The sequence below is a fragment of the Dipteris shenzhenensis genome, chromosome 4, assembly GCF_047967505.1.
Source record: "Dipteris shenzhenensis isolate YYH24624 ecotype China chromosome 4, Dip_SZ_1.0, whole genome shotgun sequence".
NCBI classification, from domain to species: Eukaryota; Viridiplantae; Streptophyta; class Polypodiopsida; order Gleicheniales; family Dipteridaceae; genus Dipteris; species Dipteris shenzhenensis.
Window position 1 is genome coordinate 4,041,713 of NC_141599.1, and position 144,179 is coordinate 4,185,891.

The 144,179-nt window shown below is 42.2% G+C and overlaps 1 protein-coding gene across 4 annotated transcripts; it reads right to left on the reverse strand.

The window, feature by feature from the left end:
* Window positions 1-36,093: 36,093 nt before the first annotated feature.
* Window positions 36,094-81,225, reverse strand: LOC147902351 (E3 SUMO-protein ligase SIZ1-like). 4 transcript variants are annotated; one of them, XM_087373426.1, is made up of 17 exons: window positions 80,960-81,225; window positions 80,393-80,473; window positions 80,063-80,126; window positions 79,615-79,693; window positions 76,027-76,186; window positions 75,473-75,600; window positions 69,535-69,603; window positions 53,441-53,534; window positions 53,149-53,224; window positions 52,987-53,060; window positions 52,745-52,852; window positions 52,488-52,649; window positions 52,225-52,329; window positions 51,567-51,647; window positions 50,131-51,430; window positions 49,727-49,976; window positions 36,094-36,111 (listed from the first exon to the last, which is right to left on the reverse strand). In XM_087373426.1, the coding sequence occupies exons 1-16, from the start codon at window positions 81,041-81,043 to the stop codon at window positions 49,825-49,827; spliced, it is 2,817 nt and encodes a 938-aa protein (XP_087229552.1). In that variant the 5' UTR covers window positions 81,044-81,225; the 3' UTR covers window positions 36,094-36,111; window positions 49,727-49,824. The 4 variants fall into 4 exon arrangements, with proteins under 4 accessions (XP_087229552.1, XP_087229554.1, XP_087229553.1 ...); XM_087373428.1 differs by lacking the exon at window positions 36,094-36,111 and adding an exon at window positions 49,514-49,589 and having other exon boundaries at window positions 52,987-53,030; XM_087373427.1 differs by lacking the exon at window positions 36,094-36,111 and adding an exon at window positions 49,514-49,589 and having other exon boundaries at window positions 51,567-51,641.
* Window positions 81,226-144,179: the final 62,954 nt, after the last annotated feature.

Below are 144,179 nucleotides of genomic sequence, written 5' to 3' on the forward strand. Positions count from 1 at the left end.
CAACATTGGTATTGGCACCAATCTTAAGGGCACCAGATTGGGACTTGATATTTCATGTCCACATAGATGCCTTGAAGTTTGCAATAGGGTGCATATTGAGGCAACCAGGCGAGTATAATTTGGATTATCTGGTTTGTTTTGCAAGTCACCAACTTAACAAAGTTGAGATGAATTATACAAGCATAGAGCAAGAAGGCCTAGAGATGGTTTATGATGTAAATAAGATTTGCCACTACTTGTTGGCAAACAAATTTGTATTTTTTGTAGACCACCAGGTACTTTTATATCTAATGAACAAGCCACACATGACAGGGTACATCATGCGGTGGATGTTAATATTATTGAAATATGATTTCACCATTACTATTTGCAAGGGCAAGACCCACATCTTAGCAGATCATATGTCTCGGATTCCTAACAGAGACCCACCAATTAACATTGATGATGATCTTTCAGATGCTCCATTATTCCTCATTGATTTAATACTTGAATGGACAGAGGCGATTGGTCTTCTTGGCCAACGGGTTTCTGCAACATAATGCCCTTAAAAAGAAAAAGACATGAAAAGTCATCAAAGATGTAGCACCATACAATTGATTGCCGAATAGCTACACCGAATGGGGAAATATGGTATTACACATCAGTGTGTCCGAGAGGATGAGTATCTGTGTTAGAGGAAGCACATTTTGGGATAGTAGATGTTCATTTTGAAGGTGAAATCATTGCCTGCAAGGTATTATAAGTAGGGCTATGGTGGACCACTCTTTTTGTGGATGAGGCTAAAATTGTTAAACACTATGACCCTTGTCAAAGAGCAGCTACACCTCAATAGAAGGACTATATGCCCCTCACTGATGTACTTGTTCCTAATCAACCTTTTGAAAAATGGGATATTGATTTTGTTGGTTCTATAAGTCTAGCAACCAAAGGACACAAATGTGGTATATAATTGTCCGATGGACTACTTTACCAAGTGTGCTGAAGCTAAGGCAACATAAAATGTCGATGCTAGGGTAGGGAAGATGGAGAACACCAATTAAGCATATATATCAAGGTGGAAGGATATGTTGGAGGTTTGCATAAGTTTAATGAAGATGACAATTGTGGGTTTGTTGTTGTGAGATTCCCATATATATATATATATATAAACCCTAAAATTAAAACACATCATAAAATCCCCAAAAGTTTTAACATGAATGCATAGGAAAAAACCATCAAAGGAAATTACACCTCATTTTGAATGTCCATGTTTTGAAATAAGAACTAGGAAATGGCATAAAATTTAATGCTGCGCTAGTCAAACACATTGTTAACTATCTTCAAAGTTGCAAGAGGAATAAAATTCACACTATAAATGCACTTCTCTACACGTTAGCCGATCTTTTCACCATTTAAGGTAAAGTTAAAGAACTCTGACATGCCATCCTCTATGACCAATAGGTGTTGTCCCACATCCCTTAGAGTCCACTGCAATGTGATAGTGACATTCTCGACATCTCCCTGGTCAACCTTAATAGACAAACCTATGCTTGTATTGACTTCATCGTTAGAGTCAAAGGGAAGCCACCGGCCATTTGTTTTCTTCCAGTGCATGTACTGAAAAGATAAATACAAAAATTTGGCATGATATATGGTACCTAACAACCACATTGTCCCTACATGCATGACATTGAAACATATCACCCTTTTGTTCACCTAATCTGGTTACCCAATTCATCGCAAGTAAATCTTAAAGAGCATTTCATCTACATGCTTGCACTACCACATAGTTTTTGTTCTATGCATATGTATATTCTGGACACAAGAAGTAAAAATATGTAGAGGCATAAACCAAGATAAGCTTGACCATTTGGATCCAAATGTGAACTTCATGGCCATGCCCACATGCTTTGCAATCTTGTCCTTGTATCATTGCAATGTCCTTGAGTCCACCATTTTGCAATCCATGTCTTGAAGTTGTGGTGGTGCAATGATTTGCAGACAGCCATAGCTTGATGATGTCCTCATAGTGATGTATGTTGCATTATACCAATACACATTCTTCTTTTGCAAGGAGGCTGACTTCTCCCTAGCATGCATTTGCCTACCTAAATCCTCATGAATCGTAGTAAACTTGCATGTGAGTGACTCAACTGGTTCCCACTCCTCGAAGTCCGATTGGAAAACATCTACCATGAATAAGAGCTCTTATAGACCAAACACAAAATTTCCAAATGGACTCATTACACTTATAGGTGAAAAAGGTATGTAGATAGAAAGACTCATAGTGTGATGATATCCTATATTGATTGAATGATGGAGGCGGCCACATATCTTTTTCCATGTAGATGTGTTGCACCTTTGCAAGCCATCCTTTCTTCCCAAACTTGAACTTCAAGATGCAGCCCTTCCACTCATGCAAGATATCACCTCTCTTGCTCTTGGGAAGATTATGTGGACCTTTGGCCAATCCTTTCATGAATATCTAGTAATTCAAGCTATAGGTGCAAGGGATCCACTCATCCAATGCATTTTTGGTGTTATAAAGAAAAAGAGGTCACATCATTGCATTCTCTTATAGCCCTATTCCTCACCATACTTGTAAAGTTCACAACAAAAAGAATGGGACTCCTACAAAGGGCAGTGTAGCTTGGAGGGAGAGAGCATATCCAATAGAGGTAGAGGGAAGAGAGAGAGTGAGAGGTAGAGAAGGGAGAGAGCAGATCCAACATAGGTAGAGGAGAGGGAGAGGGTAGAGAGGGAGAGGGAAGAGAGAGAGAGAGAGAGAGAGAGAGAGAGAGAGAGAGAGAGGGGGGGGGGTAGGTAGGAAAGAGCAACTGCTACAAAGAGAGAGACAAAGGAGATGCTGAAGAGGATTTCTGCTATAGCATCTCATTTCTCACTTTGGATAAGCACAATTGATCTTTCCACGACATGGCCAATAATCACAACCAAGATCTCCGCAAAGCTAGTTTGCATCCACAAACACCCCAAAAGCAAAACACATGCATAGCATGGTCGCACTCAAGATAAGTCATCCACTTTAACTATTGTGGCTATCAGTACCACAGTTTTGACCCTGTGCATTAGCAAGCTATTTCTTGATTCCTTTCTGCCTCATCTCGAGGGTGCAGATGTTCTCCTGTAGCACCTCCACTTGCTCACTCACTGCAACAACTCTATCTAATGCTATTTTAGTTGCTCTTGGACCTACTAAAATTGTGTAGGAGCTTCTCTGTAGACATCTCTTAAGAGATCCACTCTTTGTTGGGTTTTAGATAGGATGGAGGATTGCTTGTCATAGCCATGGTAAGCTATTGCAGAGCCCTAGTGCAATGTGATTCCATGGACTTGTAAATTGTCCTTCCAAACTTTCACATTCTCATTGTCTCCTCCACTATGCTTACTCTCTGCCAGATCTATGTCCTTGCTTGACTTGAAGCTCTCTTGCAGCTCTTGCATCAATGCTCTAGTTTTTGCATTCTCCCTTTTTAGCTCTCTATCATCTTATCTTTATCGATGCTCCTTGTGTTCTGCAATTTGTAGAGCTATTGGTAAAGAGTCTCCTTGTTGGCTCTCTGATCTTCAAGAAAATTTTTCATATCTGCTAGCTCTTGCACCACTTTGTTCCCATCCATTCTAACGTCATCAAGCTACTAATGCAGCAACTTGATGCACTTCTCTGCTTCTTCTCTTCTATGCTTATCCATATTGGCCATTTTTTTAGTGGCCTCATCTTGCTCTCGTGCTTGCAAGGCCTTTGATTTTGCCTCCTCCACCTTGGATCCTGCACCCTCCTTAAGCATTCTCTTGCATTGCGCTATTTTTGCTACATCTGTGGCTCTCATATGTAGAAAATTTGTCTTCCTATCATATTGCTCAAAGGTTGATTTGAGGGAAGTCCCCATCCGGTGCATAACAACTCCGATTGACTGAGATGATAATTTGGATTTGTCATCCTTGCAATTCTTCAAGCTAGTCATCATGCTCTTGGAGATCGCTTTTGGCTTACTGAGCTTTGGAACATAGAGTACATCTTTTACCAATCCTTTTATACCATTGAAATTGTTCATAGGGACAATGCCTTTCCCTTGAATTAGATTCAATGTGTTATCTACAGTATATAATGTACATAACATTCTTCGGTCCTTCTAATGGTTTCATCTCTGTGAACCATTCCTGATGCTTTGTCATATGAGATGATGCACCATTATCTATGTACCAGGGACCTTCATCTACTTGATCAGCTTGATATCTGCATTCCTCTTGTGAATTGCAATCAATGTCAAGATACACTATTACCATTCTTGATGCTTTGTCATATGAGATGATGCACCACTCTCTATGTACCAGGGATTGAGTAGGGATCTTGATCTACTTGATCAACTTGATAGCTGCATTCCTCTTTTGAATTGCAATTAATGTCAAGATACATTGTTTTAGTCTTTTGCATATCCTCACTTTGCAAGATACATATTCTGAGGTTCATTGGCATAATGACTATGACTTGAATGTCCACCGTGATGATTTCCTCTTCCATGGAAATTCTATTGATCACTACTAGATTGACCTCCTTGGTCACACTACTTCTTGTGGAAATATCTTTCATAGTTTCCAAACTTATGATAGTAGTTGCATTAAATGTTTGACACATTGGTGTATGCATTCTCTCTTCCTTGAAATCTCCCTCTGTTGGAATGATTTCCTCTTGGACTCTGATGCTGATGCTATTGTGGATGCAGATGCTAGTTTTGAGGCTAATAATCACCTCTTTGAGATGTTCTACCTTTGCCTCTGCCTTTACTCTATTTGAAGCTATGAATGCTTGATCATCAGAATGACCTTTGTGTGCTTGAATAGCCTGAGGCCTAAGTTCTTCACCAAGTAACACTAACTGTAATTCTTCCAATGTTGGAATAATAGTCCATTCAGGATGACTTGAACCATCCTTTGATTAAGTGAGCATGACCAGTTTCATTGCTGTTGTGGAAAATATGGTTGATTTGTTTTCTCAATGCAAGAATCTGGGATGTGGTCTTGGACTCATAAAGAGCTACAAACATATCCCATGCTTCTTTGGATGTCTTCACTGTGTTGAGCTATCCAAGCATGAATTCTATTTGATCTAATGATAGGCATATTTGTCTTTAATGTCCCATTCTTCCTATGCTTGAGAAATGTTAGGATCTACTACAGGTGTGGATACCATTAATGTAGGTGTAGACCCTGCTACTTGTGTTGCGACAATGGTGGGAGGTGTTGTTGACCCGTTAGATGGTCTAGGTGTAGACCCATCTACATACTCCCATTTGTCTTAAAGTACGATAATGGTCTCCATTTGGTATTTCCATGTGCCATAATTGGAGTTAAGTGCAAGGTAGCCTCCATCGACATAAGGGAACGTCATCTCCAATAGCACAAGCAGCTTCCACATATCAATGCTGGCCTCCACTCCACGATGCTCAAACTTCAAAACCCTACAATGATTCACGCCGTGGTTCAAGCGACCAAACAGAGCCCTTTAGTACAAAATGTCACAATAAAAATGTGAGGGACAAATTATACATAAGAAGTATTGTCGATGTCAAAACTATGAATTAGTAGCATTTACATCGACGGCTTCATCTTGAGCCAAGTCTTGTGCACCAAATATGTCTATCTCAAGGTTTACATATAATTGATCACCTACATCATCATCCCCTATTGTATGTCTACCTAACACTGGATCCTCTAGCTCATCAGCCTCTAGTTCTTCCTCTTTTCCCCAAAGTCGTGATCTCCACCTTCCTCCATTACAGTGTCATTATTGTCACCTTCTTCGTGGCCCATATCTCATCTTCATTCTCTTCCCTAGATCCATTGGCATCATTATTTGGATCTTCTGTCATTATCTTCTCTACGCCTATGTCCAAGCTCAACCCACAAGTAGCCAACGCCTCAGTTAGAACGTCAAAGGTAGCTATAATGCCACACCACAACATCTTGGCGACTCGCAAGCTAGCTACATGAGGCAAAATGGCCCCCATGGCTCAGCTTTAAGGATGCGTAGCAATGCAAGGATCTCACAACGCCAAGCATGACCTCTAAAGAGTGCCCACATAGCTTTGACACAATTATACAGCAACTTCTAGTAATTACATGGTAATGCCTGAGGTATCCTCAATGAACGAGGGCAATAGTCCCAACTCGGCTAACGGTGCCCCAATGACCTACAAGTAATGCCTTTCTCTATGCTCCACAGCCGACCTCCATAAATGACCAAGCATGTCAGGCATCTACTACAAGCTCTACAAAACACTAGAACTAGACAACTCCAACAACAGGACAGCTACGATGATGCCCCAATGAAATTTTCTAAGTTGATGGAACATGATGGAATCTTAAATGATTTGATGAAGCATAGTTGTGGGCTGCCTTGTCACGATGGTGGCATGTCATTTGAATGTGTTGTGGTGTTGGTCACCTAGGTCGATCAGGCCTCAGCTCACCACCTCTCACTGACCATTTGTTAACATGGAAAAGCCACACAAACTTTTGTCGGGGCAACCACGTACCATATAAGCACCTCTTGTTTGGAATGCCACTTATCTACTTTGATGATTGCTCACTAATAGCTATGCCTATGTATAGTTGGATTGAGACAGGGCTAAGAACATCTTGGACTGCAAGTCCATGTTCCACGTTTAGCTTGGTATTCCATTGCTCAGGATTTAATCCCAAACCTACTCCATCCAGTTCTGAGCATTATTCCTGTCAAACGAGCTCTATATCAATGAGATTGTGCTATTGCTCTACTACCAGAACTTACAAAGTTGATGTTGATAAGGCCGGCTCTTCCCTATTGCATTTTCATGTGCCATGCTGAGATCCATGATGGGATATCATGGAGGCTCTCTTGGATTATTGTCTAACGATTGAATGAGACAATATGAGAACCCGTGGATTCTACTATGTGATTACACTGCATTTGGACCTCCAGTTGTTAGCAGGATTGAAAAGCTTTTGAATAGCATGTAGACTTTTACGTGAACTTGTACTATAGCCCTCACGACCTCCACTGATATCTTATTGTCGAAGGTTACTCTCTGTCATATAAAAACCAGTAGACTTGCAAACCGTTCTGACTCTCTAGAAACACCCTTTCACCAGACAAGCTGGCCTCTGGCAACAAGCAAACGATCCTTCAGCATCGACTAACTTAGCAGCTAGGAATATTATTAGCTCAAGATGTCTACTGCCAACAAATGGAGGTGCACGGTTTGCCATTCGCTAGAAGGTGTGTAGTTTGAGAGAATATCCGAGGTCTGGTTGCCAAAGTGTGTGACAATGTCCCACACTGTTTTGCATAGAGCTAGGCTCCAGAGACCACTAGGAAGGCAATATTCACTTCAGCATCGAGGCTTCTTCTTTGCATGTAGAAAGTCATCACGTTAAGGCATCAAGATAGTCTAATTTATCTTCTAATTCCTTGATTGAGGAGTTTAGTCTGTTGAGAAAACTAAGCAAAAAGCTTAGTCGACTTACATAGGTGAACATCATTTTCACACAATGATGAATGTGGTCATAGGAGAACCTTCCCAAGGTTAAAAAACTAGAAATTGGCAATGCACTACAGGTAGTCCATATGATACCACGGGTAGATGAAAACTTTTCGATCAATAGAAGTACCACTACTGCTATCGAAAGCCATACGTACTAATAGTTAACTTGTTGGGAAATTGGACCACCATTACTAATAATGTTCTTGACAATAATGGGTCTAGTACCACCAATAATGGTAATATTGCCATCAGTAATAAACCTATTATTGGCATTAATGGTACTATTATTGATGGTAGAAATCTATTGGGGAATTTTTTATGCCTTGGATTTGAAAGGTAATTTCTTATCTTAAGCCTTGCCCTAGGACCTAGCTAGAGAGTGGTTCTTCATCCCTGCACTCCAAGGTAGGGGATACATGGGACGTGTTAGGAGTAGGTGCTTGGACCTCAAAGAGAGGTACTTTTTGGCACTTTTTAAATTTTCATGCCTTGATTGGCATGCAAATGTCATTGGTTGTTTAATAACATGACTACCTTCTTGAATTTATACAAATGGATGCAAGAAAAATGATTCTAAAAGATTCCCTCTACCAATAATTGCAAGTAAACTATACAAGATAGGCAAAGATCAAATCCTAAGATGTATTATGCTACATGAGATCAAATCCTAAGATGCATCGTGCTATCATAGGATGTCATCACATCAAGAAAAGCCCTCTTGGCACTAGATATTGGTGGCCAACACTTTGGAAGAATACCTATGACTATGTAAAGAGGTATGATGTATTCAGTGTAGAGAAACTAAGGCATTATTTACTCGACAATCCTTTTGTATTCTATGTGGATCATCAAGCATTGCTTTATCTTATCAACAAGACTATTATTCAAGGACGTCTTGTATGTTGGATGATTCTTCTTCAGATTTCAACTTTAAGATCATTCATAGACCCGGGAAAACCATGTAGGAGTTGATTGTTTATCCATATTACCTGCACTCGTCGAGGATACACAAGGGGTCATTACTGAATTGCCAGATGTTGAACTCTTTGCAGTGACTATTGCGAGCCTGAGTATGCTGAGTTGATGGATTATTTGTCTAAGGGCACATTTCCTGATACAATGTCTCGGAATAAGTGCAGACAACTTGAAGGCTTGGAAATACACTTTGATCCGTGGACATCTCTATCATTCGTGTACAGATAGATTTCTTCGCAGATGGGTTATGCCACACAAGCGAGCAGTTGTGTTGCAAGAAGCTCACTCGGATCCATCATAAGGACATTTCCAAGGGGAGTTAATTGCCAAAAAAGTCTTATAGGTAGGGTTATGTTGGGAAACCTTGTTCAAAGATGCTCAAACTAAGTGTATGCATTGTGACATCAGTGAATGCACTGGACGGTTATTGGCCAATCAATCTATGACATTACAACCTACTCGTCCATGGGAAGCCTTTCAGAGATGGGGCTTAGATTTTGTTGGTCCTTTCAAGCCTACCAGGTTTCATAGAATAAATACATCATTGTTGCCACCACTGACTATGCTACTAAGTGGGCAAAAGCTAAGGAACCCTGAGATAACTCGGCTCAGAACACTGCTAAGTTCATTTTTAAAAATACCATCTGCAAATAGGATGCCCTTTGCAGCTTGTCAGTGAATCATGCTACACATTTCCTTAATGATGTGGTATAGTTGCTTAAGACTGAATTCAAAATTATCCATACAATTTCCACCACACTTACTATCCTCATGGCAATGGGGAAGCCGAGTCAACAAATAAAACAGTTAAGCTCATCCTCACAAAGACAGTGCAATCGGCTAAGGGTGAATGGGATACTAAACTTCAACCCACTCCGTGGGCACATCGAACTACTTATAAGGCCACTACAAATCTTACACCTTTTTATATGGCCTTCGGTTTGGAAGCAATTGTTCCCTTAGAATTTATTGTTTTGAGTCTTTGTATTGCTACCGAGCATCACTTGGATAGGATGGAATTGTCTCTACCGGTTAGCTGAAGTCTTTCCCAATGGGACAATTCAACTTGAAGATTTGCAAGGGAATGTATTCTCTGAGTTGTATAATGGGAGTAAGACAAAAATGGAGAGCGTCAATGGACTAGAATCACAGTGTCCAGATGTGCAAATGGAACTTCAATGGAGACTGGCAAAATGTGAGCTATGCACCAAATCTCCAAATCAATAAGGGGCACTAGCCCAAAATACAATGCAGCAACTACTAGAGTACAGATAGGTCATTAGATGGGCTTCGCTCTGATATAAGTTTCAAAAGAAACAAAAAAGCGTCGGAAAGATATGGGCAGTTTACTGGACGGGGGTAAAAACTGTATGAAAAAGAAACAGTCACACACAAAGAGTCATAGAATTTTGATCTAAAATCTAATACAATATCTAAAGACATACGATGATGCTCCTTGAAAATAGCTTCACATTGATATAAGTTTTGTCCAAATCGGACCATCGAGCAAAAAGTTATGAGCAAAATACTGACAGGGGGTCAAACTATCATGAAAAACACCTACTCCTTCTACTGGTGCCGACTTGGGAGAATACTACCTCCATGCTTAGACTTCATCAACGATCCAAGTCCCATAGAGTCACCTAGGAGGGAAGGAAGAGATCCCTTTGTGACTTGACAACACTTTTGAGCACTTTGGAAGAGAAAACAATGGGAAAAGGGAAGAGACACTCAAGAGAGAGAACCTGAAGTGACCTTCATTACCAATAGAGTGAGACTCCACTCCAATGGAACTCAGAATACTACAAACACAAGGGAGAAGAAGAGGTTTCATACGTACAAGAGGGAGTGGAAGCTCCAAGACTACTCATAGAGAGAGAATAAACTAGAGAGAGATGGACTCAAGAGTCTACATGAAAGAATATCTACAAGAGAGAGAGAAGGCTCATGGAAGAGACTTGAGGAGACTAGAGCTATAGAAACATGAGGCCTAATGGTGGAAGAGATGATGAACAAGGGAGAGGAGGGCTCCTTTTATAGAGATTTTGTCACCCTCCTTCACCCATTTACAATTGCTGCCTATAGATTCCTTTCCCCATTAATCACATAAGCCCATATGTCACCATCCATGTCCTTTTTGGCTACTCTTGCCATGTGTCCCATCAAAAGATGCTCAAGACTTTTAAAATATTGAGAAAGTCAAGAGTCTCCCCACATGGAGCCCATAGAGACCCTCTCTTTTCCATATGTTCAGATCCTCTTTATTCCACATAGGAATTCTAGAAGGATTCCTCTTGACTCCACACTCCTCCACATGCCTTCCACACGCTTGGCATGTGGCCTCTCTTATATTATTGGAACACATGGACATGAGCCCACCTCTTTATATGACTCACTCTTCCTATTTTCTAAAAACCCCATAATATCCCATACACAAATAACTCTCACCCCATACCAAGGTATTTATCATTCATACACATGGTATGTACAATGATCCATTCCACTCATCCTTTCAATCCCATACAATATGTTAGAAAATAGAATTAAGTGAGAGCCGCTAGGCTATCACTTGATACTCAAACTCTTATCAAACATAGAAGAAAACAATACCAATGCCAAATAAAATATATCCATTTTTGGCATCACAGTATCTCTTGAATTAACTTCTAGAGCTAGAAACAATGGTTTTTCTAAGTTTATTAAACAAGGTTTACTTGTGTGTATTCAGTTTCAACATTTCAAAACATGTAAGTTCTCAATTGTCAAAACTGAAATGCATGTAATGTGCTCTCTAAAATAATGTTAAAGTAGAATATCAAATAGTTTTTGGCATTATGGCCATTAATAAATACATTAAATATCAGGCTTTGTAAATACATTAAAACTCAATCTTTGTAAGTACTATGATCAGTCCTATATATATTTTTGTTTAACTCATCTATTAAGCTTTGCAACATTAGCTTGATCAGCTAGCAATTGCACCCTTAACATTGCTATGTATGGCCTCTATCCCCGAAAATATCCACACAAATTTGTCTTTTATTAAGCATGGTTTTGGAATGTTATGTCATTCATGATGACCTAATAGAGGAAACATTTTTCTTTCCCATATTAGCCAAATAGTTACATTCTACACAACTCTATCTTGCATTGAACATGTTTTTCAATTGTCGTGCAATCTATCAATTGACACATAGATTGCACTATAGAGATAGGGTATAGGGTACCCTAGCCCCAACCCTTAGGGGTGAACATCTATATATTTTAGTTTCTTTAAGTATAACTTAGTGTGTAGTTAGTCATTTGGTATGCACTTCATTCTCTCTTCGCCCAATCCTGAAATATTATATCAGAGGGACTCATGCTCTATTTTGTGTATAGAGAGTGAAAGCCCTTGCTCTTATAAGGCACACACCCATCAAGAACAAGCCCTCCCCTTGAGGCATCTACATTCTTTGTTTGAGCTCACCTTGTAGAGCTCTTCCTTCTCACTTTGCAAGACACCAAGAAGTAGGCAGATAAAATGATGCAAAATAACCTACCTAGACCTATAGCAACACTATAAGCAACATTGAACATATAGATACAAGACAACAAGAAGCAGTTAAAAGAAAATGATGAAAAATAGCCTACCTAGACCTATAGAAATCTCTCTCAAGTGGACAAAAATTTTATCACTCAATAGAAGTGAATGGAATGTGCTCAACCAACCTCTCAACCTCTCACACTCTCTAACACATATTGTGATGCCTTAGTGGAAGGCAAGGGAGCTTTGATACCATGAACAAATACGGAGAGAGAAGAGGAGAAGAGAGGACACAACTAGAGAGCACACCACAAATGACTAATTGGATTTAGGGTTAGGGTTAGGGTTTTCAACCCTTTCCTTTTTAGCACTATTTTGGTTAGTGCTATGCACAATATCGAACAAGACGTTGAGATGAATCCTCAACAAGGTAGATAGTGGACAAGATATAAAACAGAAAGGCAAGTTGTTCTGGCCAATATATGTGCACTTCCTCAGTCATCGTCAACATTAACCTTTCCCAAGTACTATGCTGAGCTCCTCCATTTGATTGAGAAGCTCCTTTGTTTGATCAAGAAGCTCCTTTGAGAAGCTTCTTTGTTTGATTGAGAAGCTCCTTCTAGTAGTTGGTTTTAAATCCACGGTAATGTGGCATCTTTTACAAGTCTCCTAGAATCTTATTACGCAAGCAGTACGTCGGGTGAAACATACAATGTCACCAAGCGACCTCCAAATATCTAAGCCTGTCTGTAACAAAGAGATTGAGGTGCTACCCCTCTCTTGAGCATCAGGCAATGCTCCAGACCTACGCTTTGCTGAGCTTGAAAGAGCCACAACCGAAGTTGGCTCAAGCTAAAGAGCTTCCAAGTAAAGCTGAAACAACTGAGGTGTATCTGCCAGATCACCCTTTTCGAGCTATTTTGCATACAAACCAGAGAAACTTTACCTCAGACTTTCCTTCCCTTATGTGCCAACATGCGCTCTAGAGCTAAGACATCATCAAGTTCCTCAACTCTGGCTACACACAGAAGGCATATCCTCTGGTACATCCCCCGGAAAGATTTGAGAAGATTGACATTTTAAGTATTATGAATCCTTCAAAGATCTGGTAGCTTCAAGCATTAAGCTACATCACTGATCTGTTAACATACGATACAAATCCCTACAAAAGCATCCATCTCTTGTCCCAAAGCTGGCCAAAGAAAGTCTCCACTGCTTTCAATAAAGCATCAGTACATCGATGCCCTGCAAACTGCTTGTAACACCAGAGACGACCATGCATCTGAAGGAATCCATCTGTGAAAGTATAATGCAAATGCTGCTGTCCATCAGAAAACTGATCATAACGCCTTGCAGACTCCCCATCCTCAACATACAAGTCCTTCATTGCATCCAACTCAGGACTCAACGCTCACCACAAGTGCATCTGAAAAGTCATAAGTACGAATTTGTGCACTTGGGCATTGTTGACCTGGATGTGGTTCAAGTGACTGAGAGGTAGAAGGAGGAGTGGCACATCATTAAGATAAAGTTTTGCTGGGTATCAATGCATTATACCCTTGGCCACCACTGATGCCTGCACCAAGAACAGAAGATCCCCTAAGGTCTTACTTGTTGGATGAGGAAGCCTCTCTCATTCCTACGCCTCGTGTGCCACCTAGATTAAGTCAATGACTAGGACCAGCAGCTCCAAAAAGAAAAAATATCCATCGACGATCCAAGACAAGCTGGTCGAGTCATTTATGCTAGATCCTAAGTATCCCACCCACATTGACATGGATGAAGCTAAGCCAAGGTGAAATGTTGATCTCGAGTTAACCCACACTCGACTTGAGTTCCAAGAATCCAATTATCCAAGTTAGGGCTATGGGTAACCAAGCGAAGAGTTTTTGAGTGGCCAGGGTAGGTATCAGAAGGCCATGAGGGTGGTCTAGTGTGTGTCCATGGTTTGGAGAAGTTTTTAAGAAAAATTTAGGATGTAGGTTGTTAGAACCACCTGGAAGGGAAATCAAGTACTAGAAGTTATTTAAGTAGTGAGCCCAAGAAGAGCGAACATGCTTACTCATCATCTGTATTGTGTACAAGTGAGAGTAGGAGTCTTGTTGCTCAAAGAGAGTGTCCCGTCTCTTGATCCAAGGCATAAAGTTTCTAGTGCAGCTATGGCTATTTGTATTGCCTAAAGCCCCTTTTCTATAATACAAGTACAATTGTGCATATTCCAATTATTACATTTTCTTGCATACATGCTTGTTCACCATCTTCATATGGTTTTGCCCATGTTTAGTATTTTTGTTGATGATCAGTTCTAGATCTTGAAGCACAAGTTGGAATGGTTGCCAAGAAGTCATTGGATTCCAAGAAATGGCATCTTCCTACCAAGCACTATGCATTGAACTAGTATTTAAGTACAAGACACAATGGTTAACCAAGGGGTGAGGAAAAACAACGGTCAACAATTAGATGCTGACTAGATATTTTAAGGAGACTCAATTCCAATGACACCTTTGATAGGAAAGCTTTCGATTCACAATCAAGATTAGATTTTTCAGGAGGATTTCTATATTTTGCCCCTTAAGCATCATGATGTGGTTTTGGATTCCATCAACTTAGATATCTAAACTTTACCCATTAACTTAGATATGTAAACTTTATCCATAGGGGTAAAGTGCACCGGATTGTTACAAAGAAAAGAGGGGAGACGATCCCCATTGTATCACAATGTTTCCATTGGCAAACCAACTAAATCAAGAATTTTTGCGTACATGGTTTTAATTAAAGATAGAGAACCAAACATGCGTGTTGAGTTGAATGCCCCTGATAAATAGAAATTTATGTTACTTGAAAGGACAAGGGCAACAACACGTTGCTCTAGTTGGTCAAGTGCAAGCACCTAGAGATGTCACTCCTAAGTAAAAGAAGTGGGATACAATGGATGCCCAAGAATTATCTTTGATCTCACTAAATGTAAACAGGTTCATTATCCCTCATATTAGTTCCTACTGGACTGCTAAAGCCACTTGGGATATTTTGGAAAATATTTATCAAGATTGTAATGAGTCTAGAGTCACATTTTTGCACAAAAAGCTTGATAGCATGCACATGGATGAGGGTGACTCTATGCAGGATCATGTCACCAGAATTCAAGATTTGCATGAGCAACTCTTGAATATCGATGAGGTCATTCCAATTTATAGCTTATTTCCACTACTTTAAACTCCTTGTCAGAGTCTTATCTTTCTTTTATACATCACTTAACCTTTCAATGCGAGGATCTAAGTTGCCTCACTTTTCAAGAGTTAGTAGAACTCTTGTTATAGGAGGAGCAGACGTGAAAGAATATGGCTTCATGTTCTTGTAGTGTTGGGGAGGTCTATGGTCCAATTCTTGCCTAGCCGTCCCATAATCCTGATCCCCTGCCAAGTTAGCCCGCATCCAAGGCATCCTCTTCCCATTACACTGCATCTAGATCTAGTAGCAAAAGATCTCCATCCCCTGCTTTGTAGAAACTACACTGGAAATGGAAAAGAGTCTATTTGAAGAACTATATCCTGAGAGGCACCCCTCTGTGAAAACTGTCCAGCGTAGTTTCTACTCTGTGAATATTGTGTTGGAAATGGCAAAGAGTCTATTTGAAGAACTCGATCCTGAGAGGCACCCCTGTCCGTGAAAACTATCTAGAACAACAATGAGGGTTCCAGGTGGTGTCCCTCCCACCAGGAGTTTGGAATCACTGCCTCTATCTTGGCCGCCCTGGCCCTGGCTCCTCTGAAATAGTGCCTAGTCTCGATCCTCCTCCTCCAAGGGAAGTTGCCTCCAAGTCCCGAAGGAGCACACTGGGAAACTATTCCATTGTGCCCAATCGATATGTGTCCACTTCCCCAGCATGCATCCCTCTGGATCCTAGACCTCTAGGTGCCATAACAATTGGTGGCAGTCTGTCAAACTCCTCCCTACAAGTGGGGTCATGATAAGATCAAGTGACAAATGCTTCTAGCAGACTTAGAATAGGCTTTTGATCAAGGCAAAGCCCTTTCCCATGAGAGGAGAAGGTGAGAAAATCCATCTGAAAGAAGATTGCCACAGACCACCTATATGCGAGGTGTTCCAAAGTAACCCACGATGCATTAAGAGTTTCCAGGGCTCTGAACCTAGAGTGAGACCTCACACTATCAATTTGACTAGGAGGGATCTACTCTACATCTTTGGGTCAATGATGTCGAGGCCCTAGTGGAAAAATCATTGTTTGCCATACCACTCTATCTCTAGCATTATGGGAGCCATCTAAATCTACCCAAATGATGTTGCGTACCAAACGTCATAGTTTCTCGATGCAACCTCTGTGAAAACCCCAGCAAGATGCAATGTACCAAGCTCTGGCTAGAAGTACCTAGTTCACTATTGTTGCTAGGAGTACCTAGTTTACTACTAGGGCTCTACCTGCTAGAGAGAGCTTGCCTAAGCTCCAATAAAGAAGCTTGTACCATACACCGAGGAGGCTATTTACTGCTCTATGGAGATCTCCATGCCCATCGTGTTGTCTACCCTCGTGGAATCTAGTGGAAGCCTAGGGCTGCCCTCCAATCTCAAATCTCTTGAGCCTCATCAGTGGCTATAAGAAAGACCACCAATTTGGCCCAATCGATTTTGGCACCCACAACCGTAAAGTATATAGCCAAAGCCCTCCTGGCTGCATCCAAGCTATCTGCAGAACCCTCCGCATAAGGTGATGTGTCATCTACAAACTTCGAGTCTAGCAACTCCTCCGTCGAAGAGCGAGTCTCATCCTTGTGAGGCCCCAAGCCTGTGAGCATAAGAAGCAATCACCTGGGGGGACATCTCCCCCTACCTGGAACAGCAAGCTCTATTAGAACTTAGTGGTATACTCAAGAATCTCCTGGGGATCTAAGTGCATAGTGCCATTCGGCAGGCCTTGCAATCGCTATAATTGCATCCTCGAGACCAAAGGCCTATACACTTAAAGAAATGTTTGGTCATCCTATCACCCTGTTGTACCCAGTATGATCTAGAGGTGTGATAGGAGAACTCGGTCTGATGTATCGTGGAGGTCCAGGTGTGTGCACTCACCTGTGTGCCAACCACTGTGATCCCTAGTCCTTCTCTCTGAGTTGCTCAATGGAGGCCAAGTCCCATCTCAAAGCTCTCTCCCGTACCTACACTACCCAAACAAAAAATTGAGATTGCCTAGAAGTCCAAAGAACCTTGCCTCTCTCCAAGGGTCTCTTCTGCACATCATGAAGATAAAGTGTTCCTAGGTGCTCCTCTTCACCATCGGCATCTCTACATAGGACGCTCCTCCCAACTTGTCTTTTGCATGCTCTAGATTGTTGAAGTCCCCTCAAATGATCCCAGAGTCTACATCTGGAAGAATCTCCAAAAATCTAGGCTTTGCGGCCGACACATCAGAGCATAGACATGCCTATCTTGGAGTCCCAACAGTGATCCCCATCCATACTACCCTACCCATGATCAACTCTCCCTAGCCAAAAAGAATTGCCCTACCCATGATCCCCATGCATACTTCCCTACCCATGATCAACTCTCCCTGGCCAAAAACATCCGCTAACAACGCTTATGGCACCGAAATGTAGACTCCCCGCTCCTTCCTACTGCGGGGGACCACACCTCTGGCCCAGTCTTGGCAGAAGATGGTGGCATCAGCATATGTCTGCTGCTGAAAGCATATACTCCTGAATCTAAAGAAAGTCTGATGATCTAACAATAGCTATGTCTCACTCCCATATTTTTTTAATCATCATTTTTACTTTCCTGAGATCTTGTTTTTATAGACCACACATGTGTATTCTTCTATGTGAGTTCTTGTGACAAGACTTCACATGCTACCATGTGCACATCTTCATCGGCAGTTCAGAGTACTCTCTTTTCATGGTTGATCACTGTGCATTGCCATCTTCAGTATAGCACTTGTCGCCTTCAATCTGTCTATTTTTTGACATAAGAGCTCTCATCACCTTAAGTGCAATCCATGCACCTTTAGTGCAATTTGTCACCTTCAGCATGGCTCTATCACCTTCAGTGTGATCTACCATCTTCAATACGGTCTTGGTTTGCCATCTCCAACATGACCTATGTTTACCATCTTTAGTATGGTCTTTTGTTAGCATGGTCTCTCTCTTTGACATCTTCAACATGGCCATCGATCTTCAGTATCCATCATAGTCACATCCAGTAACAAGATGTTAAAAGCTAGTGCATGGGGTAGACATCCCGCTAGTGGAGTTACGAGTCAAATGACTATCTTACCAGATCACCCTCCACCTGGTATTAAATTACCAACATGCTGTACGAGATTGATGATGCTCCGAACATCCACAAGGGTTCTCCGTATTAGATCATTCTACTCCTAACACCTTCAATGGCCTTGGAGGTAAGCCTTGGTGTGTTAGGCTATGATGCTTAGTCAATGAGGACAGATCTAGATCACATAGTCTTGTGAGTGGGAAGTGATCTCAAAACCCAATGCATGAGTATCTAGTTTCTAGGGCTTTTGAGAGCTAAAAGATGGCTCCCATTTGGTAGAATTCTGAGTTGTTTAGAGCTAGATACAAGCCATTCAAGTTCTAGAGTTAATTGAGGCCTAGGCCCAAGATGAATTAATTGTGTGCATGGGTATAGGGGTCATGGAGCACAATTTTTAAGAGACTTAATTAAAGTATTCAAATAACTCCTAAAAACTATTCTAACATAAAGTAACAAATCAAAACCTATAATTAGGAAATGAAATATTTGAAATCGTTTTTCTCAGCTTTTCATAGGTTTTTCAACCTACGTTTGGTGCTTTCTCAGCTTTTTATAGCTTTCTAGTTTCACCCAAGGTCTATATAAAGTTTGGGCTCAATTCTAAGCATCACAATTGCTCTCTCTAAAAATTTGCACCCTCTCCCTACTACTCTCTTTTGCAAATTTTCCCTCTTCCTAGTTATCCTCCTACTATCCAACTTGATGAATTTTTAGAATTTTTGCTTTAGCCTACCTTTCTTCCTTTGCAGTTCCCAAGATGCGTCATGGGAAAAGTATTCTTCACGTATTTCACTTTTATCAATCACTACACTTTTTTTAATGCCTTTTTCCCTCGCATTCAGTTCTATCTTTCGTCTTTCAAGCTACCACAAAGTGATTTTCAGATTTTTTTCACTCATAGGACTTTATATAATTGATTTTATTTATATTGAACATGTTTCCTTCAATTTCCAAAGGTTCTAAGCTCATTTAGGTTCAAAAGGCTAACTGCATCTATTGTGGGCTGTGTGTTCCACAGTCCAAGGTTTCTAAACTAACCCTAACGGGTGGAATCTGTGTTTCTTGTGTTTCAAGGATAAGTGGGACCAAGACCATTTACGCAATGTTTTCCACTTGGTATTAGGTAGGGGGCTTCAACCAATGGTTACTTTCTTGGATGATTCTCACTCATATGTACATCTGAGTTCTAGTTGAAAAAGAATATCATTGTAATAGTCCTATGTTTCAGTCTTGATTTAGAACCCTAGATTTTCTAGAGGGGGCTATGTCCCAAGATCTATACTACCATTGTAGTGAGGCTAAGCATCATTCAATATATAAAAAAAGACAAGTGGGTTTACCCAATTGGGGAGTAGCCTCATTCTCACCCAATTCAATGTCGGTTTACTTGTCTCTATTTCTTTTATGTTCCTATTGTTATGTGGTATCAATGCATTTAAAGTAGTGGTATTTTTATGTGGAATTTATAAAAGTTCTAAAATTCTTAGTTTATAAAGTTATTCGACTGGAAATCACACCTCTTTATAAGCACGACTCTGACAAGTATCAAAGCCTGATCATTCTTGTTGAAGGACTTAGTACTACTTAGAATCCAGTCCTAGGTCATTATAGGATGTTGAGAGTTGTGGTGCCATGAGCACATGTAGAGCAAAGGTATGAGCAAAGGGCAAGCTGCCACATGGCATGGAGGAGATATCCCACATGTGAGCAAGCAAATGGATGTAAGTACCCTCACCTATAAAAGGGAGGTTCATTTGAAGTAATATCAATCAAGCACTTTGCACTATCTCAAGATTCTCTTTATGAGTCCAAGCTAATCTATCTTGGAACCTAATTGACTTGAGGTACATGTTATGAGCACTCTCTTCATCATGTTTCCACATAGGTTCCATCGACCTTAGAGTGCTCCATAGATCCTAAGGCACACATGTTTTGTCATGGTATCAGAGCATAGGTTTAGCTCTCCTAGTTTAGCTCATTAGTAATTCACTAGGATTGCTTCCATTCCTAGATTAGTTGTAGGCATGTCTTAGGAGCTCATGTTTTTCTCCTAGGTTAGTTTTAGTTTTAGATTAAGCACAAATTTCCGTCCCTTGAGAGATAAAATTTCCGTCCATCCATTTCATGAGAGATTCATTGTGAGCTTGAGTGTTCCTTATTCTGTGAGAACAAGAGAGCCCGAAGCTCTCCCTAACTCATCTTTGAGAGGTTCTGAGTAGAAAGAGAGCTCCAAAAGAGAGGTTCTCCAACAGAGCTTCAAGCTCCCTAAAGCAACTACCTCTCCTCGCAAGTCATCTGCCTCTCCAAACGACCTACAGGCGAACTCTGAGAGTGCTCTCAACGGAAGCAAGAATGGAAGAAGGAGAGAGAGAGAGACAAAGAGCCACACAAGTTTTGGTGGGTGCAGAACCACCCTAATCTTCTTTTTCATTCATTTATATATGTGTTTGAGTATTGTACATAACCGGGGTTAAGGCACAGTGACCTTTAACCCCCACAACCTCCCACTTAAAGGACAATGTGCCTTTAAGAGAGAACAACTAGTGAGCATACTATCCAATGCCCATCAATACACGACAATACTCAAACCGCTGACTAGGTAGACTCTTCGTCAGCATATCTGCAGGGTTATCATCTGTATGAACCTTGACAAGCTCTATGCGCTTGTCCTCAAGTACCTCCCTGATGAAATGGTACCTGACCTCAATGTGTTTGGTCTTTGCATGAAAGACTGGATTCCGTGCTAGCTGAATAGCACTCATGGAATCACTATGCAATGTCGCTACACCTGTATGAATCCCCAAATCTCCCACTAGCCGATCAAGCCATATAGCCTCCTTGCAACCCTCTATGGCTGCAACATACTCAGCCTCTGTGGTAGACAAAGCCACGCACTTCTGTGCACGAGACATCCACGACACTGCACCACCTGCAAAGGTGAACACATAACCAGAAGTGGATCTCCTACTATCCACATGCCCTGCATAGTCTGAATCTGTGTACCCAAGTACACGCATGTCTCCTTTACCAAAGCAAATGCACATCTCCTTGGTACCCTTCATGTACCTCATGATGCACTTAACTGCCTCCCAATGCCTCTTTCCTGGATTAGCCATATACCGGCTAACAACTCCCACTGCAAATGCAATGTCTGGTCTAGTAGCTATCATAGCATACATAAGACTCCCAACTGCTGATGCATAAGGAACCTTGGCCATCATGGGCCTTTCCTCATCTGATTTGGGACTATCTGTATGACTCAGTTTCACATATGGAGGCAATGGAGTACTCACTGCCTTCCCCCCCTCCATATTGAAACACTGCAATACTTTTGTAACATACTCTTTTTGTGAAAGCCAAAGGAGTTTCCTACTCCGATCACGCGTGATGCGCATACCAAGAATATGACCTGCAAGTCCCAAATCCTTCATATCAAAGGCCTCATGCAACTTGGCCTTTAATGCATCTAGCTCATAAGTATTCTTGCTAGCCAATAGCATATCATCCACATATAGTGCTAGGATTATTAGGCTATTATCCTTAGCCCTTTTAGTGTAGAGGCAGTGATCAATTTCACTCCTTCTAAAACCCTGGGACCGAATGAAAGCATCAAACTTCTGATACCATTCTCTAGGTGCTTGCTTAAGACCATAGAGACTCTTCTTCAGCTTGCAAACTAAATGCTCTTTGCCCTTTTCTTCAAAGCCTTCCGACTGCACCATGTAAATTTCCTCATGCAAATCCCCATGCAAGAAAGCTGTCTTGACATCCATTTGCATAAGATCCATATCCTCTACTGCCACTAGTCCAAGCATGCATCTAAGTGTGGTCATCTTCACAACCGGAGAGAATATCTCATCAAAGTCCACACCCTTCTCTTGCTTGAACCCTTTAGCAACCAAACGGGCCTTGTACCTAGGCACATCATCACCTGTGACCTTCATTTTGTAGACCCATTTACATGGCAATGCTTTCTTTCCATGTGGCAAAGAAACCAAGTCCCAAGTCTTATTCTTCATAAGTGAACTCATCTCTGATTGCATAGCATACTCCCACTTGCGTTGATCCTCACGCATCATAGCCTCTCTGTAGCAAGAAGGCTCCCCGCAATCAGTAAGCATCACATAGTCTACCCCTGGAACAAACCTATCAGGCGGTTTAGACACTCTAGATGATCTTCTCAAGGGCATTTCAGCTTGCTGTCCCACTTGCATATCAGCCACATTTGGCTCATCATTTCCACCAATAGATGATCCATCATCTACCCTTGATTGTATACCTGTGGGAGTACTTGGTTGTACCATTTCTTGCACATTTGGTGCATGGACAGCTTGCTGCCTATCAACATATGCAGGTGGATTCACATCCTGAAAAGTGATTCTCCTCATTTCCACATCCCTCATGGGTGCCTTATGCATCTTCTTCTCATTGAAGACCACATCATGGCTGCGTATGATCTTCTTTGCTTCTGGATCCCAGAGACGATAGCCCATCTCTCCACTTTCACCATAACCTAGAAAGATGCATTTCCTAGACTTAGGATCTAGCTTCTTTCGAAGCTCTTTTGGCACATGTGCATATGCCTCACACCCAAATATACGCAAATGAGAGTAAGAGGGCTTCTTGCCACTCCATGCCTCTTCAGGAATACCACCATCCAAACTCTTACTAGGTGATCTATTGATCACATGCACTGCAGTCTTCATTGCCTCAGCCCAAAAACCACCAGAAAGACTTGCATTGGAAAGCATGCATTGCAACCTTTCTTGAATGGTACGATTCATCTTTTCTGCAACTGGATTTTGCTCTGGAGTACGAGGGGATGTGAGCTTCCTCTTAATCCCACGTGTATCACAGAAATGCTGAAAGTCATGAGAGAGATACTCTCCACCATTGTCAGTCCGTAGGCATTTAAGCGTTCTACCTGACTGATTCTCAACCAAGGCCAGCCATTTCTGAAATACCTGGAACACATCACTCTTCCGAGCTATAGCATAAGCCCACACTTTCCTAGTTGCATCATCAATGAATGCCACATAGTATTCAGCCCCGCCTAATGACCGTGTAGGCATGGGACCACATACGTCTGAATGCACCAAATCAAGCATTTCAAACTCTTTCTTTCCCCTTCTTTTATGGGCTAATTTAGTCTGCTTCCCATAGAGACAGTGCTCACAAAATTCAAAATCAGAGAAACTCAAATGCGGTACATAACCCAAACGGCATAAGAGTTTCATTCCATTTTGGCTCATGTGCCCCAACCTGCAATGCCACAAAGAAGTGCTTGGCTGCTCGGTTATTGCAACAACATGATCAAATACCCCTGATACATGTAAGGGATATAAAGTCCCACACTTGGCACCCCTAGCCAAAAGCATAGAGCCCTTCTGAATTTTCCAACTCTGAAAGCCAAAAGTGGTGTGAAAACCAGCATCATCTAGCTGACCCACTGAAATAAGACTCTTGGTCAACTTAGGCACATGTCTCACATGTTTCAAAACAAATGCAGACCCATTTGCAAAAGAAAACTTTATGTCACCTGCTCCCACTATGTCTTATGCATAGTCATTTCCAAGATGCACACAACCTGTCTTTCCACTATCATAAGTGGAGAACCATTCCCTATGGGGAGTAACATGGAATGAAGCACCAGAATCCAAAATCCAATCCTGGGAATATGCATCATCTGAAGTGGTAAGCAACTCTGTAGATAAACTAGACATGATGAGAACATCATTGTCACTATCACATGTGACTGCATTGATCTCCTCGATCTTCACTTTTCCTTTGTCCTCCCTTGGACTCTCTTCCTTTTGATTTGCACCCCAATTCGCATTCTTTTTCTTATCCTTTTGCTCTCTTTTCAGCTTGTAGCAATCCTTTTTCATATGGCCCTTCTTGCCACAATGGTAACACTCAATGTTCCGTGCCCTGGATTTGCTACGAGACTTCCCTCTTTCTTGGGACTTCCCCCTGAACTGTGATCTGCCCCTTTGCACATTTAAGGCTGCATCCTGCTTGTTGCCATCCATAGACTTCCGTCTAATCTCCTCGGCCAACAAGCTACCCACAACATCATCAAATTTCAGTACTCCACCAGGTGCAGAGTTACTGACAGCTGTACGGAAGGTATCCCATGAGGATGGCAATGAACATAAGAGAAATATTGCCTTAGTCTCCGCATCAAAATTCATTTTCTGAGCCTGAAGCTGGCTGAAAATAATATTGAATTCATTCAAGTGAGAAGCAATGGAGACCCCTTCCTTCATCTGCAGCTCAAACAACCTCTTCATGAGGTAAACTTTATTAGAGGCAGTTTCCTTTTCATAAGTGGCACACAGTTTCTTCCACAAATCTTCAGTAGTCTGCTCATTTACTACTGTGAAATAAACTGACTCTGCAAGATGAAGTCTAATAGTAGACTTTGCTAATGCATCCAACTCATTCCAATCATCCTCAGACATATTTGCAGGCTTAGCTTCAATCCCTGCCAAGGGTTTAATCTGCTTCTTTTGAATAAGCACATCCCTTATTTGTTCTTTCCACAAAGAAAAGTTTGTCCCATCAAACTTTCTAATGCTGAAAAACTCCTTTTCAGACGTGGAAGAGGATGCCATGATGCAAATAAAGCAAAATCCCAAATGCGAGTACCTGCAAGAGAGAATCACACCAAATACCAAGTGACCCAAATGTGTATGCCACAATAGAGTGAAATATCACCAAAATTCAAAGCTCAAAGCATCAAAAGATGCATCTGACTCATGTGCATATACTATGCATCCATATGAGCAAATCTAGCCCAAAAGAAAATGCCAATAAGTGCCAAATGACTCAAGCATAAACACCGTCCACTGGCATATGCATCAATAATATCTCATCCAAGAGAGCATAGCACTATCAGTGCATCACCTGCAATGTTTCAAAGCTGTCCCTCAGCATAAAATAGCATCCATGTGCAAAGCGTCCATAAAAAATAGCATCCCACAAGGCAATTTGAGCCTATCAGCGCATCCAACAAGGACCGCAATGCATCCAAATGGCCTATAAATCATCCATTACAACACAATGCATACCACAAATGAGCGCACACTGCTCAAACTACAACCAGAGTGATCTGCATAAGGTATGCTCAAGAAATCATAGTCCCACGGTAATGAGCGCTACTGAAAATAGAACCTGAGATGCCTCAAAACATGGGCGCCATTGCATAATCGGAATCAGCAAGAAAATCTGCAAATATCTCTCTTCTGCCAGAACTCCAAAATCCCAACCGATGAGTGAGAAATGGGAGTCAACACTTATCCACTGCCATGTGGCATAAATCTAAGGTTTTAAAACCTTAGTATGAAAAATGCATAACAGAGAGACGAAATCGAATACACAGAGATCTATAACTCTGAAAATCCTCCACCGAATCGCGTAAGAACTGACAGGTAGGGGTTTTTGGGCGTCCGGAACGCAATGGGACAGACGGTTTTGGAAACCGTGGCCTCAATCACTGGGTCCAACACACGGACTGAAAAACGTTTTTGGAAACAGAGCTATCTGTAAACTCCACCGGAGTGCGAATGATGAGCAACATAGAAGTTTTAGGACCTCCTGAGTCCACCGGAACTGACAGATCTGCAAATGGTTGCTCCAAACTTGAGTTCCAACACCCGGGCAAAAAACGCAGGAACTGACACAGTGAGTCAGAAATCCACTGAAATGATCCCAGATTCAAGAATGAAGGTGTTTCCAAGCTCCTGAAGTAATGTGGACACCAAAAGCAAGCAATAGTTGCCTCTACAAGTCAATACGGAGTCTCTGTCATCGAACGGAACAGGGAAAAGCTCAAAAAACGACTTTTTCTTTCAAACCACTTAACAGGCTCTCAAAACCACTTCGTAAAGCCAAAGTGACTTTTCCAAAGGTTCCTCCAAGGTCTCTGCACACTCGGATGCAAGTAAAGTCACCCACAAAGCTTCCCACAAAGCTTCTCCTTCCTCCCACAGAGCTGCTGAGCTTCCAAGCATTCACGCACGCTCAGCTAGATCACCCGAGCTCTGATACCAGTTGAGAGTGCTCTCAACGGAAGCAAGAATGGAAGAAGGAGAGAGAGAGAGACAGAGAGCCACACAAGTTTTGGTGGGTGCAGAACCACCCTAATCTTCTTTTTCATTCATTTATATATGTGTTTGAGTATTGTACATAACCGGGGTTAAGGCACAGTGACCTTTAACCCCCACAAACTCTACAATGAAGGGCAGCCACGAACAGCCGCCATAAGCTCAAGCTTCAACCTTGCAGCAACTAGACTGGCAATGCTCCAGAGGGTCGCGACTCTAGCTTGGGCAAAATAGTAGCTACGGCAGCTGAGACAGGCCTCCTTACAACGAGCAAATTCTTCAACGCTTCTGTGTATCCAACAACCACTAGCATCCTCGTCATCCAGTAGCCTGTGATCAGTGGCTCCAACCTCCTAGCTCCAGTGAACCTGACCAGCAAGTGGCAGCAAAAGCCTCGCAAGCCAAAAAAGACCCGCCTGAGCAGCCCAGCAGCCAGCGCCAATAAGCTCCAAAGCTTGTGCTCCACCGTCTTCAACGTTGATCGACTAGCTACGGCCTCCACAGATGACTCGCCTCAGACGACTCTCCACGAGGGTGCTCTGCGACGTGCCAACACGATCGATCCTCTGCGAGCTGTCGTCGCTGCAATCTATCTGCACCTTCAAAGTCCTTATCTCTTGCAAGGTAAACCAAAAATTAACACGTGGCATTTTTGGAACCACCCCTAGTTACAGAAGTTGGTTAAGTTATTTGGTTGGCTAAGTTAAGATAACCTTGGTTAACAAGTGGATAAGATTAGTTCACCTTAATAGTGGTTAGGTTCAGTTGGACCATGGTAAAGTGAATGTAACCTTGGGTTTACCTAGTTGGGTCAAAAGTTTGCCACATCAGCATGCACAGTCAACAGTGCCTTCTAAGCACACAGCCTCTTGTTAAGCACAGTATGGAATTCAACATGTGAATCCCTGTGCCACATCATCAAAGGCCATCTTCTTCACAAAATCTTTGACAAGCCATAACTTGCAATCCAAGAAGAATTTGGACACGCTCCAAAAAGGAAAAGTGATCGTCTTCTCAAGCTCCACGTGCCTGTCATGTCAGAATCATTGTATGCAATTAGACACTGCCAATATTGAAAGAAATCAATTGGTAAGACCTTTGCAACAAATGAAAAAGCAACGCATGAATGCAAAAAGCATGCCAAAAGCACAAGTGCATGAGATGATCATAGCACAAAGCATGGCATCCACACATAAAGCATCAAGGCACATGGAAGAACAAAGCATCATGCATGAAGCGACACAAGGAAGAAGATTGCAGATTGAAGAACCAGCAGGTCAACTACGTGGAGTCATCATCAAGCCATGAGCATAATGACAGCAACAAAATGTATTGAGAAACAAAAACCTTGCCAACCTTGCCTATATGTTTGTAATCAAACTTGACCACCTGAGAGTAGCTATGAAAGCACCCAGGGGAGGTATTGACATGTAAAAGCCACACTTGACCACCTTGAGTAGCAATGCATGCACTAAGGGGAGGTGATGGATTTGTAACTCACATCTGACCACCTTGCAGTAGCCAAAGGATTATGGCACCAAGGGGAGGTGTTGAGAGTTGTGGTGCCATGAGCACATGTAGAGCAAAGGTATGAGCAAAGGGCAAGCTGCCACATGGCATGGAGGAGATATCCCACATGTGAGCAAGCAAATGGATGTAAGTACCCTCACCTATAAAAGGGAGGTTCATTTGAAGTAATATCAATCAAGCACTTTGCACTATCTCAAGATTCTCTTTATGAGTCCAAGCTAATCGATCTTGGAACCTAATTGACTTGAGGTACATGTCATGAGCACTCTCTTCATCATGTTTCCACATAGGTTCCATCCACCTTAGAGTGCTCCATAGATCCTGAGTCACACATGTTTTGTCATAGGAAAGCCCCTATGTGTGCATGATTGAGTCACATCTGTTTTTGGTCTTTCGTCATCATGGTGGCTACCAGAAATCTTAAAAGGAGGGGCAGCTAAGAAAGTAACCATGGCAGCCAAGGAGCCTATCACCACGAGCCCACAAAAGACTTCCAAGCATTCAAAGGCAATGGCAGATGTGGGCAAAGTTCCCTAGCATCCAGATTTGGAAAGAGATAAGGAAGTACAAGAACTCACACAATAAGTTGATTCCTTTAAGGCAGAATATGGAGGAAGATTAACAAAGGAGGTATGCAGACACGTCTTATATTTTTCAAGATTCAAGGATAGGTTCAGACCACAAAAGGCATGGGACAAAGGAGCATGATGAGAATCATGCCTCTAAGAATCAGCCCGGGAAGGAGGTAAGCATACAAAGTCCTTTTCCTTTTCTCAGTATGAAAAATATGTTACAGAATGGTAATGAAGATGAGGAAGGGGAATCTCAAGTTCAGAGAAGAAATAAATCTCTTCAAAAGACCCAAAAAAAAGAGAAAACACTAAGTTCAAGAGTCACCAGTATCATCAGACTCCGAGATAGAAGAAGACGCCACAAGAGCAAGCATGTAAATATCTCAGTGGCCACCGATTTTGTGACTCATAAGCTCAGCAAGTCTGATACTTTGTTCATCAGGTTTCTAAAGACCTAAAGTAAAACTCCATAGCAATATGTTTGCACTAGGTTTCCGAAAATGATTTAAAAAAATCAAGTATAATGTTTAAAAAAAATTCACGCTTTTGGTAGCCATGTAGAATAGATGTCTCTACAACTTTCAAGCTCCTTATGCTTCTTTTTCATCTCTACTGAATAATAGAGTATCATTTAATTAAAATATGCCAACAAATAAATTGTACTTTCTGGATTTTTTTGTGCGCCTCTTTATACAATGGAAAAGTATCAAATACTCATCGAGTTCCTTTAGCACCAGTAGATTGTCCCATCTTTTGCTCTTTTCCTTTTTGAAAGACAATTCAAACATTTGTGAGCCCCATCACATCGGATACTCAACCCTTCTCTCTTGTACTTGGTCTTGTGATGGTCCAATTGCTTTCTGTCTGATGCAAGATCTTGTGTTGATTTGAATCCAATGTAAAGTTTCTTTATCTTGGAAGTCCGTTCCAATGATACCTGTGCCGTTTTGTTTTGAAATCTGTTCAAATCTTTCATCATTCTCTCTCTTTTTCTCAAATTTTTTCACTAGATGAATACTTTCTTTCAAGGTATTTGGAATAAAACCCTTGATTTCATCACGAAGTTGCAGATTTCATCGATGGTAATTGCTTACATGTAACTAAAGTAAGGCTCTCATTACTATCAAGATAAGAGCAAGTATATATTGAAGTTTTGGATTATCCTACTACAAATACAAGTGGGGGATGGGCAGTATCATGCTGATTACTCTTATCAAATTTAGTTACATCAAGAGATTTTTGGATTGTCCTTTTAGGGAAGAAAAAGGGTAAAAGCCTGGACAACCTACAAATGATAAAGGGACGGCAAAAGTGAAAGCTGTCTTGGAAGTGGTTGAGGAATAAAGATGGTATACTTTTGATTTGCGAAGTTATCGGTAATCCAAACCCATGAACATTATCAGTAATTTGCAAAACGGCGAAGGAGGATCCTCCTATCTAAGACTATCGAGTGTTTCAACACTTCAATTAACAATGGCATTACATTTATCAATTTTCTTTATGCTATTATCTTTCTTTTTCAAGTCTCGTAGTAGACTCATGTTGTACGCATATGCATGGAAGTATTCTTGTTTATTAATTTAAGAAAAGAAGTCTTACAATGCAATATTCCTGTCTAACTTGTTGCTGAGTTGAGGGCAACTGGATTTTTAATGACGACGGAGGGAATGTAACAATGGCTCTGTCTCCCAGCCATATTTTTTATAATTATTTCTACTTTTTTGGGATCTCAATTTTACTAACCACACGTGTGTATTCTTCTATGTGAGTTCTTCTAACAAGACTTCACAACCCGATTGGGCATCATGTGCACATCTTCATTATTGGTTGTTCATAGTACTTTGCAAAAAAAGAGTACTCTCTTTTCATGACTGATCACCATGCATTTCTATCTCCAATATACCACTTGTCACCTTCAGTGTGACCCTTTCTGAACATCAGAGCTCTCTTCGCCTTAAGTGCTATCCATCGCCTTTAGTGCAATCTATTGCCTTCAGCACGACCAATCACCTTCAGCATGGATCACCTTCACTGTGATTTAACGTCTTTAGTAACTCTTTTAGGTTGAAAATGCTAACCGCTTTTGTGGGCTATGTGTTCCAAAGTCTAAGGTTTCTATACTAACCCTAACGAGTGGAATCTGAGTTTCCTTTGTTTCAGGGATAAGTGGGACCAAGACCATTTACACGGCTTTCTCCACCTGGTACCGGGCCAGGGACTTCCAATGGTTACTTTTGTGGATGATTCTCAGTCATATGTACATCTGAGTCCAAGTTTGAAAAGGAAGATCATTGTAATAGTCCTATATTTGAGTCTTGGTTTAGAACTTTGGATGTCCCAGAGCGGCTTTTGTCCAAAGATCTATACTACCATTGTAGTGAGGCTAAGCATCATTCAATCTAAGCTGAGTTTACCCAATTGGGGGGAGCGGCCTCATTCTCACCCAGTCGGGTGCCGGTGTACTTGTCTCTATCGCTTTTATTTTATTGTTGTTATGTGGTGTGAATGCATTTAAAGTTGTGGCATTTTTATGTGGAACTTATGAAAGCTCTAAAGTTCTAAGGTTGTTAAGTTTTTCGACTGAAAATCACGCTTCTGTGTAAGCACTACCCGACCTCCCCATCACTCCTCTCTGGAGCTCCTGGCAAAGGATCAAGTATTGTGGTTGTTGATGTGCACGATCATGAAGTCCATTGACATTTCAACTCACTATGTCCAGGTCATGTAGAAGAGGCTTGATGAAATAGAGCTCTCTTGTGAGGAGGAGCCTGCGTGGGTATATCTGACTTCTGGGACATTGAAGGGGGTCTAGATGGGGAGTAATCTGCATCTATGCACCGTCCAATCAAGGGCATAACAGTTTCCACACTAATCTTGGGGGCCCACTGCATCATGGACAACGCTACACATTGGTGTAAAGACCAATGCGTGACCTGTGAGTAGTGAATCTCTTGCCCAAGTCGGATACGCCTGTGGCGTACCCAATGTTAGGTCTCTCAAGTGAGAAATTAAGCTGGTAGTAGCCATGCTACCATGATTGAGCGAAATGGCCATCCCCTGCAAACGCCTTCACTCCTCCATCATGCTGTAAATCTACTCTTGCATCCTCCAATCGAACAAAGTAGGGGTCCATCTTTCTTTACGGGTTGTCGCATAGTCGAAACCCCAAAAAGATCGAGTGCGAGAACCAACCACTCCAATCGATCCCCCTTTGTGGTCTTGCAAAATTATAATCGTCACCTCCGAAGCAAGGGGGTAAGCATCCGGTACCTCTAGGTAGTTTCAAGGACCTATCCTCCAAAAGTCCCTAGGCAAGGGCTACCCAAGGTGAGGCACCGGTCCTGAGATCTGAGATGAGTTTGCTACAGAGGCCATCTGTGACGAGGTAGAGTCTTGTATAGGAGCAGACAACTGGCGCTGCACCATAGAGGCCGCAGCCTGAGAAAAAATGATGGGGTCTCTAATGGGCTCTTGCCTAAGGGCTTAGGATACGAGGCAAGGTGGGGGGTGAAGAAGTAGCCACTGACCCTGACTCATCAGGAGGGGGAGCCCCGAGAGGGAGGGGGAACAGTAAGGATAAGAAGAAGCCACTGACCCTGTCTCAGCGGGAGGAGGGTCTCACAACTCAACGGCTAGTGGTGAGGGTGATAGCAGCAAGAGGCGGGAGCAAGGGGAGGGGGGCCGTTGATAACTCGAGGGCCGATGGTGAGGGTGGTAGAGGTAGGAGGCAGGAGTTAGTTGTCGAGGGGAAGGGAAAACTGGTGCTTGACCCATCACGATCTTCAAGGGAGCGAAGGAACAGGTCATCGACTCTACAATCACTGGCACTACTAAATCCCTCTGTTCCTACTGTCCGGTCTGCTATTGGGGACCCTGGCTTGCTACAACCAAGGGAACTGTCTGGGCATCTGTTGGGGTCCCTGTCTCCAGGAGGCTCTCATTTCACCTCTTCCCACTTCCCCTTCAACTAGGGAGGAGCCTACTTCTCTTGCGACGACTAAGGAGTGGCCTCACTCTCTGTCCTCTTCCGCTCTGCTAGGTTTCTTCCACTTCACCCTACCCCTCCAAAAAGATTTACCCAAGGTATCTAGGACTCCATCCGCTCACGTAATCGTTGTTGCACTCCCTCTAGGCGCGTCTGTGGGGCGTCCCTGCCCTGCCCTCTCTTGCAATCCTTGCCTAGGTGTCACATCTGCCTACAATGTAAACACTGCCCTGGCATGCCTGAAACCTCCATCCTCTGTCTGAACTCTCCACTATCCAGTGTCTCCAGAAAGATATCCTCCAGGAGGATCTCCGAACACTCTACAATGAATCTAAGCTTGGGGACCCCATCGTCTATAACCAATGTCTCAATTGTCTGCTGAGGCAGCTCCAACACCATGCCAAAGGCTCTCCCAATGGAGTCAAGAATAGATCTGTACTCCTTGGGAAGCCCTGGAAATCGGAGTATCACACGGAAATGAGGGACGTGATGGGTCGACTCAAGTGAACCCATGGTACCAAGGGATAAGATAAGGGCCCAAAAGGATTGAGTTGCGCTCCACTAGTGATCAAGTAGTGTCAGGGGAACTCAACTGGAGAAGGAATACCCCTCTGTCATAGATGGTAACCTCCTAAATATGGTCTCCATCCAAAGCTAAGTTCGCCTGGATCTAATCACGAACGTGGCTCTTGGTTGGCGTGAGGCCAACTATCATGCCTACCGTTGCCCCGTCTTGTAGGGACTGTACAGCTTTCTTCACCTAATGTTTGTCTTCTAGAGAGAGGAACCTTAACGGCTTGGGAAGTCAGGGGTGTTGCCATGTGAACCCCTTTGGCCAGAGCAACGATAGATGTGTTCTTCACGAGAAACACAATGTCGTGCTGAGGAAAGAAAAGGAAAAGAGGAAAAAAGGAACCTGAATCCTCATTAAAAGCCGACTTTAAAAGGTTAGCAAAAACACAAGGGGCTCACAGCAAAAAGGAAGGCTCAAGCTTCTAGAAAACTCTACCAAAAGCGCCAAGAAGGAAAAAAAACCACAGCTCGCCAAGAAGCACTAGCCACGAGGTTGCTCCACAAGAAATGACAGTTCTAAAAGCCACCTATTGAAGCTTGCAAGGCTACTAAGATCCAAAAGAGCTTGGGGACAACTCCAAAGATTGAGCCCTCCGTAATGAGGCCAAAGAGAGCTCCTCCGAGGCACAGCTCAGAATCTAGTGCCTCTCATAAGCCAACCAAAGGAGCACTAGCCTAGAGAGAGGTCAAGCACAAGCCGTGAGCAAGCCTAAACTAGAACAGGCAAGGGCAAAGACTAGGAACTGCTCCTACCCTACATGACCTTCGAACCACCTGCGTAAGCAATGGCGACCTTCCTCAAGCTTCCTAACTCTTTAAGGGGATGAACGACCAACTACCAAGCTCTTGAGATGGCAAAACGGCCAGGCACAACTCCAAATGGGGTCTCAACAGACGCGACGGGCTAAGGAGCTGAGGGGAGGCCCTCATCCAACAAGGACGTGGTAGAATAAGCTACCCGTGGGGACGACAAAGCGACGAAAGGGAGCGGGAGAAGAAAATCAACAAGCAAAGGAAAAGGAGGGGGCGAGGGGGGCACACGGGGGAGACAGAGAGAGAGAAGGCGAGAGGGAAGCACAGCTTGATGAGCAAGGAGCAACCCTTGAGATATGATCCGAGTAATTACTTGTGCGATGATTTGCTTTTTTCTTTTTTCTTTTTTCTTTTATCTTTTGCGGGGGGCAAGGGGGGCTTCCCAAAGACTGTGACTAGTCTAGAGGAATTTGTTTGCATGCAGAAAGCTAACAATTAATGGATACAATGGTTATGTTTATTATATTAATTGTTGCAAGATTCAAGAGTGGTCTACTACCCTTGCACACGCATGTGCATGTGTGCGCTTGTGTGTGTGTAGATACCCATACATAAATACATACAAAAACACATGCACATGTGCGCGTAACGTGTCTCGGGAGCAAGGAAAGCTAAAATGAAAAGAGAGGGAGTGCCTTGAGTAAAAGGGAAAGAGGCATGGAAGATGCAGCCCCCTCCAATGGCACCGCACATCTTGGCACCATTTGGGGGGGGGCAATGCCCCTCTTGATAATAATTATCATACGATAGTGCCCTGATTAAGGTCAAGCTGAGCTTCCTAGTTCAGATGATGGGCTTGTGGCTTGCAGGAGAGAGCGTAACTTGGAACATACACACAAATGCACTTGGCTGGCGGTTGATCCCATGCATAGGTTAGTTATTGGGTATGTGATTGACATCCAATAGGTGGGAGTAATGCTGTAATAAGACTTTGGAAACTGAACTAGAAGGAGATTTTCAACGCAACTATATGTGTGAGCAACAAGCCTTCAAACTCATTATAAAAATTTACAGTGACATGAATACTTTTAAGATCCCGCAATTTTACATAATGAAATGCTAAAATACAATGGACAAAATGCCCATATGGTTGCCTGTCTGCTAAAACATTACATCAAATTGACCTCTAAAGTTCTTATGAAGCTTGGGGTATCGTAACTTTTTGCCAAATAAAGGCTCTGTCACAGGGACCCTTCATCTGTACCAAACTGACTTCTCAAAGCAGGAACAGGGATATGTTCACTACCAATGTATGTGAGTAGTGATGCGACTTCAGATGCCAGTAAGCTACCACTTCAACTTTACCTTTCTTTTATTCACACCCTCATTTGTGGTACATCTAACACTATCGTGGCCATTTTTAATGCCAAGTCATCATCTATCCCCGGTCTAATTACGGTAACCTTGGGCCAAAGGATCTGAATATATTCAACCACCATTAAATTTTTTCATTCACGCCTGTCGTAAGAGCACAGCTTAACACTGGAAAACTCATATTATATATGATAAATGACAACACATTCGCAATTTTCTTTTCTTTTCCTCTTGAATATTGAATTTCCATGCGGACCTCTTGCACAGTTCCACCCGTCTAGCTTGGCAGCCATGCGAGTCTAGTTTGTTTGCAAGGTCTATAAGACTGAACCATAGAACTAATGTCTCCATGTTTTAAAAACATACATAACGGCATACAACTCTTGTTCTTTGGGCAATTTCTTTAAGAGAGTAAGAGAGAAATCTTGCTGCTTTCAAAGTTAACAAAGCCTTTCCTCTTGATTTAACACCACTCCTACTGCATGCCCACTTGCATCCTTTTTAATAAAGGGCTTTTGAGAAGCATCCTTTTTAATAAAGGGCTTTTGAGAATCAACTATCTTTAAAACTGAAGCACTGGCTACTACCTTCTTTACAATATTAAAGCTTTCTTGATGATCTTCTCGCCATATAAAAAAGTATATTCTCGGATGTTAGCTCCATCATCGGTGTTGCTATCTAAGAGTAACCTCCATAAATCTATGCAAATCCCAAGAATGACCTCAAAGTGGTAACGCTCTTTGAAACTGGCCACTCTCATAATTTCAGCCACCTTTTAAGGATCCAATTCATCTCCATCTAGTGTTATTATATGGCCCAGATATCCCAACCTAGCCAGAAACGGTTTGATAATTTGCCTCCAAAGTGTTGAACAATGTTCTTAAATGCTTTATATTATCCTCAATATTCTTTTAAACTGAAATATCATCAATAAAATGTATTACAAAGTTGCCAATGTATGGCAGTAATAGATTATGCATCAACATGATGCAATACAAAAAACTCATAATGACCAAATCTGCTGTAGAATCAATTTTTATACACATCCTTGGCCCTTATTCTGATCTGATCAGATCAGAACTATGCATGCAAAGCATCTAACAAATCATATATTATTGCCATAGGAGATCTGTATTTAATAGTTAACTTTTTCAACCTTGATTAACAAGTTTAATACACATCCTTGGCCCTTATTCTAATCTGATCAGATCTATCTTACTGAAGATAAAAGAGTCCCATGCAAAGCATCTAACAAATCATATATTATTGCCATAGGATATCTGTATTTTATCGTTGACTTTATCACCCTTCAATAACTAATACATAGGATGAACGTATCATTTTTCTTCTTTTTCAGCCTACAGAAGAAGCAGGTCAATTATTGGGTTGAATCTACGCTGACTTCAGGTATTCTTACAGATGTCTATGTACTTGACCTTTTTAGTAAAATTCAATCTATAGAGCAGCAAATTTACAGATTTTGCCTTAAATATAAGGTCAATCTTACATTATATGTTTATATTGTGAGGTGATCCATATGGTAACCCATTCCTAAATCGATCAAAAAATTCAAGAAACATATGATTTGCTAATTTGGCAATCTTCCTATCTTGGATAGCCTTCAAGTCACATCGGTCCATCCTTTAGTGGCTCTACTGATATACTGCAAAACTTACCTGAAGTTTTTCGAACCTCAATACTCACGATTAAAGAACCTTGAAAAAGATCCTTCTAGTTTTAAAAATGGACGTTTTCGCAAAGTTGGTATATGTGTCTCTACCAATCAATGGCAAGATTCTTCCTAGAATGGCACACCATCCCAAGACTCTTAAAATCCAAACCCAAAACAAAAACTTTAATAGCAAAAGGGATAACAAAGCAAAAAACAAGAAAAAGAAATGAGAGAAAGATATACTGTCGTCTTCGGAACGCCTCGCAGGCCTATGAGACAAAGTACAATCCAAGGGCAACTCATACAAGCCACTGTGGGCTGAAGCAACGGGCTCGCTAGGGTCCTTGTCAAGTGCTATTCTAAATCCAAAACTCAAAACTACTACTCAAAATCAAAATCAAAATACATAGCCACGTGCCATGGTGGCTCTCCTATGAGCTGCAAAGATATCTCTTATCCGTGTCTGTCGGGTCACGTCTCTCGCTATGGCAAGGGGCGTGGTCTTCGTGATCCTTGTATCCAATGGGCCATGTGTGTGTGTGTGTGTGTGAGAGAGAGAGATAGTACGGTGTGTATGTGAGAGAGAGCTCCAGCTATGGCGACAATACCAGCCCCTAGCTGGCCCTGTTGGTGATCCCGACCTGTCCCTACTGCAGCCTACGGTCCGTTCATCCTCCTGCGCCTGCTCGCTGTTATCAGCCACCATTCCAGAGCACCATTTGGTCTCTTTTCCACTTCGTTTCAGCCTCCTGCAGCCCCCCGTTTGTGTGTGTGTGTGTTCCCTGCAGCTCTCCGTTTTTGTATCTGTGAGTGCGTGTGCAGCCTGTTTGTAGCCCTTACCTCTGCTCGTTGAAATTTCGTAACTTTTTCGCCATCCTGTCTGCCCTCTCCAGCCACCTTAAGCACCTCGTTACTGGTTTCCTCTCAGACCTTGTCCACGTTTCCACTGCATTGGATTCGCTGGTTGTGTGTAAGGCGTATCCCTGCAAGCTTTCTGTCGCAACAGGTTCCTATGTCCTCTTCTGTGTACGGCAGTATTCCAGCAAGCTTCTGTCGCAACAGGTCTCGTGCCCTTCTATACAAATCCTGTGCCCTGCTGCTATAGCGTCGCCGCCTTTTTCTGATTCGAATCTTCCTACTCAATCGACTAGCTTCAATGGCAGAAACAAATAAGTATTATGTCAAGAGAGCGCTCTCTCCAGAACCTAAAAGACAATCAAGGGAGACTCTGCCCCCCATAGCTCCTTCATCCAAAGATGCTTCCTATGTGTTTGACATGTTGAATGAGGAATTTCAACAAAGTAGAAGAGAATGGATAATACCTGCTCCGGAACGAACTTACAAAATGAAGTTGCCGTCTCTTGTGCATCCTCTGAAGAAGCTCTCTCAAACTGCAGTCATCATCTTCTTCCCAGGCAAAATACCCTTGGCTAATGATGTGGGACAATGGGTGAATTCCCTCCTAGGTGGATGCTATCTGGAAGGAGTCTATTTTGCCTCCCGAGGATTTTATGAAGTTCATCTCTTGGATGCCTTGACAAAACAAAAGATGCTGGAAATGTCTCCTTTATTTTTTGGTCATCAAATGGTGCACATCACGCCTTGGTCTCCTAATAAGGACTATCACAACCTCATCAAGCATCATTGCCCGGTATGGGTTGAAGTGGTTGATTTTCCAGATTACATGAGAACAGAGCTTCCTGGCTTAGCGATGACATTGGGACAAGTGATCTGTACCCCTCGTCCCACAGGTAATAAAAATCGTTTTTGCATCTTATGGGATACTGATAGACCAACCCCTCCTTCTATTGCAGTTGAGATTGAGGGTGTCAATTTGGGAAAGAAATATTTCACTTTGAAACGGGGCATTTTTGCTGGAGCTTGTTTCTTTGTTCCAAGAAAGAATATACATGATAATATCTCCAATACCCTCATCGCAATGGAATATGAAAAATATTCAGCTCAACATGTTTTGGTCATGCAGGTGGATGTGGTAAAGGCATTTGATACCATACAGTGGGATTATGTCTCTCAAATCATGTCTAAACTTGGTTTTGGGCCAAAGCTAGCTAATGTCATATATTGGCTTTACTCGGATTCCACTCCTCAATGCTTTCTAGGGAATCATTTGTCTGAGTCTTGGACTCTGGAACGATCAGTTCGACAGGGATGCCCTCTCAGTGCTTTGCTCTACGCTATTGCTTCACATCCTTTGCTTCTTTATATGGATCATCTGGTTGATACTGGACAGTTAGTGGGGCTTCAGATTCCTAGATCACCGCCTTTCATTGCACAGGCTTATGCAGATGATTCATTCTTCATGCCAAAGAATAGTCCTCTGGAGCTTTGCTTATTGATGGATACCCTTTCTGATTTTGGGTTGGCAGCTGGTCTAAAAATTAATTTTCAGAAATCAAAACTCTTGCCTCTCAAGCTTTGCGACTGGCATGCTATTCTTTGGCCCGGCCAGATTATTCATCCAGAAAACATAGTAAGACATTTGGGTTATCCAATTGGCTGGAAAATCAGAAATAAGCAACAAATGTCTTGGGTATTTAACAAAATTCAGGACAAATTAGAATATTGGAAGATCTCCACTTGGCCTTTGCATGTTCGGCTTCGAATTGTCTAGTCCATTGTTTTAGCTTATGTCCAGTTTTACCTTCCTTTATTACATTGGTCATCTCGAGATCTCTCTTCTTTTATGTCTCAAGCCATGGAGATTTTTTGGAAAACTAAGCTTCATAAAAAAGCTTTAAGGCTGCTCAAAATGGACCTGCTTTGCTCTCCAAGAATGCACGGTGGTTTGAATATTATAAACATCAAATTTCATGTGTTGGCAAGAAAGATCACTATGCTCAAGACTTTTTTTCAGCAAGAGCAGCCTTGGTCTATCATGTTGCCATTTTTATGTGGCCAGATGCGCACAAATGCTTATGGACATTGGCTAGTTGATCCATCGGAAGTAGTACTTGGCAAGCTTCAAGGTAAAATCCCTGGTTGTCCATTTTCTACTGCCTTGATTCAGGATTGGAAGAAAGTGCTCTCTCACATCAAATGGTCTCCCCATCCTGCTTCTATAGCTTCCTCGCTTCGAATGGAAAGCCTTCATTGGAGTGCTGTTTTTTACTCTCCTCTTGCTGTACAACAACCAATCAGAGCTTACAATCTCATGAAGTTGGGCATCCGGTTCATTGATGATGTGGTAGATACTCAGTGGCATATTCTCTCTTTTCCGACAGCATGCCAACACTACAATCTTGGGATGCATCATAGACCCATATGGAAAGCTATTGCAGATCTCTTACTCCCTTTGGTTCCGATTCCAACATTGGCAATAAGAGACAAGCTTCAAGATTGGCATCTTCAGTCCTCAAGTCCAGGATTATCCTCTCAGCCTTTGCATCTATTGACTTCCATACAGGCTTATCGATTGATATTACCTCCTCCATGGATTGCTCATCATGCAAATTATCTTTGGCATCTGAATAAGTCTTTAACTTGGTGGAAAGGAAAATTGAAATTGATATGGAAGTTGAAAAGGCCATTGAAGCAGCGACTCTTTCTCTGGAGATGTATTGTTGGTATTTTTCCAGTGGGAGTGAAATTAGCTCAAAGAAGGATTGCCTCTCCTCTTTGTCCAAGATGTCATCATACTCCTGAGAGTATTCAGCACTTATTGTGGTTTTGTTCATATTCCAGAGACCTTCTGGACAAGATCTCCTATTTTTTATCTCTCAGATTTCCTACACACAGGTTCTCGAGGTTTTTCTGGATGTTTGGCAGATTATCAGCTACTTTGTCACAGTATTCTCTTTTCTTCCATTGGACCAGATACTCGGCCTTATGGACCCTCTGGCTACAACGAAATCATGCATATCGGAATTCACCCCTTCAGCACCCTTATGAGTTCTTCCGGGCCTCATTGCGGCAGTCCTTATATGATGCCTTGCATGAGGAAGATTTGGATGTTTCTTGCATTCAGCTTTTCTTTTACTGTTTCTGATGGATAGGGCATTGGCTCTTTTCTCGAGCACTGCCCTGTTGTAAAATGGATGTTTCATAATATAATTTTCTTAGTTTCACAAAAAAAAAAGTGTGTGTGTGAGAGAGAGAGAGAGAACCGTGTGTGTGTGTGTGTGTGTGTGTTTTCTGAAAGGATCCAAAGAGAGTTCTAGTCTCAGGGTGTGAGAGAGAGATCCCGTGCTAGCCCTCGTGCTCCCATGCTGCAGCTGCTTGTTTCTCCCTCAGTTTGACGCCCTTGAGGTTCCGTTTGACGCCCGTTTTGTGTCCGTACGCTCTATCAGAAAATTTGGAATATATATATATATATTTTTTTTTTCGTACTGTAAAAAATCCGTACAATTTTGTCCGTACAGTCAAGAAAAATCCATACAATTTTGTCCGTACAATCGGAAAAATCAGTGCAGTTTTGCTGTCAGGGGAAAAAAATTTTGTATTGTCAAAAATCCATACGATTTTGTCCGTACATCCAGGAAAAGTCCGTACAGCCAGGAACCTGCTGTGCTTTCCTCCTTGTAAAGCGTTGCTGCTTCCAAGCCTTTTCCTTAACTCAAATGGCAGATTATTTCTATGAGAAAACCTTTCACAAAGACAAGTCCGTTTCCAACAAGAAACAAAAACAGGTGATGGATTCAGATGATTCCCTTCATGACTTTGCTGAGGCTCACCTCATTTATGAGGTTATGCATGAAGGGTTTAAAGACACCCGCAAAGGTTGGAAAGATCCACTTCCCACCACTGGCATTATGGTGGAAGTGGATGATATTTTTGATCCAGTTAACGAGTATGCAAAGCATGCCATTATAATTTTCTTCCCACGACGGATGCCAACTACAGCAGATGTTGGGAATTGGTTGACTCGAACCCTAAGTGGTTCTTATGTCAAAAAAGTTCATTATGCAACGAGGGGCTTTTTTGAGATCATCATGGCTGATGAGGAGCACCATCGGGTTTTCCTGAAGCACTCTCCGCTAGCAGATGGTCCATGTCCTGCCCTGGTCTCCCACCCGGGATTATCAGGCATTGATTCGGCATCGTTGCCATGTTTGGGTAGAAGTTGTGGATTTTCCTCAATGCTTGTCTTCTCTTCTACCTAAAATTGCAGCTTCCCTCGGTAAGGTGGTATGTCCACCGCGACCCAATGGAAATTCGAATAGCTTCTGCATTTTGTGGAATACGGATCATCCTACTCCAGCTTCATATTCGGTTACTATGAATAATGTTTCCATGGGGAGTGCCTTTTACAAGCTCAAGTGGGGGCTGTTTGCAGGTGCTTGCTTTGAATGCAAGTAATTTGGGCACACGGCTTCACAATGCCCTTCCCGAGCTCCACGGATGCCACTGCAAGCTGAAATGGTTCAGCCTTTGAATAAGAATGCAAATGTCTCTTCTATGGTAAAAAACAAAGGGGTCAAAAAGTTTTTCTCTGTTCAAGACAAAGGCAAAGCCCCGACTGTCTCAAATGGTAATGCTTCTTTTCCTGTGCCTTTGTCCTCTCCACCTCAGGGGAAGGGGGAATAAATTTTGATTGATGGATGGCAAACTCCTCGCAAAGTGATCTCCCCCAGGCGACCTTTGCCTTCTCGGACTTGGAGTGGTGCATCCTCTCATGGGAAAACACCTGCTGAAAACTCTGGTGTTGGCTTAACCTGGGCTGCTGTGACTGCAAATCGGACCTTGTTTCCTGAAGAAGAAGTTGCTGCACTTTTGTCCTCTCCTCAGGCTGATGCTTCACCCCAGGGTAGAGGCCCAAACATTGAGGTGGAAATGCAGATGTAGACAGCCCATTAGTTGCTGTACATACCTGTCCCATAACTGTAAATATGCTTGATCATCTGAAGTGTGTTACTCTCAATGTACAAGGAATGTGTGATGGTCGCAAATGGAAACTGGTCTGGATGTATATCAAGCAATTGCAGCGTGATATAGTTGCTTTGCAAGAGCATAATCAGCATATGTATGCTGGTCAAATAGGCCATTTTGCTGGTTATGATATCTTCTATGCTGGAGAGCAGTCCTTTTCTGGTGTGGCTTTTTTGGTAAAGCACGACCTTCAAACTGTTGTGGCTCTCAATGATCGCCATGGTAGATGGATTATTGTTCAATGTCTTGTTCAAGGGAAAATTTTTAAATTTGCATCGGTTTATGCCCCCCAATCTTCTCGTGATAGAGCTTTGATTTGGGCTGCCATGCATACTTATCCATGGCGACAACATGCCTTCATTTGTGGTGACTTTAATAATGCCCCTCAATCAGGTGACAACACCTCAGACCACACTCAGATGTTGGCTTCTGAAACACAGGCATGGTCTAATTTTTTGCTTCAATTGCGCCTAGTTGATCTTTGGAAGAAATTACAGCCCATGCTTCTGGGCTATACCTTTCAGCATAATGCTCAATCTTCTTATCGGACACGCTTGGACAGATGGTATCAGATTGATCTACAGCATTGTGATGCCTTTACTTGTCAAATTTGGGTTGATCATGCTTTCACACATTCGGATCATGCTCCTCTTTGGTTGAGGCTTTCCTTACTCGGATGCAAGCAGTTATTCGAGATTATGGCAAATCCTATATGCAAGCCACAAGGGAGACTGTAGCACATGCCAAATTTACTTATCAGAGTTTGACTGAGCTTGCTCATCTTCGCCCTTTGTCTTCAGAGGAAAGCATGCTCTTATGTCAGGCTCAATTCTCTCTTCAATCCAATGATCGCAGAAAGCTTGCTAAATGTAAAATTCGATCCAGACAATGGGCATTTTTGGATAAAGGCTGCTCTTCCAAGCAATTTTTTAAGAGTTTACACTACAAAAGACAGGCTGCCAATATCTGTCGAATCCGGATGCCTGATGGTTCTTGGTCAACATCTCGTTCAGAGCTTGCTGATTTGTGTGTGCAGGACTTCTCCACTCATTTTAGGCATGTGGATACTCTTTCTCCTCGGGTCGTGTCTGCACGTCAGCTTCTTTTGCAACATATTCATCCAATTCTATCTGATGCTCAGGCTTTCGAACTTGAACATCCCTTCACTGAAAGGGAATTGTCTGATGCACTGAGATCCTGTGGCCAATGGAAATCTCCAAGATGGGATGGTCTCACTGTTGAATTTTTTCTTGCATTCTAGGATCTTCTTAAATTCACCTTGCTGCAAATGGTAAATATAGCATGGCAAAATCCGCAGATGCCTGTGTCATGGAAAAAGAGTCTTCTCAAGCTGATTCCAAAAAAGCAACTATGTGATTCACTTGGTGATTCGAGGCCAATCACGCTCATGCCAGTCATTTACAAGATCATTGCCAAAATTGTGGTTGATCGGATTAAAGATTATTTGCATGATGGGTTACATCCCTCCCAATATGGCTTTGTTCCACGTCGCCATATCATAGATAACATTGCCAATGCTTATATTGGGACTGAATATGCCAAATACACGCAACAGGATGTTCTACTCTTACAGGTAGATATTGCAAAAGCCTTTGACACAGTTCAATGGGATTTCATCTCGCAAACTATGCGAGCTTTGGCTGGAAGATTGTACTTTGACTTCTCCAAGGTCCTCTTCTCGTCCTTTGGGGCTATCTCAGATTACTATACCTGCATTGTATAAAATCCTTTTGCCTCAACCTTGGGTTTCAGAGAGAGGTGATTCTGTTTGGCGAATGCATCGCCCAGCCAAGTGGTGAAGGAAAAGATTACAGCAACTTTGGGCCTATAAAGTACCACTTCGGCAACAGGTTTTCTTTTGGCGAGTTCTTTTGGGAGTGTTACCATCTGGACAGCTATTAGCTCATCGACGCATTGCTCCTGCACTTTGCTACAGATGTTCTGCTTCTTTGGAGACTGCGCCTCACTTGTTTTGGCATTGTCCGTGCTCTCGTGAGTTTTTTGATATGCTTCGACAACGCCTGCGAGCGAGATTCCCATCTGTTCCGTTTGGGAAGTTCTTCTGACTATTTGGATTTCATCCATCCAAACCGGAGTTTCATTTTTTCTTCGTTTGGGTTCGCTACTGGGCAATATGGACTTTATGGACATATAGGAATTGTAAAGTCTTTGGTGATCCTACTTTCTCTCTGTTTGGCTTTTTTAGGCATTCTCTGCAGCAATCTTTCTTTGATTGCTTGCAAACCCGCTGCATAGATCATGAGGTATTTTTGGCATATACCTTATTTTGAGGTTGCTACTCATATAATATAATCAATCAAAGATTTCACCCCAAAAAGAATGTGTGTGTGCGCGCGCGCCTGTGTGTGTGTGTACGTGTGTAGAGAGAGAGCGGGAGAGAGAGAGAGTAAAGTTAGGTTAAACATCAAAAACAAAAGAAACACTAACGCTAATACAAGGAAACAAAAATAAAACAAACCCAAGAACTGAAAAGGAAACGGACTTTGAAATTCCCCACTTTGGATTTAGATTCTATGTTCAAGGATCCTAAACATACCCAAAGCCGATGTTCCAAAGATGTAATGACTACAATGTAGGACAAAGTAAAGTTTCTTCATTACTTTTCTTGTATTATAGCCCATTCGAGAAAGTGATAGGATTACATTACTAAATTGAGAGATAAATGCCCTCTTCCTTGTGCAAAAATAAGTGATATTGGGAACCAATATCACTCCATATAGCCATATTAGAGATGTTTGAATCAATGCAAGGCATTACTATAGATATCAACTTCTAAACCTAAAGAAGATTGAGTAATTCTAAGATTCAAGAAACTACAAAGGCTTGTTAACAAAACTCTCACCGATAAATTCCTCCACCGAAAGAATTTGGATCTTTGTACATAAAATCTTTAAAGTTTGGAACATCCAAAACAAATTAATTATCTATAAATCTCCTAACCTGAGTAAGTTTAATTTTTACGAGTGTCACAAGAGGTAAACTCATAAATAGAAATAGAACTTCGCTAAGAAAACAACACGATTAGTAAATCAAGGTCTTGCTTTTTAGATTTTACGAGAAATGGATCAAGTCTCACATGTATCAGCACCTTCATGATAAGATACCCATACACTCACCTTCATATGATAGGAATGGAGCTTTTCCCATAGCCTATTAAAGATTGGGAAGAAGAATGTGGTGCAAATTATCATAGGCAAAAAAATACAATTACAAGGTCATGGGTAATATGGTTATGTGAGGTGCATGACCATTGTTTCGAATCCTTGTCCTTGCCACTCCCTATGATTTGATGATGGAGGATCTCTAAAAACTCCTTGGGTAAGCAAGGTTGTTCCTCCTAGTAGATCAATCATAGGCTTCAGCATCCAAAAACCTCTTAAGCTCGCTATTTGTCATATAGAGTTAAGGGGGATCTCTGGATGCCCACTTTGTACATGTATTTCTTGTTATCTCTAAGTATGTGCCACCATATTTTGACCTTTCAGTTTCAACCAATCAAAATCCAAAACAGTCTAAGAAAAGGGCAATGCAAGGATGAATTATGGCACGTCTGAGAAGTATGTGAAAGGCTCGATTGGCAGGACTCTTGCATCAAGGGAGTCCAATGTATTTGACAATGTCTTCGACATGATGCTATTGGTATCAAGCCCACCATCAAGTACTTCTTCATAGTACTTTTTCCCTTCCATGCGCTTCCGGTATGAGTTCACAAGCAAACCTGTAATAACAGCTATGCTAGGATGCACAGCCCTTCCTTGAAACAAGCATACTATAATTGAGAACCGTTTTGGACTTTGAGCTTTGAGAACCCACATATGAGAAAGGACATACGATGAGTTTAATAAATAAATCCATGCCTCATCAAATCACTCGATGTTAAATGGATGGTCACTAAACCAACTGTGCGCCCCTCATATGAAGAGGACAACAGGTTAGTGGACCTGGGTAGGTGGATTACCTAGAAGTGGAGAGCAGGCTGGTCGCCATGTCTGCATTATCTGGAGATGCATCTGGAACTGTACTGAACAAACACTCTGCGCGGTAATGAGGGAAGGCTGGGGGGCAGCACATCAGGGCTGCGTGGAAGCATGGAAGCAGACCAAGGGAGAACTACAAGGGCCTATTAAAAGGCCTACCAGTAGGATAGGAGCAGGTACAGGTAGGAGGCAGCAAACAAGCTGGTTGGGGTCAGCATCAGCCCCAATCATGGCAGCAGAAAGCTTAATTTTGGTGCAAGAACGCTCACTCAATGTTGAAATTGCTACCATCGTTGTTTATAGCAATAATGATTTACATGGCCAATAGATACCAGATCCTAAATTTTGGTGAGACAGGCAAGCTCGACGGGATCACCTTTCCTCCAACTTATGCTAACCCCTAGGGCGAGCCCAGTCTAGTGAAGGGAGATGTGCGGGTAATCTTGGAGCAGAAGAGGGAAGGGAATGTTTCCAAACTTTAGGGTTTTTTTGAAATGCGTTTTTTTGGAGGGTCAAAAAATTAAAAATGTATTTCATTGGAACTAATGGAGGATTTCATCTCTGGTTCCCACTGTACTATGAGGCTACTAGTATTGTCTCTTTAGAGATAGCTTCAGACTGCTCCCCCACTTCCTTTCCTATCCAGATCAGAGATGCTTAGCCGCCTTCATGCATAAGGCAATTAGGCATTCAGAGTGCCTACTCAAAATACAAAGACAGGAACAGAGGACGCAGGCAAGCCCATCTCTGAGCATGATCACAGAGTTCTTCTAGCCAGATCGCACATATTCCACGGGTAGTTGGCGAGATAGAGATCCAGAGCTAGGCTCTAGCGACAAACCCAACACAGGAAGGACGCACAGATCATGCTTGGAGACATCCCTTCCATGCTTAGGCCCGGGGCGCGACCTACATGACCTATAGGAGTTACCATGTCCCTTGTCAGACGCAGAGACGCAGCCAAGAGGACACGCCGGACCACTAGGCACCTCCAGTATCTGCTATATATACTGGACCAGACTTGATATTGGATTTGATTTGACATGATGATGATGATGATGATGATGATGTACATGATGTTGACGTTAGGACTATGTAGTATTGATGCTTCTTATAACTATGTAACATTTAGCATCTAGCATGGGTGGGATGCTCGTTCCAGTAGCTCCACCCTTTCAGCTTGTATCAGGTTTCTTATAGTCTCATGGACCCATCAGTCTTCCGAAGATTTTAATAAACTTTCATTCTTTCCCCTATGTAAAGGGGAGGCCTTTTGCACACTCAACCAGCCATGGAAGCTATCCAAAGGAACCGCAGACTGCAAGAGTGTTTGAGGACATAGCTCCCAGTAAATCTCAGCGATGCAATCATCCTTGATTACTGTTCCACCCAGCACTTCGCTGGATGTCTTTAACTCTTCTCTGAGCTGTTTTTCCATGCTTGTGGATGAATAAAGTCTGAGTTCTTTTTCTAACAACGAAGCATTCACAGGAAATAGCTACACAAGAACCCCCTCTTAAAAAGGGAGTAGTAACACAAGAACCTCTCTTTCCTGCTGTACTTTTCCGAGAGAGGTTTCAGCATGTGTGTGCACCTATCTTGTGTGAGAGATCAGTCAGAGTTTGAAAACATTCCGCTGCGTGAAGTTACTGTTCAGTAGACCCTTCAACCCAACACTCATACCATCACTATTTGGACAAGCTACCTCAAATGCAGCTACGACTCTATGGACATTTAACTTAATATGTCTACCTAAACATCAATACTTCCTCGGATTCTTCCAATATTTTGAGGACAACATTGAAGAGTTTGCAATGGCATGGTTCTTTGGCCATGACAGAGCAAAGGAGAGAAAGAACTGCCTACGTGCTTGTGATCATCCCCAACATGGTTGTCCACAGGTTATCGTTCCACATCCTCTAACAGAAATCCACCTTAGTGCATGCATCCATCCATTAAAAGAGAAGAAACCAGTAAGCATGAGCATGTTCTGTACTTTACAGCCATATCATTAATGTATTGGATTTGACATCGCTAACCTTGGATGTTGAACCTTGACGTTTGATCTTAAATTTTGGCATTTAATCATTAAAGTTACAGGTTGACCAAGGTGGTGTACGTGAATGCTAACTTGTGTCTCCTAGAGGAACCCCCTTTCAACTCCTCTCTTCAAGCACATTTGCATTACAGTGACACATATTATGCACGCGCATATACGAATGCATGCACTGGGAGAACATGTAAAACCAAAATGAAAAGTACAGCTCTGATGATAACTAAGTTTACAAACCATCACCTAAGTAGGGACTAGCTGAAATGGCATCACCAATCAATGTTACTTACAAACATTCACCTCAATACCTACGCAAACAAATACTTTCACACATGCACACGCATCCACATGCTCTCACAAGCACACAAATAAAAGAGGTCTCCCTAAGTGATTTTCTGTGATTAAACCAGCACTTAGGAGAAAGCTACTCAAAAGTTAGTCCAGACTGCCTTCATCCATGAAGACAACAACCCCCCACTCCCCCCCCCCGCCCCCAAAAAAAACAAAGACAAAGTATGTTTAGAAATAATAGCAGATAGCACATGCCACTGAGATCACAAGCAATAGGTAGCTAACAAATGCAAACCTAAGTGTGAGGCACTTCGGCAGGAGGTTTCTTGTGGAGAGCGCTCTGTTTTTGTTTGTTCGTCAATTGACAGGTATAAGGAAAACTATTTTCCTTTTTAAACGTTAAGCAGAGACCTTTGTACACCATTTAGATGTTGCTTCCCTGTGCAACATTGTTCTACATTCCCACTTCAATCCTACAGAATATATAGACAATGGCAGCAAGATCAACAAGCTCTGTGAGACCTCTCATAGACCTTAAGCTGGGAAACAGAAAACACGACAACAATCTCAATGAATACCAATACAGAACAAAGACACTCCAACCTCATACCTCGTCATGAAAAATTCCCGATCTCTTCCATCACCCACCGTTATGGAAGAATTGGAATTTCTTCTCAATGGCAGGACTCCGTCAAAGCTACTGCAGTACTAATCGGAGTCAGAATCCACACGAAAATAATGTCTTGGACGATGAGCAGATCGAGGTACAGCAATACTTGATACTCTTCTCTGTGCAGGTACATTATTGTCTCTGGCTGCTGCTTGAGTTCCATGACCACTCATGTCAAGAAGAACCGATGCTACAAGGAATGAAGGGAAACAAATATTTAGACTTGTGTTCGCAATAGAAGTCCAACTACCTAAATGCAATGTTGATCAAAAGCAGTGTCATTAAATGACGACATTCATCAAGACTGATAGGCGCTAATATTACTATCTTTAACTTAGAATTACCTAAGTCTACTGTAGGATCAAGTCGTCCTCTTTCTTGAGAAGTCTGTTCAACATCATATGGGGAAGTCACAGCATGTCGAGGAGATGCACTGATGGTTTCACCACCACCCAAACTCAGGGAAAACCATCCTTCTTGTAAATCCTCACTAGGGACCATGAGAGGCTCCTGAGCATTAGAATGAACTGATGATCTTGCTGGCTGATGAGGTAGAAAAAGCTGCAGTGATGGATCTGCCGAGGCCAATCTCCTTGTGCTCTCTAATGGTTGACCTCGGTACTCCGGTGCAGCAAAACTTTGAGTTGCTCTGTTGCAGTCAAATAAACCAGTTTCCCTCATGCCATGTGCACCATTCTGTTGCCTCGATAATGCATAATTTTGCCTGGGAACTGCTTGAACAGGAGTTGGGCGTACTGGACGGAGGAGACTTGGGGTTGGCCTAGAAGCCTCTGACACAGAGCCCAAAAACTCAAAGGGGGCATGAGATGCCTCAGATGACCAGAAATTATTGTGCTCTAGTGGTGTGGGCAAGGCACCTCTAGGGGTCCCAAATAAATCCAAAGGCCCAGTCGTGTCATCCCGAAACGAACCCACCTCCAAAAAAGGAAGTGTTGTTTCTGGTCCATCATAAATAAAGCCCCTGTCTGAACCCAGAGGAACACCCCCGTGGTTACCTTGTTTCTCCTCTGGCACAGTAACCCGCAATTGTGATGCTGTTGGCCTACTATGATTTCCAATCCCGAGGGCATACTCATCCGTATTTTCTTCCTCTGTATCACTAAGAACAATGACTTCTGATGTTTTACACTGTTCTGGATCCCCATTGAGCCAAGCATTTGATGGCGGCTCCATAGATGTTGAGGTAACTTCTACATCCGCCCTTCTAGACCGACGGAGCAGCTCATTTGGCTCCTGATTTACACTAGGATCTTCATCGTTGCTGGCAGTTGCACTACTGCTCCGAGAAGGTATCCTATTATCTACAAATCGATGCCGTCCTGACATACCATTGCTTGCCAAATGTGAAACCCCTCTAGTTTCATTTACTTGCCAGGTACCATCTCGTGTTCTCTTGATCCCAATCTTTAATGGTACCTTTTCAACTGAACTTCCTTCCTCTATCTTCACAGTCCTTAGTGCTCCTTGATGACTCGTAGACCTATTTTCACCATTTGCTAAACTGATAGAGCCATCCGGTGAATGCCAAGGCTCCCGAAGCTTAGCATCACCTTCTAGTTTAGGCCGCCAACAGCCATCAGGTTTCATTTCAACTTCCGTTACATCTTCCCCATAGCTTTGCATCTGGAAGCGATCAGATTACCCCAGCGCAAAACCCCCCCAAAAAAACAATAACAATGACAAAAAAACAATAAGTACTTATAAAGGGAGAAAGTAGAAAGTAGATACACACTGAAGAGGAGATATTATCTTCACTTACTGCTTTTGTCACCCGAGTAAAAAAAGGATCAATAAGCAAATCACGCAAGGAAAAGTTTTTCTGACAGATCGGGCACTGCCACTGAGACAAAGTAAACTTCATGAGTTGTGACTCGTGCGTACATGTCAAGACACAGGTTCAGAACAGCATATGAATCAAAGCAAATTAATGAAGATGAGACTGCACAATTGACTCACTTGAAATCATCTCAACATAAAATCTTTCAACGGAGCATGCTGAAATTTCTATAATAATTATCACAACATCGCTAATGCTTAACTTTGTGTACTTTTCTTTCATGAAATGATAAACGAAGCTTTAAGGTTTTGTACTTAGCAATACAAGTCAGTTTGATGCACATTTGAACAACAAAAGTGCATATCAACAAGAAGAATTGACTCGCTTGAAAAAATCTCAAGATAAAATCTTTCAATAGGAGCATGATGCATTATTATCCATCAATAGACTGCAAGTTCAAAATGTCTACGTTTTTTTAATGTATTATATATACATCATGTGCAGCTGTTAAGCTTTTCTAGAAGCTCGTTCCAAGCCCAGGCCAAGGCTATGACGAAGAAACTAATCCAGTCTTGTACTTAGCAAGACAAAGTGCAGTTGGCTTCAGATTTGAAAAAGAAAGCTGTGTTGAGAACATCACCTTGCGTGCCCTTTGATTAAGCTCCACAAATGTACGGAGGTCAAAACAACCCATATGTACACATGGTCTGAATCTTCCAGCCACCTTCATCCTAGAACCACTCATCTGCATGCAAAAAGCAAGACGAGCTATAACAGCAAAAAGTTGATAACCAAAATGGTAATAAGAGATACTAGCACATCAAGTACCGAAAATGACTTGATACTTATAAAGGCTCTTTTAGTTGACTGGTAGCATCAGATGATACACTGTCGTATACTTACAGGGCACCGTAGATTCACAGTGACCAATTCTGACACAACTTCAAGATCACTATCACCATCATCATCATTACCCACACCGCTGCCACCAATGCAGCGACGAACGCGAGCAAGAGCCACATGAAAATCTTCACCTTCTGTTTCACTTGGGATTTGACTAAGGACCTGCACATAGTTAGAACGTCATGCCAGTTGCATGTCAAAATAGCCACAAGAAGCAGCTAATTCCTAGAGCAACAAAGGCAATGTTTAAGCTGCACCTGCTCTACATTTAACCGACGGATTACCCGCACTCCTATACAAAAACTCCGTCCATCAGAAGCAGACAAAGAGATTCTGTTCACTCCCTCTTTAGTGCAATTTGAGATCTGCAAGACACAGGGAAATCTTGTCAAGGGAAGCCCGCAAACTAACCAAGGATACAATTTATCTAGACTTTTGTGTAGAATCAACTACTACTTGCATGTGGAACTTAAGGCAAGTAGCTAGAAACTCAACTTACCACAGGCCCATCATCACGACCATTTATCCCAAGCAACTGCTGACCTGGCCTATTAGTAACACGAACAGAAACTCCTGTTTACAATTTAGAAAGAGCGTCATGAATTAAAAATTATAAATAGTGTCTCTCATGTAAAAGCGAAGCCTGGGCACAGTTAAGCACCATTTACTCGCAAATCTGCATATTGAGGCCAGTGCATCCTGAACGCCACTTTATCATTGAACAGAATACACCAAACCTGTCAGTAACCCACATAAGATTTTAGGTTTGTTTGACTTTGCCCATTGTCATTTTAGATGGCAATCAACCAGAAACTGTGGATAGACATTCCAAAAAAGCCTTAAATCTTACACAAGGAAACAAGGATTCTACATCAAACAAGAATAAATTTACATATTTACGTCCCCCCCCCCCCCGAAACAAAGTTATGTGATAAGAAACCCAATCCGACAACCTGAAGGTCATAATTTGGTTTGCGCAACATTTCTTGATCATTGCGGCTGAGAATGAATGACGTGTCCACATTCTGCCATGGGCTCGGGCTTGATCTGTACAAACCACAAGCATGCAGGGATGACAGTGAGAGAAAAAATCAAAAGCTAGAAGAGGCAGTGAAATAATTAAAGTGAAAAAGACAATGAGCTCTATGATTACATAACATGTTCTACACTCCGTCACAGTGAAATCATTTGCCTCTTGATGATGCATGACTTGACCTGCTTTTTCCCAGCATAAAGCCTATCTATGTGCTTTCTCCCAGCATAAAGCCTACAATCTATGCAGTATTTCAGGCAAATTAGAACTCTGCTTCAAGCCAATATGACTACTAATTTTTATTTGAATCATTCTCCACCAAAAGAGCCTCTTGTGCTTAGTGGCCAAATGAAAGTCAAAATCAATGAGACGAGGCTTGCACAAGTTGCCCTTATGTGAACAATCCAAGAAAGCCAAGCACCGTTGAAGCTTGTACATTCAGACACGGTGAGTCCAATAATGTGGGAAGCATCAATTTGTCAAAAAGCCTTGCTCACTTTCATAGATTGTTATTGCAGAAAGGAGGATTCTCTTTTTGAAGGCTATATCTGAACAAAAATCCTCGCGCCAGCTTAATACTACTTCCATGGATGGCCAAATGCATGTTAAAGGAGAGAACACCACATGAGGGATACAAACCCAGACTGAGAGACTTCAAATGTTTGGGTGTGTTGCTTCTGCTCATGTGCCTTAGAGCAGAGAAAGGAACTCTATGATCGAGGCATCAGAATTCCTATTTATCCGATACAATGAACAATGATAGGAATATTGGATATATGATCTGCTCCTGTGCCTAAGAGCAAAGAAAGGAGCTCTATGATCAAACAATCAAAATTCCTATTTATCGGATACAATGAACAATGACAGGGATTCGGATATGAGATCATGAGTAGAGAAAGATCACCATAAGCAGAGATGTGATTTTGCAAAACCTATATATTGTTCATGAGTAGAGAAAGATCACCATAAGCAAAGATGTGATTTTGCAAAACTAGACTTGATAGAGATGTGATTTTGCAAAACCTATATATTGTTGATGGAGATATCATTAGACTTGAGTAAATGAAGGTACTTGAGGAGCAACGATGGGTTATGCATAAACAAGGGGAAGAAATCGAGAAGGATGAGCATGGAGACTCAGAGAATGACAACATGGAATCTAAAACTGTGCAGAAAGATGATGATTCAAAAAAGTAATCGATGGACAGCCATGCTAAAGACTTAGTCAACAAGTCAGAACAAGCTCTCCACCACATGAAGATTCTAGAAGCCCCTAGGTTGCCAAAAATTACCTGCGATTGGCCAGCAAGAGAGGTCTCAGCAGGGCAATTTTTTCAATCGTGCTTTGATGTGCAACCTCTTGACACAGGTGCAGCCTCTGAAAATGCAGCGAAGTCGTGCAACAAAAGAAAAAAGATTGACGCATGGAGGTTGATAAATTTACCTTGTGGGAAGAAAGTAGTTGGGTGCAAGTGGGTTCATGCAAGTAAATATACCGCAGATGGCATTGTAGACATAAACCTAGACACAGGCAGACAAGATGGATTACAATGAGACATTTGTACCGGTTGCAAAGCATAACACAGATAATGATCATGCATTGACAGCCCAGCACAGTTGGAAATTATATCAGATCGATGTCAACTCTTCTTTTGTGATGATGTCCTTGAAGAGGAGGTTTATATGGCACCCATGCTTAGTCAAGCCTTTAGGTTATTGCTAGATAGTTATACTCGATAGCACCACAAGGGTGCTCCCATGCCCCTATTTGCAGCTAAACATCTACGAGAAATAATTTGAGCTTACAAAAACATTTCAAAGAACCCTAAATGTGTCCCCAAGCTTTCTAAAACATAATCTGTCAAAAATGAGGAACAATAAGCAACCTGTACACCAAGGCACACAACGACCAAGCACACAGCAAAACCTCCTATATTTACCCTACGACTAAGTATGTGCAGCAGTTGTGGTTTCTCCATGCTTTCATGCTTTCGTACAGCATCCTATCATTACACATGAACCTGTCTTTTAATGGCACCTCTTGGACATAGGATGCCCTATGGAGTTATTACAAGAAGCTAATGTGTATGTGTATATCCTCCTAACATGTCCTACTAAAAATGCACACTACCGAAGTTAAAATATATGGATATCCAGCAGGTGTTGGGTATACGCGTAGTAAGCAGTTTACATGATCCTGTGAGACTATTATCCCATCAGTGCCACATATCTTCATTGGTATCACTCCGAACAAGCTTGAGTCTTAGAATGAGGGATTTGGTCCATTCAATGCATGATGTTTTTATTGCTAGCTTTGCAACTGAAATCTCCACCCATGTTCTCATTATATAATACTAAACTGATAAAGCAATGATCAACAAGGGAGATGAAGAAAATATCCAATGACCCCAATATCAATATATGTGAGAAAAGGTGTCTGAGTTCGATAAAATGCTCCTAATGACTACAGAATGTAAAATTCTAAAAACACAAGATGCAAGGTCGACTTGAATAAGCTTGTAAAGACCTTCATGCTTTGTAGGTGTCATAGAAATTAAACATCTACTTGATAGCAAATACAAAGAACTGAGGGCATCTAAAGAAGCTTTCAAGGACTTGGTGCCCTTTAATATTTTGTACTCCGAAGGCTTTGGCATTCATCCAAATCCAAAATAACCACTCTCTCTCTCTCTCTCTCTCACGTATCGAAGGGAGGAACTGGGGAAAGTGATGGCAGCAAGACAGGAAGGGAAATGGGCTGCATACAAAGACGGTAAAGTTATCATCTGTGAAAGAGCAGATAGAGCAGAAAGAGTAGAGGAGGAGGAAGGTAAAATGGACAGCACATTACGGTATCAGGGCCTTGAGACGAGCACAAACAGAATACAACTGGCTGTGTGGAATTGCAATGGAACCCTTTGGTCTGATCCCAGGGGTTTCTCAGAAACACACACTAACAGGGATGTGATCTTTTACACAGAGACCCATGAGAGCCTCGAGGGGGTTGCCCATTGTGACAAAAGACATGTGGGAATCAACCTATAGAAAAGAGACGCGGAGAGACAACGGCATAGGAGGATCAGGAGGGGTGGCAGTCCTTTTTAGGTCACATTTGAGGCCCTATATATCTGTCATGAGGAAGGAGGAACATGCACACCACATGTGGTTACGGATTCAGCCACCTAGTGCACGACCAATTTTCATTGCAATGTGCTACTTCCCTCTAGACACATCATCATACGCACATGAGGTTACCATAGAGGGTCATAGCCCATACGAGACTGTGTTTGATGATATCTTGGGGTTCTCCAAACAGGGAGAGATCTACTTTTGGGTGACTTTAATACGCGTACGGTTGATAGACAGGTGGGCCTACTTGACTTTGAGACTAATCACCTCAGAGTGCCAGAGATAGACCCGACAAAGCTTGGAATAGCGAGACGTTCAGATGATGCACCACACGTTACTGCATATGGCCAATATCTCTGGATATGGGAGCAGTCCACAATCTGATTATATACAATGGTCTTCTCAGATGGCCATTGTCAAGGGGGCTCACCTGCTTCCCACATGGAGGAGGATCGAGTACAGTGGATTACCTTTTGGGATCCCCAACCTTTGTGTCGCATATACATGATCTCACTGTGCCCACCCCCCACTAGGCGCTGCCCACTCCTATCTGACTTTCAGTGTCTCAGCCATGTACACTGTATCAAGGGCATGGTCAAAGTGCAGCTGGACGTGAGTGGAGGCTGGCGAGGATTGCCATGGGACAAAGGATTGAGGCAAGGAGGGCCGTAGGCACAGCTAGAGAGCAGTGGATTTGCAAGTTATGCACATTAGCAGAGGTAGAGGAGTAATTTCTATGTACCTGAGGATGGTACCACTACTTCTTTCAAGAGTGACATTCCACACTCTCACTTATCTCGCGCGTACGGGTCATGTGCCACAAGGCGACGAAGGCTACCTTGGTTGGCACTAGCATCTTCTATGGCACTAGCAACTCAGGGTGATTAGAGATGTTCATACGCACACACATGCGGGTGGCTTGAGAGATTGGGTTTTCATATAGACAGGTTGCCACACTTCCAGTACAGCATTGACGCTCCATTTGTCGCGTCCGGGCAATGAATTCACCCCAATCATCTGGGAGGATCTTCTACAGCTACACACATTCAGGACCTGGCTAGCACACGCGGAGCTCCCTGTGAAGCTCAAATTCTATCGGGACCACTGCTTGCACATTTCAGCAGAGGGTTTCATCATCCCACCAGGGTACACCCAAATCCATCTACCACATTCACTCAAGATTGCCCTTGGATAGTTACCTGCGTCATCATACTGACTCCGTATCGAGAGCGGGCGTGCAGAGGGGATACCCAAGGAGAGTCGTATCTGCACATTGTGTGAGCGCCATGAGGTGGAGTCAAAGAAGCACTTTCTTTTCCGCTGCCCAGTCTACTATGAGATTCGTGGACGATACCATTGCCTTTTCAAAGACAGATTCAAGGGCCTCTCCAAACTCCTCCCATACCCAGACCAGAGATGCCTGGCAGCTTTTATTCACGAGGCGGTCCGTTATAGAGATAGTCTCATCAAATGGGAGACAGGAGCAAGGGACATGCCCGGCCCATCCCAAAGTACGATCACTGAGTTCTTCCAGGTAGAGCAGGTTGCTATCTCAGTTACGGTTAGCAGGAGAGGCAGAGACCCTGAGACCAAGATGCGACAAACCAAACAAAGGACAGACGCACAGATCACACTCACTGACATCTCCTCTCTCCTCAGACCTAGGGTGCAGCCGACTGGGGTTATAGTGGCACTCGTCAGACATCGGATAGCAGCCAGGAGGGCACGACAGGTTACTCACCCAGATAGCAGACAACGATCCATTACGGGCTTCTTGCTAGTCCGTCGTTGGGTGTATCTTGATGTTCTATATGCCTATTGTATTGTGTGAATCAGACTGTGTCTCCACATGAAGATGATGATGCCAAGATGGTTGCATAGGTTTATGGTGAACATATACTATGATATCACTGACTATGTCTACACAGTTTTCTAGCATGGGTTAGGTTGGTAGCTCCACTCTTTTGCTCATTGTATCAGGTTTTTCTTCAATCTCATAGACCCATCGGTCTTTACCAAACTTTAATAATCTATCTCTTTTGATGATGCCAGGATGGCTGCATAGGTTTATGGTGGACATATACTATGATATCACTGACTATGTCTACACAGTTTTCTAGCATAAGTTAGGTTAGTAACTCCACTCTTTTGCTCATTGTATCGGGTTTTTCTTCAGTCTCATAGACCCATCGGTCTTTACCAGACTTTAATAATCACTCTCTTTTGCTCATTGTATCAGGTTTTTCTTCTCTCTCTCTCTCTCTCTCTCTCTCTCTCTCTCTCGTGGCACTAGAGTCATCCCGACGACTAGCAGAGAGAGGCTTTGATACAGCATAGTATGCTCGTGTGTCCACATGGTTTGATAGCCACGGTATCCAGATGGATAGGCTCCCCCCCTTTCAGTACAACATGCATGCACCACCGGAGATCCTTCCATATGATGAGATTAACCATATCATACGGTTAGACCTTCTCCAGCTCCACACATCTCGGCTGGGAGGGGGGATCAGGAGTTCCCCACCAAGACCCAGTTCTACCATGACCACTTTCTGAGGATATCGGATCAGGTCTTCATCATCAAGCCCCAGTACCTCGAGGATAGGAGAGTCTCACACGCCTTGCGGATTGCTATCGGACTGATACATTTCCCCGACCAAGTTTGCATTGGGCTCTACCTGCTTGAGATGTGGAGGCATAGGGATTCCCTTGTGCGACAAGTCAGAGATCAGCTACAGTTGATGCCTCAAGACACCGAGCTAGACTGAGCACAGACACACGTCACTGATTTTTACACATCCAAGCCAGTGCCAAATGAGATCGAGGGGGAGGAGCTCGAGGAGACGAGCACTATGGATCAGCAGTGAGATCCGTCACCAGGATACGACTGGACGAGAGACGTGAAGACCACACGTGACACGACACGTGGGGCGACCAGAGCACGCAAGATTGAGGTCCAACCTATCTCAGCCCTCCTCAGAGGGGACCACCAGAGACGAGGCATTACTCTCGATGTAGCCCACCAAATACATAGATCCAGGAGAGCGCGCCCCCCGCCACCGCGAGAGACAGTCCGACAGACACAAATACGTGAGCTCTTTGCATCACATCAGAGAGCCATCAGGGAGCCGGGTTATATGGAGCCTGCACATGTACTTGGAGCTCTGGCTCTGAGTAGTATATACCTAGATGAATCCAGGAACATTCCCAAACTCATCCTCTAAAAACACAACATAGTGCAGTTTCAATCTCACGAGAGTCACTCATAAGATTAAAAACCATAAACTCCATCACGCATAGCAGGGACTAGCTACTATGACATCCCCACTGACGTCATCAGCGCCCAACAGTGGGTGTAGACCATAGTATAAAAGTATGCTCTCACACATACAAATCCACACACCCACACATACTTGAGCATCCATTTATACAAAGTCTTTGTACTGAGTTTCTATCGGCAGTCCAGAGGTGAAGGGCAAACTCAGCCATGACGAAGGCTAGCACTAAAGGAGAAGGCTAATCAAAAAGTAGTCCAAATCTCTTCATTCAAGCTACAACTGCTTGTGAAGTCTAAACGATTTCATTTTAGTCTCTCCCAAACGAGCATCTAAATCTAAATCTAGCTGATAGGGCAACGCACCATTTAAGATAGAAAGAATTATCGCAATACCAGTAGGCCGCAACTTGGACGAAAACTTCACAACGTAAAATTTGCATGTCCGCTAATACGGCAGAAGCATATACCTAGATGAATCCAGGAACATTCCCAAACTCATCCTCTAAAAACACAACATAGTGCAGTTTCAATCTCACTAGAGTCACTCATAAGATTGAAAACCATAAACTCCATCACGCATAGCAGGGACTAGCTACTATGACATCCCCACTGACATCATCAGCGCCCAACAGTGGGTGTAGACCATAGTATAAAAGTATGCTCTCACACATACAAATCCACACACCCACACATACTTGAGCATCCATTTATACAAAGTCTTCGTACTGAGTTTCTATCGGCACTCCGGAGGTGAAGGGCAAACTCAGCCATGACGAAGGCTAGCACTAAAGGAGAAGGCTAATCAAAAAGTAGTCCAAATCTCTTCATTCAAACTACAACTGCTTGTGAAGTCTAAACGATTTCATTTTAGTCTCTCCCAAACGAGCATCTAAATCTAAATCTAGCTGATAGGGCAACGCACCATTTAAGATAGAAAGAATTATCGCAATACCAGTAGGCCGCAACTTGGACGAAAACTTCACAACGTAAAATTTGCATGTCCACTAATACGGCAAAAGCATATACCTAGATGAATCCAGGAACATTCCCAAACTCATCCTCTAAAAACACAACATAGTGCAGTTTCAATCTCACTAGAGTCACTCATAAGATTGAAAACCATAAACTCCATCACGCATAGCAGGGACTAGCTACTATGACATCCCCACTGACGTCATCAGCGCCCAACAGTGGGTGTAGACCATAGTATAAAAGTATGCTCTCACACATACAAATCCACACACCCACACATACTTGAGCATCCATTTATACAAAGTCTTCGTACTGAGTTTCTATCGGCACTCCGGAGGTGAAGGGCAAACTCAGCCATGACGAAGGCTAGCACTAAAGGAGAAGGCTAATCAAAAAGTAGTCCAAATCTCTTCATTCAAGCTACAATTGCTTGTGAAGTCTAAACGATTTCATTTTAGTCTCTCCCAAACGAGCATCTAAATCTAAATCTAGCTGATAGGGCAACGCACCATTTAAGATAGAAAGAATTATCGCAATACCAGTAGGCCGCAACTTGGACGAAAACTTCACAACGTAAAATTTGCATGTCCACTAATACGGCAGAAGCATATACCTAGATGAATCCAGGAACATTCCCAAACTCATCCTCTAAAAACACAACATAGTGCAGTTTCAATCTCACGAGAGTCACTCAAAAGATTGAAAACCATAAACTCCATCACCCATTGCAGGGACTAGCTACTATGACATCCCCACTGACGTCATCAGCGCCCGTGTAGACCATACTATAAAAGTATGCTCTCACACATACAAATCCACACACCCACACATACTTGAGCATCCATTTATACAAAGTATTCGTACTGAGTTTCTGTCGGCACTCCGGAGGTGAAGGGCGAACTCAGCCATGACGAAGGCTAGCACTAAAGGAGAAGGCTAATCAAAAAGTAGTCCAAATCTCTTCATTCAAGCTACAACATTCAAGAAGGCTCTGAGCAATACTTGACTGCTCTTTTTCCTACTATTTTGTACTAGCTTTTTGCATTCTTAGCACTTAGTACTCAGCAAGGGCCTTAGTGTGTCCTTTGCTTTCAGCCCACAGTGGCTTGTATGGGTTACATATATTTTGTACTTTGTCTCATAGACCCGCGAGGTCTCCCGAAGACATTAATACACCTCTCTCTCTCTCTCTCTCTCTCTCTCTCTCACACACACACACACAAACACAGGGGATTTCTCATAGGGGAATTGAGGGTCAAGGTTAAGACACCCTACCCCATCCTATTGGCTTACAGGTATGATACCTCACAAAGGGGAGGCACTATGCCAGTTCATGGCTTATCTGAACAAATATGAGGAGATGGCTGCCAGCAGGATACTTGACAAAGCATTGGAAGCTACATACACCACCAGATGGTACCGAGATGGGATGGAATGGATGGAATTATGGAAACAGCTGCTAATATCCCAGAAGATGCATGTGAGATCAGGGAATGTTTAAAAGGCATCTAATATGCAAAATGAGAACCAGCTCACATGACCTAAAAGTGGAGAACAGAAGGTGGGCAAGACCTAGAGTACCAAGAGAAGAAATAATATGCAAAATTCGCCCCGTAGAGCAGATGGAAAATGAGCACCGTGTACTCCTTCAATGTCGGACATATGCACAAATCAGAGAAAGATATGATGAAAACAGGGGCAAACTGAATTCTATTAGAGCAGACAGCTACAAAGCTAAGAAGCTATCTAAAAGAAGTTTTGGAACACCGCAACAAGGTACTCACACTAGCACACAAGCTAGCTCAACAAGTACTAGCTACATAGCAAGTTCACACTATTTCTTTCACTGGAGTTGACAGTGGTCACCAGTCCCATACATTCTGAAGGGTCTCGAGGAATTTAATACATATACCTTTGTACGACTAGAATACATCTTGAAGGGTCTCGAGGAATTTAATACAATATATCATTTCTCTCTCTCTCTCTCTCTCTCTCTCTCTCTCTCTCTCTCATGACCGTGACCCAGAGCCTGTGACCCGACAGCTCAGACAGAGGGTTGACTCACAGATCACACTTGGGGACATCCCCTCCTTGTTCAGGGTCGGAGCCCGACCGACGGGGGTCACAGTGGCCCTGGTTAGACGCAAAGCTACGACCAAGAGACGTACTAGGACTGCACCCTTGGGGGGCTGCTGCTGATGATGATGATGATGATGATGATGGTTATGATGATATCGACAATGATGCTGAGATTGATATATATAGTCGAGATATGACTATGTTGTACTTAGGAATTAGTACTGTAGTAGCCCCACTACCACAACTCATTGTATCAGGTTTTTCACAGTCATAGACCCATAGGTCTTCCGAAGACTTTAATAAACTCTCTCTCTCTCTCTCTCTCTCTCTCTCTCTCTCTCTCTCTCTCTTCCGAAGACCCATCGTATCCTCATACACTTACTTGGGGGTCATCTTCTTCGGCCCGATCTTCACGATGAGACCAGCGATGCAGGCCAAACTAAGTAGGGGATACGCCTCACTAACTCGGCTAGAGAGAGAGATCGTATCCTCATACACTTACTTGGGGGTCATCTTCTCCGGCCCGATCTTCACGATGAGACTAGCGATGCAAACCAGACTGAGTAGGGGATACGCCTCACTGGCTCGGCTAGAGAGACAATGCTTCCACTCCCACTTCCAGGACCCTCGGACCAAGGCTCTTCTCTTCGACTCCTTGGTCCAACCAGCCGGTATGTATTGCAGCCCTTGTTGGGGGGCTGACATGTCAGAGATAGAGTGGACACGGATGGAGCGCCTGCAAATCCTCATGCTCTCACGGATGATCCGAGGGAAACCGTCTGTACCACATCACATCATTCAAGCCAAGTTTGATGCTTCTCCACTCCAGCTAGATGCAGCCTTTCAAACCATCACATATCTACACCAGGTTAGATCATATGGGGACTGCACATCAGGGAGACAGAGGTTGCCATGGTTGGCTCTCGATTCCTCCATAAGGTTGGCAGCAGAGGGAGACGAGCGATGCTGGTATGCACAGACTCACATATGGTTTGTGAGACTAGGGTTTCACATCGATAGGATACCTCCTTTCAATACATTTTAGATGCCCCTCCGATACTCCCACCCACCATCCCGATCGGGCCACACACCAACCAGGTCATTCGAGAGGATCTCCTGCAGCTACACACCTTTAGAACCTGGTTGGAGCCGAGGGAGCTTCCCGTGAAGCTCAATTTTTACAGAGATTACTGTCTTCCTATTTCGGAGGAGGTATTCATCACACCACCGAGGTACACTGAGCTTCATATGCCTCACTCACTACGGATCTCCATCGGACAGTTTCGAGTATCATCACACCGCCTCCACATAGAGAGCGGCAGAGCAAAGGGGATTCGTAGGGACCATCGCTTATGCATATTGTGCGACTGTCAGGAGGTTGAGTCGGAGGAGCATTTTATTTTCAGGTGCCCAGTGTACTACGAGATCCGAGGTCGCTACCACTGTCTCCGGCTCCGGGCTCCTTACCAGATTTCTCGCCTACCTAGATCAGAGATGCCTCGCCGCCTTTATTCACGAGGGGGTCTGACACAAAGAGTACTTACTCAAGCGACAGGGCTTGGCCACATCATCAGATACCTCTCAGAGCAGGATCACAGAGTTCTTCCCATCAAGTGACATTGATCGTCCAGTCTCTAGCCGCAAACGTGACAGAGACCCCGACCCGACGACCACAACACGACACACGAGACATCGAGGGGACACACACATCACTCTGGGGGACCTCCCATCATTGTTTAGACCCGAGATACGTCCCACGGGAGTAACGATGGCTCTGGTCTTGCATCGAGCCTCATCCAGGAGACCGAGACGCATGGCACCCCTTGACGGGCGCCAACGTCCCATCACCGACTATGCACCAGCCAAGGTGACATGACATACGAAAAATTCCGTTCTGCTCCAGTCTTTTTCTTTTCATTGTTACATCCAGATGTATTTGATTATGTATGATCAGACTTAGGATTCAGCACGGGTGATGATGCTCGTTTCAATAGCTCCATCCTTACTATGATTTGTGTCAAGTTTTCTTTCAATCTCATAGACCCATCGGTCTTCCGAAGACTCTAATAAAATTTATTTCTCTCTCTCTCTCTCTCTCTCTCTCTCTCTTCTCGAGGGACATAACAGACTGGCTGATATGCTACATAGCGGGTCACCCCCAGCTTTAGGAACGTTTGTCTATAAGCTTTTCAAGCACAGGAACTCACCTAAGACATAAAGGTAGTTTCTCTTAATACCCTCCCCTCCAAGGGAGGAGTCTTTGTGTACGAGGATTTTGTATTGCTCAGGTCCCATAGGCCGATTTTTGGTCTTCAGAGGACGATAATATATTCTTCTTCTTCTTCTTCTTCTCCTCTCTCTCTCTCTCTCTCTCTCTCTCTCTCTCTCTCTCCGTGAGGCCTCCCGCGGACGTTAATACTTCTTTCTTTCTTTCTCTCGCCAACAGTCGCCAGCAAAAAAAAGGGGGCGCCGTCAGCCGCCAACAGGTCAAGTCGCCAGCAAGTCTTCTAGGTCAAGAGAGGAGGGGCGCCGTCAGCCTTAGCATACGCAGACCAGGCCCAGGGGGGTCATAACAGCAGCACACCCTAACCCCAGACTGAGCTGCTGAGCCCCTGGCTCAGTCTGGGGTGTTAGATACAGCAAAAGAGCACCCAACTTATTCACAGGCCTCCATGGAGCCTCCAAAGGTGAAGACTTTTGCCACAACCCCTATGAGCAAACCCTCCTACTCAGCCCATACAGATTGCATTACAAGCGGAGGATTAGCTCAGACCCACAAGAGCAGATATACTTTCTACAGCAGGATGTAAGGGAGCTGAGACTCATGGTTGCAGCTCTCAGGAAAAAAGTAAAGGAGATGGAGGATAATGGAAAGCAAGAAATCATATAGGAAGTACACCAGATAGATAGTGAAGCAGCACCCGCACCACAGTTGGTAACCAAAGTCCAAGACATGGTTACCAATCAGGTCAAGTCAATAAAAGAGGAAATCTCAACAACAATGGACAATAAAATCAACAAAAGTGAAGTATATGGCGAGGTACAAGAGCAGGGAAAAAGGGCTGCTAATGCTCGATGTCTACTCATTGGAGGACTACCTGAAGTTGGCATGAAGGGAGCCTGGCAGAAAAAATTGACAATATCATAGCAGCAACCCCTCAGATTGAGTGGGACTTAAAGGACATAGCCATTGTGGCTCATATTGGGATACAAGCTAAAGTAATTCTCAATGATAGGAAGGCAAGAACCAAGATTCTTGTGCAAACACATACGCTGAGAGATACCAAGGTATGGATCTCAGAGGAGCTCACCCCAATTCAGCTCAAGATGCAATCCACAGAATTGAACAAAGTGAAGGACGCTCGCAAAGAAGGAAAATGGGCTGTCTACAAAGATGGAAAAGCACTTATCAAAGACTTTAAATCCAAACCCAAGGACTCTCAGTCTTAAACTGATGTAATACAGGCCGATTATCTTATCTTACTTAGTACCATGTCGCTAATCTATAATAACTTTGGGAGTGGTATATGCACTTCCAAGAGACTCTCAGTCTATAACTGATGTTGGGGGTTTATCCTTTTTGGAGTGTGTGCTTTGTCTCATAGTCCCGTGAGAGCTTCTGAAGACGTTAATCTCTCTCTCTCTCTCTCTCTCTCTCTCTCTCTCTCTCTCTCTCTCTTGGCTCAGAGATCGAGGAGCCCACGTCCCCCTCCACCACCATAGCATGAGACAGCCAAACAGACGCAGATCCGAAACATTTTCGCCGCTCATAGACGAGCCACCACAATGCCGGGTTTCGGATTCTGAGTTCCAATTCCAGCTCTCACCCTAATTCAGATAGTACATGATATGATATGATATGATTTGACATGACATGTGTTGTACTTGATTTTGCTTGAGCTATTGAGCTCTTTATTTCAGCATAGTACTCAGCAAGGGCCTTAGCGAGCCCTTTGCTCCAACCCTTTGTGACTTGTTTGAGTTTTTCACTTTTGGTGTATTCTGCACTTTGTACCATAGGCCAGCGAGGCCTCCCGCGGACGTTAATCTCTCTCTCTCTCTCTCTCTCTCTCTCTCTCTCTCTCTCTCTCTCTCTCATGTACCCAGACTCATCGTCTGAAACAAATAGTACAATTTCAATCTCATGCTTGAAAACCATGAACTCAATCACTCAAAGCAAGGTCTAGCTACTATGAAATCCACTGACATTACAACTATAGACCACATTAGTATAAGCATATGCTCTCACAGATACATATCCACGTGCGCAAATATACTTGAGCATCCGTTTATACAAGGGTCTTCATACTACGTTTCTATCAATGCTCCGGAGGTGAACGGCAGACAACCATGACAAAGTCTCTCTTTATTCAAGCTTGAGTTTTTCATCTGTTAGTCTCTCTCAAGCAAGCATTTCCAAGCAAAAAGGCTTAGAAAACTTACCTGATAGGATACACACGCCGTGAATGGAGATGTACCCAAACTGTCCGCCCACTCAAAAAAAACAAAACAAAAAAAATTAAAAGTGTACGACTTAAAGGGGAGGGGGGGGGAGTGCGGCTAATTGGGAGATCATGGATGTTGCCACATTTTCCCTGGTATGAGCCTTGTAGGCTGATTAGGACAGTTAGTACTGGTCCTATCTAGGGTTAGCAAACTTAGGATACTTAGTCCGAAGTCAGGCCTATAAGGCTACACTTGTACTTTCATTCCAATATCCATTCTTACAAATATGAGCTTGTTTCCCTCCATTGCATTCCACTCAATAGTGTACCAGAGCCTTGTATGCTTGATCCTGCCTGCCCCATCTGCAGCCTACAAACTCCAACAGCAACTAGCTGCTTCCTGCAGCTCAGTCTCATGACCAGCAGGCACTCCAGCTGCTCCAGCTCCACTCAACCTGCACTCATGACCAGCTCCTGCCAGTACTGCCCCATTTCTGCTGTTGCACAGCCATTCGTTGCAGAAGCATCATCCATACAGTTTCTTCAGCATCAGCAATCGCTGCCTCAAGCAGCTCAGTACAGTCACAACCAGCTCCCTTAATCTACAGCTCTAGATCTGTGCTACCGCTATTGCTGCAGAGAACCTCGACCTCCAGATCTGCCGCCACTGTCCATACAGTCGAAGTACCTGCACTCAGAAAAACTTTCCCACCTGTCCATACACCTCTACTGATAGCCCACGCGGTGGAAAATGTTTTATGCTTGGGACTTCATGCATATCTTGCTTCAGCAACTCTACAATTGCTACTTCTATTTATGAGGCAGAGTACAGGGCCTTTACAACTACGGTGGAGTGTGTCTGCCTTCGTACACTCCTTGCAGATCTTGATGTCAGCCAGAGTCTTCTACTACCACTTACACTGCCAGCCAGAGCGCCTTGGCTATTGCGCGCATGTTTCATGCGCATACAAAGCACATAGAGGTTCACTATCATTATCTCAAGGAGTATCTCTCAGCTGGAGACATATGAATATCCTATGTTCCGACGGAGGACAACTTGGTATATCTCTTCACAAACACTCTACCTCGACCAAAGTTTGAAGCTTTTCAGCACGCTTTACATTTGGTACCTTTTGTTACGTGATTCTGCGATCCCTGTAATATCATAGGTTCTTGCAAGTACACTTGAGCTTGATTCCCTCCATTGCATTCCACTCAACAATGGAGACTTCTCCTTATGGTTCCTTTCCTTCCCCTCCATCACTTTCAAGTATTTAGCCCCCCATGTAGGAGATCTAAGCTCCACCTGGAACTAAGGCTCCCCATGTGTTCACAAGAAGGTTACAGAATCAGAACCACTTTGTACGCCTCAGATTATACCTTTCCCAAGAACCCCTTAGGACACTCTCAGATCGTACCAAAAGTAATTGAGCCCACATATGCCCCCTCTGGATGCTTGCCTCCAATCTCCTCCCTCCTTCCAAAAATAACATGGAATAGGGGTGCCTGTCCTTACCTTAATTAGAGAAGAGGAATTAAAAGGCCAAGTAATATAGCATTAACATAGGTTAGCTAATCCTCAACTTTGAAATTGAAGAGATGAATATATGGGGAAGAAGTGTGTACATCCCCTTAGAAAAAGGGGAGCTAGTGTCCCCTATGAACAGCCATAACTATAGTTCTAAGTTAGTACTAGAAGAGGAAAGCAATATGCTCCAGTACTCATGATAGGTGTCCCACAAGTTCCATCACACAAGTAGCTTTTTCAAGGATCTCCAAACACGTTAATGTAAGCTTTTGTTCGTGGTTTCCTTGGTATTAGATTTGCTCATAGACAAACCAACAAGAAGGGCAATGCAAGAACATTTTTTAAAACGTCAATCTTCCTTATACTATTTTGGGAAGCATTTCTTTCTAGTCTTCCATTGTATTTGTCCTAGAAACATAGCAATTCAATGCTTATAAAGTAAAATATACCTAACTCAAAAATGTCATATACTAAAAATCTTGAGGCAGTTATATCCACTATTATCGACAACTTTGAATTCCATTCCATTCTTGACTAAGCTGGCTATTATATCTATTAGAAGTTAGCTCATAGTAGATATGGCTCACCCCTCAGAGACAACATTGGACGAGATTGTCTTGATTGGTAACAATGGATAAGAAATAGCAACACAAAACCTGCACCAACACCAACCAATTTTTATAAGAAGGCTCCTCTACAGGGGGGGGGGGGAGGGAAAAAACTGCACATTATAAGATTTGATGCAAAGCTAACTATTCACTACATTTCGACTCAAACTATAACACAATGTACAAATTTGAAATTTAAAAGTGATCATGAGAGCCTAACACCAATTTCATGAAGAGCACTCCAGCTCTCTCTTTGTAATCTATGAAGCCATTTGGTTGAGGTGGATTATAGTACAAGAATTAATGTAAAAGCAAGAGGGAGCAACTATCCCTTGAAGTAGACTAGATAGTAGGTTTTTCGAAGCATCAAACCACTATTTGCATTGGAAAAAATTTCCATCACAAGGTGCTCAAACTTTTATAGAGGTTTGTTTCACGACGACATCGGAAGGACACAATCACCATGTCATTGATATTCAGCATTCGAGAAGATATGAAGCAAGTATCATTGGATGTCTAGAGCTGTTGCAGAGATTTTGTCTTGAAGTCAACATAGTTTGTTATTTTGCTTTATAAATAGAATAGAGGAATGGTGTTCCTTATATGTTGCTCTTGAATGTGAACCCCTCTAAAAACTATTAAGAAAAAATTACCCTTTATCTCCTACCTTGTCACTGTTGTACAATGATCCATTGGAGGGATCAATCGGGAGGGGAGAGTGATCCGAAACCACGCCCCTCCTGGTAGAAGCAGTAATAGCGTCCTCGGAACTCATAATAAGCAAGGAAAATGCATAAGGAGAGAGAGAGAGAGAGAGAGAGAGAGAAATTTTATTAAAGCCTTCACAAGACCAATGGGTCTATGAGACTGTGAAAACCTAGTACAAACGAGCTGTGGAGCTACTAAACGAGCATCCACACCAATGAAAAATGCAAAAATGCAGAATGATAGTACTAAGTCCTAAGTACAACATAGTCATGTCAGTGGTCGACTATATATCAATCTCATCATCATCATCATTAGGACATCAAGGTGGATGAGGCAATGGGGGCATGAAATTGGCGATAGAGTGCCGTCGGCCACTCACAGGTGCAGCCCTGGCACGTCTCCTGGTCATAGCTCTGCATCTAATCAAGGCTACCGTGACCCTTGTCGGTCGGGCTCCGACTCTAAACAGGAGGGGATGTCCCCAAGTGTGATATGTGAGTCAACTCTCTGTCTGAGCTGTCGGGTCACTGGCTCCAGGTCACGGTCATGTCGAGGCCTCGTCTCGTGGGGGTCCATGTGATCTGGTTGATACAACTCCGTGATACAGCTCTGAGAGGGATCAGCCAAGGAAAAAGTCTGCTCCCGTCTCCATGCTCAGAGTATCCTCTCGCGGTGTCTGAGTACCTCATGAATGAAACCTGCCAAACACCGATGGTCTGGGTAGGAGAGGAATTGGGTAGGAGAGAGAGAGAGAGAGAGAGAGAAAGAAAGAAAGAAAGAAAGTTTATTATAGTCTATGGAAGACCGATGGGTCTATGAGACTGGTAGAAAACTTGATACAACAAGAAGAAAGGGTGGAGCTACCAAACGAGCATCATCACCCGTGCTGAATGCTAAGTCTCAAGTAGTACATAGTCATATCATCAATAAAATGACATCATCATCATCATCACAATCCCCATCATCAGGTCGATCAATCCATGTCACCAGGCCATGCCGGCTCTGGCCAGTACAATGGGGCCTCACAAGGTGTAAATGTCAAGGGGAGATCGAGAGGGGGCGAGGTCCTATTGATGCGTAGCCAGTGGTAAAGTGCAGGCGACTGTCTGTAGGCATTGTCTATCTCAATCTCCTAGAAGTGGCTCTGCTCCTAACCAAGGCTATTGTAACACCTGTGGGTTGTGTCCCAAGTCTGAACAAGGATAGGAGGTCACCCAATGTGATCTACGTGTCCATCCGCTGTCGAGTATGGCGTTTCTCGAGCTCCGGGTCCCTACTGCGTCTACAGTCGGTGATCTGACTGGAAGAACTCCATGATCCTGCTCTGAGAAGAGTTGGGCAGTGTGTCTGAGCACTACCTCTGTTTCCTGAGAAAGTGCTCTCTATGTCGAACTGCCTCATCAATGAAAGCAGCAAGGCACCCCTAGTCTGGATACGAAAGGAGTCTGGAGAGGGGACCAAAAGCCATCTCTAAAGAGACAATGATAGCAAGAGAGGGAGGGAGGGAGGTAGGGTTGTATTATTGCCTTCGAGAGCCCTCGCACGTCTATAAGACAAAGTACAATCAATAAGGTAACTCATATAAGCCACTGTTGGCTGAAGCAAAGGCCCTTACTGAGTACTAAGCTAAGCTATTAATCTCAAAATCTCAAAAGACTCATACATGCAAAGCTAGAGCTCCAAATATGTATCCCGAGGCCATGGTGGCTCTCTGATGAGACGCAAAGATGTCACGTATCTGCGTTTGTCGAGACATCTCTCGTTGTGGCGGCCACACCCTCTGCGAGCTCTGTATCCAATTGTGTAATGAAGGGGGAAAGGGGCAATTTAGAGGACCTTTAGAGGCCTCTTAGGTGGGAAATGTGGAGGGACTATATAAGTCCCCATCCACCCCTATTTGTACAATTCTTTATGTGACATCTGATCTTATCCCCCACCTCCTTCCTCATACGTGCTGCCTCCACTCGCTCTCCCAATCTCTCTCTAATTCTCTCTTCCCCTCACCCTTCTCTCTTTCTTCCTCTTTCCTCCCTACCCCTTTCTCTCCTATCTCTCTCTCCTCCTTCGTCTTCCCTACCTCTTCTGCTTTATATTTCCGTCCATCCACAAAGTAGGACAGGATACAATACCAAAAGGTTCTCCTACTAGATGTCAAGCACTTCTAGATCTCTGAGCCCGCGTGCTCCACATCGAGCAAATGTAGACTCTGTCCAAAGTAAAAATTGTGTAGATCAGCCTACGTAGGCAGCACTCAATACAGTCTGCAGCTCTCTGTAGGTCTCCTTCACCTCCTGGGAGTAGGCCCAAGAAAGCCCTAACTACTGCTCCTGTCTGCTGTAGGTTTGCTGCTCCAGAGGATATTGATCACAACACCTCGCTGCCCTAGAAGACAGCCAAGGTCTAACCTCTAGGGAACTCAGTCTGCAGCACACCTTCCACTCTCCTTCACCCTCAATGTGAGGCCCAAGGGAGTGGCTTCTACCTGCTCCTGTCTGCTCCTGCTCTTGCTGAATGGTTGGATGAATTATGAGGCCCATGGCCTCCTCCTTTTATAGGCCCAAGGCCTGGTCAAAATAGCCCACTGGTCAGCCCTATTTTGGCCGACTCAGTCTGGCTGAAAACCGTCTGGTTGGCTGCCCCTACCAGCCCAACCAGGACCCTATATGAGGGTCTTTACTAGGCCCTTTACAGCCTTTGGCAGGGACCCAGCCCTCAGCCAGCCCCAACCAGCCCTACTGTTGGCCGACCTGTTTGCTGCGCCATCTTTAGGGTATGTTGCAGGCCATGTGCCTATTCCTGCGCCATCTTTAGGGTATGTTGCAGGCCATGTGCCTACCCACACTCCTCGCCAGATAGCTCGCCATGTAGGTGCCTGTACCCCGGGATACCCCGCCATCTTGTGCTGCTACAGATCTGCCTCTTCCAGGCCAGATCTATGCCATGTATGTATCGCCTATGTTGCAACCACTTTGATGCCTCCAGGTACTTTCGTTTTTCTCTCTGATCTCTGCCCCCATGGCAGCCATCTTGCTGCCCATGTGGCCATCTCTCAGGACCCAGGTCCACCCCCCCCATGCTCTCCTCATATGGGGGCTTACAGTTGGGGAGGTGACCTTTCCAACATGCCACTCCTGAATTGCAGCTCATTTCAGCAAGGCAAATGGCCAGAGAGCTCAGGAAGGAGCATGCCCTCTATGTATCAGTATCTCAGGGGAGTAGCATTCCCCATGTTGAGGATTGTGATATGCAGCAGTTGCTCTCGGAGTTTGCTGATGTATTTGCTGATATGCCATCCCAATTGCCTCCCAAGAGGGATGTGGATCATGCCTTTGTTCTAGAGCCTAGCAATAAGCCCATAAACAAAGCTCCATTCTGTCTCTCTAAGGTTAAGCAGAAAAAGGTGGCAGTACAGGTGCAAGAATTGCTTGAGAAGGACTTCATCTCTCATAGCTCTTCCCCTTTTGCCTCATCGTTGGCCCTCCTCACGGAGTTTCACTTGTTTCCCACACATGGGGGGGGGCTCCAAAATGGATGACTATCTCATGGGATCTCCTGCCTGCACTTCACATGTCACGGAGTTCTCCATCTCACCACCGGCTCCAAGAGCGGATCATACTTATCTATTTTCAAGTATAACTACGCACACCACACAACCACTCACACACACTCCTTATCAAGACATACATTTGGATCAACCTAAAACCCAAGTATGCGGATGGTGCACACATGCTACACATACTGTCATCGCGTAAGTGGTGCACACAATGCTACACACTCATACAACCCGCAGCCATATATCTAGCCATGTAGGAGCACACATGCATCACTACGAAACAGCGAGCACACATGCATCAGCTGCGCGATAAAAATGCTGGATCTCACTAAACTAAATACTGAAGGATTAAATTAATGGGATAATTCCAATTCTCGTAACAGTTCAGGATTCTATCAACCACCTCATTGTTACTGTGACCTCCAGCCACCTCATTCTCACTGTGATCTCCTCTCACTGGTTTAGGATATTGTCGAACACATCAGCATGTCAGCGAGTCGGTTGAACTATTGAAGGTTTCTTTTCTTCCAGACAAAGAAGAAGCACATCTGGGCTAGAGAGTGCACGTCATCCGGAGGGATTATAAACCAAAAGGTGACTGTTTGAGTGTCTCTCTCTCTCTCTCTCTCTCTCTCTCTCTCTTCTTCCTTTTTGACTTTCACCTTTGCATACGACTTTTGCGAGCTGCAAAAGGTGACTTCTTATTTTTCTTCACATTTATGCATGTATCTAAGCCTTGTAAAGCCTTTTGGGAGGTGACGGACACTTGTCCCATTGACAAATCAACAAATTCAGATTTCAATATGAGGGCCACAAATGGACGAATTCTATGCATCATTCACAAGAGCAGCCTAGAAACGTGGATCTCCATTCCAAAGATCTTCTACAGAGTATCTAGATGAGGTGATAAGGCAAAGAGCATTGTAGGATGAAAGAAAAAGGAGGTTGCATTCTCTTCAAAGAGGAAGGGAATCTTATCATTTTATGCCTTTTGGATACCAGGAAGATATGCCATCTGTGGGTGTCTTCAGGTATGATGAAGGGCGCAAAGTCAAGGGGGATTCATGAGAACTTTGGTGGCAGCAATACTGGGTTAGGTTCAACGAGTTTGTGTGCAAGTGTTCAAAGAGCCATTTAAAGATGGAGTGGTGGTCTGCTATTAGGCAAGGGTCTACCGTTCAAGAGTGTAATCAGAAGTTCTGATCATTGACTTTAAAGGTTCAAATGGCTCCAACAGTCCATATACATAGGTATGTTGATATGCATGCAGCCAGATGCCACAGTTTGGAGCATGCCATGAAATTGCCTTTATTTCATGAGCAGAAATATTTTAGTAGACCCTTTGCTTCACAATCCTTAGCTTTATCTGCAGCATTAACATTTAAGAGTCCTTCAAAGCAAGGCATTTGAGACATCCTACTAGCACAAAGCTCGCATCTCATTGTACCAAACATCAAAAGGTGTATATGAGGATACTGGAGCACCAACAACAGAGCCTCACAAGGCAATAGATTACTACCAAACCAATGCTACAATTAATCAAAATCTACACATGCACTATTACAGACTACATAGCAGCCAATGCTACTGTGAGTGGATACTGTGAATAGATTACACCACAATTAGCCTCGCCCATCAAAATGGTAGAAAACTCACGGATCTCCATGCTGAATACGACATAGCTCGCAATAAAATTGTGAGGGAATTTCCTCGTCCATTCCCTCCTTTTCTGGAATGATAACACAGTTGACATGTTGCCACACCATGCACTTGGGATCATCACACTGCAACCAAGGTCGAGAGCTTAAGCATTTCATTCATGCAAACCTTAAGATAAGAGGAAGAGAAGCAGCATGCGGGAAGGGACATGTTTGAAAAGAGAAGACAAGGCAAAGACAAACAAGGGCAAAGGTATCAATCTGACAATGATAGTAATGCCCACTCAGTCCACTAAACTACATGCACATATTAGGATGGTATCCTCTTTTATAAGCTTAATAGGCCAAGAGTGACATGGTATTATTAAGCCCCCCCCCCAAAGAATCCTTCCGCAAATTTTTATCCATCAGCTACTTCAGGGCATCCATCAGCTACTTCAGGTGTTCAGGGTACAAAAGGTCAATTTGAGAGCATATAAGACAATCAGCTCTCCAGATAGAGTCTAAGACAGTCTAGCATGATTTCTTGCAAAAATAGGGAGGACACAATACCTGTATCATCATACCGGAGTCTAACGAGCTGCCACAAGGACATCTAGTCTTTCCCTCTCCTCGATTAAAAACCTCATCTTGCTCATCTGATCGAACCAGACTGTTTGATCCATTTCCAACTGTTGTTGCCAAATCAGCAGCACCAGATCCACACCTTTTCCTGTCATCAAGGTAAACAAATCACAGCTACCTTATCACTATACAGATATCTAGATGAATCGAGGAACGGGTCCAAACTCATCCTCTAAAAAGACAACACCGTGTGCGGTTTCAATCTCATGACAGTCATTCACAAAGTTGAAAACCATAAACTTTAACACACATAGCAGGGACTCAATCTCCACCTACGTCATCAGCGTCCAAAGGTGAGTGTAGACCACTATATGAACATATACTCTCACACATATAAATCCACACGCCCACACACACTGCATCCATTTATCCAAGGATAAGTTTGATTCATCTTTTATACCTGGAAGAGACCCTTCTGGCGTGCTAATCTGCATATTCTTCTCCACTATATTACTTTCTTGCTGCTTGGAGAAAGGTGCTACTCCTGCTAACGGGCATTGGCATCCACACGTTTCATCTTTCATCCTTTCTCTTGTGAGAAGCTCCAAGTACGTTGAAATTTCTAATTGCATATTTATACCTAGAGCTTTTTAGATTGAGAGGCGTATATTGCATATGCATGCAATTAGATTACTCTAGCTCTCGATTCATGCTCCCTTCCTGATTCTCTTCAGCCTTCATGCATGTGACTACTAGTTATCTCTACCTTGGTATGTCTCTGTTTATAATTGTGATTTCATGCTAGTATTAATTCAAAAGATTGTAGCATTATTAACCTTGATGAGGCAGCTCAGCCTGTAGCTGCTCCTAGACCTTAAACCTGCAGGTTGTCGAGGTGCTGCAAAATTTATTCCAACAGATGCAGATGACACATCAATAGGTTCTTTTAATGCTTGCAGGAGAGTCACAAGTCGCAGCGCCTTCACAACAGGATGCCATCCTTTCCTCCTGAAATCTACTCAGGGGAGGAGGAGCGTGCACTTGGTTATCTGAGCTCTCGGCTTAGTAGGTGGGAGGTGCATTTTCACCATAAACAACTATCCTGACCATATTTGGACTACCCTTGTGGAGATATATCCTCGAGGGAAAGCCTTTTCATGGTAGCAAGATCTTAAAGAAAAGATCCTGCGCTCCCATGACTTGGGATGAATTCTGTTAAGCTTTCACAGCCGGAAATTGCAAGGAAGCCCCTGGGTTTCTCTATGCAAGAGTTCAGGGAGATTACCACTAAATCTATAGAGTTTATCCACTCGACTTTCCACATTTTATTCGTTAGTAGCCTTCCGAAGGACTAACAAAACTTAGGAGAAGCACATTGGAGACACTTGATCAGGTGATTTCATCTTACAAACGTTATGACAGTACTTTGGCACACAAAGAGACAAGACCTTCAACGACTGTTAACAGTGGAAAGCCTAAGGAAATAAAACATCCATAAGGAAAGCCAAGTAATAACACCAAGTCTGAAAAGGCTATTTCCGCAAAACAGACTTCCGGGCCTCTTGCACGGAAGCCTCACATCAATTCTCTAGGACAGCCTCATGCTTGGGGAAAAGGACTTTGCTTCAGATGCAACAAACCTGGTCACTTGTTGAATGCGTGCTGTTTAAACCATGGTAACAGCAAAGCTGTTGTCCACTCGGTAGAGTCAGTGTGACTCCAGATAATCCGCTTCACATTGCTAGTCTTGATGTCTCTTTTTTTAATATTAGTTGTGAGCATTGCCATCTCAAATGTCAATGCGTTTGGACCCCATGATTTGATCTGCATGGTGGATCAAATCAATGGTGCATCCAATTCAGTTCTATTAGTACTAATAATTTTAGTGATGCTTCATTCGTGCAGAGGCGAGGCATCCCTGTGGTTCCCAATAGCCACTACTACGTTGTCAATCTCGCACATGGTGCTTCAAAGTACAGAGAAGAGATGGTTCTGAGAATTCGCGCGGAGATCCAGAACTGCTCCGAGAGCTGTCCTTCCATGTTATGAGATACGATAGGATATATATTTGTTTGGGATGAAGTGGTTCTTTAGTAAGAGCCCTTTGTAAATATTGACTATTGGATCATGTAATTCACATGGAAAGCTTTGGCTCTCCATGTATTTGAACTCGAGTGCTTTTAAATGAGGAATATTTTTGTTAACATTTCACCTAGAAACGTTTTCATCAGGTCGAAACCTAACAAAACACGTTTTTTGGTGACATTGTGAGGTACCCTTCATACAACCAGGGTAGCCTTAGGATTGAGACAACTAAGACACCTTATGCCTAGGCAGCTGGATACTTCCATAAGCACAAACTTAGTGCAACCTCTTCTCCTAAACTTTGGAACCTCACTGAGGTAGGGCAACATCTGATGTCGGTTTGCATGGCACGCCGACATATGGACCTAGCTAGCCTAATTAAGCACACAAGCTTACCCTAACATCGCCCTCATAAGATTGAGGTGGAAAGCAGACCAGTAACGAAAGAAGACTGGTGCTACTCGGGGAAACCAACACAAAGACATCATCAGACAATGTAGTTGTGTGATGAGATTTCATGTACACATGACTAATTAAGATTAACTCACATGAAAAGAAACAAGATTGAACCAGGTTCTATTGGCCTGCCCTATACTTTTTCTCTCAGGTACGGAGCACTAGTGGGGGTTTTGTTGCCGGAAATGTCTCACATGCATGCACAAGCGAGAGGCGGATCGGGCGACTTGTGGAGCGGTGCATGTCAGAGTTATCCCGCAAAAGGAAACTAACAAAATAAAGCCCCCAAAAACATTTTTTCTTTGGTTGGATTCCTTCACTAAGACCTGCAAACGGCAGGCCAAAAATGCCACATAAGATGTTGATACCACCTTTGACGGTCAGCATGGTAGCACAACACTGATAACAGTATTGCTCTTTGAATCTGACCTATCAACTAAAGTTTTGCACCTTTGATCATGTGGGGAATAAGACCATATGGATACTAAACCCCATCAATCCCAGTCAAGAGGCTTACAAAAGCTCACCAGTAAGGCACCGATGGAAGTTACCCGTAATAAATCCTATTTGTGGGACTCCTCGTGTAGCCTTGTCTCAAACCAAGGTGAAAGATCAACGATCAGCTCACCCAATATGTGAGATATCCCAACCTTTTGGTCAAAGAACAATCAAAATCACTATTTTCAAGGAACAATAACAAGTGACACAATACAACAGAAATGGCTTTAGAAAAGAGACGTGGAAAACAAATACAAAATTCACAGTACAGCAGCTACAATTTCACATAGACTCAGATATTCTATGCACCAACTTAGATATGCACAAAAAGCCTTTTCAAGAGTCTGCATGGTCAAGCCAAATGGCCGACCCTGCAAAGAGATTCATGATGAAAGAGACCAAGCAGATTTTTGAATAAACAATGCAGATGGAAGCATATAAAAGAAGTATAAAAGAAGTATAAACAATGCAGATGGAAGCATATAAAAGAAGTATAAAAGGCCACTGCCTCTAATGGGATGAATTTGACAATCAGACCTGAAAACATCATCAATAACTCTAGCTACTGCCTCACGGCTCTCTGCATGTCTATTTGATAGATTTTCGGGTTTCAAACCTGCAAGAGGGCCAGGGTTCAGCATAAGTACGAAACCAGCCTATGAAGGACAAGTAGGACGGACAGCACAAAATTTCAAAAGCAGTGCAGTTCTTAATACAGCAAAAGTAAATGTCAGGACCATGGTCCTCTATGAAATATTTCCTCTTGCTAACAAACAGAGTTGAACATTTAAAAAGAGCACAGCATTCCTGTACATTTGATAAACAAGAGCGTGCAACATGCAAAAACTGCAAAGCAATGTGTCTATGGAAGGCGTTAACACTAACCAAGCTAGGAGATTAGGAGATTAATCTAAATGTTATTCCAAAGCGTCAAGAGGATGGGCAGAACTTCCTCCTAGGGACTCTGATTGAAAGCAACACATACCTTTAGGACCATGATGTCTACGTTCCGGAGCCAAAACAAGTGCCATTATTTTTTCCAAAAGAACCTGCTTCACAACAGTAGCAATACATGGATAAGACAGAACTGGTCGATTCCATTTCACATGTATCAGGCACACAGAAATGGGCAACTCCACTGGTTTGTGCCAGAAAACTCCATTTCCACACACGCTGTTAAAAGAACAGCTGTTGGACTTGCTTCCAACCAGAAAGTTCAAAATCGTGGAGCTTTTGCACTTGCAAACAAAATAAGACAGCAAGTAACTGAGCCAACCCAAAACCAAACGACCAGCCCAATGATCTCAAAAAGTACCTGCTTTTTGCCTTGTTTCGTTGCCCCAACCCGAGAAAGAACGTCCTTCAACTCGTTGATACGAAAAGTTTCCAGCTGTTGCTGCACAATTTGAATTAAAAATTCAATTCTACAAGCCGTAATGGTTTGCTACTCTCCAAAGAACAGCAGAGAGCACCTCCATATCGTCCATAATAATTTGTTTCTCATTGTTTGCCCACGTGCTTGATGGGAAAAAGGAATTTGGAAAACAAAGAGCAGTACTCCAATCAAGCTGCTTTCATAAGGCTCAGACTGGCACACGCTAAACTGTAAAGCGGGCACTCTGCAAAGGGCGTTTCATTTTCTCTTTTGCATGCGATTTCCAACCTTAACCTAACTACTCCCCCTTGATAGAGTTCGTTGTACAAATGATTCAAAATCTACACACAAAGGGTGACAACAAACGGCTGAATCCAGGTGGACCGCATTTTAGACTAGACTTACCTTGCGATCTAATAGAGAGACGTATCAAAAGAAGTTGTTTTGATCCTCGTGGAGACAATGGTAGGGGAGAGGGGCGCAGCCGAGTAGGGCGAGGGGACGCACCTTGCAGCGGAGAGCCAATTCATCCATGTTCTGGATGCCAGATTGCCCTGCAGGATCCATTACGGGAAGTCTACGCGCTCCCATTCACAAATCGATAGAGGGATCGCAGGGGGAACCTCCATGGCAAAGTGTCGGTGCTCCTGCAGTGCGGATGGGCAAGAAACTCACGGTACGGGAGATGGGTGTGAGATGGGAGAGATGAAGGGTGAAAGGAAGCAAGAATAGAAGCCAAATGCAGAGATATTAGAGAAGGACCTTGCTGTCTTTTTTTTTTTGCTCAATTGGAAGACACAAGAAAGAAGAAGGAGACACCGGAGAGAAAAAAATATTTTTTTTTCCCCCCCACACCCGGCCTTGCACCAGTGGGCAGGGTCCACTGGCATGGTTAACTCACACACACCACACACAGAAGGCCCGGCCTCCAAGGGCTTGTTTCCCCCATGGGGTGCGGTGGCAATGGGAGCAGATTCCGCCATCGATGGCCAATAGAATCCACAGAGGCTCTGCTGGTCTGTTTTGACCATCAGTGGCCAAACACCCAACAGTCATTGTCAAACTGCTGGGTGCACGCACCTGCATGGCGGGAAAATTGGCCCCAAGATTTGAACTCGTGTCTTGAGGATCGATACCAAACCACTCAGCCAAAGCCTTGGAGGCAAATAAATAAATAAAGACATTACAAGAGCCATGCTATGACCCTTAGGCCCACCCCCCACCCCACCCCGCTCACCAACACTCTCACTCACCTGCCCCTTCATGGTCCTATCGAGGGGTATGTTGCCTTGGACTGATGGGCTAGTAGCCCAAGGCCCACGACTGGGGTCGAACTCACGCACATTCTCAACACAGGCACCTACTTTGACCACCAGGCCTTCACCCTTACCTTTTCATCAATCTCACACTTACTTTTTTTTGTCGTAGTTTTCATTGCCTCTTCAATTCTTAGATTTCATCTTTCTACATCAATTATGTACCCCTCGGAGCTAATTACAATTACCTATAGCTACAAGGGTGCTCGTGCAAAAGGTTGGTGTACCCTATCACTTAAGAGCAACATGGCTCAACTTGGTCTAAGACCACTACTCAACAATAAACACATGATGGAACCCATCCTACTTCATGTTTCCTGCCTAAATGATCCTATGGCTATCTAGACTAATCTCTTCCATGAATTTCCTTCTAGATTCAGCCCAAGAGCTTCCCAAAGCCATTATTGTCAATTGGGTCACCTAGGTAGCTACCCCCTACTTGCCCTTGTCGCTCAGGACCTTGCCACTAGTACTCAATTACTCGCGGCCTATGTTGTGGAGTACAGGCCAACATTTGCCTTGGCTTAATTGCATCTGTGTCCTCATGGTTTCAGACTAACGTGGATGAGTTATTCTTTAAAACTAATTGGCCAAATTGAATGTGTTTGGTTATGGGGCACTAGCGAGGTGTTTTCACATTTGGGTGCCAATGGTTGGCAACCATTGAGATAAATGGAAAGGGACACACCTAGACTACCTGCCTCAATCATTGGTATGTCCATTAGGTAGTATGGCATCTAAAATTAAAATTTGCTAGGTATAGCTCGCAAAAGGCAAATGGGGCTATAAGCTAGCAAAACTTATTGAGACCAAAGGGAATGGGATTGGCTATGGATAGCAACCATGGGGATGTTTGTATGGCTATATCAACCCAATTGCTCATAGAAGAAGAACCCAAAACTTATAGCTTAATTAGAGGCCAACTATTTCACGAAGGAGCAAACCGGGGTCTTGCATAGATGGTTCCTTCCCCATGAATAGGCCATGGTGCTCACCAAGGCACACATTAGGCTCATCGAAGAACATTTTAGTGGAGAACTTATTGCTCAAAAAGTATAACAAGGAGGATTGTGGTGGAGCTTCTATTTTGAGATGCTCATGCTCATTGCCTGGAATGCAGTATATGTCAAAGAACTGGTTTTTTATCACCATAGCATCACATGCCCCTCCAAGTGAGTTAACCTTGGGAAGGTACTTCAAATCAAGCAATTACCGAGGGTTATCCTGTCCATGATGACTCTTTTGAGGCATCACATGCACCAACCATTATGAAGGCATCCTAGCTTAAATGATTTTCCTCATGTAGAATGATGTGGGAGGTCAATGTCCTTGCCAAAACTTGCATGAATTTGTTGGAATTATGGTTGCTTGACCCTCTTGATCATTCCCTTCAACCTCTTGGATTCGACACTGGTGATGGTGAATTGGTTAGCGTGCCCATGTCCCTCTATCAACGATTTGACTTCTTTAATGATCATTGCTAGCCTTCTTCTTTTTTGAGTGTCAAATCCTTCCTTCAAATAGTTTCTCTCTCTATTGCGAGTACCTCCATTGTCTTCTTATTATTTTCTTTAGTGGCTCCATCATCCACTTCCCTTGGATTACTTACACTATGTCGACTTCTCTAGCACACATGATTTACAATCTCTAGTAGGATTGCCAAATGTTAACACCAAATTACATAGATGTGTGTTGTGGTTTGGTATATTGTCCCATGGCTCCCTTCGTGCATCTACGTGGTGGGATAATTTTGATTTTAGGTAGCCAATGAGTGGTGCCCTTTGACGAGAAACTGCAATTTAGGTGCAACAAACACGAGTGTGGTGTGTAATCAAAATAAGGAATTGAATTGAAGGAGGGATAGAGTAGACTATGAAACAAATGCAAGAAGGGTTGGAAGAGAATTCTATATTATATGGCCAATTCTATATTATACAGGAGCACTGGGTTACACTCCATGCAAACTAGATTTCTTCCAAAATGACGAACCCTAACTGCTTCGACTCTTATACCTTTTATACATGAAAGGAATTTGACACTCGGCTGATAGAGGTGGTGGGTACTAACACCTTTACAATAATTGAATTTGAGATGTATGAATTTGACATTTGTCCATTATTTGGAGTGATTAATTTTGGTTGTCAAACCATTTCCGTTGTGTCTGACAACCTACCGCCAGGCACTGGCAGCATTTACTTTTGCCTACCACAGTCATCCCTTACCTTTACTGCTTCTTGAATGGGGTCTGAAAGACAAGGCAAAATGGTTGGTTTATTGTGCTCATTGCTTCACCTAGTCCTTCAGCCACTCCCGCTATGATTTCATTCGGTTGGAGCATCGTCTGGTCTTTGGGTCCTTTGCTTGGGACCTCCCTTCATCATTCGGTTGTGGTCTCACTTCGTCTTTTACTTGGGGAGGCTTTGGTATTAGTTGAATTTGAAGGTGCAACAAGGGGTTAGCTAGTTCACCGAGCTCGAGGGACTCCAAGTTGAGGTGCAGGGTGGCTTTTGAGCCAATCATGTGACTCACATAAGCACTCAAAGGTGTAATTGAGAAGGCTAGAGCACAAAGACAAAGGGTTTATTATTGTTTTGTGGATTTCCAAAAAGCTTTTGACACAGTACTGACTGGTCGAGAGATCATTTGGGCACTCATGGCATTCTATGAAAGGGTCTCAGATAGGGTAGAATGGGTGTGCAGGGTGGACAAAGGAGACCATGAGTACTATTTTTCCAAACAAGGTTGTCCATTATCACCAACCTTGTTTGGCCTCTACATAGATAAGCTCAGGACTTTTATCAAGACGCTATGGGGGGTAAGCTACGCTCGCATTAGCTCATTTATGTAAGACTCCAAGGTCAAATATGAATTTCTAAAAATTTTCCCTAGGCAATGCCTTTGTAAAGATGTCAGCTACCTAGTCACTGGTTTTGACATAAACATATCAGTCTCTCCACATACCACTTTCTCTCTAATATAGTGGTAATGAACCTCAATATGTTTTGTCCTGGGATGATACACCGGATTTTTGGTAAGCATGATGCTACTAATTTTATCACAATATAAGGCAACACTCCCATCAATGAATATACCAAAGTCTACACATAGCATCCTCAACAAACTCTACTCACAAGCTACAATGGCAGCCCCTCTATACTCTACCTTAGTACTAGATAATGCTACAGTTGGTTGTTTCTTGCTCGACCAACTCACTGCTCCACTGCCAAATGAAAAGACATAACCACTAGTTGATCTCATGTCCACTGTACAGCTAGCCCAATCCGCATCCGTGTATGCATGCAATTTCATATCAATATGTATAACATATCCCATATCCAATGGTAGCTTTGACATATCTCATTATCCTCCTAACTACATCTAGATGGCTCTTACATGGCCTTTGCATAAATTGGCTAACTATGCCAACTGCATTTGAGATCAAGCATGGTTATGGTCAGGTATTTGAGACTACCTACCATCCTCCTATACATAGGCGCATCCTCTCTATGATGACCATCATTCCACTGACTTAACATTCTACAAGATTGAATGTCTCATTATAATCCAACCCTTGAGTTTGGGCATACCCTTTAGCTACAAGTCTAGCTTTATAGGTTTTCAAGCTACCATAAGCCTTGCATTTGGCCTTGTATACCCATTTTGAGCCAATCACTTTCTTCCCAGGTGGCAATTTCACCAATTCCCAAGCAATTCCCATGTCTTATTCTTTTTCAAGGCATTCATCTATCCATCCATCAAAAAGCAAAAAGCATGATGGTAGCCTCCAAAATTTTGCCAAGTAAGCTTATAATTTTGTCTAAGAGTGATTGGTGGTTGCTCTACATCACAAACAAGTGCAATTGTTGCAATGAATTTTATTATTGACCATTCATATTCTTAATCTTTGCATTCCCTATGATCGTTCTATCCCAAACCATTGCATGAAAACCACATCACGTTTGGGTGCACAACTCATAGTGCATCGTTCACTTAAGGCATACAAAAGGAGCTTGATAGTGGCAATCAATACAAAGTGGTATAAATGAAGTGGTAGATAGAGAGGGAATTATCTACTTAGAGGTAGAATGGTCGCCAAATATTGCTGCGTGTTGTTATACTAGGAATGTCTCGATGGCAGCCAAGAGTTTTAGGGATAGCACTCCACATTTTGGCTCAATATGTGTCAGTTGATCATCGCGCTGAGGGTGCAAGAATGAGCACAAATGCCACGATGTCTTCCTTTGACACTTGCTATTGCAAAAAGAAAAGACCAAAAAGCCAAATTTTGACTTGGTTCTACTTTCGCTGTTAGTAGCAAGAATCAAATGTCAAGCACATAGCAATAATGGACGGTGTGAAAATACATTTTCCATCTAACACATTGCTGCTTTGACAACTAGTTTGCCAAACTCTCACAAGGAGTTAAGACTTCACACACGTTCTTGATGTTGTATGACTTGCTCTAATACCAATTTGAGAGTGCTACATTGGAAGCTATCATTTATGAACAAGGTACACAGAGGAGAAGAGATATAGGCTGAGCCTCCAACGTTCATCTCCTTCCCTATTGCATTGCTTAGCATCAATTGCTATAGCCATACACCCAACTTACAAGAGGATTATCCTAGTACCTCTTTTGAATGGTCAAACACAATGCCATGTCACTCACATAATAAACCACTCACAATGCCATGTCACTCACATAATAAACCACTTTCTACTAACATATATTTCAGCATACAACTAATACCACAGAGAGAGAGAGAGAGAGAGAGAGAGAGAGAGAGAGAGGAGGTGGAATCGATCATGTACACACAGGTATAAGTAGAGTTGTAATTGATTTGTTGAATTCCATGACTTTGGGATAGCTTTAGAATGAAATAGATTGATTTAAAAGAATGTGTTTTAGATACTAAAACGTAAGTATCGATCTATCATATGGGCATTCACAACCAAATGAAGCAGCAAAGCACTTATAGTGTCAAGTTTTTATAATTTAACATCATAGAAATTCTCAAGGACTCAATGAAGTAATCACATTCTTGCACTCTCTTACCATCTGTACATTTGTCTTTCCCAAAGGCACTAACAAATCTTGTCATAACCTTCACAACGTAGTCCCACATTTGCCTTATCTCTCTCTCTCTCTCTCTCTCTCTCTCTCTCCCCCCCCGATTTTCTTTAATTACCCTATTAAACTTAGAATCCCCATGATAAGAGATTAGATTATAGGGCACCAAAAACACCCAATTGAGTCTAAGGGAAAGGAACATTTGATTATTTCCTTTGAGAATGAAGGAACATTTCATTCTCAAAGGAAATGATAAAATGAAGTAGTAGAGGCAAGCATGTTCCCCACAAGTCTCTACATCATTGACCCTCCTCAGATACATACACTATCGATCTAAATAGACATAAAAACAACCTCCTCCTACCTAATTGTCCAAGTTAAAACTTGTAGATTGCTATCTGCAATATTGTCACTCATCTCTATGAATTTTGTAGACAACCATAAGGTTACCCAAGCCCTCATCTTAAATATAAATTGGCCAAATTTAGTATGGGATGTATTTAACAATTTCTCTACCATATTCCAATCTCCATTAACCATCACCTTCCTCCTTCCAAAATGTCCTCCAAATTGATCCACAAAGTAGCTAGCTTATAGTCATACAAAAACAATTCACTAGACATTTTGTTATGCATATAATCTCTACTAAGATCATCTAACCAACCCAATCCTTATGGAGAACATTAGCATTGAATCAATTTTAAAACCAAATCACACACTTATGGGGTTATGCAAGAACAAATTGTACAACGAGAAATCAATTTGAAGCTAGGCTTCTTCTCTTCAATTGAGATCAACCTCTCACAATACAACAATATCAATGACTATTGCAGTTGCATACCTCTTCAAGTTATTACAAATTCCTCTCACATTCTAAGAGATGACAATAAGACTTATTCCTCTTGAAGTTATTACAAGTCTCACCATCTACTCTCTCAACTAAACATTGGCTAACAAGTTGACCTTGAACTGTTGTCAACATGCTCCATACCTCTAACAAGCTTTGTTTGCACAAACTAGGAATTTCTCTCCTTCATAGACTCATACCTGGACCTTATTTCTCCCACAAATCTCTTGCATCTAGTGTTCATGATAACCATCATGAGATGAATTGAAAGGATAAAAATTAACTTACCTTTTTCTTAAGGAATCCCCTTTTTACTAAAACTTTTGACATAATTTTGACCCTTATAATGCAAAGGCCTCTACATTAACATGTCAAGAGTCATTCACCACTATGATAAGCCAACCCCTTCAATCCATTTACTTTTAGAATTATATCATCTTCCCTTCTTTGAGGCTGGAGCCATAGTCAGATTCTTATAATTTTCATCTCCAATGTGCATTCATAATCTATTTTCTTGAGTGGGGGAAACTTGCTACAATTCATTGCATCAATGTTTGTACCCTTGACTTCTTGCCCTTTCTTTCCCACAAGTCTTGCATTCTTCTTACCTTTCCCTAACTATAATCTATTAGGTGCACATACAATTGTGGAGGCTCATCAAACAACCAATTTCAATTCATTATCCTTGGGAGCAACTTTTAGGAAATCTCTCTTTGGATATTAGGTGCAACATCAGAGAGTCCAAAAGGACCGTGGTTTTTGTCAAAACTAGTAAAGGGAAGATCTACATTTCTAGTAAATATAACACCTTGACTAGTGGTAACCTTCTTGGTCATGGGATTATAAAGTCTGTACTCCTTGCTTTCATTGTTGTAGCTAATAAAGATGCACTTGTCTGCCTTGTCATGAAGTTTGCCATGTAATTCTTCTTGAGGCACATGTGCATATGCTACAGAACCAAATGTATGAAAATAGCCCACATTAGGCTTATGACCAAACTAAGCTTTATAAGGTCTAATGACCTTAAGTGCCTTTGTAGGATACCTATTCAAAACGTGATTCGAGCAAATAATGGCTTCCATCCAAAATTTGTGGGGTAGCCCTATTTTTTTAGCATGCATCTCCCCATCTATAAAGGTGACCAATTCTTGCTTTCAACCTCTGCATGCTGTTGAGGACTATATCTCACCTAATTATTGATACATTTTGCCCAAAATATAGCCCTCACATATTCTGTTTAGAGGGGCCTCCAAACAATGTAAGGCATCAACCATATTAACATCAATACCTAGAATAAATCAAAAGTTGAAGGTGATGTGTATCAAAATGCAAAAACAAAGAAGGCAAACTGCCAAGTACTACAACAATGGGTGGACCTCTTACGAGCAAGTGTGTTTGAGACACAAAAGGACCAAAAAGAGAGTCAACAAAATGAAGCATTATTATAGTTATTGAAGTTCCACTCAACCATTAAGCAATAAATCCCATCGTACTTGAGGAACAATTGGAAAGAGTAACATTTGCTAGTTTGATTAGGTACCCATAGTATGAGGAAGAATTGGATGACATGACATATTATTAAACTTTGATGACAAGGATGACATTTAAGATGTAACTGTAGTTGTCCAACACATAGAGTTTGACCAATTCTTAGCCCTTGGGATAGTGAGGCACTCATATGATGCACCAGAGGTCATCATATGGGTATTACCTACTAGAGATGGGGGTGGTACATGACTTGATTGTTTATAACAGCCTCCAGAAAAGGCCAGTATCAAAAGGACTCAATTGTTTCCCACATGGTGTAAGGACAAGTGTGGTGGATAGGGGTCCTAGTCTTTGTATCATGTGTACACTACTTTACAAATCCCCCCTTGGTGAGCATCAAGCATTCTATTTTGGCATTCGCCATCTCAATCGCTACACCAACAGACAGAGGAGCAAATCTGCTTTCTACCACCTATGTCTCGATACACTTTTTGATCATGCTAGTCTATGAGAGACACTGAGCTTGTGAGCTATCAACATCCCTTAGAGATTATGCAAATCCTGCACATACCTTAGACACCATAGTATCAATGGTTCTAGATGCTATGTCCAAATCGCTCCCATGCATGACTCAATCCACAACACTTCCTCTAGCATTGGGAATATGCCCCACAACTCATTGTTGGATGATGAAGGCCAATATATAATATCTAATCTCATACACAAGCTATAGTACCTAATCTCATACACAAGTAGGATTTGAGACAGTTGATGACATCCAAGACACAATAGATCTCATGCAGTGTTATGCTCCATAAGAGGCACACATTCTCTCATGTAGGCTTGATGAAGTGATCCTCACTTTTTGGTGAGGGAACCCCATCATTGCATGGGACCTTCTATCATATTGGAAGCCACCCATCCCCACCATTGTTGCATGGGACCTCCACCATTGCATGGGACCTTCTATCATAGGTGAGGGAACCCCACCATTGCATGGGACCTAGTGGAAGCCACCCATCCCCACCATTGCTGCATGGGACCTTCTATCATAGGTGAGGGAACCTCGCATGGGACCTTTTGTCATAGGGGAGGCCACCCATCCCCATAATGGAGCTAGAAATGTGCCACACCACTCTATGATGCTAGAGACTAAGCACCATTTGATACCTCCTCCCTACCCAAGCCCACCACATCCACCTTGTTTACCACATTGAAAGTGCGGAGTGCACTATGCTAACTCCACAATAGGACCATGAGGCACTATAGATGGAGCAATTGAGGTCCTTGCCCAGATTCTAGCATAGATGTTCACTCATGCTACATGCCACGACTTCCCCCTCACCTAGAGTACCACCACCATAGTACTGATACACAAAGCAAGGGACTCCATGGACATTAGGGACTACTGCACCATCATGGTTAGCAACACTAGCCAAGATGCATGGGTCTATACTAGAGAGATAGATCAGTACTTTCACAAATGCTTAAAGGCAATGGGATTTGGGACAAGCTAGGTTCCGAATACAACACTCCACTCTACACCACATCTTTACTCTATGGAGCATCATCAAGCAGGCAAGATTGAGATCTTAGAAAGCCTATGCTTTCTTTGTAGACTTTCAAGAGGCTTTTGATACAATTCAACGATCATGACTCCTAGGATCCAGAATCATGTATAGATCTCAGGAGTCATGATCTAACTAAAAGAGGAGTAATTTGTCCATGTGGAGCCCCAGACTCTCAAACCATCTACATATACATTCATACCAAAACGTCTCATTACCTGCAGTTGCTAAAGTAATGAATGAAGATAGGGCTATCCATGGTAACCTACATCGGCTTGAGATATAAGACCCATAATCCCTAATTTGATAGAGTGTGACATGAGGCTGTAGTGGGGATGCTCCAAACTTGGCCAGAACTATTTGATGTGACATGAGGCTAGAGTGGGGATGCTCCAAACTTGGCCAGAACTATTTGATGTGGGACTGAAGGCATACTATGGATTGTTTATGATAGCAAGAGAATGTGAAGTGTCTCAACTCAAGCCCAATCTAACTCAAATACATTGTGACTCCAATAAGGACTACCATACATACCTACTATGCCACCAAGGAATCAAAGAGGGGAGACTTAGTCTCGCTATCCTGGAAATGAGAGTGAAAGCACTACCACTCAAGTCTAGCAAGGTGTGGCATATTGCCTGCTCAGTTGGTCCTGCATCACTGGTCACATCATGAAAATTGAGATAAATAAAATAACTCCAAAGTGTTTATAAGATGCGATGACTTCCACTAATAATCCATTCAGTGTGAACTGCTCTCTATGCATGGATGCTTGGGATGTGTTGAAGATCATGAACTTTATTACGGTTGACAACAAGTCACGTGTTTTGCACAAGGTATGAAGTAAATCCAATTGTCATTGTAGGCCCTTTGCTAAGGATGAGAGTAAGACCGCATAGTTTACGTATAGGATCTAACCGACTCATGTTGAGTTTGAGGGGGGAAATTGAGAAGGTATTAGTTGTATGTTGAAATATATGTTACTGGAGAGTGCTTTATGCTGTGAGTGACATGGCACTATGTCGACCATTCAAAGAGGGATCAAGATAATCCTCTTGTAAGTTGGGCATATGGCTGTAACAACCGATGCTAAGCAATGCAAAGGGGAAGAAGATGAAAGTTGGAGGCTTAGCCTTTATCTCTTCCTCCCTGTGTATCTTGTTCATAACTAATAGCTTCCAATGTAGCACTCTCATCTCTCTCTCCCTCTAGGTTAATGACATCTTCCAGACAGTGACATATCTCCACAGGGTTTGGACCTTGAGATTACCAAGGGTGGCATTAGAGACAGCCAAGAGTAGGGTGTGCATATCCTCGTATGCACACATATCTAGATGGCTTGCTAGTCAGGGTATTCAAATGGACCACCTTCCCCCTTCCAATCTAGCTTGGATGTCTCGTGCCTCTAGGCCTCATGAGTTGGATTGTATCATATGGTTGGATCTACTCTAGCTCCACATCACGGACTTGGGGGGGACCTTGTGTTCCCCACGAAGGTCCCATTTTACTGTGACCATTTCCTGAGAGTATCAGAGGACTAGGTGATTATCAGACCTTAGTATATGGAGGATAGATGGGTCTCACACACACTGAGGATTGCCATTATAGATAGATACAAGTCTTGCCCACTAGAGGATTGAGACAAGGAGAGCCACAAGCACACCTAAGGAGGCGAGGATATGTAGGCTATGTGCACTAGCAGAAGTGGAGATAGAGAAACACACTTCCTATGCACTTATCTAGCATATTATGGGATTCAAGGATGGTAACATTGTATCTTTTAGGAGGGACACGATTTTGGTCCACTCTCACCGACTGATCCATTTTCATGACTAGGTTTGCATTGGCCTCTACTTGATGGAGATGCAGCAACGTAGAGAGACTTTATTATAGCAAATCAGACAGTAGGAGGTGACAGTAGGTTGGCTATATACAATGACATGTTAGAATTTTTATTCTTTTGAATCAACCCTAAGATATAGTGGGGTAGAGGTGGAGGACATAGCTGACATGAGGATAGCTTGGATCAATAGGAAGACGTGGCATGGAACATTGGAACCAAGGGCACACAGGCCACACAAGATGCAGAGGTTGACAGAGCATGTGCGATGGAGGTTTAGCTGTCCCAAGTCTCTCACAAGGAATTGTCTGAGCTGAAGGCATCACTCTTAACATGGCTTACCAGATACAGTGATCATGGAGACCATGCCCTCAGACACATCGAGATATGACCTGATAAATACAGGTTCAGGACATCTTCGCACTACATAGGAGAGCCACCATGACAATTGGTTATGTATGTTGAGTACTAGTTTTTTGAGTACTTGTTTCTAAGTACTAGTTTTTGAGTTTGAGCTTTCGTAGCATAGCACTTAGCAAGGGCCTTAGCGAGCCCTTTGCTTCAGCCGACAGTTTCTTGTATGAGTTACATCTTGCGATGCCTCCTAAAGATTGTAACACATCTCTCTCTCTCTATCTCTCTCTATCTATATATCTATCTATTGATCTATCTATCTATAATAATTCATAGTTGGGGAAGTATACATGTGTGTGCGTGTGTGTATAAATAAATATAAATAAATAAATAAATATATAGTTGGGGAAGTATACATGTGTGTGCATGTGTGTATAAATAAATAAATAAATAAAAAAATATATTTTTTATACACACACGCACAAACATGTATACTTCCCCAACTATGAATTATTCTTTTATGTATTCCCCATGAAATCTCCCCTTTACACTATCTTTTTAGCCACCCCATACACCAAGCCCATTAATCGTCCCATACCTCCTCTAATCCCTTCTCAACCTATGCACTTATTCGCTCCTTACTTCACTTGTGACTTAAACTTTTTTTAATTATCTAAGAATCCATATGGTTGTCTATATTCCTAGGTAAAGCAATAACAAGGTGGTCTACCCAAACGTAACTATGACATCCAATCTAGCATGGATGTCCCATCCCTCTAGACCTCGTGTTGGATTGTATCATATGGTTGGATCTACTCTAGCTCCACATCACGGACTTGGGGGGGGACCTTGAGTTCCCCACCAAGGTCCCATTTTACCGCGACCATTTCCTGAGAGTATCAGAGGACTAGGTGATTATCTGACCTTAGTATCTAGAGGATAGATGGGTCTCACACACACTGAGGATTGCCATTATATAGATACAAGTCTTGCCCACTAGTTGACGATTGAGACAAGGAGAGCCACATGCACACCTAAGGAGTCAAGGATATGCAGGCTATGTGCACTAACAGAGGTGGAGATAGAGAAACACACTTCCTATACACTTATCTAGCATATGGGATTCGAGGATGGTAACACTGTCTCTTTAGGAGGGACACGGTTTTGGTTCATTCTCACCGACTGATCCATTTTCATGATTAGGTTTTCATTGGCCTCTACTTGATGGACATGTAGCAACATAGAGAGACTTTATTATAGCAAATCAGACACAGTAGGAGGTGACAGTGCCACGGAAGGCTGACTATATACAATGACATGTTAGAATTTTTATGCTTTTGAATCAACCCTAAGATATAGTGGGGAAGAGGAGGAGGACATAACCGACATGAGGATATCATGGATCAATAGGAAGAGGTGGCATGGAATAGCAGAACCAAGGGCACACAAACCACACAAGATGCAGAGGTTGACTAGAGCATGCACGATGGAGGCTCAACCGATCCCAACTCTACTCACATGGAATTGTCTGAGTCGAAGGCATCACTCTTAACATGGGTTACTAGGTACAGTGATCATGGAGACCATGCCCTCGGACACATTGAGAGATGACCTGATAGATACAGATTCAAGACATCTTTGTAGCACATAGGAGAGCCACCATGGCAATTGGTTATGTATGTTGAGTACTAGTTTTTGAGTTTGAGCTTTTGTAGCAAAGCACTTAGCAAGGGCCTTAGTGAGCCCTTTGCTTCAGCCCACAGTGTCTTGTATGAGTTACATCTCGTGATGCCTCTTGAAGATTGTAACACATCTCTCTCTCTCTCTCCTCTCTCGCTCTCTCTATAGATATATATTTACACACACACACACACACGTATACTTCCCCAACTATAAATTATTTTTTTATGTACCCATAGTGAAATCTCCCCTTGACACTCTCTTTTTAACCACCCCATACAACAAGCCTATTAATCGTCCCATACCTCCTCTAATCCCTTCTCAACCCATGCACTTATTTGCTCCTTACTTCACTTGTAACTTAAACTTTTTTTAATTATCTAAGAATCCATATGGTTGTCTATATTCCTAGGTAAAGCAATAACAAGCTAGGGAAAATGAGCATTACCTGTCTACGCAAACATAACTATGATGTTCTAACACCTAGTTTGTTTGGATGGTGGCAGGTAAGTAGATTTTGACTGCGGAACTTGGACTGCTTGAGGATTCGACATCTTTTTTCATTTGTATGTTTTTGCTCGAAATGTTTGCAAATTCTAGTTGTAGACTTTTTCAACTTAGATGTGTCAAACATTTTTTCCTTATATGTTTGTCTTTTTCTAATACAATTGATGGAATTAATTGTATGGCTCAATTATTGATGGTACTTTTTAATCTAAACACACACTTTGATTTACCAACTAGCCTTTGGTTGGGCTAGTGCTATACAGTCAATTCACACATGAAGATTGTAATACACATCTCTCTCTCTCTCTCTCTCTATATATATATATATATTTATATTTATATTTACACACACACACACACGTGTGTGTGTGTTGTGTGTGTCTGTACATATGTATGTACGTATGTATGTATCTATCCATACATCTATCTATATATATATATATATATCCATCCATCCATCCACCTATCTTTCTATCTCTATCTTTTATGTATGTATGTATATGTTGAAGTGTCTCAACATCATGCTTGATGCCAGCATCATTATGATAGCAACCCACCATGTTGCTTATGGATTTGTAAATCCAAAAGAACCATATGTATATGTACGCCCCCCCTCTCTCTCTCTCTCTCTCTCTCTCTCTCTCTCTCTCTCTCTCTCTCTCAATTTACATGGACATCAGGCTTTGTTTCGAGATTCTTATGATTATGTATCACGTAGCATGTAGTATGGGTATTGATGCTCGCTGAGTAGCTCCACCCTTTAAGCTTGTTATATCCGGTTTCTCATAGTCTCATAGACCCATCGGTCTTTTGAAGACTCTAATAAAATTTCTTTCTTTTTGTCTGTGTCTCATTCCCCTCCTTTTCAACTCTTCCCCCCCTCCCTACACTCATGTTTCCCTATCCCCATGCCCTTATCAACCATTCCAATATGTAGTAATGGCATCTGCTTCCTCCCCCTGGAATGCTTCCCCCCTTCAATGTCATCTACCTTCCCTCATGACCCATTCTAGTTGCCATGCAGAGTGGTAGCACCCCCCTTTAGATTCTTCTCTCCACTACTTTTTTTCCCTCGTGGTATCACCTTATTGAAATCTTCCCCCTTCACTCCCCTTTCAGCACTAATCATTAAATTAAACATGTTTAGATTAACTTAATTGTATTTATGACAATCATAGCTATAGTAATCATACCTCAAAAAGGGGTCCTCTTTCTAAAATTTAACTCAAGTAGGAGGTCATATTTGAATCCTGTCACAAACTCGATTTCATACACAAAAAATTGTAAGTCTTTGGGGATTTTTGTGGCCTAATAGCCATGAGTTTAGATGATGTTAGGCATCCTAATCAAAGCACCAGCTCCATGAGTTTACACATTTTTACATAACTCAATCCACATAGGTTAGAGCCATTTTTATTGCAATCATTGGTACATCATATGCGACACTTTTGATAACATTGTGCACATTTTTCATTAAAAATTTAAAAGCGTTACTAAAGAAAGTTTTTCTTTTTCAAACTACATTTAAGTTTGAAGCATACTCCAATTTTAATGCTCAAACCCCATGAGATTAGGCAAGCCAATGGAATGCAAAACTTTTCCACACTACTCCAAACCAAATGTTTAGAAATTAATGAAGTGATTCTAAAAGGATACTTCCAAAAAAAGGCCCCCATAGTGCCACAATCATCCTTGGGAAAATTTAAGACGTTGTTATGGACCCATGGCCCTTTGTAATCTCCATAAATAAATAGAACACTATCACATTCCAAGAGCAATGTAGGGCTCACTGCCGATGACCATACATTTTTGGCACCATTGCTGGGTAGTTTTGAGGTACACATTTGTGTTCATTTTCTTCTCTCTTATCTACCCATTGCCCAATGCGTAATAGCTTAATGAGCAGCTATTGGTTTTGCTATATAGGAGATGTGTCAGTGAAAAGAAGTATTTGGAAGTGTTTTTAAGTGATTTGGAGTGTGTTTTAGTTGTCAAATCATAGAGAAAGGTAGTTGGCATAATTGCTAAGGCATTGTTGTTGTCAAAATCAATCAAAAACACTAAAAAAATATGCTAGTTTGTGAATTTTGAAGCTGTTTGAAGTGACAAGACTATCACATTTTGAAAATGCACTCCATGGTTCTTGTAAAGGTGTTGTTTTCTATTGTTTGTTTGTTAATTTAGGTAGAATGGGTAGTGTAGAACCCCTTGGGCCCAAAAATTCCACGTAGAAACTAAATTTCTTGAGAAAATCATGAAACTTTCATGGACAATCTGTGGAGCAAATTGACATGGTGGGATTAAGGTCTAATTCAATGCTCATTGAATTAGTTAATTTAGCATGGGATTAAGGTCTACTTTAGCACCATGAATTAGCTAATTCAGTGCACGAAATCAGCCCTAACACCCTTTCCTACTACTGTGAGCTGGCATATTTAGTGTAATACCTTAGCAAGAGAGAAAGTAAACCCCCACCAAATTAGGACTTAATTTAGCGACCTAGGAGTTAAAGTTGATTCAGCAACCTGGGAGTTAGGAATTGATTCAAAACCCCTTGAATTATTGATAATTCAAATGCTCAGCTGGACTACTAAAAATCAATACCAAGGTGAATATTTGAACGGAAAGTTAGGTCATTTGACTAATCATTTGAAACATTCACCTAATCATTTGACTACATCTAACTGAAACATTCACACGTGACCCTAAAATTGCATTCAACAAAATATGAAAGAGGTTACAATATCTAAGTGTTAATTGAGAAAAATCTTGCATCTAAGTGTTTGCAAGAATAGCCAAAATTAGTGCAATCATTAAACTAAGCATCAAAATTTGGAAAAAGTTCACTTGTAATATTAGAAACTAAGAATTGGATCCCATACTGAATTAAGATTTAATTCAATGCCCCACAAGAATTTAATCCATTGCACTGAATTAACTATTTCAGCTTTAAGGTTGACCAGGGAGATGTCAAGAATATCACTATCACATTGCAATGGACTCTAAGGGATGTGGGACAACATCTATTGGTCATAGAGGATGGCATGTCAAATTCCTTCAACTTTACCTTAAATGGTGAAAAGATCGGCTAACGTGTAGAGAAGTGCATGCATAGTGTGAATTTTATTCCTCTTGCAACTTTGAAGATAGTTAACAATGTGTTTGACTAGTGCAACATTAAATTTTATGCCATGTCCTAGTTCTTGTTTCAATTCATGAAGGACATTCAAAATGAGGTGTAATTTCCTTTGATGGTTTTTTCCTATGCGTTCATGTTAAAACTTTTGGGGATTTTATGATGTGTTTTAATTTTAGGGTTTATATATATATATATATATAATATGTATGTATGTATGTTTGTATGTGTATTTGTATGTATGCATGTTTGTATGTGTATTTGTATATGTATGTGTATGTGTATGTGTGTGTGTATGTGTGTGTGTGTGTGTGTGTGTGTGTGTGTGTGTGTGTGGGGAGAGAGAGAGAGAGAGAGAGAGAGAGAGAGGTAAGAGCCATTTTTACATTTTCACTTTTAGAGAGCCATAGAAACTCCCACCCTCAAAATGATCTCAGTCCCTCAGTCTTGCTATCTTCCATGGATTCAGCAAGAGTTGCATTCCATGATTTCATCTCATGAATTGCATTTGCAGATCACGAGAAAGAGCTTTTTTTAAAATAGGACCTTAGATGTCCTAGGCACATATATGCGAACCAAGGTTGATTTCAAAGATCTCATCATCTACATGCAAGAGAATTTCACTAATTTTTCTTATCAACTTGACGAGTCTTCAAAAAGATTGGTTCTGATAGATTACATCAAATATATATTCCTAGATGAACCCAAGTTTGTGATGCACTTGGCCCGCTTTTGCAATAATCTTGCAGAGGAAGGGTTTAGGATGCTAGAAGTGAATGACCTCCTGGAAGTGGTGATCACGGGAAATACGGGCACTTAACTTTATTCATGGGAGATGACATTCATCTTTCTTCTCCATGATAAAAATTTAGAGCAAGAAGCCGAGCACCCCCTCTACTAGAACTATTGATATCCTCTTCCCTAGACTAGACTCTAACCTATACATGGAAGAGTCTCTTGACCATGCAAGGGAGGAGATGGAAGAAACTAAAGCATTGGGTATACTCCAAGATCCCTTAGCAAGTGTAGAGCAAGAATCTGCATTGGAGACCGCTAACCCATCATCAGACTTATGGTCTTGTCCCCCCTCATTGTTGATGGAGAAGAGTATGTGTTATTCCATGACATAGAGGTTCTTTTTAGACTACGAGAGGACAAGGCACTCAAATTCCTATTTGGGTTTGATGTTAACACGTGGCAAAGATCTTGCAATTTTAGGTTCTGAAGACCAGACAATCAAAAACTTTCTAATGATGATGTTGGTTTCATGGAGGGATGCAAACATGTTGATATATGATGCACATCCCTCTATTGAAAAGCTTCCACTTCAAAGATAGAACAAGAGAAATCTTCCACCTCTCAGACGGAATAGCATACATCACATGGATCCATCAACATAGTGTACACTCACTATACATCACAAGGATCCATCAACATTGCACGAGAGGGAGGAATAGAAGTAGATGACGCTCTAGTGGTAAGTTCGAACAATGTTTTGTCTTTTGATGGTCTTTTGGTATAATTTGTTTCGTTGGTCTTCTAATGTTTGTTGAATTGTTGTAGGAGGCATTTGAGGTCGATGAATTCTCATCTCGACGGGGTAATGTTTGTAGTATGTTTGGGTGAGATCATTATTTAGCCCATTATCTCAGTGAAGTGGCACAACACCTCGTGCTCTTCCACAACAATTTTCTCCTTGAGGGCCTATGGAGCTGGTGAAATGCAAGGCATTGTCATGTGTTATCAGGTATTCCAACATCACTTGGAACACAAACAAGGTCATTTTGGTCCATCGCTTGGTTGCTATCAATGCATTTGGATCGAATATTCATGGTGGCAGGGCATTGATGGCAATAGCTGTGTCGTTGGTAGTTAGGAGAAGAGGATGTTAGATCTATTACAACTAGATTTACATCTAGGAGTCCACTTGGGGATTCAAAGACCCCTATTCTCGACGTATTAGAACTAGATAAGAAGAAAGATTGCCTATGAGGCCCCTTGTAATACATTCTCAAATATAAACATATATTGAATCAATGGATACATGTCTTTAATGGGTACGTGTATTTCTTATTTGTTTTAAGTGATCGCTTCTCTTGATGAATTTAATACATTTATTCCACTATATTTTTTAAAAGTCTTTGATGTTAATGTTTACCATATTTGTTCCATCCTTTTAATTGTGTAAAACTACTGCATTTCTAGTCAATATTGTATGCTCTTCGCCAATTTTGTGCATTTTGATGTTCACTTTTGTCAAATCCAGGTGGGCCATGGTGGGTTTTGGGCCTTCAGGGCCCCTTACAATGTCCCAAGCACTTTTTCCTTCTTTGACATGGTGAAATTCCACTGCGACACTTTTTTCTTCTACGATAGTGAAATTCTGCTTGGATTTGATAGAAATGGCATTTCAATCATGAAAACACATATTCAACCTGTCAAATGCAAATCAAATACTGTGTCATTTTCTGCTGATGGAAGCACAAGTAGTGTCGGAGGTGATGATGGGGCAGTGAGAGAATCTGGGGACATGGGGGAGAAATATGGAAGAGTGTTAGTTGCAGAAGGGGGAGTAGAGGGGAGGGGGGGAAGACCTGGGCAAATGGTTTGAGCAGCTTGGTAATCCTCAAGGGTAGGATTAGCAAGGGAGGGGAAGAAGCTAGGTGTGAGGGGCTCATAAGTTAGTGACTGTTGGGTTAGTTGAAAATGGTGAGAGGCATGAGCAAAGAGACGATGGAGGGAATAGATGTTAGGATGGAGCTCGGGGAAGGTTAAGAGGGTGGTAGCAGCAGCAAGGGTAAGCGAGGCTATGAGGTTGGCAGAAAGAGTGGTTAGATATGGGAAGTTGGATGTGAGATAGGCCTTGTCATCTCCCGACACTTCTTTTTGCTGGTGCAATGGGATCATCAGCTCCATGGGTGGGATGTCGGTCATGTCGTGCCTTGCAAATAATAGTGATGGCCTTTGTAGTAATGGTAACAAACCTACAATAACCCTGAGGGGAGGACTGCCCATGAGGCATACATATGCAATGAAAGCATCCGTCTTGAGTGCTATAAATTCAACATGTGTAGACAGGCAGAAGATATTTTTCTCATCTTCAGACAAGTCTTGGCAAATTATGCACAGGGTTTCGGTCCCGATGGAATGTTCCCATTTGATTGTTGGATGAGCAGATATGATCCTGATTTGGAGTTGCTTCCATTGGATAAGCACGCGTGCGTTGAGGTGATCTTCCACTTGTAGAGCAGTCACAAGCTCTTGGTACACCACTGTTGTGCATTGTAGTGGGGCTTGATTGGTGTTGTCTTCCAATGCCTCATTGTTATGCACTAGCAATTGGAGTTCAAGCTTGGAGATGATTATCTTTTGGGAGTGCATCTCATTCATTTTTTCTTTGTATTGATGGTAGATGGTTGTATATTTCTCCTTAAGCTTTCTCATTTGCAAGGCTATCTTTGCCTGTTGAGAAATGTCTTCAGTGATATTGGACCATTGGTCCAAGATTTGTACTTGTGAAGTGCTGGCCTCTTGAGCGGTAGCAAGTTGGTCCTTTAAGATTCTGCATTCCCTTGTAAGCTCGTCAATGCTGAAGGCACGCACTGCCAAATATTGTTTCATTTCTTCAAGCTTGTCTTTGCAATCCTGGAGCTCTTCTTCTTTGTGAATTAGAGTGAGTCGAGCTTGTGCCACTACCTCCATCTGTTGAGCATGTGCGGATGTCAAGGAGTTATAGTAGGTATGTAGAATTGCCTATGCTTGTACTGCTGCTGTCAGCTGTGTTTGACTTTGGTGGAGGTTGGAGGTCACATCCCTCACTGCCTTCTCTTGAGCTTGGAGAGCTTGGTTCATGCGCACTTCTTCTACCTCCTTCTCATGTATTTGCGCCCGAAGTGCCTTGACCTCTATGGTGATTTCTTCGAATTGGTCTTTGATTTCTATTGCAGTCTGTCTGTCCAATTCTCTTGCATATTCTTCCTTGGCCAAGCTAGTGATGTTGGAGAATGACAGACGGTGATAAGGTCTAGCGATACTACTGATACAAGTGCCCATGTAGCCATTCTGATGATTCTGTAGTACTTGGGGGAGGTTGTTCCAATGGTATTTTAGTCCCTTGTGTACAATAGTCATACTATTGATCTGGCACTAGCTCCCCTTGTGGCTCATTGACTGGCATGGTGTCGATGGGCGGTTCTAGTGATGATGTAGCCTTAGGCTCTAGTGCCGATCTTTCCTCAGATTCTAGTGCCAATCTTGCCTCAGGCTTTGGTTGTTGCTGTTGTTGGAGATATATTGGTGGCAGTTGTGCACCGAGCTGTAGCATCTCATGGGGCAATTCTTTAATCTCGACCTCTAGAATAGGTATTTCTTCTAAGGCAACTGCACTTATCAATGTGCTAGTAGGAGAAGTTCGTGACGTCTCCCATACTAGTGAGAAGGGTATGTCCAACTCCTCAATTGGTTTTGGTGATTGGGACGGACAGAGTCATTTCTCTTTCTTGTAGTTCTTTTTTAATGATTATAGCCAATAAGTGTGGAATTTTACATTTTTGGCATGAAGAACCATCTAGTTTCTTTGTAAAGAAGATGACTAAGTGCTAGACCCAGTCTTGTTTTAGCTTCCTACTCAGCAAAACAAATGTGCAGAGTGGAAGGGATCGATTCTTGCCGCACTTGACGCCCAGGATTGTGGATAGGAATTGTGCTTCTTCCTTGAGGTGATGGTTAAGGATTGTGCAAAGCAATATGCCATCCCTATGGAACAATGTACCCTTGGTGAGGAGAGACTGTACTTCGATAAACTTTGCATCGCAGGCCGTGTAGGGTATTTGGCACCTTGTCTTGGCAGTGAGAAAGCCCTTTGAATGACTGTACTGTTGAGGATAATGTTTAGTGGGCTTTGATGTACAGTGATTGTACCATACTTGCCAACCTTTGCATTGATGGAGTGGTAAGAATGGAGAAAGTCCTTGATGTATGTGGTCATTGTAGGACTGTCCTCCAAGGATTTTAGGCTCTCATGCAAAGTGCCTAGACCCCTTTGCTCTAAGTAAGATGTTGCTTCTTGTGGGAAAGAGCATAAGTTGATGTGGATGGCCAAACAAATTCCAGTGACTGGGTCCCGTCAATGGCTGTGTAGGCCGGTGGTGAATGGGGTGGCATTTGTTCTTCTTGGTCATGCACTAAATCCTCTTCTGAGCTATCGCTCTAGACCATGAATGCCTATGGTCGCTGTGGTTGAGAGGATGTAGATGGTTGCAAACTCTGGAGGGGGTCTCGTGGTTGAGGCGGTGGGCTCTTTCTGTGCATCCTCTTTAGTGGCGGCATCTTTTCTGAACCTGCATCCATGTGCATGTGGTGTACCATTGATCATTAGATTGGTTGGCATGCCGGTATGACCTTTCTGTGTGTGTGTGAGAGATCTTATTTTTATATATGCTTTGAGAGTGTGGAATGAAAGTGTGTGGTACAATTATTCATGCAATCATCTATGTGTCTAAGCGAAAGCGTGTGAGTGCACGTGACCTAGTAGCTAGGTAGGGACTAACTATATGCTTTTTTTTGTTGCTGGGATTTTCATAGGGCAGCTAGAACTCAGGCATCACTTATGAGCCCTAGGTTAAAATCAATTGATGCTACCTACATGTGTGAAGACGTACATATGCAAGTGAGTGCTTGTGATACAATCTAATCCTAACTAAGAAAGAATTGGTTTCCCAAATCTTCGTTTTTGTCGAGGATGGCTTGCGTGTTGATGTAATAGCACTTCAGTCGGCTCCCGTTTATTGTTGTGTTGAATTGGACTCCATCCAATGTTTCTAGCAGCACATCTCTGATGGGATTCATCTTGCGTACTCGGTAGGGTCCTTGACCTAGATACTTCAATTTCCCCTTGTGTTCTTTGGCATTGTATAACAGGACTAAGTCGCCTTCCTTGATGTCTTTAGCTTTAAGATTTCTGTCAAACCATGCCTTCCTTCTACGTTTTTCTATTGTCATGGCATGGTAAGTGACTAGTCTTGTCTCCGTATACTTCTCCAACTGATAGAGCCTTTCTTTCAAGGATTCATGGTCTCCCATCCCATGCATTCCTGTACTGCTATGCATAGACTTGGTATTACAAATTCTAGTGGGACCACATCTTCAAGGCCATACACCAATTGAAAAGGTGTGTTCCCTGTACTGACCTTGAGTGTGGTTCTGTATGCCCATAAGGCTGCATTTAGTTTCTCTACCCAATCAGAACACTGTGGTTCTACTACCTTGGTGAGGATAATGCATATTATTTTGTTGGTGGATTTGGCCTGTCCATTCCTTTGGGGGTAGTAGTGTGTGCTTTTTCTATGGATTACCATGAAGCCAGACAAGAGTTCTTGGATTACCTCATTGACAAAATGTGTGCCTCTATCTGACACAATTTCAATGGGGCATTCGAATCGGGTGATCACATTTTCATATAAGAATCTTGCTGTGCTTCTGGCATCTGCCTTTTTGACTGCTTCATTTTGTAAAGTAGTCAGTGGCCACAATGATGTAGCATGCCTGTGTTCCTTTTTCTACTGCTGGATGTATGGGACCCACAATCAATCCCCCATTTTTCAAATGGTTTTTGTGCAACAACTGTTGTTAGGGGATTGAAGTCTTTGTGTTGTGGTTTAGTAGTCCGTTGGCATACATCACAACCTTTTACATATTCATAGGCATCTGCCCACAGTGTTAGCCACTAGTAGCCCGTGAGGAGAACTTTTCTTGCTGTGGCTTCCCTTGGAAGTGTCCTCCCACAATGCCTTCATGTACTTCACTCAGGATTAACATGATCTCATGAGGCATTACACATCTTCTTAATATCTGGTCCTTGCCCATCTTGTACAGTTGTCCTGCAATGAGTTGATAGGGTGCAGCCTTTAGAATCAATTTTCTGGCATCTACTACTTTCATTTCAAGGGGTGGTCTTCCTGCCATCAAGTAACCAATGATATCTCCACACCACTACGGAACAGCATCTATTTGAAATAGTGTGGCATCTGGTAAGTCGTCTTCTACTCCAGTGGCTTCTTCTCCCAACTTGACATGAGACATGTGATTGGCAATGTAGTGTTGGGCACCTTTGCGGACCACTATTTTGAAGTTGAGTGAATTCTTGAAGCAAGAGGAGCCATCTGGTTATTCTTCCTGTTGTACATGGACGGTTCACAAGATAAAGCAATGCTTGATGGTCGGTGTAGAAGACAAAATCATTTGCCAGTAGATAGTGCCGAAATTTCTTTACACTATACACCATTGCTAGGGCTTCTCTTTGTGTGGTGGTATAGTTGATCTCTGCATCATTGAGTTGTCGATTGGCGAAGTAGAATGGGTAATCTTTCTTATGTTCACCAGGTTGACAAAGCACACTCCCAATTGCATACTTGGATCCATCAGTATGAACATGAAAATCAATATCCCAATTGGGAGATATAAGGATGGGTGCTGTGATTAGGCACCACTTTAAAAGCTCAAAGGCTTGGTCGCACTCTTCGGTCCATAAGAATTCCACCAATAATTTGTAAAGTGGTCTAGCTATCATGGCATACCACAATATAAATCTTTTATAATAGCCGGCATGTCCCATAAAGATCTGTACACCTTTGGAATTTGTAGGAGGAGGCAATTCCATGATGATTTTGATTTTGTCCATGTCAGTTGCAATCCCATGTTGAGAGATGATGTGTCCCAAAACAACTCTGTGGGTGACCATGAACTAGCATTTTGTTGGATTTAGGGAGATGCCATACTCCCTGCATTTGATTAGTACTGCTTCAAGACATTTGAAGTGGTCTTTTTTGTTTGAATGGATGCACAAATCATCCAAGAACACTTGTAAAAACTTATTCAAAAATGACTTGAAAGCTGTGAACATGACTCGCTGGAATGTGGCCGGGGCATTACAAAGGCCGAATGGCATGACTCTATATGCAAAAATACCCCATTTTGTAGCAAATGCTGTTTTTGATTAGTCTTTAGGAGCAATTTGCACTTGGTTATAGCCACTGAAGCCATCCAAGAAGCTCTATATTTCGGAGTCTGCCACTTTTTCCAACACTTTTTTTGTTAAGGGTAGGGGATAGTGATCCCTAATTGTGGTGGCATTCACATTTTTTAAGTTTACGAAAATCCTGAGCTTCTTGTTGCGTTTAGGCACAATGACAATGGGTGAAACCCAATCAGTGTGCTCTATCTTGTAGATGAATCCGGCATCTAGGAGTTTTTCTAGCTCGTCATCATAAACCATGGTGCCATACTTAGGATTTGTGCGATAAGGTCGACATACCTTAGGGTGAGCACCTTCCCTTATAGGTATCATGTGTACTGCCACTTCTAGTGAAATTCGTTTCATCTCTTTGTATTACCATGCTAGGCAGTCACGGTATTCCATTAGGAGTGCTTTGAGTTTGTTTTCATCTTCTTGTTGAAGCTGTTTCCCAATGAAAACCTGTTTTTCTTCCTCCCCTTCAAGGGCGAGGTTTTATTGTGCGTGTTTTTGCCGGTCCCTCATAGATTGGAGTTTCTCCAATGCTATCGGTTTCTTGAACTTTAGATTCTCTAAGTAATCTTGGCATTGCTATTGGTGCACTACCACTTGTGTAATTCTTGAAGTATTCTGGCACTTCTTGAAGATCGGCCTCTGATGGTGTTGAACTAGCCTGACATGTGCCATGTGTACTGGGTGGCATAGTTGTATTTACCAATTTGTTAGGCTCTTTTTGATTTTCTTTTTTTGAAGTCTCTTGATTAAGCTTCATCTGCACATGTGGCTTATATTTCCGAAACTTCTTACGTTGGGAACTGTGGGGTAACTTTTCCACTGGTAAGGTGTTTCCAAGTAAGGGTTCATTGGCTGCGCATACTCCTTCTAGTCCCTCAGGGGACCCCATTCAAGAGGCAGTGGTTCTGATTTTGAGGGAGCTGGCTTTGCAAGGTACAATTTGACAATCCCTGTTTGGACTCGTTCGAACTCATTAAAGTGTTCGGCCTTGGCTTTTCTGCGGTTTCCTCCTTCAGCTTTCTTATGGGATCTTTTGCTGTTATTCAACTTTGGAGGTTCAACTTTTAGGAGTTTGACTGCCATTAGGGCATGCATAGTGGCTAAGTCATTATCAAAGATTTGATCTTCAATTTCAGCATTCTCAGCCTCTATTTCAAGGTCCTTCTTCAGGTTCATTATTCCACTCGAGGTCAGCCATAATGAATGGCATCTCTAGATCAATTGGTTCTTCATGTGTGAGTGAAGGATCTACCTGTAGCACCTTATCATCTATCTGTGAGAAGATGGGGTCTAATGAATGGCAGTTGTCGATGGTTGCCAATGTTTGTATCCAATTATTGACATTGCTTTGTGAATCGCCCACTATGGCATGCTATTGCAAGGGAGCTGATTTGCTTGAGATTGTTGTTGAAGATGTGTCATCCAACGCTCTAGGCACAATTGATTTTATAGCTCCTATTCCCACATTCACCCTAACTACTGTGTCGTGATTCTGGATTGTCAGTCTATCAGTTCCCCAATCATGGAGGACTGATGCTTCTCGTAACCAAGGATGTCCCAATAAGATTTGATAGGATTTTTTGGGGAGATCCAAGATTGTGAATTGAAGGGAAAAGTGGACTCCTACGATCTTTGTAGACATGCCATTTACTATTCACAAGGGTTTAGCCCGTGAATCATGGGCAAGGTGTATGTTAAAGTTAGCCTTTTGCTTTGGTGGGAGATCCCATTCTTCGTAGAGCTCCTTTGATAGGACATTTACACCTGCTCCACCATCCACTATGGCTTGAACTTCATTATATGCCTTGTGGATCAAAGGCACAGTAATGTTGCATATGTCATCTCTCTCACCCATCTGCACCAGGATATCTTCGATGTTGTTCATAGGTGGAGGGGGATTTGCGAGTTCAATCCATCCTTTGAAACTCTCCCAGAGATTGGGACAATTCCGTCGGAGGATTCCAATGGGAATTGACACAGGGCAACTCAGGATGCTAGAGAGTGCGGCTCCTTCAAGTTGACATGGCAGTACATTATGTTGTGGAGTCTATTGTTGGAACAAAGGATCGAGTACAGTATCAATACTTTGTGGGGCTAAGTCATGGATTTGGTCTTGAGCTTGTTTCTCAACCTCAAATTGAGCTTTTTTCTTAGCCTCAAATTGAGCTTGTTTCTCAGCCTCAAATTGAGCTTGTTCCTTTTGTACCCATTGTTGAAGTGCCTGAAAACGAGCCTTCTCCACCTCTACATTTGGGTATGGAGCTTCTTTTATTTGAGGCTAGGGACTTGATGTGGATGAGCTCGGCTGCTCATTGCTTGGTGGAGGTGGAGGCACTTGTGCTTTCTTTTTAAGAAGTCGCTTTGGTTGGATTGGAATGTTAAGGTCCTTGGTGGCCTCTTTCTGTTGGCGTGTAATTACATTTATAGGTTGTGATATTACACTTGTTGGACCCAGACTTTGATGGTCCACCCCAATGATGCCGATTGGGATGTCAGGCTTAACCTCTGTTTGTTGTGGGTCTTTATTTTTCATGGGACGATCCATACAGGCATGTCTTATGCCACAGTCTCTGCAGAGTGGTTGGAAAGTAGCCGAGCTACCACGATGAGGGCACTCTACGATCCGGTGATTTTTGCCACAACCGTAGCACTTCATTGGTGCTCGATATGTGTTGGGACGTACTTGATTTGCATAAACTAGCATTAGACCCTCTGCACCTTCTACATAGTACACTAGGTACTCTATTTCATACTCAAATGACGAGTCTACTTCCTTGGCTTGTTATTGATGTATTGGAACTACCTGAGGAGCTGGATTTGGTGCTCTTGGATATGGTCGTGGATTCAGATTCCTGAGTAGTTGTGGGACTTGTGTCCGAATGAGAACAGGATTTAGCCTCGGAGCTAGGGGTGCTTGTGCAAGTGCCGATTGCTTGTACACTGGCATGGGGGCCACTTGGTATTGTTGAGGTCGAGGTGGGTTGTTGCGCATGTTGAAGATGCAACTGCTTTCATCATGGCCGCCGACGACGCAGATATGGCACCACAACCTTGGCAGTGGATTTGCTTGTGCAGTGATCCTGGCTCTTAGGACCAGGCACTCATTTGCTGTATGATTGGCCATGCGGTGTGGACACCAGACAATATAATGCTGTGGATATGTTTGAGTTGGCGGCTGAGACAAGTGAAGTTTTTGTTCCATGGCCTGCATCATGTCTTCTTTCAACTTCATGGTCCTGGCCTCTAAGCGATCTTCATTTGATGTTTCAGTAGTGGACTTGGATTTGCCTTTTTTCGAGCGTTTATCTTGTGTACTAGATCTGTCGTCATCACTGCTAGTGTCTAAGTCGGTCATGCCATCATCGATGTCAATGGCTACCGCATGAGCGGCACTGTACGTTTCAAAGCTACTTATCTTTTTCATATCCTTTCGAATTTTCTTTCTTAGTCCTGCAATGAACCATGCCGTGAGGTACTTTGCATCTGGGCATGGGTCACATTTGGCAATTAATCTTTTCATCTTACCTAGGTATGTGCGTACATCTTCTCGCCGGCCTTGTTCGATGTTGCTTAGTTGGAGAGTGGGATCATCTTGTAGCCTCTCCATTTGAAAGCGTTGTTTAAATTCTATTTGAAGTAGGTCCCATGTGGCACGCTCTTTCACTAGAAGGTCTATGTCCCATTCAAACGCTTCATCAACAGTTAAGGCCATGGGAAACCAAGCCACCTTGGTTTCATGGGATTGATCTCCACCTGCGCGACATGCGGCATCAAAATGCTGGAGGAATCGGGCTGGATCTCCCCTACCATTATATTTGGGAAGTTCCACTTTTCCTAAGGGGCACCTGCCTTGAGTATTATTATTTCTTTGATTAAAGAAATTGTCAGCCTTTGTATCGAGGTTGATATCCCCATCATTATCGCGACGGTGTCCAGCCATGTTGTGGTGTGGAGGAGTCAAAGGGAGTGATTGAATTTCAGGGGGGAATTTGGGGTAGAGGATTGTCGGAGGCGGTGGTTATAGTAGAGTTGTATGCGGATTTGGCGAGCATTGGAGTCAAAGGCATTGGTCAGAATGTAGCTACATGCAGATTGGGCGAGATTTGCAAAGGGTGTCTCTGCCACAAGTGCGAGTGTGGATGTAGTTTTGTTGGGAGGGTTAGAGTGGTGTTAATTTGTGTAGGGACCATCGTGTTAGTAATGTGCCTAAGATTGTCCTACGTGTGTAGGGAATTGTGCCAATGTAGACGGATCAATTATCGGAGGTCACGACGTGAAGATACGAGCGAATTCGTGCAAAACGAGGCCCACACGGGGGTGCAAATGAGCAAGTGCTAGGGATGTCGAAATGGTGTGAAATGGGTTGGAAAAATACCCCGTAGCGTGACGTTTTCGTGTGTGAAATTTGGGTTCAAAAAGGGTCCAGTTTGGGTCCCAAACGGATGAGTTACGAGGGGTTAAAGTAGGGGTAAAATTGGCTTTTTTGGGGGGATGGTCTTAAGGGTGGTGTGAATGGACTTTAAGTCCAATTGAGGGGTTTGAACCAAGTAATTCTAGTTAGATAAACTAACCTATATCCTCCCAGTTACAGTAACTAGGAGGTTAACCTAACTAGTTTCACTAACTATAGTTAAGCACTAACTAAAGGTTAGTGAAACTAACTTAAGTGTTAGTAACTAACCTAGGTTAAACTAACCTAACCTAGGTTTAACTAAGCTAGCCTAGGTTAAACTAACCTAACCTAGGTAAAACTAACTTAGGGTTAGATTAATGGTTAGGTTAGGTTTTTTTTTTTTTCAAAACTGTTTTTTGGGGGGGGGGGGGGGGGAGGATTTTCACGATGGCAGTTGGGGGGGGGGTTTTCGAGCAGTGGCGTGGGAAGGGGGGTGTTTTGAACAAAGGGGACGTGGAGGTGGAGGGGAGGGGTGAGGGGCAAGTGGGGGGTTTGTCGCGGCAAGCGGGGCGGGGCACGGAGGTGGCAGCGGTGCTGAGGTGGTGGAGGCGTTGGGCGGGCACCGTCGACACGCCGCCTGGGGCTAGCATTACGCGCGGGTGTCGCTGCGAGCGCTGGCCCTTGTTTAGTAAGGTAGGTTAGTTAGGTTAATTTTTTTTTAAGGTTAGTGTAGGGAGTGGCCGGCGAGGGGGGGTAGAGAGAGAGAGAGAGAGAGAGAGAGAGAGAGAGAGAGAGAGAGGGGGGGGGGGAGGGAAAGAGAGAGATAGGGAGAGAGAGAGAAGAGAGAGGGGAGTAGAGAGACATTGAGAGAGAGAGAGGGAGAGAGAGAGGGAGAGAGGGGGGGGAAAAGAGAGAGAGAGAGAGAAAGAGAAGAGGGAGGGGGAGGGAAAGAGAGAGAGAGGGAGAGAGAGAGAGAGAGGGGGGAAAGAGAGAGAGAGAGGGGGAAAAGAGAGAGAGAGAGAGAGAGGGAAGAGAGAGAGAGAGAGAGAGAGAGAGAGAGAGAGAGAGAGAGAGAGAGAGAGAAGAGGGAGGGGGAGGGAAAGAGAGAGAGAGGGGGGGAAAGAGAGAGAGAGAGAGAGAGAGAGAGAGAGAGAGAGAGAGAGAGAGAGAGAGAGAGAGAAGGGAGAGAGAGGGGGGGGGAAGGGGGTGAGGGAGTGGTGGAGATGGAGGGGGGGAGGGGGTGGTGGAGATGGGGGGGGGGGTGGTGGTGGTGGCAGGGGGTGGTGGAGATGGAGGGGGGTAGGGGGGAGGGGGTGGTGGAGAGGGAGGGGGGTGGGGGTAGGGGGGAAAGAGGTGGTGGAAATGGAGGGGGGTGGGGGGAGGGGAAATGGAGGGAGGGAGGGGGTGGTGGAGATGGAGGGGGGTTGGGGGGAGGGGAAATGGAGGGACGGAGGGGGAAAAGGGGTGGTGGAGATGGAGGGGGGTTGGGGGGAGGGGAAATGGAGGGAGGGAGGGGGTGGGGAGGGGGAAATGGAGGAAGGGAGGGGGTGGGGAGTGGTGAAGATGGAGGGGAGGGTGGAGGGGGAGATGGAGGAGGGGGAGAAGAAAAAAGAAAAAAGAAAAAACTTGACGGACGGAAAACTTTGACGGAAAATGAAAAACTTTGACAAAAATCTAAAGGGAGGAAGAGATGGTCACTTGAACACTCTCCAAGTCTTTCTCGATGTAACGAGATTGTTGAGGATCAATGGACAATGGGTGGAGGGCTAGGTTATTGCTGCTGCGAGATGTGGGCTCGAAGTCACTTACCATATGTGAGGATGAGAGTAGGGTGGTGGTCGATGGAGAGGGAGGAGTGTCTTGCATAGGGCTATGGTGAGGATGAGAGTAGGGTGGTGGTCGATGGAGAGGATGGAGGCAAGATGTGAAAGATCAAGAATGAGGGGGTGGGGTGGGTTTTTATAGGAAATGGGTTTAGGTTTAGGGATAAACCCTAAACTCTTCCCGAGTCATAACTTTTTATGGATAGCTCGGTTTGCTCTACTGCAAAAAGGTGAAATGATCGAAATTGCAAGCTCTACGCATTCGTTTCCACTACCTAGCCTGATTGTTTATCAAGTGGCTTATTTTTAAGAAATAAAGAAAATTTCTTAAGGTAGTAACCCAAGGTTGATGCTTGGGGTTGATATGTTTGGCTAGAAATGGAAAAAATTTGTTTGGCTAGAAATGGAAAAAATTTTACTCTCCTTGGCCTTGCGTGTTATGTTTGTGAAAGTTCGAAGTAGTTTTTTTTTTACACATACCTATGTATGTTTACTCGTTACTTGAGACGCTAGTCTCCCCGACAGCGGTGCCAAATGTTGGTTCTTTCCTATGGCTTCCATAGGAAGAGTAGGGTTTTTTCAGTATGCAGGGTTCCGAGGCTTTTCGTCACCTACAAATACATCGGGGTTGTCGTTTGTAGTATACGTGTAGCTTAGGACCTCGAGTCGTGTTTTGGTGAGAGATGTAGGCTTAAGTCTAGTAAGCAAACATAGTGCATGCATAGGTAAAAGGAACATGTATCATCATGGTTGAGGTAATGAAGGCTTTCATCTTCATTGGGGGTTGAAGGGTTTAGGAGGAGTTTAAGGGTTAGAAGGAGGTTCCAGGGTTTAGAAGGAGGTTCTAAGGTTTAGAAGAGGTTCTAGGGTTAGAAGGAGGTTCCAAGGTTTAGAAGGATTTCCAAGGTTTAGAAGGAGGTTCCAGGGTTTAGAGAGAGGTTCCAGAGTTTAGAAGGAGTTCCAGAGTTTAGAAGAGGTTCCAAGGTTTAGAGTAGAGTACATGGTGGAGAACTCGTCTCCCTTGTAGATCATGGAGATTAAGGGTTGAGGAACTAAGGGTTTAGGGGGAGCATCGGAGTGGGAGAGAAAGAAGATGTAAGACCATGGGGGAAAGAAGAGAGAGGAGGGAGGAGGAGGAGGAGGGAGGAGGAGAAGGGAGGAGGAGAGAGGAGGAGGAGGAGGAAGAGGGAGTAGGAGGAGGAGGAGGGAGGAGGAGGAGGAAGAGGGAGGGGGAGAAGGGAGGAGGAGGAGGGAGGAGGAGAGGGAGAGGATGGGTTGCAAGGTTGGAGGAGAGGGGAGGAGGAGTTGCAAGGTTAGGACATGCTTTTGGACATGGAGCGCAAGGAAGCATGGACACTTGAGACAATTGCTTGGAATACCAAAGTAGAACTCAACACAATGCCCCAAAGAGTGTGGGCTTCATTCCATTATGGGGTATTTATACAAGTTGGAGAGCTTCTCTCTCTACATGTAGGAATTGTAAGACATTCTCTCTCTACATGTAGAACTTGCATATAGAAGTTGCATGTAGGAGTCGCATGTAGAACTCGCATGTAGGAGTTCCATGTAGAACTCGCATGTAGGTGTTGCATGTAGGAGTTGCATGTAGCAATTGCATGTAGAATTCGCATGTATGTAGGTGTTGCATGTAGGAGTTGCATGTAGAACTCGCATGTAGGAGTTGCATGTAGGACTTGCATGTAGAACTCGCATGTAGAACTTGCATGTAGGACTCGCATGTAGAACTTGCATGTAGAACTCGTATGTAGAACTTGTATGTAGAACATGCAAGTTGGATTTCTAAGAGGGATTATTTCTAGCCTTATGCAAGTACAAGGGGAGGGGAAATGGAGGGAGGGAGGGGGAAAAGGGGTGGTGGAGATGGAGGGGGGGTGGGGGGAGGGGAAATGGAGGGAGGGAGGGGGAAATGGAGGAAGGGAGGGGGTGGGGGGTGGTGAAGATGGAGGGGAGGGTGGAGGGGGAGATGGAGGAGGGGGAGAAGAAAAAAGAAAAAAGAAAAAACTTGACGGACGGAAAACTTTGACGGAAAATGAAAAACTTTGATGAAAACCCAAAGGGAGGAAGAGATGGTCACTTGAACGCTCTCCAAGTCTTTCTCAATGTAACGGGATTGTTGAGAACCAATGGACGATGGGTGGATGGCTAGGTTTTCACTGCTGTGAGATGTAGGCTCGAAGTCACTTACCATGTGAGGATGGGAGTAGGGTGGTGGTCGATGGAGAGGGAGGAGTGTCTTGCGTAGGGCTCGGAATGATAAAGAGGATGGAGGCAAGATGTGAAAGATCAAGAATGAGGGGGTGGAGCGGGTTTTTATAGGAAATGGGTTTAGGTTTAGGGTTAAACCCTAAACTCTTCTTGAGCCGTAACTTTTTATGGATAGCTCAGTTTGCTCTGCCACAAAAAGGTGAAATGATTGAAATTGCAAGCTCTATGCATTCGTTTCCACTACCTAGCCTCATTATTTATCAAGTGGCTTCTTTTTAAGAAATAAAGAAAATTTCTTAAGGTAGTAACCCAAGGTTGATGCTTGGGGTTGATATGTTTGGCTAGAAATGGAAATAATTTTACTCTCCTTGGCCTTGAGTGTTATGTTTGTGAAAGTTTGAAGTAGTTTGCTTTTTACACATACCTATGCATGTTTACTCGTTACTTGAGATGCTAGTCTCCCGACAGTGGTGCCAAACGTTGGTTCTTTCCTATGGCTTCCGTAGGAAGAGTAGGGTTTTTTCAGTATGCAGGGTTCCAAGGCTTTTTGTCACCTACAGATATATCGGGGTTGTCATTTGTAGTATACGTGTAGCTTAGGACCTTGAGTCGTGTTCCGGTGAGAGACGTAGGCTTAAGTGTGGTAAGCAAACATAGTGCATGCATGTGTAAAAGGAACGTGTCTCATCATGGTTGAGGTAATGAAGGCTTCCGTCTTCATTGGGGGTTGAAGGGTTTAGGAGGAGTTTAAGGGTTAGAAGGAGGTTCCAAGGTTTAGAAGGAGGTTCCAAGGTTTAGAAGAGGTTCCAGGGTTAGAAGGAGGTTTCAAGGTTTAGAAGGAGTTCCAAGGTTTAGAAGGAGGTTCCAGGGTTTAGAGAGAGGTTCCAGAGTTTAGGAGTTCCAAAGTTTAGAAGAGGTTCCAAGGTTTAGAGTAGAGTACATGGTGGAGAACTCGTCTCCCTGGTAGATCATGGAGATTAAGGGTTGAGGAACTAAGGGTTTAAAGGGAGCATAGGAGTGGGAGAGGAAGAAGATGTAAGAGCATGGGGGAAAGAAGAGAGAGGACGGAGGAGGAGGAGGAGGAGGAGGAGGGAGGAGGAGAGAGGAGGAGGAGGAAGAGGGAGGAGGAGGAGGAGGAGGGAGGAGAAGGAGGAAGAGGGAGGGGGAGAAGGGAGGAGGAGGAGGGAGGAGGAGAGGGAGAGGATGGGTTGCAAGGTTGGAGGAGAGGGGAGGAGGAGTTGCAAGGTTAGGACATGCTTTTGGACGTGGAGCGCAAGGAAGCATGGACACTTGAGACAATTGCTTGGAATACCAAAGTAGAACTCAACACAATGCCCCAAAGAGTGTGGGCTTCATTCCATTATGGGGTATTTATACAAGTTGGAGAGCTTCTCTCTCTGCATGTAGGAATTGTAAGACATTCTCTCTCTACATGTAGAACTTGCATATAGAAGTTGCATGTAGGAGTCGCATGTAGAACTCGCATGTAGGAGTTCCATGTAGAACTCGCATGTAGGTTTGCATGTAGGAGTTGCATGTAGCAATTGCATGTAGAACTCGCATGTATGTAGGTGTTGCATGTAGGAGTTGCATGTAGAACTCGCATGTAGGAGTTGCTTTGTTGAGCACATCTCATCTGCATTCTAGGGTTTAGGAGGATGGTGGAGTCAAATCGATTGATTAGATTATGCTTCAACTAAATTTTCTCAAAAAATGCGATTTGAGTTTTTTCTTTGTATTTGTCCTCCATATCGCATTTTCTAGCAAATTTTTTGCATGGAGTGTTGAAGTATGCAAAATATTATTTGTTGAAAAACGTGATTTCAACATTTTGCCCATATCTTTGCCCCAAATTGTGTTTTCAAGCAAACTCTTGGGTGGCTTATTTCCTTGTTATGTTTGGGTTTTTTTCCATGAGAAGAACAAAATAGACTATGGCCAGAAAGAAAGGGAAGGGAAGGGACCTGACATTGCAGGGGCTGCCACAGCTCCATCTAGCCATCCAGGATCAAAGAAGGGGAAGCCTGTGCACATGCTAGCAAGGAACAGGAAGAAGAGAGTGAGCCAAAGAAAATCTGTCTTGATGGAGATCAGGAAGGCTCAGAAAGCCATAGGGTATGTAGTAACCATGGCACCATTCCAAAGGCTTGTGAGGGCAATATGCATCAACTAGCATGTGGACTTTAGATGGCAAAGGACTGCACTGCTTGCTCTCCACCAAGAAGCTGCTGAAGAGTGGCTTATAGAGTTTTTCATGGAGTAGCAGCACAGGCACACAGGGTCACTATCATGAAAAAAGACATCCAATCGCTTGTAAGGGTCAAGTATAGATATAACAAGATCCTTAGTGCAGAGGATTGGGATGATCTAAAAATGAGAGATATCTTGTTGATACTTCCAGCCAGGAAACCTAAAGCAGATGCAGTCAAGATTATAGAGGTCACTCACCAACATGAGACCAGAGGCAAGGTTGCCTATGAAGAGTCCCTTAGGGAGAGAGTCAAAGAAACAGTGTCTGTCTTGCAATCCTAGACATTAGTGAGGATGGTGCAAATTCAGCAAAAGCTTCTACAACTTGGACCAAGAATCAGAGTAACTGTTTAGACTATGAATGATGACCTATTGACTTGGGACTTGACAGAAGATTGCATCATCAGAGTATCTATCTAGACTGTGAATGATGACCTGGGACTTGACAGAAGATTGCATCATGGCTTTAGCACTGAAAGAAAAACATGTCACTGCACAATCATGCTTGTAGCTCTATAGTAAGTATATCTTTCTAGGTCAATTGTGTCTATAACTTCGTAGCATTCACTTTTTCATAAGCTAAAAGAAGTGTTTTTTTGTAGTTTTTTGAAGAGTCAGGTCCACCGAAGCCTTCAGTAATTTGTGTATATAGTTGATCCAGCTATATCTTTCAAGTTGAAGGATAACAAGACATCAACCAAAAGCATTTCCAAGTGGTTTTGATTTTGCAATTTGGATGTGGTTGATATGATTCTCCTCCCATATTGTTCAGAGTATGTTCCCTGACCTTTTCCACTACTACACTCTATTGACAAAATCCTGATATGTTCAAATTGTATTTACACCCTCTTGGTCTAATCCCCTCATGTTATTTGTTTCTCTTGTAGCAATCACTGGAGTTTGATGCATATAGATGTACAACAAAAGTTATGCTATACCTTCAACTCCTTAAAGGGTACCCACCAGGATTTAGAATTGTAAGTCAATCATTCCCCATAGTTTTGCTCTAAAATGCGATTTTTCACGTTTTCTCTTGAAAAGTCAGCCATATCGCTTTTACATGCAGAAGTATGAATTTTATATTTGGTTGCCCTTCATTCCCATTGTAGTTGTCTCAAAAGATGAATGGATGCACTAGACCTCCGTGATCCAAATTTGAAGATGTTAGATTCAACTCAACCAATGAAATTACAGGTACAGTATTCATTGTCACTTATCTTTATCTCCCTCTTATTTTTGCACTCTTCATAGTCCAATATACATCTAAGCTTTCTATTTTGATAAAATAGACACCACAATAGGAGGATCCTTTCTCTTGTGGATGGAGGACTCTAATAAGTGCAAAATATAAGATGGACACATACTTTTCAAAGAAACAACCTGAATTTGTAAATACTTTTATTGCATACTATTTAAGAAGTTCTAAATTCAATGCATTGATACAAAAAGATTGAAAACATTCTTTGTTTTTATTGCAGATGAAAGAGGATAGTTTTGGCTTTGAATATGTACATAACTTAAGAGCAAAGACAATTTTGAAGCTGCTAGAGGTCTCTTTCCCTTGTCCAGAATTAGACCAAACAATCCATATAGGAGAGGGCTCAAAAGACCCTAAGGAACTTTGGGTTGAACAAGAGGCTCAAAATGTCCTATCACTAGCAATCTAGAAGATATTCTAGAAGGTGTCAGTGTTGATGAGCTGCTTGAAAAATTCTCAAAGGATGTGGAAGGAGAACCTACAGTTAATCTTTTCTAGGTAGAGCTACCACAAAATCCCGAGCCTATGCACGAGGAGGCAAGGACATCAAAGCATTACGAGCTCGAGAGCTCGAGCCCATGGACGAGGAGGCAGGGACACCAAAGGAGTAGGAGGAGTCGATGCATAAGGAGGCAGTACCGAATGGAGGATGTGCGGCAGAAGGATGTAGAGCAGCAGGATCCACAACAGCAACAACTTGAGTAGCATGTGGAAGATTCTCAGAAGGAGTCTCCACTACAAAAAAAGTCAAGAGAGAGATTCTGAGCAATAATAGAAAAACACATGATACTTGTAATCATTTTGTATTAATACACCAAATGTCAACTCTCTCTTTTTGGATTGCAAGTAATACATGGAGTCAATAGCTTTGTATTATTTGAATTGTTCTATTTACAATGTCCTTGCATTGAATTTCACTTTCGCTTCTTTGAAGTATCTACAAAAATAACATTTTAGCAATTTGTAAATGTATTATGCAAATGTAAAGAGAATCAAATTAGGAGAAACACACGGTGGAAACTTACTTACTTTCCTATTGTTCAAAATGAATGAAAATTCTTTACGGATATTGTTCTCCGTCTCCATAATAATGTCATTGCATAACTGAGAGAGAGTGCAGCATTGTCCCAGTGAGATGGATGTTAGAAGGATGTCATTCTCAATAACATTTATTTCAATTATTGGACATGAAGACCTCTCGTCTTGGTCCACCGCCACAAGTTTTGTGTATCATCTAGTTGCATTTATAGTAAAAAAAGAAAATAAAGTTTTGTGAGGCAATCATGTACTTAATGTTGATGGAGCTATGAGAAACCTCACAATACACATTGTTGGCCACCATTCTATCCCAACCATTATAAAAAAAATTTGAAATTGGAATTTGATCATACCATTTTGCTCTGAAAGTCAACATTGTCTTACAAACTTTAACTGGATAATCCTAAAAAATTTCTACAAAAACTATAAGTGGCATGAAAACATTGATTTTAACTATCCTAGTAGCAATATTTGGTTTCAGGGAATATTGTACTTCCGAAAATAGTTTGTCTCTATATGATGCTGCCATTAGGGACTGGCCAATCAAATGTATTCCATGCCAGGAGATCTTGCTTTTTTAATAAACCTTGTGAGTGAGCATTGTCCATCAATTGATAAAAGTGATCATAAAAAAATATACCTGATTCAACCTGCGTTGTTGATTTTTGACCCTTGTACTATAGCTCCCCAATAGCACCATGTAAAGCATCAAAGAATCCCAGTATGCACTCCATTGGTTGCCACTCTTCATATGATGAGGGATATATATTTGAACCAAAACAAAGACACTGTATGTCAAAGAAAGAAATAGTTATTTCATTTCAAGTACACAAATACACTTACAATCGGGTCTATGGTGTGGAAGATAAGCAAGATAATCTCGTAATACAAGTTCTCGATGCATGTAGACATGTTGTATATACAAACCTCTTTGATGCATCTTGTGCCTTCCTTTTTTACTCTAAAATCTTTCACTCTGCCCTTCCAAGAAGCCAAAAAAGTGTTAGTTGATTGTTGATTTCTCCGCTTATTGGGTTGCATTAGAACCCAATCTCCTTTTGCCACTGCTATCGTTTCCAGCTACCATCCATAGTCACAGTATTGGAAACTTCTGCACATGAGATTAGTGAGGTAGGTCTTCATGGCAAAGAGACACTTTGTACATCCACATCTTTGCCAAGTAGAGCAACAGACCGTTTCCTAGTGGCACGACCAAAGTTTTTGGTTGCCATTTGAAATCCTCACTCTAATACCTGTGAAGTCAAAGAAACACACCAAAATAGTAAGAAATTAACAAAAATGAATGAAACTGAGAACAAGCGAATAAAAGGTGAAAGGAGCTTATTGTCTTGAAACTTTAAGAGCATCTCAACAATAGTGATGCAACGAGGAATGCTTGTTAAAGAGAGAATGGAATGGCTCATCGTTGGTGAAAGTAGAGGAATGCTTGTTGAAGAGAGAATGGCGCTGGGGAACAAGAGAAATTGGATGGTTGTTTTGGGTCACCATGTGGGAAGGTTTCAAAATGGAGCTCTATTTCGATTTTGGGTCCACATCTCTTGATAGGACAGGCTAACCATAAAAGAATTTAAAAAAAAATTCTCATTAATGCCACATGCTTGTAACAACATAAAGTACTATTTTCTTTTTCATATTTTTGCCTTTTTTTGTGGAATTTCTATGTTACATTGGCCTTCTCCTCATTGGTTGAGAGACATATTTCCCAAACCCTAAAAGGCCCCAAAATGAGCTCCCTTTTTTCCTAATGATAGTCATAAGCCATCATAATTGATAAGGTTTATGTGAATTAGACTCCTTGTTAATGCCCATATTAATTACCCGTGGCTCTTCTTATCGAAGGTCATGGGAATGCATGTTTGGTAATTATATAGGTGCAGGTTAATACCCTCTATTAGTCTCTCTCTTCCCCACCCCTGTTCCTTTTCAAGGAAATGGGAACGGTGTGTGTGTGTTTAGATTAAAAAATCCCATCAATAATTGAGCCATACAATTAATTCCATTAATTGGATAAAAGGTTAAAAAAAGAGAAACATATAAGGAAAAAATGTTTGAGACATCTAAGTTGAAAAATGCAACAACTAGAGTTTGCAAAAAATTCCACCAAAATGAAGAATTTTTATTAATATTGAGTTCGACAAACACAATATAGAAAAAAGATGTCGAATCCTCAAGTAGTTCAGATTCCAAGGTTAGGGTCCAATTACATGCAACCATTCAAGCAAACTAGGTATTAGGACATCATAGTTACATTTGGGTAGATAGGTAATGCCTTTTTTCCCCAGCTTGTTATAGCTTTACCTAGGAATATAGACAACCATATGGATTCTTAGATAATTAAAAAAAAGAAAGTTTAAGTCACAAGTAGAGTAAGGAGGGATAAAGTGCATGGATTCCCCAACTTGTTATAGCTTTACCTAGGAATATAGACAACCATATGGATTCTTAGATAATTAAAAAAAAGAAAGTTTAAGTCACAAGTAGAGTAAGGAGGGATAAAGTGCATGGGTTAGTGGAGGTATGGGAGGATGTGTGCTTGATGTGTGGGGTGGTTAAAAGGAGACTGTAAAGGGGAGATTTCAAAGGGGGTATATAAAAGAATAATTGATATCTGGGGAAGCATACATGTGTGTGTGTGTTTGTTTGTGGGTACAAAAATAAGGGTCTATGTGTGAGATACATTTACTAATCAAAATTATTATTTGTGTGTGTGTGTGTGGCCCACCCGTAACCCAGAGGGTAAGACCACATGGTGGAGAGTAAGCCCACCATGTGGAACGTACTCCCCACATACTAATAATAATTGAATAAAAGTAGATTTGTATGATAAGTGTCAGAATGGAAAAATGATGCCAATAATAAAAGTTAGTAAAAATAAGGCGGATCACAAAATGACTAGGGATTATCAATGCTAAAAATTTCTCCAATGGATGTGAATTAATTATATGGCATTACCATGACCAAAGGTTAGTTGGGAAATCAAAGTGTGTGTTTAGATTAAAAAGTCCCATCAATAATTGAGCCATACAATTAATTACATCAATTACATAAAAAGTTTTAAAAAAAGAGAAACATATAAGGAAAGAATGTTTGAGACATCTAAGATGAAAAATACAACAACTAGAGTTTGCAAAAATTTCCACCAAAATTATGAATTTTTAATAATAATGAGTTTTACAAACATAATATTGAAAAAAGATGTCGAATCCTCAAGTAGTCGAGGTTCTGAGGTCAAGGTCCACTTACCTACCACCATCCAATCAAACTAGGGGTTAGAACATCATAGTTACATTTGGGTAGCACTTCTTCTTCTGCTTCCTCTTGGAAGTTTCCTCGTCATCAGAGTCATCCTTCTTGGACTTGCCACTGTTAGCCATCGACGACCTCGCTTTCGTTCCCTCTATTCTCCACTCTTTACCCCTACCCAGCCCCTCTCCCAACACTTGTGCTCCCTGTCCAACCTTCTCTCTCTCTGCTTGTGTGAATGGAAGTTTTTCAAGAAGGTGAGTCTCTTTAAGCAATGTAGGTTCATTTTTTGTGAGATTTCATTTTATGAGTGTTGAAGCATGTTTCTCCTTGTATTGCTAAGGCTATGTGCTAATTTTCATGCTTGATTTTCAGAGGTTAAGGACAAAAAACGAGATTTGGTGAAAGAAAAAGACTCTCCTCTTCTCTTTTTAGTATTTCTCTTCCTCCTTTTTCTCCTTGTTTATAGGCTTATGCTTGTCTCCTCAATCCAATCCCTTTGAGAAGTTGCTTCTCTAAACTCCTCCTTCCTCTAACTAGTTATCTAAAAAATAGTATGTTTCCTCTCTTTTGTAGGGCCACTCCTTAAAACACTGAGCAGGACTTTTCCAGGTAAGAAAGTGCTTCCTCTTTTTTCCTTTTGTTATTTTCGTTATTTGCATTGGCTTGCAGCTAGCGCCTTATGCGCTAGCTACAGTGATGGGTGTAGGAACCCTCTCTTCCCCTCTCTTTCCCTCTCTTCTCTTATTCCCTCTTCTTCCCCTCTTTTCCTCTTTTCCTCTCTCTTTCCCCCCCTCTTTCCCTCATATTCTTATGCTTATGCTCTTTTCCCCTCTTCTTTTTCCCTTCTTTTAATCTCTTTTCCCCTCTTCCTTCACTCTCTTTTTTCCTCTCTTTTTCTCCTCTTTTCATAAGCATATGCATTTGCCTATGCTTACGCTTATGCATGAGCATATGCTCATATGCTCGTGCATAAGCACAAGCTTATGCTTTCTCTCTTTTTCTCTTATGCTCATATGCTCATGCATAAGCATAAGCATATGCTTTCTTTCTTTTTCTCTTATGCTTATGCTCTTTTCCTCTCTTCTTTTTCCCTCTTCTTTTTCCCCTCTTTCAATCTCTTTTCCCCTCTTCCTTCTCTTATGCTTATGCTCTTTTCCCCTCTTTCAATCTCTTTTCCCCTCTTTCTTCTCTTCTTTTTCCCTCTTGTTTTTCCCCTCTTTCAAACATATGCCTATGCTTATGCTTATGCATGAGCATATGCTCATATGCTTATGCATAAGCATAATCATATTGCATAAGCATAAGCATATGCTTTCTCTGTTTTTCTCTTATGCTCATATGCTCATGCATAAGCATAAGCATATGCTTTCTTTCTTTTTCTCTTATGCTTATGCTCTTTTTCCCTCTTCCTTCTCTTATACTTATGCTCTTTTCCTCTCTTCTTTTTCCTCTCTTCTTTTTCCCCTCTTCCTTCTCTTCTTTTTCCCCTCTTTCAATCTCTTTTTCCCTCCTTTCCTTCTCTTATTTTTTCCCTCTTTCAATCTCTTTTCCCCTCTTCCTTCTCTTATGCTTATGCTTATGCATGAGCATATGTCTCCTTCTCCTTCTCCTTTCCTTCTCTTCTTTTCCCCTCTCTTTTTCTCTTCTTTTCATAAGCATATGACTATGCCTATGCTTATGCTTATGCTTATGCATGAGCATATGCTCAAATGCTCATGCATAAGCATAAGCATATGCTTTCTCTCTTTTTCTCTTATGCATATGCTTTCTCTCTTTTTTCTCTTATGCATATTTGGTTCTTTTCCCCTCTTCTTTCTCTTCTTTTCCCCTCTCCTTCTCTTATGCTTCTCCTTCTCTTTTCCTTCTCTTATGCTTCTCTTATGCTTCTCCTTCTCTTATGCATATGCTTTCCCTCATATGCTTTCCGTCTTATGCATATGCTTATTTCCTTCTCCTTAGTCGTATTCAGTTCTTTTTTCACATGCTCCTTAGTCGTATTTGGTTCTTTTGTTTTTCAAATAGATTCTAAATATAACAACCACGTCCTCACCCATGGGTGTCCTCCCTAAACCTCAACTCGGTTCCCCACGTCGCGGGATTATAGACATAGCTTCGCTACTAGCTCATGTAAAAGAGAAGATTGCGCAAGAGAGTGACTGGGTGAAGTACAACGTGGGGGTGCGTGCTTTTGCGTGGGGTCCAAGCCAAAGGGTAGTGGAGCAAGGGCGACTGAGAAACATACGACACAACCTACAGGATCTTTGTAGGTTGTGGAGAGACTGCCACGACCGATGGAGCCTCAAATATGATTGTGTAAAGGACATAATGGATTGTGTGGAGGCATTCGTGGATTACGAGTACATAATCGCTGAAGAGCATGATCGCATATTAGAAGAGGTGGAGGATGAGGTCCCCACAGTGACTCGCCTAGCGGTGCGGAGGAGGAAAGTATCTCAGACAATAATGCAGAGTAAGAGACCTCCTCCACAAAAGTACCCATTGTCCAGCCATCCCCTCTAGCCCCTTCGACTGAGGGGTCATCACTTGGGCATGCCCATTGTAAGGGAAGGAAGAGTAGGAGGGGTCGTTTATGTTGTGCTGACTCAGGAGATGTAGACGAGTCAGCACACTCACATCCCTACAAGACTCCACTTGGTCCCGAGACCCAGTACTAGTTAGGTCCCTTGCCCTCTCCTACTCCCATTGCTACTCCTCGCTCTGGAAGCGCTTGCATAAACACCACTCGCTTTGACTCTTCCACTACCATGAGTCCTCTTTCCCCGGTTGAGGACCTATCCTATCAAATCATGGATGTTGGAGAGATAATAGAAGATAAAAAGGACGCAGCAATGATGGCCACCATGAGGCAGTTGATGAGCCACCACTTTAGGAGTGGCATAGCTACTGACTGGCAGTACCAAGATGACCAAAAGAAGCAGGCAGTCATTGATGAATTGAAAAGAAAATACCCTAATTTCCCAAATTGGGAGTTCAATGAGAATTACATGTAAGAGTGCATGGGTTTGGTCTTGAAGCATCGTAGGTCAACCTTCCATACTTCCATCGCAAAGGGGAAGGCTAAACCCAGCTGGGCAGACAAAGCTGATTGGAAGTTTTTCAAGAAGCAAAACAGGGACCATCCCGAAATGTTCGAGGGTCAGAGGAGGGCTGCGAGGAGATGGCTGGACTCCGTAGGTACTTTGCACTTTGGTGCAGGCAGACGGTTGGCATTCGAGGCAACTATGATAAGTCTACTTCTTCTCATTTAATGTATTGTTCTATTTGTTTTACTACATATTGCATGCACTTTATCTAACTCTCATAAATTGGGCCCACAGCAAGCTACGATGGGTTGCCTTCCTACAGACGCAGAGACGAGATGTGCATTTTGCATAGGAATAAAGCGGTGGTTTATTGAGCGAGAGGCACTAGGAGCAATGGTCGATTGGACTGAGGTGGCTGCTCACACGGTATAAGTCTACTCCTACTTGTAATCTCACTTTTTAAACTTTTTTATTCTTTAAGTTCCAATCTAATTTCCAATTAATATGGTTTCACTCTTAGAATCAAACCTCGAACGTCCCATCAGTGAAGGTGAGCAATGATGATGAGGGATTAGGCTTACACGGCTTCGACGAGGGCCAGGGATCAAGCACAGCTCACGAGGGCCAGGGATCAGGTCTCGATAAGGTGCAGCTCATGAGGGCCAAGGATTAGGCTAGCAAGACGAGGACGAGGACGAGGACGATGATTCGGATGAGCAGCAGTAGTAGTAGTAGTAGTTTGCATATACTTACCATATATATGCTTTTGTATATCGGCTCGTTTGAGTGATTTTGTATCACCCTTTTCGAAAGGGTAATTTTGTGACAAACAATGTTGTATATCTTCGACATGTATATGCTTCTGTTGCTCGATTCATTTGAGCGATTTTGTATCACCCTTTCCACAAGGAAAATTTTATTTAAAAAAAAAAATATTTGTAATTACTAAATAAAAAACATTAGTGGGGCAAACAAGGCTTGTTGTGGCCCTATTTAGCCCCACTAATGTTTTTTTAAAGCTTCTTTTAATCATCGCTATATAGCGACGTTTACTAGTGTCGCTATATAGCGATATTTATTAGTGTCGCTATATAGTGATGCTTATATAGCGACCGTTCTTTTTCGATGCTTATCGCGACATAAATAACGACCTTTGCGCCCGTAAAAAAAAACTTTTTATTGTAAAAAAGGTCGGTATTTTCGTCAGAAAAGGACCTATGCCTTATAGTGGTTATGGTATTCTCTCAAAAATTTGTGGCGAGTGTGTCTTTAGAATGTAAACATGGCACCATTGCTCCATCGGATCTTTGGAATCTAGATTCGGTGGGGTACGAAAAGCATCGTGATTGCATGTCTATCTTATTTTTATCAAGAGTTTAGAACTAGGATGCGATAGGCCGCCTAAGGACAAAAGTAGAATGAAGTACCAAATTTATAATACATCGATTTCAACTAACAATGTTTTAAATTGAAATGAAAAAAGTATGTCGAGAATATTAGAATTGTTGTATCAATTCACAAATGAAAATGGTAAAGCTTGGAAGAATGAGAATAGTACATGTAGATGATTGCACAAAGATAATAGAAGAATAAGTAATAAATGATATGAGCTGTATTACGAACATTTAAAAATGAATTTAGGTAAATGAACGTGAAAAAAGGAAAATATTAGACTTTAAACTAAGCTGATAATAGCAACTCCGACCAAAGGACGTGTGTGTTTAAGTGTTCCCTTCTTGCAAAAGCCTCGGCACACAACAAATAGAAAAAGAAGAATTTAGAATAGCAAAAGCGAAAGTCAACAAAAAACATGAAATGGAAAACACATTTATCTACATGAAATGGAAAACTTTATATATATATAAAGTTTATATAACCGCACATAGTGTGGGCGGGGAGGCAGCGCGCTTCTTTTCTCAAAGATTTATAATCCAAGGGAATGGGCCCTTCCCCATGCGTCGAGATTGGAATCGCCAAGAATATTAGCACCGAGATTGAGTATCGTGAATATGCAAGAGGATAACATATTACCTAAATCTCAATGAGTGTATTTGTATTCTGAGTCAAGCATCCAAATTCTTGTATGTAGCAAGTATGTACGTCTACTTCACTTTTTGAAAAGGTGTAAAAATACGTCTGAAATAGAAACAATATTTAAATACGGTATTATTGAACAAAAATTTTAAAATCTATCTTGTGTCAAATTTTCATATATGAATTGCTAGATATAGTGTTGGAATCTGAAACAAGATTTCTGAGAATACATTTACAAATTACTACATGTACTGTTGGAATGTAATGGAATGTAAAACAATATTTTTGACAATACGTTTATTATTTGGTTTATAAAAGCAAAAAATCTTAGCTCAAAAACTATCGATCCAGTATCTCGAGAAATCCTCCACACAAACGAACGAATCGGAACGATCCACTATCTCAACAAATCCTGCGCTACCATTGGTGATCCAAGGCACTGCAATTCCAAATCAAATCTACTCGACGATCGTGCACACATCCATCTCCGCTTTTTAATGTCGCTCCAGTTTGGAAAGTTGAGTCCTCGCATGTAGCCATTTCAATCGCAACAACGGACTATCTCATCTGGCACTGATGCATCATCCGCGAACGCCTCCTTCAGTCCGTTGATTCAACGACCCCTTGGCAACGGGAGACGGAGCGATACAGAGAGACCGATTCTTTCATTGATCTTTTCCCTGTGCATTTTACAAGGTGCACACACAGATCGTAGATGCAAAAACAAAATCTCACCGACCATCCACGCTCAATTGTCAATCTATGTTTTCCCACTTTGGTTTGCCTCTAGCCACGATCTTCTCCATTATGATCTAAAAGGCGGGCAGTGTGGGCTTTGTGTCTTCTTCATCGATTCAAATTTCAATCGTATCATCGGCTAAATCTTTATACTTTGATATATTTTGATCGGATTGTACGCTTCCAAATCAGCGAAAGCAAGAATGGGTTGTACATCTTCAACGCATCTCAAGAAGCAAGCAATTGCGGATGGATGGAATCCTCCCTCGAAAGGCTATCGTAAGTCCACCTTATTGAACAATACACACTTTGATCGCCACTTGGTAGCTCTAGTTCCTATGATTTGATAAAATTTGATTCGCCAAAGCCATGGTTGGGTGGGGTAGGAAAGCATCGTTGTGGTAGTCTCTTATGAGCGTGTCTTTAGAGTGTTATCGTGGTGCCATTGCTCTATCAGATCTTCAGATTCGGTGGGGTACGAAAAGCATCGTGATTACATCTCTATACTTATTATTATGAATAATTTAAAATGGCAACAAATATGTCCTCACTCTATTTTGAGGCTTTCATAATGGTGTGGCTGCTCTTTCCAAGTGCATGGTTGGGTGGGGTAGGAAAGCATTGTTGTGGTAGTCTCTTAAAATTCGATGTGAGCATATCCTTAGAATGTAATCATGTCGTCATTGCTTTATCAGATCTTTGGATTTAGTGGGGTACGAAAAGCGTCATGATTGCATCTCTAAACTTATTGCTATAAATAATTTAAAATGAGAACATATGTGTCCTTACTTTATTTTAAAAAGTGTCATGATTGCATCTCTAAACATCTTTATATAAACATATTAAAATGACAACTTATATGTTCTCAATGATTCCGAGACTTCCATAACTGTGTGGCTGCTCTTTCCATCTGATGCATATATATATATCATAGTGATAGTCTAGTCTTGAAATTTTATGTAAACATGTATTTAGAATGTAACTATGAATTTTTTTGAATCATGCTTTTTTTGTTATGAATCATGGCTTTTTTGTTGTAATCATGATTGGAGCATGTCTTCATTGATCGCATGTTGATTGAAAAATGTTCAAATTGTTGTAGAAGAGTACCTATTTGGATGGATCATATAAGTGTGATAGTCAGTCAAAAGAAAGAAGAGACCATGCATGAGAGCATATTAAAAGGCCAGGACAGAGCATTTCTCAATAAGGTCATTAGGAAACGTATGCTAGTATTCATAAGTGCTTTATCTCAAAATGAAATGGAGAGGATTACTCAAAGTGACCTCGCTATATTCCAGATTAAGTTCAACATTACCATAGAGATTGAAAAGAAGTTGAATGGTATCCAAAGATCAGATCTTTCAGTTGCTTCAAATTGGGAGAAAGAGGGACCGGAGAGATTGAATGCATACATTCGTAGGCTTCTAGATGCTTATGAAAAACATCCTTCACCTCTTACCCAACAATAAGTATGTTAGTATTCATAAGTGCTTTATCTCAAAATGAAATGGAGAGGATTACTCAAAGTGACCTCGCTATATTCCAGATTAAGTTCGACGTTGCCATAGAGATTGAAAAGAAGTTGAATGGTATCCAAAGATCAGATCTTTTGGTTGCTTCAAATTGGGAGAAAGAGGGACCGGAGAGATTGAACACATACATTCGTAGGCTTTTAGATGCTTATGAAAAACATCCTTCACCTCTTACCCAACATTAAGTAGACAAGGTCCAAATAGTATACCATACACTTTGGCTGTATAGAAGGACTAGAATACGTGTGATGCCTAGCAATGAGGCTAAAATATGTGAATTGACAAGTAAGGCTCGGAGATATTTTGCCCAAAGGTCCCTTGTTGTTGCACACTAGTTTCCTGAAGAGACACAAGCTATGCATATCATGGAAACATGTAATGTGCATGAGGTCACATATTTTCACAGGTTTAGTGAGACAAATTTATAGAGAAAAAGAAAAATTTACTAGTGGGTCTTTTGGAACTACATATAAGGTCAGGGTAAAAGGTGTCCTAGGATTGCATGAGCATCTTCATTTCATGGGCAAGCATTTTTGTGGGAGAGATGAAAACATTATGTGAGAAAGACTACGAGAGCTGACAGTTGTTGCAGTTAAGCACCTAGTATTGGTGTGTGCATTGGCTAAGACTAGAAAGACTACCAATTAGGTTATAACACCATATTTCAATGGTGGTACATTAGATGACTTCTTGAAGCAGCTTCCCACATCTATTGGGAGATATACAGAGTACATGGACAAGCACTTTGAGGAATGGAAGCATAACACGACTAAAGAATGTGATGCAAAAGGGTGATATGCTCGAAAGAATTAAACAATTTACCAATGCTACTATTGATGTGGCCCATGCTTTGGCATTAGGTGCATCATTGCATGAGCATGGTTGGATCCATAGTGACTTGCATCTTTGCAATGTCATTCTAGACTGGGCTCCCAAAGGACAGGTTCAGATAGGAATTATTGATTGGGTCCATGCTCTTCTTTTCAATGAGAAAAGAGGTCCCTTGTTTTAGGTCAAGAGACTACTAAAACCAGAGGATGATTTCAAGGCTCATGTTAAAAAAACAAATCTTTCCAAGCTTATAAGTGATTTTTCCCAAGAAGTAATAACATTGGATGGCGTAAGAATTAGGATTGAGGGAAAAAAATTGTGGTTCACTTGTCAAACATATTGCCATGGTGGACGAAATGTTGGCATATCAACTTTTAAAAGGCATCAACAAGTAGATCAAAGATGCAATGAGACTGCAATCATGTTCTCATTGACAAGAAAATAACAAAGAACATTATATGCCCTCGTGCAAGGAGCAAGTTCCAAGCTAATTCCATCTAATAGTCAAAGGATCTATAAGAGCATAGATAGACAAGTACAAGATGATTTGCATGACTTGGATGGAGAGGATGAATTTGCTACAATGATTAATAGTCTAGCAAATGAAGATGTAGATTCTGAACTTTCTTAGTAGATGGAATAATAAAGAGAGTCGATGAGCTACAATTGTTATGGGATAAGCACCAGGTATCAATAGCATTACAAGATTAAATATTGCATATCTTTTTTGGAGATATGGGTGGATCTAGAAATAGAATTCGTCATGAGGAACTAAAAAATCCTAGTTTGAGTAAGTGTTTGGTTCAATTACCAGAGAACTTGGATGGAAATCTAAATGGGATACAGGAGCCAACATGTTAGGGTCAACTTTATAAAGTATTTTCACATCTTGACATGGTTGAGTCAAAGCGATATAGAATATGCATGGAGATTGAAGCAAAAGCACATGATCCTATTTTGTATGAGCCAAGTAAAGAAGACAACTATGAGGAAATGTCGTATTTTGTAAATGTGATGGAATTAGTAAAAATACGAGGAAACTCAAACATAATTGCTTATCTTGTTTTGAGAAATGCATACAATGTTCTCAATGCCGTAAGGACATGCTATATTTTGAATATGATCCTATAGGTGCACAATTGAAATTGCTAGCTAAGAGTAAGAGTGTTTTCCATGAGTACTTGACAATGTGGAGAGATAAAAGTAGATGGTTACAAAGTGGAGACAATTGTATGCAATAAATATTTGATTTTTGGAAAGGTTCTATACGTTTTGATGCATGTATTATCGTCGTACCATTCGATTGACAAAGAAGATGTGTAAGTGATATCCTAGAAATTTTACAATTCTTTTACATTGATGTGACTTCCAAGCAAGTCAAATGACTCAAAAGGATTGTGGGGTTGTTGAGATAAAAGTTTTAAATGCTAGAAAGATTTCTTCGATAGATGCGTTGCCAATATTGTTCATCCCTTTTAGCTCTTAAAAAATAATTGAGAGCTCAAGTAGTGTCTTTCATGCATTCCTAAAGCCTATTTGTGAATGGCATCAACTTGGTATATGAATATCCAATTTATGATGTCATATCTCAAGGCAATTCTCTTTCCAAAAGCTTCACAGCTCGAGCCATGCTCATGTTGGTTACATGAGATCATCTAGCACAGTGCAAGATTGGGTTATTTAAAGATGGAGGGCAAGCATTTTGTCGTAGGGACAAAGCCATTTTCACCTTAACCTCCAATAATTGGACTTATGGACATGGTTCTCCGTATAGATATTGGTGTTATGGATTTGAGCATAAAGTGTCAACGTATGTGAATATATAAACCAACAATCTTGAAAATGAGATATCATATGCTCACTATCATCGGAGAAGACTATTCACATGGATCTTTATTCATATACAAGAGGATAGAGATGGCTCAATATCTTGTTTCTAGCATGAGGCCATCTCTATCCTCCTGTATATGAACAAAGATCCATGTGAATAGTCACAAGATATTGAGCCATCTCTATCCTCCTGTATATGAGCAAAGATCCATGTGAATAGTCTTCTCTGATCATAAATAGCTATCCTGAGAACCATGTCTATAGACATCATCAAGCATTTCTCCATTACCTGTCATTCAAGCATTAGAGAGATCAATTAGATCTCTAGATACCATTACTTTACACAATAAAGAATGATTTCAAACAAATTCCATGTATTGATAATTTCTTCCACTTGTGAAACGCACATGTTACATGTTCTAAAGGGGACGAGCTTGATCCCAACGATTCCTTGGAGCTTACTCTCCAAGATTGTAGCAAAGTCTTGACCACTTTGATAGTATCTTCTGACCATCCATTATCCCAGTGAAATTATAAAATGTATGTGTAATGTCAATCAATAAAAGACCAAGATCATGTAAGTGTGATAATATGCCTTCCAACACACACAAGATATAAGGTAGGCACCATTGTACAAAATTTTAGTTTTCTTCTTCCTTAAAACTTCCAAAATATTTGCTAGGAAACCAAGGCCAACATCTATACCTTATGGTATGAGGGATATTTTTTTATATTGTAAGTATTGCAGCATCAATGGACCTCTTCATATCATTGGATGCAATTTTCATGAAGAAGAAAATGTACCTTTGGAATAGATTTAGTGCCAAGATATCCATTGAATCATAAACAAGGTCCTTGGAAAGGTCAAAGTCATATAGATCATATAGCCTCCATAAGCGGGATTCTCTTGATAGGCCAGCGTTCTTAAGCATCACATCTCTATCACTTTGTAGATAGAATCTCTTTGACTCTTGCAAAGCTCCTACCATTTTAGTAATAGATCTTTCATAGGAGGATATCTAGCTTGGTATCGATGTTTATCATACACATATCGTCCTTTAAAGCCCAAATTATTGGAGGTTAAGGTGGAAATGGCTTATTCCTTATGACAAAATGCTTGCCTTCCATCTTTAAATAACCCAATCGTGCGTTGTGCTAGATGATCTCCTATAACCAACATGAGCATGGCTCGAGATGTGAAGCTTTTGGAAAGAGAATTGCCTTGAGATATGACATCATAAATTGGATATTCATATACCAAGTCGATGCCATTCACAACTAGTTCTTCTAAAATAGGCTTTTGGAATGTATGAAGGATACTACCTGAGCTCTAAATTATTTTTTTAGAGCTAAAAGGGATGAATAATATTGACAAGTCATCAATCGAAGAATTCTTTCTGACATTTAAAACTTTTATCTCGACAATCCCACAATGCTTTTGAGTCATTCGACTTGCTTGGAAGCCATCCCAATGTAAAAGAATTGCAAAATTTTTAGGATCTCCCTTATACATCTTCTTTGCCGACGGAATGGTACGACGACAAGACATGCATTAAAATGTATACATTTGTAGTTCTTCGCTCCAACCATTCTGTAAAACTTGAGATGCATTTGCACAAGTCCATGCTCTATATGCCTTCTTACAACATGGATTATCACAAACTATAGGTAAGTCATATAAAAAATTTGGATCCCAAAACTTTTTCACCTCTTTACATTAAGATCCGTCCCAAAAATCAAATAATTATTGCATTCCATTGTCTCCACTTTGTAACCATCTACTTTTATTTCTTTGCATTGTCAAGAAGTCATGGCAAACAGTCCACAATTGAGATTGCTAGCTAAGAGTTGTCCTTCCTACAGTGAGAACATTAATATTGTGCGCATTTCTCACAACAAGATAAGCAATCACGTTTGAGTTTCCTCTTATTTTTACTAATTCCATTGCAATTACAAAAGATGACATTTCTCTCATGGTTATCTTCTTTGCTGGGCTCATACAAAATAGGATAATGTGCTCTTGCTTCAATCCCCATGTATATTCGATATCACTGTCTCAACCATGCCAAAATGTGAAAATAGGTTATTAAGTTGACCCCAACATGTTGACACTTGTATCCCATTTAGATTTTCATCCCAGGTCTCTTATAATTGAAACAAGAGATTAATCAAAATGGGCTTTTTCAGTTTCTCATGGCAATTACTATTTCTTGATCCACCATATCTTCAAAAAAGAGATGCAACATTTTATCATGTAATTCTGTTGAGACCTGGTGCTTATCCCACAACAATTGAAACTCAATGTCTCTCTTTATTATCACATATGCTAAAGAAAGTTCAGAATCTACATCTACATCTTCAAATCTTCGAGTACTTGTGTATCTATGTGCTCATAGCTCTCTTGGCTATTAGATGGAATAGGCTTGGAACTTTACCCCTCGAACGGAGCATATAATGTTCTTCAACATTTTCTTGTGAGTGAACAAGTTCCAAATAAATGGTGATTTCGTTAAATCTTTGATCTACTTGTTGGTGTCTTTTAAAAGTTGATATGCCAACATTTCATCCACCATGGAAATATGCTTGACAGGTGCACCACAAAAATTTCCCCTCGCACCTAATTCTTATGCCATCTAGCATTATCAGTTCTTATGAGACATGTTTTGTTATTGTCTATAGCTGACACATTCTCCGAATTATTAATACCCATAAGATTATGCTCATTAACATTTATTCCACAACTGATGGATGTACATTTTCAATGGAATCTTATTGACAATGTGCATAATATGTCGTTCGGCTAATATCTTGATAAACAAGCACTGCATGCCTACACTTGTAATTGCATTTACATCTTTGTAGGCTATCAATTGTTGCCATCTAAAATAATTCACATGAAAGTGTAAGTAAGAAGGCCTAGAGGACACAAAGTACATAAGTAGGATAAGAAAAATGCATATGAAGCATAAAATAAGCGCATAAGAGGAAAGGAACATAGTTAGCATAACATACATACATAATATGTAATAATATAGAAAGAATAATAGAATTGCATGTGATGCATAAAATAAGTGCATAAAGTAAAAGAACATAGCGAGTAACATCTCTCTCTCTCTCTCTCTCTCTCTCTCTCTCTCTCATGCAAACAATCCCATGTGTTATTTACTGCATTGGATATATAAGTAACAACACAAAAGAAACCCTTTATATTCACATTCAATGGATATAACAAGTGATGAAATATAAGCATCATATACTGTTAAGTACAAGAATTCAATCATAATTGAGTTCTAGGAAAACATATTCAACTACATCTCTATCATGGGTCTCATGGCAACTTCTCATTTACACCCCAGCTGATTGAAGCATTCAACAATCTCAAAAGTTGTTCTTCGTTCAGCGAGATTTAGTGTCATCATAGAACTACTCATGGCCTTTAGGTGGGTTGTTAATGCTATTTTGCAATCTGGAACTATCGGTGCAACTCTTGAAACTCCAATGCATCCTTTGCAAAACACGCTAATTGTTTGGAAATCCAACCAAGAGCATAAATATCCAAAGCATGAGAGTATGGAGAAGACATAATGGGTCCAAAAGCTCTAGGACAAGCCCCTTGTAAGCCTAAAAAGATTTTTTTTTTTCGATGTGAGCTTTGAAACCATTCTCTGGTTCTAGCAGTACTTTTGCCCAAATCAAGGGACCTCTTTCTCATTGAAGAGAAGAGCACGACTCCATTCAATATCCCTATCTGAACCTGTCCTTTGGGAGCCCATTCCAGAATACCATTGCGAAGATGCAAGTCACAATGGATCTAACCATGTTCATGCAATGTTAAAGTCCCAATGCCAAAGCATGGGCCACATCAATAATAGCATTGGTAAAAATTTTAATTCTTTCGAGTATATCATCACTTGGATCACATTCTTTGGTCCTCTTACGCTTCCGTCCTTCAAAGTGCTTGTCCATGTACTTTGCAAATCTCCCAATAGATACGGGAAGCTGCTTCAAGAAATCATCTAATGTACCACTATTAAAATATGGTGTTATAGCCCAATTGGGAGTCTTTCTAGTCTCAGCCAATGCACACACCAACACTGGGTGCTTAACTGCAACTACCAACTCTCGTATTCTTTCTCACGTAATGCTTTCATCACTCCCATGAGAAGGCTTAGTCACAAAGTGAAAATTCTCATGCAATCATGAAACGCCTTTTATCCTGACCTTAAACGTAGTTCTAGAAGACCCACTGGTAATTTTTTTGAGATTTTTCTACTTTTTTATATAAATTCGTTCCACTAAACCTGCAAAGATATGTAACCTCATGCACATTACGTGTTTCCATGATAGGCGCAACTTATGTCTCTTCAAGAAACTGATGTGTAGTAACAAGGAATCTTTAGGCAAAAAATCTCTGAGCTTTATTTGTCAATTCACCTATTTTAGCATCATTGCTAGCCATTGCACGTATTCTAGTCCTTGTGTTCAGTCAAAGTGTATGCCAATATACTATCTGGACCTTGTCTACTTGTTGGGTAAAAGGTGATAGATGTTTTTCATAAGCATCTAAAAGCCCTCCAATATATGCATCAAATATATCCGATCCCTATTTCTCTCAATTTGAAGCAATCATAAGATCTGATCATTGCATATCCTTCAACCTCTATGGTAATGTCTAACTTGCACTAGAATATAACGAGGTCACTTTGTGTAATCCTCTCAATTTCCTTTCGAGATAAGGCACTTATGAACACTAACATAGATTCTCTGATGACCGTATTGAGCAGTGCTTTGTCCTGGCCTTTCAAATTGCTCTCATGCTTGGACTCTTTTTTCTTCTGACCAACTATCACACTTGTATGAACCATCTTAATAGATACTCTTTTACAATAATTTACACATTTTTCAATCAACGTGCGATTAATGAAGACATGCTCCTATCATGATTGTAACAAGGAAGACATGATTCATTTCAAAAAAAGCATGATTCAAAAAATCCCATTGTTACATTCTAAATACACGTTCACAACAAATTTAAAGAGACTATTACAATGGCATCTACATTGCCATTTTGAATTCTTGAAAAAAATATGCATCGAATGGAAGGACCAACCACATCATTATGGAAGTCTCGAACTGCATTGAGGACATATATGTTGTCACTTTAAATTCTTTATAATAATAAGTTTAGAGATGCAATCACGACACTTTTTGTACCCCACTAACTCTGAAGATCTGATAGAGCAATTGCCTCATGATTACATTCTGAAGACACACTCACATCATATTTTGAGAGACTACCACAACGATGCTTTCTTGCCCCACCCAACCACATTGGTTGGAAAGAGTAGCCACACCATTATGGAAGCCTCATAGTACACTATGGACATATACAATGCCATTTTAAATTCTTTAAAATAATAAGTTTTTAGATGCAATCATGATGCTTTTTCTACCCCATCGAATTCGAAGATCCGATAGAGCAATGGTGCCATGATTACATTTTAAAGATACACTCAGTACAAATTTGAAGAGACTACCACAATGATGCGTTTCAACCCCACCGAACCATGTTGGCTAGAAAGAGCAACCACACCATAATGGGAGCTTTGGAGTACACTAAGGGAAGATTTATTGTCATTTTAGTTTGTTGATAAAAAGATGTACAGAGATGCAATCACAACACTTTTCATACCCCACCGAATCCGAAGATCTGGTAGAGCAAAGGCACCATGATTATAATCTAAAGACATCACAAATTTGAAGAGACTACCACAACGACACTTTCCTTACTCCGCTTAACCACGTTGGTCAAAAAAGAACAGCCACACCATTATGAAAGCCTCGAAATACACTAAGGAAAGATTTATTGCTATTTTAAATTGTTAATTAAAAAATAAATAGAGATGCAATCATGACGATTTTCATACCCCATCGAGTCCAAAGATCTGATAGAGCAATGATGCCATGATTACATTCTAAAGACATGCTCACCATCAAATTTCAAGAGACTATCACAACGATGCTTTTCTGTCCCACCCAATCACGTTGGTTGAAAAGAGCAGTCACACCATTATAGAAGCCTCGGACTACTCTAAGGAAAGATTTGATGTCATTTTAAATTGTTGAATAAAAAATTTATAAAGATGCAATGACGGCACTTTTTGTATCCCATTGAATCTGAAGAACCAATAGAGCAATGGCGTCATGATTATATTCTAAAGACACGCTACAGCATATCTTGAGAAACTACCACAATGATGCTTTCTTGCCCCACCCAACCACGTCGGATGGAAAGAGCAGCCACACCATTATGGAAAGCCTCGAACTACCTTGAGGACATTATAAGTTGATTGAAATGAATTTTGGTGTAGCCTAGATTTTAGCATATAAATTCTCACACAATGTAAGGTTCATTACATTGGCTTTGTTGATGTTCAATACATAGCATAAATGTATGGCTTGAGTGTAAAACTTTGTGGGTGTATTTGAGCATGTGCGCGCACACGAGAGAGAGAGAGAGAATCACGCTACAAAAGAGAAAATTTTACACTTATAGAAATATAAGCATTCTACGACCTACATACAAGCTTCTATATGCTTCTTTATGCTTCTATATGTTTTTTACTACTTTTATATGTTTCTATATGCTTCTATATATTTATGTCTAGTATAAAATGAAGCATAGGCACATGAAGCATAAAGAAATGTAGAAGCATAAAAAATAGAAACATAGGCATAGAAATATAGATAGATAGACATAGAAGCACCCAATTAATACAATATGAAACCCAAGAAGTTTTGCTTGGAACATTGGAATGGATAAAAGCGTACTCACGATTCACGAAGTGAGCCTAAGGTGCAAGAGTCGACCACACGCACTACTCACGAGATTGGAAGCTATTAGCTCACTGTCTTGAGAAGCACACGCTGCCCGTCACCGCTGCCCGTGCTGTCCTGCTTCTCCTGCCCAGACGAAATGCTCACTCTGAGTCACTCAGCGTCACTGCTGAGCTGCCGGTAGCCCCGTCGTGACTCGTACCTGTAGACGGGAGTCACGGAACATTACTAATCCACTTATGGCGGCCGTGTCGTACGTCCCGCAGACGAACACAAAAGTCGGGACGGAACCATAGCTGCAGCTTGGCCGCCTTGGCGCCGTTCCACTGGTTCCAGCCGCTAGACCAGTAGAGTAGTCTCACGGACTTTCACCGTCTCAGCACTGAGTCAGCCGGAGTGTCGAAGTACAAGGTAGGGCTACGGGCATGCGAAAACGGCAGGGAGAAGCAGTACGAGGCAAAAACGAGATGCGAAAACGGCAGGGAGAAAGTACAAGGATTTGCCACGTACAAGCTAAAGCAGAGCGGTAGCGAGACTCCCTTTAACCCCTCCCGCAACCTTCCCCTCCCTTGCCAAGATCCCTAGATCTAACTAGATTGCTTGGCCAGCTGGGCTCTTGATGAATACTTCTCTCTTTTGCTATCTTGTTGAGGTTCACATGAGTCACGTTGTCAGAAATGATGCAGAAGATTGATGTTCAAATGCATGCAACCTTTTGTAGAGATTTCGTTATCATCCAGTCCTGCTTGCACTTGATGTTGTTCATGTCGACAGTAAAACGTAGTTTTTCTTTTTTTCAGAGGAAGACAAATTCCTATTCTTTGCAGTGTAAGCAAATCTATTGTCATTCCACTTCGAGCGAACAACGGGGAGATGTATTTCAAAAATGTATAAATAATAAATCAAAACCAAATTGAGACAGAAGCATGCAACTGTGACAGGAATAATCCAAACCCAAAGCTGCATTGCATGTACGACAAAAGTTCCAGCACCATTTGCAACTTCATTGGATCCCTTTTTTCGAAGGCACAAATGTTTATTTTTTGGGTCAAATTATGTTCCTATGCTTTAGGAAATAGTACTTCCGCGCTCTAGCCGGATGGCCCTCGAGCGTGTTGTAACCTAATGGACCTACTGTGTTGTGGCTCCTTATGTAGTACTGCTCTAAAGTTCGTGCTTTGTCTACAGTGTCTGTTGTTTCCAAAACTTTGATTTTGAAATTTTCTTTGAAGGGCTTGTAACGTTGCAAGTCCTCTTTCATTTTTGTTGGTGGTTTTTTATTATGCTGTTTGATCCTCCGTGGTAGGTCCGTCGTGCTCCCTATGTATTTTCTGTTGTTGGGCTTGCACGTGATGCAGTAGACAACGAGGCTCACACGATTCCCTTGCGCGGGCGCTTCAGTGGAGGCTCCTCTTTCATCTGGAGGCTCGTGTCTTTCAATGTCGTACCTACGTAAACATTGACAATTACGTTAGTCATCGAGGTTTTCGGTCTTTTTTTTTTTCGTTTGACGTCCATAATAGAATGCATTTATTTACTTGCCCTGGTTTTTCTCTGTTGGCGTTAAAGGATCGTTTCCAATACCGAAGCGCTCCTCGTATAAGTCCCTGTCGAAAATATACGTAAGCTTCTCCATTGTCGTTACCGGGTGCATCGTGTCATGCGTCCCTCCAAATTGTCCCATGAATTGTTCGAGTATAGCCGTTCCTTGATCGCGCATCGTGTCCCTCAGCAACTCCAAGGATACGTTGTACCTGTAATGCAGCAGCTCGCACGCATATGGTGTGATCCCTTTCGTCTTCGTGTCTAGTAGCTTCTGCCCCTCCAAACTTTCCATCATCCTATCGGTCTCATCGAACTCAATGTCAAGCTCGACAAGGATCTCTTTGAGGAGTCCTACAAGAGAAGTGCAATCCATGATGAGTTTGTTGTTCTTGCAACTCATTAATTCTTTTTCTCAATTGTTGCGGTTTTTTTTAATTTTCGGAAGCATTACGTACCATTTGCGAATCTCAAGCCTCCCGGCTCTCTTTTAACTGGCAAACGCCTATTGCAGTTGTCAATGAAGTCGCGTAGTTCGGCATACGTGTTGAAGCCGTTGATGTAAGCTCTCGGACGTTCTCCTGCATTGTTTGCTAGCCAGAATTGCTTTGTGGTTAGGAAGAACCTCCTCTTTGCTGGTGGATGTTTTGTTGCCTTCGCGTTGCTTTTGTATAGCTCAAATAGCTGCTTGCAGGCACGACTTATTACACCATCTTTTCAAATGAGCTGTCTTTTTAAATCTTCAAGAAAAAAAGATTGTTTCATGTTGGTGGAATTTACCTTGTCTGCGTCCATGTCTTATGCTGCAATGTCCCGATCTTTCTGATTCTTTGCACCTGTTCTCGACAATAGACAAGATATTAAAACCATTTTCCTTGCATGCATGTTTGACGTAACATATTCATGACTTGTCTCTGCCTTTTTCAATCTCTGGTAGTGAATACCTTTATGCACGTGGTTGTGTTGTCGGCTGTGAGAACTCTCGTGGAATTGGTCTGAATATGTCTAGATGTGGGCAATGTAGTATGCGCAGCCTCGTTCTCTCAGTCACTCTGGACAACATCACGTATGCTAGGCCAGGGGCAAACACTCCTCGAAATATGAGCAGCGCTTTGTTGGATATGGTTGCGCCTTGGGATTTGTGTCCCATGATAGCATATGCTAGAGTTAGTGGAAATGTGGACTTGTGGAACCATTTTCCATTTATTGCCTTTCGCTGATGCTTCGAGCGGTGTAATGTGAGCACGGCCACTGTTGTGTCCACGACGACGATGATACCGTTGATTTCTCCCCTGCTAGTTGCATTGATGCTCTTGATTTTGCACATTGCTCCATTTGCGGTACCTATTGCGAGGTCGATGTTTTCCGTTATCATTGCCTTCGCCCCCACGCAAATTTTTCCTATCTCGTTGAAGCTTTTGTCCTCCAACCATTCTTTGAGAGCTGGTTCGCTCGTGGCGTTACTGTGTATTTGAACATGCACAATCATCTCGGGAGTGTTGAATTTCTCCATAAGCTCATCGTTGAAGGTAGCGACATCAACTCTGTGCATGCAAATGATGGTTGTTTCGGCATCGATGAAGTGGCATGCACCTTCCTTATCGACAATGCACTGCCCCAAACAGTCGGAAATCTCGTCAGTTGTGGGCATCCTGAGTCTTATGGTATGCAAGAATGCCAGGAACGGCATGTCTCGTGCATGTGGCACCTAGAATTGCATGTGGTACATTTTCGCTTGAGCCCAATGTGCGGAGGACGATGTGGCACGGCTCGCAGAGATCCTCACGGTGTTTACAGACTGGCGGTTATTGCGCCAGGTCACCAAAAATTATGAGCATTTTGTGTCTGAATGGCTCATGCAATGTGCCATTAGTGACATTGATGATTTGTCTTACCATGAGATCAAAAGTCATCCTTGTTAGCATGGACATCTCGTCAATGATGATCGCGTTGGCTTCCTTGATTGCGAGGTGTCGCTCATCCGTCTCATGGATGTTCAGTGGGTACTGACTGCTGCGCACAGGGATCTTGAATTGGTAGTGTACAGTGGTTGCAATCCCGCTCAGCCGCGTCGCAGCCGCCCCTGTTGATGCACAGAGCATTGCCGTTTGTTTTGCGCTACTAGATGCGAAACATAGTACCGTATCAAGAAGCTTTTGTTGCTACCTGGTGTTCCACAGACAACGTGCAGCCCCGAGCTTGTTGAAGCTAGGCTTTCGAAGACTCTTTGTTGTTCTACTGTCAATGCGGCATTGGCGATGGTGCGAAACTCGGCCATTTTTTCCAACATCCTCGCGCGTGTTGGCCCTACGACGGTTTGCTGGTCGATGTTAGGCGCTTCCATCGGGCAGTCTCGGATGATCGCAACCTTTTGCAATATCATATTGATCAACTGGTCTGTGTGGTCAGTCGCTAGCAAGTTCCTTTGCGTGTATTCGGTCACATACATTTCGAGGTCCTCGTTGCTCAATATGAGGCTGCGCATTTGGCATTCGACAAAGTAGGATCCAGCTGTGTTGGTAGGTGATATGAGCTCCATTTCATTCCTGAAGCTAAGTTTTCACAAGAGAACGTTGTAGAAGTACCCCTCTGGTTGATGTCCGGGGTGGTAGTCAGTGAATCTGACTACTCGCTCACATTTTGCGATCCTGTTGCCTAAGAGGTCAAGACCGACCGTTCCACGTTGCGTTTCCTTGGGCTTTCGGATCACATATTGCCTATGGTAATCGTAGAACGTGCTATCCTCGATGACGCTCGGTCTCCCGCAGTATATGTCGATCGGGTGCAGGGTGACGTTGTTGTTTCGCGAGATGATGCGTTGTCTTAGAGATGGTGGCGAGAAGTTGACATAGTGAACGGTCTCGCTCCTTGTGATTGTTGGTATCTGCATGCAGTTTAGCGCGGCCTCTGTTGGAGAGGTTGGTTTTGATAGGAGGCTCGCGGCGATGAGTTTCAGCTTTACTTCGTCGAGATGTTGCAACCCCAAATGCAAGGCATCTTCTGAACGGATGTTCAGTTTGCCCATTGGTTCAGATTTCATCGCGTACTTGAGGAGGTAGTGAGAGATTGAAGAGTTTGTCACCCGCTGTATGTTCATGTGTGCACCCCACAACAATAACACGGAAGGGTGGTAAGGGACGACGTTTCGGTGCTCATGTCTCGGCCGGTAATACAACCAACGTTGCATCAGAGGGTCGAGGATGGGTTCATATTCTGGCTGTGTTGCGAAAGGGAAGCCATGCTTGCAA

What these genes read in the sequence shown, in the direction of transcription:
- LOC147902351 (XM_087373426.1), bottom strand. Translation starts at nt 81,043, where the DNA reads ATGGGAGCGCGTAGACTTCCCGTAATGGATCCTGCAGGGCAATCTGGC. An exon ending in GTCGTGATGATGGGCCTGTG is followed by an intron (nt 52,853 to 52,986) that starts GTAAGTTGAGTT and finishes TGTGTCTTGCAG; the next exon opens with ATCTCAAATTGCACTAAAGA. An exon ending in CTGTGAATCTACGGTGCCCT is followed by an intron (nt 52,330 to 52,487) that starts GTAAGTATACGA and finishes TTTTGCATGCAG; the next exon opens with ATGAGTGGTTCTAGGATGAA.